Below are 121,896 nucleotides of genomic sequence, written 5' to 3'. Positions count from 1 at the left end.
TTGGGCTGTGTCACAGAAAACTACCACCAGGACCCACATCTCTTCACCACCTTCTGTTTGCCATGGGTACGAAGAGCTCTGCTGGATTAGACCAAAGGCCTGTTTGGTTCAGATTCACATAGTGACCAACCAGATGCCTCTGGTAAGCCCACAAATGGGACATGAGGGCAATGGCTCTCTCCTGCTGTATGTGTCCCAGCAACTGGTATTCAGAGGCATGCTGCTTCTGGTCCTGGAAGTAGCTTACAGCTAGCCATCATCACTAGTAGGCATTGATAGTTGTATCTGCCATGAGCTTGATTCCCTTTTAAAACCATCTAAATTGGTGGCCATCACAACTTGTAGAAGCAAATTCCGTAGTTTAACTAGAACTGTGCACAAATAGCCTCTTGAAATTCTCCACCTCAATTGTGGGCAGAGAAATTTGGGAGACAACTTCACCGAATTTCTCCAGGGGGAGGAAAAAATCTCAACAGTTTCTCACAGGCAGGGCTCCCCGTTGGCAGGGCTTGTGGCACAGCCTCTTTCTTTTTTGTAAGGGTTTTTTGGGTGTTTTCGTGCTCTGCCAAAATCTGTCCTCCAATTTCCTGAAAGCCCCCCCACCCCGAAAGAGGTTTTGCTTGTTCTGCCTCATTCAGGATGCCTTATAATGTATTTTTGTGGTGGTTTTTGAACTTATCTAACCACAGCTAGCCTCCCAGGCTGCCTGCACATCCTGATTTCAAAAAGCCCTATGGAAGGAATTACCTCATAGTGCCTTTGGCTGGGCTTTAATCGAAGTGTAGGAAGCTGAGGAGGCTACAGGCAACCAGTGAGATGATTGTACAATGAAAAACAGGACACTTGTGCTCACTCCTCAGCCCCCTCCTAAGTAAGGTAAGCCCAGGAAACCCAAACCCAACCCATGAGAATTTCTCCGAAATTTCTTCACCATTGAATTTCTTCTTGAAAGCAGTTTCTCTTCTATCAAATTGAATGAGAATGGTCGAAAAAAAATGTGGGAGAAATTTTTAGCACAGTACTAAGTTTAACTATGTGCTGTGTGAAGAAGTTGTTTTGTTTTGCCTTTCCTGAATCTTCCACCATTCAGCTTCATTGGATGACCCAGGGTTCTAGACTAGGGCTGTGCACTTACCCACCAATCCGCTTTGGATGCCGCTTTGGATCATCCAAAGCAACCTCGATTCTCCTCAGACCGATTTGGACCCCTTCCAATCCGACTTGGATCTGAATCTGAAGCGCAATTCGGAAATCCAGATCATGCATTTTGGGCATTTTCCCATTGACTTGCATGGGAAAACACAAATGGTCATAACTTTTTTTAGTTTTTATGACACAGGTATGAAATTTGGGGACCTCTCCACACCCCTGGGGAGGAGGCCACCTGCAAAAGTTCAGACAGTTTAGCCCAGTGATTTTTGTGCTAGGCAAAGTTGAAATCTGATGTTTTCCACAGAAACTCTCAAAGCAAAGAGCTGTAACTTCTCCCTATTTCCACACACACACACACGACACTTTGGCCTCTCCCAGCCCCCCTCCAGGGCATTGCACCCGCAAAAGCCCAGGCAGTTTTGCCCACTGGCTTGTGTGCTAGGCGCTAGTGAAATTAGATTTTTTTCATCAAAACTCCCAAAGCCAATAGCTGTAATTTCTCCCTGTTTCTATGGATGTGTGTGAAACCTGTGCCCCTCCCAGCCCCCCTCGAGAGCATCCTACCCACCAAAGTCCAGACACTTAGGCCCACCAGCTTGTGTGCAAGGCGCTGGTGAAGTTTGATTTTTTCCAGGACAACTCCCAAAGCAAAGAGCTGTAACTCCTCCTTGTTTCCACACATGTGCGTGACACCTGGGCACCTCCCAGCACCCCTAGAGGGCATCCCACCCACCAGTGTTCCGGCACTTTGGCCCACTGAGTTATGTGCAAGGCGCTGGTGAAATCTGAGGTTTTCCAAGGAAACTCCCAAAGCAAAGAGCTGTAACTTCTCCCCACCTCTGCCCCTGCCAGCACCCCGAAGATGCCTCATATTGCGCTGAATTGTTTTGCCACACAGTGGGCTGTTATTGGAATAAGAAGGTAATTAATATAAATACTATGTGTCTCATGCTTTTTCAACACTGCCTTGAAATTTGGATGTATAGTGTTGGTGGAACTACAACCGAGCACACACACATGGGCACTGACACACAAAAGCTAAAGAAAAGCAGAACTACCTAAGCAAATGATGGGTGTCTTTAATTTATTGTGTTATATTTCATGTTCTTTTATAGAAGGCAGGATAACTTCAATAAATACAGGGTGATTGTGCAGACGATTAGATAACAGCCAAATCAAACCCTAATTAAAAAAAACCAACCTTCTTTAATTTCTGCTTTGGGAGGATGAACACAGAGAAGACACAGACGGTTCACTTCAGCACAGGGGTCAGGGGACAAACACTCCACACATAGGGCGCTATAATATGTCTTCCTTTAAGGGTTTAGAAAGAAAGAAAAAACGGAATGCCTGAATATGACTTAAAGGGGGGGGGGGATATACCCAGAAGTCACTGTTTGTTTTAAAAATTCTAAATAAGAGTGGGTTTGTAGAGTGGGTTTGTAAAAATCTAACAGAGACGCAATTGACTGACAAAAACAACAAGAAAATAGAATGGAGAAAGCAGAAGTAAGGCTCAACGTTACACAACAAATGCAGCCTTTTTCAGACTCCAAAATTGGGATAAAGGAACAAACACAGGAATGGGGGGGGGGGAAGCATGGCAGCAATTTTCAAGGAAAAGCTATGTTAGTTTGAAAAAATATGGAAAGGAGAGATAGAATCTAATAAAATACAAATAACAAACGAGTTGGAGGTACAAAGATATAGGAGAAAGTGGCTGGAAGAGGTGCTGCAAAAGACACCGCCCCAAAGGGGATGGATGATTAAGGAGCGAGAGAAGGGAACGCTCCCAGTACAACCAAGCTGTTTCCTTTTAATTTAAATTCTGAGGAAAGCCTAATGGCAGTCACAATTGAATAAACTGAAGGAACAACTCCTAGGAATGCACGCGTGCACACACGCACAAACAACCATCTACCCACACCAGCCCTCTCTCCCAAAGACGCAGCTAGCGCAACGACTGAACATAGCCTTTCGCCGAAGTATATACCCTCTTCCTCCAACGCTCTCGCTGATTGGAGACTGCTAGCGTCGGTTCTGGCCAAGGGTTCCTATTTGCCAAAGCACACTCCCTCCTCCTCCTGCGCTTGCCTCCCAGCCTCCCTGCGTCTGCTTGCCTTCCCCCTCCCTCCTCCTCCTCATTCGCCTTCATGTGAGCGTTGAGAAGTTGATAACATTGTGGAGACAGCTTGTCTGGACTGCTGAGGCGTTCAGTAGAGGTCCGAATATACAAAGTGGAGGAGGGTCTTCATGGGGCGTGTGCTTCGCCCCGGGGCATCTCGGTACTGCTCTGAACTTTTATCATGAGGGTTTTGCTCCAAAACAGCTTGCTTCACCTCGTTATTTGGACTTCGTCACAAGGCGGTGCACAGCCCTATTCTATACTATTATTATGAGACAGATAAGTTTCTCTGTCCACTTTCTTCACACCATGCATAATTTTATACACTTCAATCATGTCTTCTCTAATTCACCTTTTTTCCTAAACCGAATAGCCCCAAATATTGTAACCATTCCTCTTAGGGGAATTGCTCTAGGCTCCTGATCTAGTTGGTTGCTCTTTGCTACACTTTTTCCAGCTCTGCAATAACCTTTTTGAGGTGCAGAAACCAGAACTGTACACAGTATTCACAGTACGTTTAGACTTTGGTCCAGTTCAGATGTTCTAAATCTCTTATGTAGTTGTTGTTGTTGTTCAGTCATTAAGTCGTGTCCGACTCTTCGTGACCCCATGGACCATAGCACGCCAGGCCTTCCTGTCCTGCGCTCTCTCCCGGAGTGTGCTCAAGTTCACTACTCTTATGTAGAGTGCCCTCGAAGATGCAGTTGGATGGAAGTAACATTTGATATCCAATATGGTCAAGTTGGCAGCCATTGCTTTCTTGCAGAAATGTGCATGAGAAAAACAACCCAAGGAAGAGTGGGATAAGCAGTGAAAAAAAACCCCTGCATAGGTTGTTGTACACTTACCGGGATTTGGGAACATGATGAAACTGTCAGATAAGCAGTTTCAGGGGCACTATGTAGGAAGAATGAGGGACTATTTTCTTAGAAGGACATATATTTCTGGCCAGTTCACAATTAAATGGGCCTGTCTAGTAGATATACATGTGAAAGTTGCGTATCTGGTTGAAAAGAAAAGGTGGACTATTTGACCTGGTCTGATATTAGAAAGTATAGAATGTAACTTTAACAGAAGGTTGAGCGGAGGAATTATTAAGAGTGGAGGCCAAAAAGAGAAAGAGGACAGAGACAGGGGGAGGTCAGGAGAGTGTGCTGAGGAATTAGGGGCCAAAATGAGTTAGTAAGTTAGGGAGTAAAATCAGAGACATGGTGTGAATGACAAGGGAGGGAGAGAAGTTACTGAAAGCAGAGATGCGGTGTTAGGTTTTTAGAATAATTTGTATTAATATTTATCATAGTTTATCATATTTTTTCATAATTTAAACTGCAATCCTATGTTCACTTGCCTGGGAGTAAACCTCATGGAACAAAGGAGGACTTACTTCTGAGTAAGCATGCATGGGATTGTGATGTTACTCAGTGGTGTACTGGAGGCAGGGCTCGCAGGGATGCAGCCCTGGCAATTTTTCATTAGCCGCGACTCTGTCATCTGCCAAACTCCTCAGAATTCCCTGTTCCCCCTGAGCTTAGCTGCGATCCTCACTGTAGCTGTGGGGGAATGAATTTTCCAAGCAACAATATATTCTTCCATGTTGGAATGCAAAGTATTTGGGATGCCTTGGTCTGGAATGGGCAGGTAAGACCTATTCGCTTTACCAGAGACATGCTCCTGTTGGAGATGAAAACTCCTAGAATTGGTTTGTTGATATGGATCGACACAGCTGCCTGAAATGTTTGGACTGCTCTTGGAGACTGTCTCAAAGAGCTCCTGCATTTCCAAATTTACCACTACACCACTGTGTGTGTGTGCGTGTGTGTGTGTAGTTCAATCCATCTGGGTGTGTGGACATTTCTGTTGGAGGGCGAGGGAGGAGATATAATCTAGGAGCTTAGGGAAGGCTAATGGGTAATGTTGGGGTGCTAAGGGAGTGTGCAAGGGGGCTGTTTAAATGAGAAAGGATTTGTCCATCAGGGCTGAGTTGAGAGAGTGAAGCTTCCATAGAGTATCATATTTTGAAAACCTAAAATGTTTGTGTTCGAGTGGGTGAAAAAGATTTTAACACCCCTGCATTTTTTCTCAGATGTCCAATTGAAATACCCCTGCTTTACTCTCAGCTGCACTGTTTTTGGATCCCAGTTGAAGGCTATATATCTTGCAAGGTTGTATAATCTTAGAAGGGGGAGCGGCTGTGACTCTCACGAAGGGAGACTGCACTTCTGGATTTGCCACTACACTATTGCTGTTATTCTTGAATATGTTCAGGACAGGAGTGGGTCTCTGAACTTCATTAATAATCTTTGGATGAAATTTCCCACTCTTATGCTGTGACCAGCTTTGCTACCTGAGGTAAGATGTCTGTCCTGCCTCATGACTAGGGATGTACGAAACTCTTACCTTGCTCTGCACTGGGCAATCCGATGTGGGGGAGAGGCGCTCCGTCCCTCCCCCTGGAATCCTCCCCGGCTGGCTCTACTCCGCAGCAACTCCGCGGAGCTGCCTACCAGGGCCGCCCGCAGCCAGACATCTGGCCGCTGGGCTGCAGAGGGATGCAAATGGCGGCCACTGTATCCGCCGCCATTTGCGTCCGTGTCTTTAGCTGTGAAAGGCTACGTAAATATATACATAGCCTATCATGGCGAAAGACACGGACGCAAATGGCAGCAGTTATGGCGGCCGCCATTTGCGTTCCTTCCTATTGCCGTGATAGGCTATGTAAATATATACGTAGCCTATCACGGCTAAAGACATGGACGCAAATGGTGGTGGCTACGGCGGCCACCACTTGCATTCCTTCCTATTGCTGTGACGTACGTAGCCTATCACGGCTAACGCAGGGACGCCATTTGTGTCCTTGCGGAGGCCGTGATAAGCTACGTAAATATATACGTAGCCTATCACAGCAATAGGAAGGAATGCAAGTGGTGGCCGCCGTAGCCACCGCCATTTGCGTAAATACTTACGTAGCCTATCACATAGCCTAATTACTTACGTAGCCTATCACGGCCTTTCGAAAGAGGCGAATGGCAGCTGCAGATGCCATTTGAGGAGCACCGGAATGGCCAACAAAGGTAGGCTCTGTTCTGGGCCCATTTCATGGGGTGATGGTGTGGGTGGCTTCGTTCCGCCATGGATTCCGGGGGGCCGAATGCACTGGCGGAATCCGTGGTGGAATTATCCGACATCCCTACTCATGACTGCCTTGGTCTGCTGCCTGTGGTCTCAGTGAAAACACTTGGTTTGCATTCTACTGATGGCACTACTCAGAGCATGTCCCTTATGCACACACGGCTCTGGTCTGTGTCATTCCCTGGTGTCTTGCCTCATGAGGAACCCGAGACTGTCAAATTCCAAAGCTTTATAAAGGCTTGACAGGATAGGTGCCAAGTTAAGGAAGTTCTGGTGCCTCTGTTGTGCACAACCACAGCCAGAATTTTAATTCAGGGTGAAAAGAGTCCTTAGTGATTGAAGTCCCCAAACATAAACAAACAAAGCACTCCCATGGTTAACATTTCAAATATAGAAATCCTTGTCCATGTCTTGCCAAAGGGTAATATAAGGGAAGCAATGTTACCGTTTGCTCCTAGAGATAAAATATCTCGAGTTGGCAGACTGGAGTCAGGAAAGAAATCAAAGGTCTGGAATTGGCCTGGGCTGTGTGACTACCAATCTGCCTTATAGCCTGAGGGGCTTACAGTCTTCACTGATGGGCAGAACAAGGATGGACCAGGAAGAGGGAGGTCTGATGTTGACACCAGTGGGGGTTGGTGGCTCCAATGTCAGTGGGGTGGTAAATCCTCTCTGGGTTTCAGTCAGAACTCTAAAGCAGCTATCCAAGCTGCGAGTTCTGACTGAAACCCGGAGTGGATTCACCGCCCCACTGACATCAGAGCCACCAGCCTCCACTGCTTATAGCTTAGTGACTTGATCCTAAGCAAGTTTACTTGATGCGAATGACATGCAAAAGGCAAAGCCCTTCAGCTGGGAAGCTAGGGTGTGATCCTGGTGGCAAAGTTCAGGTCCCTTCGGCCCAGGGGCCTCCCAAAAGACTGCCTAGAGAGCGGTGGGTGATGAGGGCAGCAAGGCAGCAGAAGCAAACTCCATTTTACTCCTTTTGGTGCTCTGACGTGATTGAGTTTAAAATGCAAAGCTGCACATGCTCAGGGTTTTGTTTTGTTTTTAAATCAGGGTTTGCAAACAGTTTTGCTGTTACTATTATTCTAATGTATAAAGAATGTAGAAGCAGTTGCCACACATGGAATGATGGTGTGAGCTGTGGGGTGGGGAGAAAAAGAAAGGTCACTTGTTTGCTTCACAACTGAAGTAACATACAGTCAGGGCCAGAAATATTGGAACAAGGATAACTGTTTTGGCAGTTGGCCTCTGTACACCACCACATTGAAGATGAAAGGAAACACACCCTGATGTGAAGTCAGGACTTTCAGCTGTAATTCAAGGGGTTTGACAAAAGTGGGGCACTAACCACTTACAGCCAGTGGCATACACACACACCCATAGCTGGTGGCTCATAAATAATGGAACAAACCAACATCATTTCAAACTTAAGGATTGCCTTTAATACCTGGATGAAAATCCTTTGCAGTCAATGACTGCCTGAAGTCTGGAATCCATGGACATGACCAAATGCTGAGTTTCCTCCCTCGACATGGTTTGCCAGGCCTTGACTGCAGCTGCCTTCAGCTGCTGCTTGTTTATGGGTCTTTCTGCCTTCAGTCTTGTCTTCAGTAAGTGAAAAGCATGCTCTATTGGGTTGAGATCAGGTGACTGACTTGGCCATTGAAGAACATCCCACTTTTTTGCCTTGAGAAGTTCTTGGATAGCTTTTGCTGTATGTTTTGGGCCATTATCCATCTGCAATATGAAGCGGTGTCCTATCAGTTTGGCAGCATTCGGCTGAATCTGAGCAGAAAGTATAGCCCTATACACTTCAGAATTCATCCTGCTGCTTTTATCAGCAGTCAGGTCATCAATAAACACCAGTGACCTGGTTCCATTGGCAGCCATACATGCCCATGCGATAACACTGCCTCCACCATGTTTGACAGATGATGTGGTATGCTTCGGATCATGAGCTGTTCCTTTCCTTCTCCATACTTTTCTCTTCCCATCATTCTGGTACAAGTTAATCTTGGTTTCATCAGTCCAAAGAATCTTATTCCAGAACTGGGCAGGCTTCTTTAGGTGTTTGCTAGCAAAGGCTAATCTGGCCTGTCTGTTCTTGAGCGTTACCAGTGGTTTGCACCTTGTTGTGAAGCCTCTGTATTTACATTCATAAAGCCGTCCCTTGACTGTAGATGTTGACAATGACATGCCTACCTCTGCAAGAGCGTTCTTGACCTGGCTAGATATTGTGAAAGGGTTCCTCTTCACCATGGGCAGAATTCTGCGGTCATCCACTTCAGTTGTCTTCCATGGTCTTCCAGGCCTTTTGCTGTTGCTGAGTTTGCCATTTAATTCCTTCTTTTTCAGGATGTTCCAGACTGTTGTGTTGGCCACTCCCAATGTTTTTGCTATCTCTCTGATGGGTTTATGTTGTTTCCTCAGCCTAATGATGGCCTCCTTCACTCGCATGGATACCTCTTTGGGCCTCATGTTGGGAGTTACAGTGAACAGCCACCAAATGCAAATGTAACACTCAGAACCACCTCCAGGCCTTTTCTCTGCTTGATTGGTCATGGGGTACCCAGGAAACCTGGCCATGCAGCTGCTTGTCAGCCATTCGTTCCATTACTTCTGAGCCACCAACGATGGGTGTGTGTGTATGCCACTGGCTGTACTTCCTGAATGGTTAGTGCCCCACTTCTGTCAAACCCCTTGAATTACAGCTGAAAGTCCTGACTTCGCTCCCATCTGGGTGTGTTTCCTTTCAACTTCAATGTGGTGGTGTACAGAGGCCAACTGCCAAAACAGTTATCCTTGTTCCAATATTTCTGGCCCTGACTGTATGTTGTTGTTGTTCAGTCCTTCAGTCGTGTCCGACTCTTCGTGACCCCATGGACCATAGCACGCCAGGCCTTCCTGTCCTGCCTGACTGTATATGGCCATCTAAAAGTGCCCCCCCCCCCCGACCATTAAGGGTACAATCCTGTGGACTGCACCTTCACTGCTCAGAAGCCTGTGAACACAGGGGCTTCCATGCATGCCAGGTGAAAGCTGCCAGAGCAGGAAGAGCAGTGGAGATGATCTCTATTTTTGCTAGACAGGCTTTTCAGCCCATCCCAAGACATGGTCTGACAGCACATGAGGCAGCCACCTTGCTGAAGCTAAGCAGGTCCGGGTCTGGTCAGTGCTTGGAGGGGAGACCACCTGGGAACCACATGTGGCTACCTTGAGTTCCACAATGGAAGAAAGGTGGGATATAAGTGTAATAAACTAGTGAGGGAGCTTTGGAGGGGGAGGGAGGGAAGGAGGCTGGAGGAGGCTCGGGATAAATCATAACCTGGCCTATTTAGTCTCCTCCTCTCCCCACCTACCAGAATGCCCACTTTCCCCTCTCTCCAAGGTAAATTTTCCGACCTCATTGAGGCAGCTGGCACAGTTCTCTCCACTCTGGCTGTGAAGGGGTGGTATCAGGAGTCAGATCTCTGAGTCATCCTTCTGAGGTTGGAGTGCTGTCTCCGACCTCAGAAGGGATTTTCCAAGCCATCCTATGGTCTCTGGGATGCTCGCCAAGGGACCATGGGATTGCTTTCTAAGTCCAGGATCTAAAATTACCTAGCAGCACCACTTATGCCATTATGTTGTTTTTCTTCCTGAAAAGCAGCTGCAGGGGCTCAAAATCAGGAGTAGAGGACTGAGGGAGGCAGACCCCTTCTCATTTTCCCACAAGAAAGATGTGTCAACACCGTATACTTTCCCTGTGTGAAGAAAAAAAAGGGGGGGATTTTGAGAAGACAAATGCCAGGAGATAAAAGGATTAGGCAGCCCTTCTCCGTCTTCCTGCTGCCTCCCCCCTCTCCCCCCCACCACCCCCCACACCCCTGCTCCTGAATTTCAGCTTTTTGTGATGGGAAGCGTCACATAAATGTGATGATGATGTAGATTAATAACCTGATGGCTGCAATATTAAGCATTGACTTGCATGATGTGTATATTTGTTGTTTATTCGGTCATTTGCTTCCGACTCTTCGTGACTTCATGGACCAGCCCACACCAGAGCCTCCTGTTGGCCGTCGCCACTCCCAGCTCCCCCAAGGTCGAGTCCGTCACCTCCAGAATATCATCCATCCATCTGGCCCTTGGTCGGCCCCTCTTCCTTTTGCCTTCCACTTTCCCTAGCATCAGCATCTTCTCCAGAGTATCCTGTCTTCTCATTATGCGGCCAAAGTACTTCAGTTTTGCCTTTAATATCATTCCCTCAAGTGAGCAGTCTGGCTTTATTTCCTGGAGTATGGACTGGTTTGATCTTCTTGCAGTCCAAGGCACTCTCAGAATTTTCCTCCAGCACCACAGTTCCAAAGCATCTATCTTCCTTCACTCAGCCTTCCTTATGGTCCAGCTCTCGCAGCCACAGGTTACTACAGGGATACCATTGCTTTAACTATGCAGATGTTTGTTGTCAGTGTGATGTCTCTGCGCTTAACTATTTTATCAAGATTTGTCATTGCTCTCCTCCCAAGAAGTAAACATCTTCTGATTTCCTGGCTGCAGTCAGCGTCTGCAGTAATCTTTGCGCCTAGAAAGACAAAGTCTGTCACTGCCTCCACGTTTTCTCCCTCTATTTGCCAGTTCTCAATCAAGCTGGGTGCCATAACCTTGGTTTTTTTGAGGTTTAACTGCAACCCAGCTTTTGCACTTTCTTCTTTCACCTTTGTCATGAGGTTCCTCAGCTCCTCCTCGCTTTCAGCCATCAAAGTGGTATCATCTGCATATCTGAGATTGTTAATGTTTCTTCCAGCGATTTTAACTCCAGCCTTGGCTTCATGAAGCCCAGCACGTCACAGCATCATGTGTTCTGCGTACAGGTTGAATAGATAGGGTGAGAGTATACAACCCTGCCGTACTCCTTTCCCAATCTTAAACCACTCCGTTGTTCTGTGGTCTGTTCTTACCGTTGCTTCTTGGTCGTTATACAGATTCCTCAGGAGGCAGACAAGATGACTTGGTATCCCCATACCACCAAGAACTTGCCACAATTTGTGATGATCCACACAGTCAAAGGCTTTAGAATAGTCAATGAAACAGAAATAGATATTTTTCTGAAACTCCCTGGCTTTCTCCATTATCCAGCGGATATTGGCAATTTGGTCTCTAGTTCCTCTGCCTTTTCTAAACCCAGCTTGTAAATCTGGCAGTTCTCGTTCCATGAATTGCTGGAGTCCACCTTGCAAGATCTTGAGCATTACCTTATTGGCATGTGAAATAAGTGCCACTGTTGGATAGTTTTAACATTCTTTGGTGCTTCCCTTTATGGGCAGTTGCATATTTTATACCCCAGTGATATAAGACCCTTTGATTTCACTTAAAATGTAATACTCTTCAGTAGAGTAAATTCACACCACTCTAGCAGCCAGCTCTCATGTGCATAAGGGCTTTTCTACATGAAGCATTTATCATGCGCTCATCAATCCCTACTCACATTTTTATGGGTTATTTAAATGATGTCATGACCCTCCAGTTTTGTTTCTGGTTCTAACCAGCACTTTCGGTGAAGTTTTTTTAGATCAGGGAAAATACAGCATTTAATTGTGAAAGTGAAAGAAAGCACAATTTCCTCTTGTGTATTTGCACTATTCTGCTATACCACAGTGCCACCTAAAGGTTATGTACTGGAAAAGCAGGAAAGGAAGTGCACCTCATGTAGTGCTCAGATGTCAATTCTGCAATGAAACCAAAAGTAGATACTGTGGATTAACAGTTGTAATAATGAAGTGTGGAGAAATAAATTGGGATATGTGCATTAACCAGGCCTAGGTTCATTATGCTTAGAGAACTACCCATCCTCTTTACTGTGCATTCTAGCCTCATCTCTGCATTTAACATGCACATTTATTGTTAGCTGGAGGACTTCGAACCAATACTTGTGATTGGTTCTGTCCTATGTGGAAATGTCCTCATACACTAGATGAATGGCCTCTTTCACTGAAGTAGTTATTTTAACTCTGTGTGTCCTGTTCACATGTTTTCTGAAACTTTGGCTGCTTCCAGATGGGGCTTCTGTTGTGCAATTGCCCTGCCATATTCACATAATTTTATGGGGGGACCAGATGGCATTGCCTGTCACTTGTAACCCTCCTACGTTTTCCCACCACTTCTTTCGTCTTTTTTCTTATAAAAAAAAAAAAAGGTGAAGGAGAGAGAGGCAGAATAGCTGCACAATACATCTTGATTGGTCCATCTGGAAGCATCCTTTGTTGTCCTGGTCACTGATGGGGTGTGTGCCTTATAGCTGGTGAAAACATGATAGCGCTGGCTTATCCATGCAAATAGTTGCTAAAGCAAGTAGATGGCTACAGTTATAACTGCCCTGGGCTGGCTCTGACTGTCTGCTTAGATGAGAGAGAGGACAATATTGTGCATTAAAATATGTACAGTTTAAAATCTTAGTCAGCTTTTCTGAGAAAGAAGTTTCAAAAGTTTTCTGGATATCTTTAAAGACAGAGAGAAAATTGCCAACTCAACAGTACTAGCGAGGCAGTTACCGTAAACCAGGGTTACTTTGAAAATAACTGCACCAACGACATGTAGTGGCTACCTTATTTCAAGTTTTTTAAAACCCTGTACTTTTAAGGAATATTTGAGCAGGCTAATACACTTATAGAGGAACACAGGGGGTTGTTATTGTTCTGTTGTTGTTTTATGTTCTTTTCTACAATTTTAAGTGCCAGCAATTTTCAAGACAAACATGTATAAAGGCCACTGTATGGCTTAGGGGCAACCTCTGAAAATTATACATAAAGAGGTATTTTGTGTCACATTACATCTGCGTACCATACTATAATTATACTAAATCTTGAGAGTATTAGGATGAGGCTTCCATTTATATATAGCCTATAAAAATCTCAGGACAAGTTGTGTCCGTAACTTCTTGAGCACTGGCACATTCATAGTACATTCTCCAAGAGAATGTTTAGGGCCAAACTAAATATAATAACAGAAGATTCATGTGCTTAAACCTGTATGACACAATCACATAGAAAGTAGGAAGCAGGTATCTGACAAACCGCATAAGATATGGTGGATTGATTGATTGATTGATTACATTTATATTCCACCTTTCTTCCATTGTGGAACTCAAGGTGGCTATATGTGGTTCCCAGGTGGTCTCCCCTCCAAACACTGAACAGACCCAGAACTGCTTAGCTTCAGCAAGGTGGCTGCCTCATGCGCCTTCGGACTATGCCCTGGAACCAGTGGAAGAGCATGCTCAACTCTTTCTCCTCCCATGCCTTACCTCCATCACCAAAATGTCTTTTCCCCTTTTGGTCTGATAGCAGGCATGAGCCAGATGGAAGAAAAATGCCTGGGATGGCTGCAGGCAGGTGAGTCAAGGGAGGATGGAAACTTCATCTATAATCTGTGTGTCCTTTTCTTCTTAAGATTCAACCTTCATAGAACTCTGTCTTCTATGTGATCAGCTCTTACTACTTTGGCCTTTACTCATAGTTCCCAGAAGACATACTAATGCAGTCTTCCCCTACTTAGTACCCTCTAGATGTGTTGGACTACAACCCCTATCATCTCCATCCAGCACAGCCCATGTTGGTTGGGGATAGTGGGAGTTGTAGTCCAACACATTTGGAGGGCACCAGGCTGAGGAAGGGCTGCACTAATGGATGACTATACACTGTGGCACACTCATTGGTAGGCTAATCAGATACTTCTGGTCTGTTTTGTCTTCAAATGAATTCTTATAAGGCAGCTTTGGCTACTGGGTGGTATAGAAATAAATAAATAAATAAATAAATAAATAAATAAAGTGCGGTGTCAGCAAGGTGAAGTAGGCTCTTGCCTATGAAAGCCTGTGCCACAATGACCTGCTTCGCACAACAGGACAACCAATGGTAGGTTGTCACCTTGTTGGTGCAATCGTCTCAACTCCCAGGGCACTCTTGAGGAAAGATTTCCTCATCAGCATTTAGAAAGGAAATTAAATTAGGTTTTGTAGTTGGCTTGTACTACTGTCAGTAAAGCAGAGATGGTCATAGTCAAAACAGCACTAGAAGAGAATACAGCATCCAGATAAACTTTCTTACCAATTTAAAGCCAAAAATATCAGAGATGGTAAATGCATATTAGGAACAGCCTTGAAGGTTTGCAAAAGCAGAATACCTAAAATGGCCATATACCCATGTTTAGCTGGTTTATAATTGACAAACAGGTAATGCTATTGAAAAAGGTTCCCTCAATGTTTTGATTAGTGTTTAGGGCAGCCAGCATGGCATCCGGGGGTCACCAGATGTTAGTGAAGCCTTCTTCTACCTGGTGCCCTCCAGATGTGTTCAACTACAAGTCCCACCATTCCTAGCCTGCATGGCAACTGGAGGACACCAGGTTTGGTAAGGGTAGTTTAATGTAAGGACTTCTTAGCTTGCAATGCAATACACTAGGGATGGGAAACCTTTTTCAGTCTACTGGCTGCATTCCAATCTGGGAAAGGTCTCAGTGGGCTGCATCCCATTTGTGGGTGGCACCAAAGGCAAAGTTTGTTGTTGTTTATTTGCTCAATCACTTCCAACTCTTCATGATTTCATGGACCAGCCCACGCCAGAGCTTCCTGTTGGCCATTGCCACCCCCAGTGCCCCCAAGGTCGAGTCCATCACCTCCAGAATATCATCCATCCATCTTGCCCTTGGTCGGCCCCTCTTCCTTTTGCCTTCCACTTTCCCTAGCATCAGCATCTTCTCCAGGATATCCTGTCTTCTCATTATGTGGCCGAAGTACTTCGGTTTTGCCGTTAATATCATTCCCTCAAGTGAGCAGTCTGGCTTTATTTCCTGGAGTATGGACTGGTTTGATCTTCGTGCAGTCCAAGGGACTCTCAGAATTTTCCTCCAACACCACAGTTCAAAAGCATCTATCTCCCTTCACTCAGCCTTCCTTATGGTCCAGCTCTCGCAGCCATAGGTTACTATAGGGAATACCATTGCTTTAACTATGTGGACCTTTGCTGTCAGTGTGATATCTCTGCTCTTAACTATTTTATCAAGATTTGTCATTGCTCTCCTCCCAAGAAGTAAACATCTTCTGATTTCCTGGCTGTAGTCAGTGTCTGCAGTAATCTTTGTGCCTAGAAATACAAAGTCTGTCACTGCCTCCACGTTTTCTCCCTCTATTTGCCAGTTAAAAGGCAGAGTAGGTAAGGCCAAAATGCTATTACTACCCATCTTAAGCCTACTCAGAAGTAAGCAGGGCAAGGCTTTTGCCTGTCTACTCAGAAGTAAGCATGACTGAATCACACAGCAGCACTTTCAAATAGCATCCCAAATTCCAAGCCTTTGTTTGTCTTCTCACAAGTAAATACATTAAGCCTCTGCATATATACTCATAAGTAATCAAGACTCCTATCTCCAACTAGAAGTTGATCAGAGAGAAGAGCTTTTTGCTGCTGGGAGAGGGGTGGGACCTGGGGAAGCCGTGCGGGCCATATCTAGTCCATGGGCCATGAAGCTTACAAATTCCCACTTCTAGGTTTAGAAGTCCTAGAACGCCAACTAATTGCAGGCCAGCAGTATTTTAATCCATCTTCCTCAGGCATCTTTGAAATCTTAAATAGACACTGGGCCCATCTACATGGGGGATTTACTTCAGTTGTACTGTACCTCACAGACGATCATAGCAGGTGATGTAACCCCCACTCCGCATCAACCGCGTGTTTTTCTGCCCCCAAAGCTGCTTTTTTGCAAAGTCACTTTGCACCAGATTTTCCCAGCGCGGTGGCCTCAGTGTGGTTTGGGAGTCTGTGTGACCTCAATTAGCTTCAGCACGGGCTGGGGGGAGCAGCACTGATAGGTGGAAGGGAAAGTTGCATCATGAAAGTGTGGACATGAGGAGAGGTGTTGGATAAACATGTCTACTCAGAAGTAACTCATTCTCTTCTATTGCACTGCACTGTGAGTTGGGAGAGGGGCGGGGAGCAAGCCTGTTGTTTTAAGTCTCCACTCTTACAGAAAAGTAAAGGTACGCAGGACTGTAACAGTTTTAAAAGCTGATTGCCCCCAAATGACCCTTATTCCTGCCGAGAAAGGGTGGACATGAGGAGAGATGTTGGCTAAACATGTCTACTTGGAAGTAACTAATTCTCTTCTATTGCACTTCACTGAGCATGGGAAGCGAGGGGTGGGAAGCAAGCCTCCACTCATTCACTGCCCCACACCTATGCAGTTGATGACCTTCAGTCCTACTCAGGGGACTCCAACCCCCAACTAATGTGGTTTCAGCTGCCATTTGCCCCATGAAAGCGGGTTTTTAAAAATGTATACACCGCTTTACTGGCTACATTTGCCACGGGAGGAGTAAATCCCATTTCATGAAAATCCGGATTTAATCGTAATTGCCTCAGAAAGTGCCTCTGTGTAGATGGGGCCACAGTTGCCCAAGCTTCTTCCATTGCAACTAAATATGCACACAATATTTTTTAGCCTCCTAAAGGAAACATTAAAAGCTTCCAATCAGCTACAAAGAGACCACCATGCTACAGCAATGAAGTGTGTTTATTGCCATTAGTGATTAAAGCTTTGTGAAAATTCAACAGTGAGTTCATTACTGTTGACACATACTGTTAAGCACAATCTAAGATGTTTTTTCAACCACTGTTAGATAGGGATAAGACAGGGACGACTGCGTTCATGTTACATAATAGTCTTATTTTCCCTTATCATCAAGCTTCTGCCAATAGGAAAGGAGAAAGTGTTGATCACTAGTGATTTAAGGGCTGACATCTTTACATCTGGACTTAAGAGGTGCTATACTAAGCTTATTATCCTTTGAACTGGAAGTTTGTCTTAAGCAGGTCATTCCCAGTGGACACCTGAGAGGTACCCTTTCTCTTGCTACTCTCATTCCTTCCTCCTTTGGTTACAGTTTTAGGATGGATAGCAAACTAGCTGTTTTGCCAAATCAGGACAAAAGTCGACAGGTTCCTGGTTGCTAGGCAACTGCAGCATGTGCTCTTCAAACATCTGCACTTCATCCATCACCTTTCAGCAGGAGCTGAATTGGGGAAGGACCAGTTCTTGGAGATGGTGTATTGCAGGATGCATAGCGAGGTACATTTCTAGACTTTGTTCATGAACTAAATCTGGAGATGTGGCAGGGCATTTGCTTATTAGCCAGTCCAGCAATGGCAGTGTTCAGGAAGGTATCAAACCATAAAAATCTATCCCAAATATATATACTGAGAAATACTTATTAGATGATTTGGTTGGCAAACACTTGTTTTCTAAACTATGGATGCTTTGGGCTTTCAGCATCTATTGCTGTAGCTTGCTTCTGCAAAGTGCATAAAATTCAGGAATGGCCTAAATATTGCATTAAAAAAATATTAAAAGTCCTCCGTTTTAATCTACAAGGCTCTCAAGTTTTTGGTGTAATAATGCAAAGAAGCAGCCAAGAGACCAGATAGTTGTTCTCTTCTATATTTATGACAGAAGCTTCTCAATTGCTTCAAGGAGGTCAGTGGAGGAGCTGAGCCTTCCTCTGTCCAACAGGTGATTCTTCCCTTGAGAGAAAAGTAAATCAGCATTTTCCTCTCGCCCATTTCCTGGCTCAGCCTGCCCTTCAGAGAGAGTGGTCTCTGAGGTAGGAATGACGACAATTTGTGGGAGGGTAGGGCTTATGAAGGAGTCTAGGCTTCCATCTATTTGGTTTTCTTGAGCTTCCACTTGAGAAGCGTCTCTACTCTCCCCGGTGCTGATAGTATTCAAGACAAGCGGTAGAGAAGATGTTCTTAAACAACTGCTCATGGGAAGCAGTTCTGGGGTGTTTTCTCCAAGGGATCTCCCAAGCAATTTATCTAGACTGATGGAGGACAATGCAAGCTATGGGAAAGAAGAAGAAAAAAAATCAACATTCCATAGTCAATAATCTTAAGAAAAAAATCACACAATTCTCCTAAAAGAAGAATTCAGTCAGCAGTAGCAGCCCCTGAATCAAGGGCTCTAGGAATTTACGGGGCCAGAGGATTTGCAACTGGCTGTGATTGCACAGTGTTCGCTTAAGGACTATCTAAACTAGATTTGTTGTGCACGCATGTGCACACCAGCCACAGTGTCATTGCCTGAAGTTCCATGTGCGGAAAGGAAGCCTCTGAACTGTGGCCAATTGACCATCAGTCCTCTTTTGCATCAGCAAGGGATGCACAGAGTACTCACCATCTTTGGTTTCACAAAGCTGGCTGCTGTCAAAGTTTCCCACCCTCAGTGAGAAACAGATTCTTTTTCATCTTCCTCCTCAGAGACAAGATAGTTTAATTTTTTTAAAAGAAAGAAGTGGGTCACACCATTTTGTATCAATTCCCAAAGTGGGATTTGAAGCAGATGGAGGTAATGTAACTACTAAGGGAGCAATCCCTTCAGGATAGGTGGCCGCCTCCGAACATGGAGGTGACTGCCTATCCAGTGCATGGCAGGAGGAGCGCAGAAGGGATCCTCTCTTCTGTGCTCCAGCTGCCCTGCATTTGCGGCCAGATGGCCAATTTTGGCTGTCTAGCAGTGGGACATTGGAGCGCGGGGTGGGGAGGCCAGACAACGCATAGGGAGTGTCATACTAGCACTTCATGCTCCCCACCCCTCCTCACCCCTGGGAACTCCCTCTTTGCCCCACTCCACACTGCTCTTACGAGCCCGGAGCCCAGGGACGATCTATGCCACCTACAAGGCGGTGGGGGTGGGGAGGCAGTTCTCCAGGAACCGGCCAATCCTATGTCTAGCGGCCATAGGATCATGCCCTAAGTCTGTGAAGCAGTGAAGAGGAATGACTCTTGGACTCACCCCTGCAATCTGGGCTGTATGGGGCAGCATCTGATTTACCTATTAGCCAAGACATTTGTTTTGTTCTTCTGGGCAGAATGAGAAAAAGTCAAGCTGAAATGGATTAGAAGAAACTAATTTCAACACAACACACTTGGATCTATAGTGGGTAAGGAGGGGTGGGGATGCTGGAGAAGTCCACAGTGGAGTCACATGAGTTCAGACTTCTGTGAATCCAACCTACGGATTCCGTGGTGGACTGTCTTTTTACAAGCTGCGGATGGTATGCAAAGAGGATTTGCCACTGAAATGTTATAAGGAGCATTAGAAGCTGTTGTTCTTTTAACCTTTTCTCCAGCTGGTGTATTGGAACTATGGGCCTTCAGGAGCAACCCACTCTTCTCTTCTTCTGTTTTTGCTGAAAGAGAGTTACTTCGATGGGTTTCATAAGAGAGTTTCTTATGGACTGGCTCCACAGGGTCAAGTTCCACATCATTCCATGTCTAAAAAGGAAATTGAGATGGATCAATTTATTAAAGTGAAAAGTCAACGGGCAGTAATTTTGCCTTTCATCCACGTGTATAAAAACTACTTTTGCACTAAACTAGAACAAGCATCCATGAACTAGTAACTACGGTGCATAGAATTGCCTTGTAGGTCATCTGTGGGGCTTGTCTCTGCGTCGCTGCTAGGTTTTATTTTTGTTTGTACTTTTATATTGTAGTTTTAAGCGTTTACATTTTATATTGTATTTTATGATGCATCTTGGGGTTTTAATTAGTGTGAACTGCCCAGAGATCGTCGTCTATTGGGCGGTATAGAAATGTAATAGATAAATAAATAAATAAGTGTGCACAGGTTTGCAGGCTAAGACTGTTCATTGCAGGAGTGGGGAACTTGTGACCCTCCTGATGTTGCTGGACTACAGCTCCCAACACCACCAACCATTGGCCATGCTGGCTGGGCCCAATGGGAGCTGGAGTTGAACAAAATCTGGAGAACCCTTGTTTATTGGAACCCTGTAAGCAAAGATTAGACAAGGCTGAAGACATTAAACATTATTCATAGTGCTGAAAGGGAATATGGTTTAAAGGGATAAACCAAATGTTATTCAACAGTGCTGTACTACATTTTAGAATCTTATCATATGCTTAGTGGTAAAGTCTTTGTGGTAAAGAATATAAGAAGCAATATAAGAAGCGAACTGAGCCGAGAGTGAAATAATAGAAAGAAAGGCAGTGAAGCAGTTAAGTACATGACTATTCAACCTGTTTTCCAGCGTTGTGTTTCAAGTTTTCCATGTTATGGCCACCATACTTTATTAATGCTTAGCACTCTAGGAATGTAAAGTACTTAGCAATCCATCTCACACCAGTTTTCAAAAGAGCCCCATGAGAGGTTCTTGCAGATAAATGCCTCTGACTAGACTTCCATGTATGCATCTTCATCTACATGCATGGAAGTCTTCCTGCCAGACAGGAGTCCCCATTAATTTAAGCAGGAGAACATGAGCTACACATGGAGAGGAATAAATGCCAAAATCACCCCTCTCCATTAAAGTGAGCAGGAAGATGCTCTTGGATGGAAAATGATTTTGTGCACTGGAGCTACTGTACTTGGAACAAACACTGGATTAGAGCAAAAGACTGATCCTGGGAGTGGGGAACCCTTTTCCTATGAAGGACTGTCACTTCTGGTAAAAGTCAATTGTGGGCTGCAGCTGGTGGTGGTGAATCCAGATCAGATAGTGGGTAGAGCCAAAAGTGAAGCACTGCAGGATTGCCTGACTCTCTCTGTGCCACCCCGTCTCTCTCATCCTATCTCTGTGTGCCGCTCCACATGAGATTAGGCTGAGGGCACATGTTTCCCACCCCAGCTATACACCCTTCCTTGGGAGTAAATCAAATTGAATTCAGTGGGCCTCAAAAGATGTAGAAGGCTGGGCTATAAAGGTGTTTATAGCACATTAAACATCAGGCCACCTGCATATACTGGATGTTGAGCTTGGATGCTGCCTCATTTTTGTGAACTGCCCAGAGAGCTTCGGCTACTGGGTGGTATAGAAATGAAATAAATAAAATAATAAATAAAATATTATATCCAGGATGGGGTCTCTTCAGTCCACATAAGGAAACATTTTAGAGCATCTCTTTCTACGGCAGGCTGGTGAACTTAGCAAGAGACCCTGATCCCTTCCATGTGATCATTCTCCCTTAGGCAGACATGGTTGATAAGCCATCACAACAGAACAATCTTGGTAGATTAGAATAAGTCCATGGTTCCATTTTATATTTCTATTATTTCAGTAAATATTGATGTAGTTTTGTATTTGAATTCCAGGTTTCAGGAGCTTTGATCGCAGCCCAATTTACATTATAATCCTGCACCCATCTATGGGTAGAGTCATTGAAATCAACCTAGTGCAGAACTGCAGTCCTAGTTCACAATATGAGAAACCTATTAAAAAAAACTCCATTTATTATTTATAAACTATCCATAATTTTAACATCTATCAAAATGTATTTTTGGATACAGTCTTCTTTGCTTGATTGAGAAAGTTTTGCTTAATTTTTTTTTCATGTACCCTACTGCTTGTTTTAAAGTGATAGCTATTTTTACAGATTGGCCTTTTCTTCCTTGATAAAATTGCACTGTGATATTTTGCCAGTTATTGGGTAAAGGTCATATACTGTTTCCAGCGGAATCCAGCTGGGTAGAGTGCTGACTGGCTCTTGTTGCAGTCACATAGCCATCCTCCATCCCCCCACCCCCGAAATGTTCCAAATAAAATCACTACTACTCTGGATTTGCTTTTTAAAAAGTGCCAAAGAAATGTTTAATCAGAAAAACATGGCGGGCAGCTGAATATTAAAAACAAAAGCCTGACCAAAATATACGTCCATGCACGCAAACACACATGACAGAGAAAATCAGCACTAGATGAAAATCAGCACTAGAAGAATCCTGATGCGTATAGGAGTCCCACAAGCAGGGCATAAGGGCAAAAGCCTTCTCCCACAGTTGTTCCCATCAACTAGTATTCACAGACACTCTGCCTCTGATCCTGGAGGCAATATACAACCATCATGTAGCCATTGATAGACTTCATACATTTGTCTTATCCCCTTTTAATGTCATCTTTAGGCAGTGAATTCCATAGTTTAACTATGTATGGTGTGAAGTACTTCCTCTTGTCCATCCTGAATCTCCGTGCATTTAGCTTCTCTGGATGACCCTGGGTTCTATTATTATGAGAGAGGGAGAACAAAACTTCTCCTTATCAACTTCCTTCACATCATGCATAATTTTATGCAAGGATTGTGCTCTTTTTATTTGCCAAGGTCCAAACAAGTGTGTGTATGTTTATTAGAAGAGTGAGGAGGAAAATTCTGAGAGTGCCTTGGACTGCAAGAAGATCAAACCAGTCCATACTCCAGGAAATAAAGCCAGACTGCTCACTTGAGGGAATGATATGAAAGGCAAAACTGAAGTACTTTGGCCACATAATGAGAAGACAGGATACCCTGGAGAAGATGCTGATGCTAGGGAAAGTGGAAGGCAAAAGGAAGAGGGGCCAACCAAGGGCAAGATGGATGGATGATATTCTGGAGGTGACGGACTCAACTTTGGGGGAGCTGGGAGTGGTGACAGCCGACAGGAAGCTCTGGCATGGGCTGGTCCATGAAGTCACAAAGAGTCGGAAGCGACTGACCAAATAAATAACAACGAAGATGCGGGGGGGAGGGAAGGAGAACAGAAACTGACCTGGTTCGCACAACGTGACAGCCCACTGTGGCTTAATTTACCCGTGGAGGCTGCCACATTGTGCTGGGTGCTTCTGGGTGCCATTTTTGCAGGGTGGCTGTGAGTGCCTGACTTGCTGTGTTAAGTGAACCCAGGCAGCAGGGGTTATTTGAGGGTTAAACAATCCTCAAATAACCTATGGCTTGTTTTAGGGTTATTTGAGATTTGCCTAACCCTCAAACAACACCTGCCACCTGGGTTCGCATGACATGACAAGCTATGGCAAGCCAGGCACCCAACACAACACAACAGCCTCCATGGGTAAATTAAGCCACAATGGGCTGTCATGTCATGTGAACTCGCTCTTTGTCTTGCAGTTGAAAACAATTCACTAGTTCCTCTAGGTACATGTATTTGTATGCACCTTCAGCGAAGCAAGACAAAGCAGCATACCACTTCCTGGACCAGTGAGCTAAAGCCATTTAGCTCTATAAGGAAAGGCAAGAGATAAAAACCTAATTTGTACTGAGATCAGTTTATCACTGTGATTTCTATATTTTGTTAAGGACTGTGCAGTACAGTTTCTGAATCCAGCTTTAAATTCTTGCATCCTGTGCTGAATAGAGCAGGTCCCTAAAGATAACTGGTGTCTAAATGGAGAAACAGCATTTAGTATAAACTGCACTTGGTTTATTTCCTCAAATGAAATTACCCTGTGCTCCCACAGTGGTCTGGTTTGCACATGTTGACACATGGTATCGGTTGTTGAATTCTGGTTTGTCATAGTTTATGAACATGGCTGCGCTAACAAACCATGGTTTATTAACTACGAACCCTTTCAGTGGAGAAAGCCTCCATTGGTAGAGGCGTTCAGAGCACCGTCTGGTCCATTTTTATTGGATGAGTTTCAGTTACTGAGGCCTGAGGATGCGGACAAGGTGCTTGGCCAAGTCCGATCGACCACTTGGGTGCTTGACCCTTGCCCTTCATGGCTTATTAAATCAAACAAGGAGGGGATGTCCGGCTGGGTCCAGGAGGTTATAAATTCCTCCTTGAGAGAGGGAGTGGTGCCTGCCTTTTTAAAAGAGGCGGTAATTAGACCACTCCTGAAAAAGCCTAACCTGGACCCAGAGGATGTTAACAATTATAGTCCAGTGGCCAACATCCCCTTCCTGGGCAAGGTGCTTGAGCGGGTGGTTGTAGGACAGCTCCAGGCACTCTTGAATGAAACGGATTATCTAGATCCATTTCAATCGGGCTTCAGGCCTGGTTTTGGAACGGAAACTGCCTTGGTCGCCCTGTGGGATGACCTCTGCCGGGAGAAGGACAGGGGGAGTGCGACCCTGTTGATTCTCCTGGACCTCTCAGCGGCTTTCGATACCATCGACCATGGTATCCTTCTGGATAGGTTGTCTGGGTTGGGAGTTGGAGGCACTGCACTACAGTGGTTCCGCTCCTACTTGGATGGCCGATTCCAGAAGGTGGTGCTGGGGGATTATTGCTCTGTGCCATGGCAATTGTGCCATGGGGTTCCACAGGGCTCTATTCTATCCCCCATGCTGTTTAACATCTACATGAAACCGCTGGGGGAGGTTATCCGGAGGTGTGGGCTGAGGTGCCATCAATATGCGGATGACACCCAGCTCTACCTCTTTTCTCATCAAAACCAGGTGAGGCAGTGGCTGTTCTGAACCAGTGCCTGGGCACAGTAATGGACTGGATGAGTGCTAATAAACTGAAACTCAATCCAGACAAGATGGAGGTACTGTTAGTGGGTGGTTCGTCTGCCCGGCTAGGTGATATTCAACCTGTTCTGGAGGGGGTTACACTCCCCCTAAAGGATCAGGTTCGTAGTTTGGGGGTGCTCTTGTATCCAGAACTGTCACTTGAGGCACAGGTGAACTCAGTGGCACGGAGCACTTTTTATCAGCTTAGGCTGGTATACCAACTACGCCCTTATCTGGACAGAGATAGCCTAGCTACAGTTATCCATGCTCTGATAACTTCTCGTCTGGATTACTGCAATGCGTTATACGTGGGGCTGCCTTTGAAAACGGTCCGGAAACTTCAGCTGGTCCAAAATAGGGCAGCAAGATTGTTAACAGGGACTGGCCTGCGAGCTCATATTACGCCAGTTCTTTTCCAGCTGCACTGGCTGCCAGTCCATTTCTGGGCCCGATTCAAAGTGCTGGTGTTAACATTCAAAGCCCTTAACGGCTTGGGGCCAGGTTACCTGAAGGATCGCCTCCTCCCATATGTGCCTGCCCAGACCTTAAGATCATCGTCAGCGGCCCTTCTCCATGAGCCCCTGCCAAAGGAAGCGAGGTGGGTGGCTACTAGGAGGAGGGCTTTTTCTGCTGTGGCACCCCGGCTCTGGAATGAGCTCCCTAGTGAGGTTCGCCTGGCACCTACATTGTATTCCTTTCGGCGCCAGGTGAAGACCTTTTTATTTTCCCAGGCATTTTAGCTGTGTAAATTTTTATCTTTGCTGTTTTAAATCTGTATTTTAAACTCTTGCACTGCTGCTAGATTTTATTGTGGTTGTATTGTTATATTGTGGTTTTAATGTTCTATATATTTTAAATTGTTTTATTGTGTGTTGTTTGGTTTTAATTTTTGTGAACTGCGCAGAGAGCTTCGTCTATTGGGCGGTATAGAAATGAAATGAAAATAAAAAAAAATAAAGAGAATCTATGGTTTGTTGATGGGTTGTGAATTCCGGGTTGTTTTACTCTTGGGTTGTCAATATTACATGCAAACCCAGACCCGTGGGTTATTCATGGGTTGTTTCTCCAGGCTACAAAGGTGGTGGTCAAACCCCCCAGCTGTTTTACATGCTAGTACTACAGCACTGCAAAAACATTTGGGATACAGGGAGGGATCAAGCAAAGGAGGAGGAAAACAACAAAGGGATTGAAAAAACAAACACTGTTTATTTGATAGTCTGCCAGACAAGCCCTGGGTAGGACAACAAATCACAGGTTAAATAAACCATGGGTCAGTGTTATGTGCTAACCAGGCCAATGTAAGCAGCTATGAATACCAAACACTGGGGACAAATAAGTCTCGTTCACACATACCGGAAGCAAATGGTGACTTAATCCATGATTTGCCGTAGTACATACTGGGCGTGTGCTGCTGTCATTCTGCATATGCAACCTCCGATCATGCTGCTTGGAGGTTGCTATATGATGTCTGAACTTGAATGCTATAGGTTAATCATGGGTTAAACAACCCACAGTTAACCTACAATTAGTTGTTAGGTTAACTGTGGTTTACATAATCCATGATTAATCTATAATGTCCAGGTTCGGATGTCATGTAGCAACCTCTGATTGGCCTGATCAGAGGTTTCATATGCAAAATGGTGGTGGAATGTGCCCAGCACACACCATGGCAAATTGCAGGTTAATTAATTGACCTGGAAGATTGTCACCATACCTCCAAGGAAATAAAACTTACTGTTTCTCCAGCAGAAATGGAAGAAACACAACTGCTCTTCTTCCTGGAAGCGAAAGAGTAACGGCTCGACACAGAAGCCCTGAATGATGACTCGTTAACAGAACTTGTTGAAAGATCACTTTTTGATATCGGTATAAGAAATCTCAAGCAAGGAACAGCACTTCGAATGGTTCTCCTGAAAGGCAGGAGAAAAATAAAAAGTGATTCAAATGTGAAATGGATGGCTTGGGGAATATGTGAGCACAGCAAGACAGCTTGGAGAATTAGCAACATCAACAACAAATGCAGCAGCATCTATGTACATGGTGGTTTACAAAGAACAGGTTCCAACACCAAGGAGCCCTACAACCTAAAATAGGGAAACAACAAAGGAAGAGGGAATTGGAGGTACAGGTAGGCGGGGGAAGAATATGCGATTACTTCAGTTACACATACTTTGGCTTATAGAAGGTTATGGGGATTAAGGTGTTTTGCCAATGGCTTCATGAAAAGGTGAGTTGCAAAGAGGAAATTAAAGGTAATAAGGGAGGTGATCACATGGAGGCATTCTGAGAGCAGTTCCAGTCATAAAGGGCTCAAGGAAAATAGGTGGAATTATTTCAGGGAGCAGGAGACCTTTGAACAGCTGACAGAAGAACAGGTTATGCAAATACATTTCAAAATAAGAATTGCCTGCAAAGGAGTCCATGTAAAATTTAGATCGGAAGTAGCAGCAGGGATGCAGGGCAGCATGGGCTCTGAGACTCACCTGCGCTGATGAGAGCAGCTGCTCATCCCTGCCAGGGTCCCTCATCCTTGCTGCTATCTCCGATTTGATATCAAAGCTGCTTTCCCCGGTGTGGGTGAGTCCCAGGCTGCCCTGCATCTCCGCTGCTACTTTCAATCTACATTTTACATGGATTCCTTTGCAGGCAATTCTTATTTTGAAATGTATTTGCATAAACTGTTCTTCCATTAGTTCTGTTTGAGAAATATGTTGCAGCAGGGATGAGGGGAACTGGGTCAGTTCCTCGGCATGGGTGAGTTCCAACGCGTGCCGGCCCTCATCCTTGCTGCTCTCTCCAATTTCAGCTCGGAGACAGGGGTGGGAAAGTGAGGTGGTGTGGGTCCCTTTCTCCATGCTGGGAGGAGGCACAATTCCATGCCTCCTTCCAGCATGAAGGGGAAAAAAAAAGGAAAAAAGAGCCAGTGTGGTGTTGTAGTGTCAGAGTGGGGCTCAGGAGATCCGGGTTCTAGGCCCCACTCAGCCATGAAGCTGACTTTGGGACAGTCAGTGACTCTCAGCCTAACCTACTTCACAGGGCTGTTATGAGGACAAAATGGAGAGGAGGAGGATCATGCAAGCTGCCTTGGCTTCCTTGCAAGAGGAAAAAAGGTGGGATATAAATGTAATAAATAAATGGGGGTGACAGCAGGGGGCAGGGCACACCCCCTGAAGCCATCCAGCACATGGTGGGTCTGGTGGGGCCCCCTCCCCTAAACAGTTCTGAACTCCTACGCGTGCGCGCGCTCTCTCTCTCTCTCTCTCTCTATATATATATATATATGAAATTTCAACAAAATAAAAAGGAAAAACATAAAAATATACATAGATTTGTATATATCCGTATCAATGAATACCTATGATATTATAACACTGGAGGGATAAGCGCTCATCTCCTATAATGCAATGGATTGAAGACTTTGCAACACTTTCATTATTTGAATAGGTGGTGTACAGATGCCACCTTTGAATGGATACTTATTTGGGTATCTGGTCCGCTTTTGTTGAAGTCAATGTATAATTGCTAGAAAGTTGTATTTTCATATATATATATATGCATTTTATGTGTATTCACTGATAACAGTTCTGCATCCCTGATGTAAATAGTATTTCTGGCCTCTCCTATTTAGAGCTTATTGCTTATGTTGCACAGTGCTAGGTTCTAGAGCAGTTATCATTGTCACATTTGTGCAGGATGGTATGCAAGCTCTTGCACAAGTAGAACATATTTGGGGCTATTTTTACTTTTATTGTGCAGCCCTCTAACACAAGTATAAAAAAGCCCTTCCATGGGTGGAAGACACCTTCTGCATGTGGAAAAGGACCTTTAGAACCAACCTAATATTTCTATTTTAGTGGGGTATTTAGTGGGCTTTGCTGTAAGTGTCCCGATTCTCCAGGAAACAGAGAAGGGCAAAAATATAAGTCTGCAATTGTACAGCTAATGCTGAGCTTAATTTCCACAGAAGTCTGTGTGACTTCAGCACTACATGCAACTTGGCTGCATCCTAAAACAATAAATACAGAAGCAGCTCAAACATTTAGGGAATTTCAAGCTGTCACAATTCATACACCAAATATCAATGAGAGGATTCCTCATGAACAATGAAATGTACGTGGCTGCTGTACTTCATGCTATAGCACCAGAAAACTTCTTACAACCCTGCAAAACACTACATGCAGTATGAGGTTTGGATAGCCTGATCCAGTAACCCTGTTATTCCAGTGAATGCTGTGCTGGTATAATTCCGGTGCTATGGCAGTGTAGATACTCAAAGCTGGTATGACTTTTGGCTCCGCTTGTGCAAGGAGACTGAAGCATGTTTAAAAATGCCTAGGCCGAATTTACTTGAGGGTAAACATCTTTGGCTCCTTCATGAATCACTGCCTTGTTGTGGCGAAGGGGCTTGCGTAACTCAGTGAAGCCATAAGCTATGCCATGCAGGGCCACCCAAGACAGGTCATGGTGGGGAGTTCTGACGAAATGAGGTCCACTGGAGAAGGAAATGGCAACCCACTCCAGTGTTCTTGCCAAGAAAACCCCATGGAACATATCACAAGGCTAAAAGATATGATGCTGGAAGATGAGCCCCTCAAGTCGGAAGGTGTCCAGTATACCACTGGGGAAGAGCAGAGGGTATTTCCAAGTAGCGCCAGAAAGAGTGAAGTGGCTGGGCCAAAGCCGAAAGGACACTCAGCTGTGGATGTGTCTGGTGGTGAAAAGAAAGTCCGATGCTGTAAAGAACAATATTGTTTAGGAACCTGGAATGTAAGATCAATGAATCAAGGTAAGCTAGAGGTGGTCAAACATGAGATGGCAAGATTGAACATCGACATCTTGGGAATCAGCGAACAAAAATGGACAAGCATGGGTGAATTTAATTCAGGTGACCATCATATCTACTACTGTGGGCAAGAATCTCTTAGAAGAAATGGAGTAGCACTCATGGTCAATACAAGGGTGGGAAAATCAGTACTGGTGTACAATCTCAAAAACGATAGAATGATCTCAGTACAAATCCAAGGCAAACCATTCAGCATCACAGTAATTCAAGTCTATGCCCCAACCACTGAGGCCGAAGAAGCTGAGGTTGATCGATTCTATGAAGACCTACAATACCTCCTAGAACTAACACCAAAAAAAGATGTCCTCTTCATCATAGGGGACTGGAATGCTAAAGTAGGAAGTCAAGAAATCACCGGGATAACAGGCAAGCATGGCCTTGGTGTACAAAATGAAGCAGGACAAAGGCTAATAGAGTTTTGCCAAGAGAACACGCTGATCATAGCAAACACTCTTTTCCAACAGCACAAGAGGCGACTCTACACATGGACATCACATGAAGAACTATACAGGAAAGATCTTAATGTCCCTGATAGCCATGATAGTGTGGTCACAGGAAGGCCTGGTGTGCTATGGTCCATGGGGTCACGAAGAATCGGACACGACTTAATGACTGAACAACAACAAAACATCTTTGGATTGCCCTATTTGTTTGTGTCCTATAGCCCTCCAGCTGGCCTAAGTTGAGCATAGTATGGAGATGTAAATATTTGTTTCCCAAATTCAAGAAATGTTAGTATACTACAAAAATCTGTATCCCTCACTGGAGATATCTTTCTTCCCAGACAAGCCTCAAGTAATTCTAAGTGAGCCATTTGCTGACAAGGCTGAAGTCACACTGGTTTACGCTGCCACCCAGTGGTCACATATCTTTAATTTAAAATTTTGTACAGCATGTCCTTTTAAGTAAAACCAAAGATGTATATATCAGCGACACAATTCAAAACAGAGTTAAGCATGCTTGAGTTCAATTGCAGCTATTGTTGGAACCTTATTATTTGTAAAACATAGTTTCTGAAAATCTTTGTCAGAAGATCCATCTCTTTCTCTCTCCATCCTTTCCTCCCTCCCTCCCCTGTATTATTAACTCATAAAAGGTTGTCCTTCCTAATAAGAATGGATAGGAGGGACAAGTGAAGTGATTGTTTTTACAGACTAGACTATTAAAATCTACAATTTAGATTGTGATTTAGATTTTGTAGAATATTGTCAGTGATTGTTTGTAAATTCCTAAAATGCCTTTTTCAATACAATCATCATCATAACCAAATAAGGAGAAAGAATAAAAGTAAATGAACAATCAGCAGAACAATCTGGTTTTTGTCACAGCACTCTATGGGAAATAGATTCTGTTCCATTCCATCAAAACAAGTTTTCATGCTTGTTTTCATAGTAGCCTCAGAGACAAACCTGATGTAGAAAGTGAATGAACTCAACACCTGTTAAGAGATTAATATATCTGAGACTAAATGGAATCAATTATGGCATCCATAATAGAGAGGCTGGCATCATGTATCCCTGCAGGGCATTTGTCAAAGTCCATGCAGAATTCTTGGAAATAAAATTAAAAACACACCAAAAAACAAGGAATTCTCCCTTTAACTATGAACTGCTGCAGCACGGTTATAACGTTCAGACACAATTATCATTTAGCAATGATCTTGGTACTCAAGAGCTGTCAGTTACTATTAGTGGATGTTCATGACCTCTCATTTCAATGTCAGTATAATTTTGTACTTTCTGCTCAATTCTTCACCACTTCAAGGACACCTCTGCAAGTGGTCCCTATGAAAAACTAAAATGTGTAAGAGCTATTGTGGAGTACTAGGTGAGGGCAGGATGATGGTGAAAAGAATATGCCCCTTTCAGTGGTAGCAAGTTTAAAGCTAGGCCTGATTGATTAGGAATAACAGACTTTAAAGAAAAACAATAAAAAATTGGCACCAAAGTAAACCAGTTCTGCAGTCTATGTAAATTATGCAGATTAAGCAAACGTGCATATATTTACATGTTTTACATAAATAATTTTGCTTTTGCTAGTCACGGCAAAGAGTAAAGTACTATGCACTGCTCACTACTCACTTCACCTACACAGGGCAGAAGAGACTAAAGGATCCAGTATTCAAAATTTCTCTGCAACTGAGAAATTAGCCAGTTCTCTGGAGAGACACCTTGCTCTGAACTCTAAAGTATTTTAAAAGAATCAGCGTAAGGCACAGGAACGGCACTTTCTGAATACAGATGCCCTTTCAGGTAAAGCAGAGAGCTTCACTTTCCTGGATCTCTACTCTACAAATGCATTCATCTTACCGGTTAATCCAACCTTGGTTACTGAACTGACAAAGGAACAGTATCAAGCAGAAGCAAAAGGTTTCAAAGAAACAGTGGTGCAAGTAGGGGAATAAATACATATTTAACCCATATATCCTGTGCATATGCAGGAGCATTCAGAGCCTTAAGAGTATCATGCTCCCATTTATAGAAACATCCAGGGCCTGAGAGCCTATTATGGCTCCATGGAGTAAACTGCTGTCTTCCCCAATACATCCAGACCATTCCACAGGGCAGCAGAGTGAGAGGGCACACAGTTGGTATAAAAGCTTCTAGGCCTGGGTATGTGCTGATGATATCACCAACATGAACTAGGCCATAGAACAGGGGTGTATAGCTTGCAGGCCTAACCTGGCTTGCCAGAAGTCCCAATCCAACCCATGCTCCTTTCTGAGGCCACCGTGCCCCCTTCCTGACATCCGTCCACTTGCAGCTTGATTTTGTATCAGGATTGGTTGTCGTTCAGTCGTGTCCGACTCTTCGTGACCCCATGGACCACAGCACGCCAGGCCTTCCTGTCCTCCACTCTCTCCCAGAGTGTGCTCAAGTCCATATTCATTCCATCGGTGATGCGATCTAGCCATCTCATCCTCTGCCATCCCCTTCTCCTTTTGCCTTCAATCTTTCCCAGCATCAGGGTCTTTTCCAGTGACTTTTCTCTTCACATTAGGTGGCCAAAATATTTGAGCTCCAGCTTCAGTATCTGTCCTTCCAATGAGCAGTCAGGGTTGATTTCCTTTAGGATGGACTGATTTGACCTCCTTGCAGTCCAGGGGACTCATAAGAGTCTTCTCCAGCACCACAGTTCGAAAGCATCGCTTCTTCGGCGCTCAGCCTTCCGTATAGTCCAGCTCTCACAGCCATACGTCGCTACTGGGAAAACCATAGCTTTGATTATACAAACCTTTGTTGGCAAGGTGATGTCTCTGCTTCTTACTATGCTGTCTAGGTTTCCATAGCTTTCCTCCCAAGGAGCAAGCGTCTTTTAATTTAATGGCTACAGTTACCATCTGCAGTGATCTTGGAGCCCAAGAAAATAAAATCTGTCACTGCTTCCATTTCTTCCCCTTCTATATGCCAGGAAGTGATGGGGCCAGATGCCATGATCTTCGTTTTTTTAATGTTGAGTTTCAAACCAGCTTTTGCACTCTCCACTTTCACCCTCAACAACAGGCACTTTAGATCCTCTTCGCTTTCTGCCATTAGGGTGGTATCATCTGCATATCTGAGGTTGTTGATAATTCTCCTGGCAATCTTAATTCCGACCTGTGATTCATCCAACCCGGCATTTCTCAGGATGTACTCTGCATATAAATTAAATAAGCAGGGCGACAATATACAGCCTTGTCATACTCCTTTCCCAATTTTGAACCAATCGGTTGTTCCATGTCCGGTTCTTACTGTTGCTTCTTGACCCTCCTATAGGTTTCTCAGGAGACTGGTAAGATGGTCTGGTACTCCCATCTCTTTAAGAATTTGCCACAGTTTGTTGTGATCCACACAATCAAAGGCTTTAGCATAGTCAATGAAGCAGAAATAGACGTTTTTCTGGAATTATCTTGCTTTCTCCATGATCCAGCGAATGTTGGCGATTTGTTCTCTAGTTCCTCTGCCTCTTTGAAACCCAGTTTGTACTTCGGTAGTTCTCAGTTCACATCCTGCTGAAGCCTAGCTTGTAGGATTTTGAGCATAACCGTGCTGGCATGTGAAATGAGCGCAATTGTGTGGTAGTTTGAACACTCTTTGGCATTGCCCTTCTTTGGAATTGGAATGTAAACTGACCTTTTCCAGTCTTGTGGACACTGTTGAGTGTTCCAAATTTGTTGGCATATTGAGTGCAGCACTTTAACAGCATCATCTTTTAGGAGCTTAAATAGCTCAGCTGGAATATTGTCATCTCCGCTAGCTTTGTTGTTACTAATGCTTCCTAAGGCCCACTTGACTTCACTCTCTGGGATGTCCGGCTCAAGTTCAGTGACGGCACTATCATGGCTATCAGGGACATTCAGATCTTTCCTGTATAGTTCTTCTATGTATTCTTTCCACCTCTTCTTAATCTCATCTGCTTCTGTTAGGTCCCTGCCTTCTTTGTCCTTTATCATGCCCGTCTTTGCACAAAACGTTCCCTTGACATCTCTGATTTTCTTGAAGAGATCTCTAGTCTTTCCCATTCTATTGTTTTCCTCGATTTCTTTGCATTGTTCATTTAAGAAGGCCTTCTTGTCTCTCCTTGCTATTCTCTGGAAATCTGCATTCAGTTGGGTATATCTTCCCCTTTCTCCCTTGCTTTTCGCTTCCCTTCTTTCCTCAGCTACTTGTAAAGCCTCATCAGGCAGCCACTTGGCTTTCTTGCATTTCTTTTTCTTTGGGATGGATTGAGTTGCTGCCTCCTGAACAATGTTATGGACCTCCATAGTTCCTCAGGCACTCTGTTGATCAGGTCTAATCCCTTAAATCTGTTCCTCACCTCCACTGTATATTCATAAGGGATATGATTTAGGTCATACCTGAATGGTTTAGTGGTTTTCCCTACGTTCTTCAATTTAAGCCGAAATTTTGCGATAAGAACGTCATGATCTGAGCCACAGTCAGCTCCAGGTCTTGTCTTTACTGACAGTATAGAGCTTCTCCATCTTTGGCTGCAAAGTACATAATCAATCTGATTTCGATATTGACCATCTGGTGATGTCCATGTGTAAAGTCGCCTCTTGTGCTGTTGGAAAAGAGTGTTTGCTATGATCTCTTGGCAAAACTCTATTAGCCTTTGTCCTGCTTCATTTTGTACACCAAGGCCATGCTTGCCTATTATCCCGGTGATTTCTTGACTTCCTACTTTAGCATTCCAATCCCCTATGATGAAAAGGACATTTTTTTTGGTGTTAGTTCTAGAAGGTGTTGTAGGTCTTCATAGAACCGATCAACCTCTGCTTCTTTGGCCTCAGTGGTTGGGGCATAGACTTGAATTACTGTGATGTTGAATGGTTTGCCTTGGATTCGTATTGAGATCATTCTATCATTTTTGAGATTGTACCCCAGTACTGCTTTTCCCACCCTTTTGTTGACTATGAGTGCTACTCCATTTCTTCTAAGGGATTGTTGCCCACAGTAGTAGATATAATGGCCACCTGAATTAAATTCGCCCATGCTTGTCCATTTTCGTTCGCTAATTCCCAAGATGTCGATGTTCAGTCTTGCCATCTCATGTTTGACCACCTCCAGCTTACCTTGATTCATTGATCTGACATTCCAGGTTCCTAAACAATATTGTTCTTTACAGCATCGGACTTTCTTTTCACCACCAGACACATCCACAGCTGAGTGTCCTTTCGGCTTTGGCCCAGCCGCTTTCCTCTTTCTGGCGCTACTTGGAAATACCCTCTGCTCTTCCCCAGTAGTATATTGGACACCTTCCGACCTGAGGGGCTCATCTTCTGGCGTCATCTCTTTTAGCCTTGTGTTACGTTCCATGGGGTTTTCTTGGCAAGGATACTGGAGTGGGTTGCCATTTCCTTCTCCAGTGGACCACATTTTGTCAGAACTCTCCACCATGACCTGTCCTTCTTGGGTGGCCCTGCACGGCATAGCTCATGGCTTCACTGAGTTACGCAAGCCCCTTCGCCACAACAAGGCAGTGATCCATGGTAGCCCTATTATTTGTTGTTGTTGTTGTTGTTATTTTCATGTCTATACCACCCAATAGCCAAAGCTCTCAAGGCGTTTCACAACAATTGATAAGATAAAATTCAATTGCTACCCATTGACCACCACTTTCTTCCCCTTTTACTGTTTTTAGATGGCTGTAAAGTGATCTGGCTTGTTTCTCATGTTCCAGCAGGTGAAGGGGTCTTTCTGGAGACCTTTGGAGCAAGCTGGAGTTTGTGTGTGTTGGGGGGGGGGTAAAGACACTATTCCTGTAATCCCATGAACTGAGCTCATTTCCTTCCCATTAGTGCTGTTCAGCTTGCTCCTGTCTTGCCCCCTCACAAGCTTAAAAAGCAAACCTCAAAAAGAGCTATTTTCTGTGAGGTTTGAACACTCCTGAATGGGGAGGGGGATGATCAGGGTGAACTTTACTTTATTGGAGATTGCTCTACTTTATTTGTGAGTAAACATGCTGCCACCAGGGGATTGCCTTGCTTGTGAATAAACATGCAACTGCTGCATGGGGAAATGGGTTGCCCTGCCTTAATTATGAGCAAACATGCAGCTGGCATGCAATGGGTGACTGGATGGCTTCTGCGTAAGTAAGCATAATACTGAGCTGCTCCCTGTTGCTTTCTTGGGCATAATTCTGAATAAAAATGCTTACAAATAAGCTGGCAAAAATGAGTAATAACACAGATGGGTAGAACGGAAATAAAAATTAATTCAAAAGGCCCTCCCCCTTTCACTGTAGCCACACCCCCTTCACTGTAGGCCCAACCCACCTCTGGAACATGGCCCCTGGGACCCTTCCAAGATTATCCTGCAGAATGAGTTTATCTATCTCTATTTATTAGTACGAATGCTGGTTAAATTCATATGAATACATGAACCCAAATGGAACATTCAAGTGAAGCGATTCAAGTGATGGTGTTCTCTTGACCATTCAAATTCACTTAAAAACATACTTATCTCCATATAAAATTACTATCTTAAGGGTACATCCACTATACCTGTATCTTGGGTGAATGATTGCATAGATTATGGGATTGTAGATTGCAGAAGCTTTGGCGATAACAGCAGGCACAGATTTAGAATATGGAGTTAAGATCCTGGCATAGCTAGAAATAAGAAAAAGGAACCAGAAAACTATTTTTTTAAATAAAGGTTTCATTAGTTAAGCACAAAACTGTTTGGATTTTTCTTGGTGTTTGTGAGGCTGCAATGTTTTAACAAACATGTTTGGGGGAGGGGAGGAATCCTATTTCTTAAGCATATTTTCCTGATATTAAACCTCAGGTTTTCTGAGGAAAGACTGATTACTTCAGTGGGAGGAATCACGTCCAGCATCAAGGGCCAGACTTGAGAACTCTCAACACCTGCTGTTTTCCAGTGAATGTATGTATTTTAAATGCCTTTAATTATCCTAAATGTCTATCATTTTCATGAATAGGGCGGGTTCCAAACAAACATTGGAAGACATTTTATGTTGTGAATATTGGGGGTTTGACCAAAATATGATAGTTATCTATAAGTGATTACCCATATGCAAACAGCAGGGTGGATGGGTGCCAAACCACACATGCATTATTCATCTGAAATGTGTAGGAGAATAGTGCATCAGGTTCCATTTTCTCTGCAGAAATATTTCAAGGGGAAAAAATGCACCTCTAACTAGGAGTCTACTTTAGCTTCTGTCTATAGATGTCACTCCTTGCAGATGACAGCATGTATTACAGTTAAGCCTCATTCACAGAGCAAACAAGAGAGATTCATGCTTTTACCATTGACGTTTCAGGCTGGATTGCTTCCCCTCCCCCACCTACATCCTCTTGATCTGCTCTTGACTGAAATGGCTTCACTGGCGGCTTGCCGCTTACCCTGCCCATGCTATCAGAGTAACACAAGCATATGGAGACCAGGACAGGACAAACACTATGATAGCCACAAAGGCAATTTTTGCCAGCTTCCATTCACTCTTTATGGATTGTGAGACAGAAGATTTCCTGCTATAGGTTGATCCTAATTTCTGGACATTCCTGTGAAAGAAAGAGCAGGAGATATTTCAGTGAGTAAGAATACGTGCATCCAGGTCTGGTGTCAGCATCCAGTACCCAGTGGTGCTAATGCCAGCCCCACCCCCAGCTGATGCCAAGCTATCTTTTAATTTTTTTTTCATTTTTAATGGTCCAGTATTGTCAAGAAAAGTGGCTGCTGCTGCCAATATCTTCCTAATCTCCATTGCCTCTGGGACCCACCCATTCAGGGGCAGAGGCCTGGGGCACTGAGGGTAAGAATGTTGAGTGCAGTGGCAGCTGTAGAAATGCCTCATTCAGCATTTCTCTCTAAAAAGCTGGGCTGAAAGAGTATTGGGCAGCTAAAGTTGCATGCTTTCACCACTGCTGCTCCCACCTCCATAGCTCCCCACTGCCTGTCCCCCTTTGCCCTCTGGTAAGCTCTGGAGGAGCACATCAGGGAGCTCCTTGTCTTCCCAGTGGAGGGCACCTCACCCAGGTCACCATCAAGCCTGTCATTGGCCCTGTATTCTGCATGTGACTGATATTGCTAACAATATGCATGATGGGACATTGTTTCTCTTAGCACAGCACTTTAGAAAAAAAGAGAAAGAGAACATACATGTGTGTCCTCTGATTTGTATTTAGTTTCTTCCCTAGCCTTTAGAATATACTGATTTCATCCTCCACTGTGAGGTAGCTTACTCTGGTAGTAGCTTTGGATGTTACATCAATGCATGTGTGTTGGGGCAGACAGGGGAGGATAGGAAGTGCAATTGATTTGTACTCCCTATTGTCTACGTTCTTTGTAATATCTAAAATGGAACTTCTGCAACCCCTTCATGATGAGATGTGCAACCTCCCAAGACGTATCTCCCTATGAGCAGAGATTCTAAAGCTCTATTTGGACATTGCAAAAGATGCATGCAGAAGAAGCAAACATAACATTATTTGTGGTTTTTCAACCCAGTTCTATGAAGCTTGAATTCTCCCATTGCCTCTGGCAATGAAAATCACCTAGTTTACCCTTCATCTGCATTCTCTTGGACCAATACAATAATTATTACCCAGCTGTCCATTGCAAAGCTTTATTTGAAAAACGTGACTGAATCAAGGGCCAAACTTTGCTAATCATCAAGGAAAGGACAAAAAGACAAGGAATGCGCCCCCCCCCCCCGAATAAAACAGACATTTCCTTTTATTTATCACCTTATCTCATCAAGGAAGTCTTGGATAAAGACATAAGTAGCATGAAATCTCAAATTTTGTTAACACATAAGAAACCTATAGAATGATCATCTGTGAGAATATATTTGACTTCCAGACAAAGAAACGTTTTTCAGTGCTCTGCTTACCTGCTGGTACTTCTTACTGCCAGAAACATGAATATATAGCAATGGAAGATTATGATAAGAGGGATGAAGAACACACAGCAACATAACATCATGGTATAACTTCTGTTTGCTGGAGAATAGGTTACATAGTCCCATGTACAAGAGATCATCAAACCCTCAGGTATATAGGAACCTAAGAACAATGAACAAGCTCATTATACAGTGCATAAATAAGGACATAGGAGCCTGTCAGTTAAGAAGGAAACAGCAACGCTACACCATAGGAAGTAGCATATTAGTCTGCTGCAGTAAACATTTATTCATTTATTGTGGCATAAGCTTTTGTTGGCCAGAGGCTACTTAGTCAAATATAGCTATCTCAGCCTTCCCCAACAATGGTGCCCTCCAGATATTTTGGACTTATTTATTTATTAAATATTTAGTACATGTCTATACCGCCCAATGGCCAGAGCTCTCTGGGCGATTCATAACAATTAAAACCACAAAATACAGCATAAAATACAATATAAAAATTTAAAAGTTTAAAACTACAGTATAAAAGTAACACCAAAACAAAACCTAGCAGCAATGTAGATATTTAAAATACATTAACAGATTTAAAACAACAGAACTAAAACCTCAGAGCTAAAACAGAACTAACGTCTTCAACCAGCATGGCTGGTGATAAGGAATGCTGGGAGTTGTAGTTCAAGACATGAGGTTGGGGAAGGCTGAATCTTGTGCTTCTAGTGTACTGTGACCTGACGTTATGCATGTTTACTCAGAAGTAAAGTTCAATAGAAGATACTCCCTAGAAAGTGTGTCTAGGGCTCATTTCTTACTGATGTGGGCACCACCATTTCCGACAGAAGGCTGGGGGCTCTTGTGTTTGAATGTTCTTCCAGATCACCCTCCCTACAAGCCTCTTTCCCCTGGCATCCAGTTTACTATGTGTTGCTTGTTGTTTTTTAAAAGAGGAGCATTTATTTATATATGAACCTATACAAATGTTAAGGTCCTGTCCTCTGGCTTGTTACTAGAGGTTAGATTGACAGGGCTTTTTCAATAGTGGCCACCACAATTACATAATGCCTTACCCAGTGAACTATGCTATACCCCCTATATATCAGCTATGAGACCTGATCTGAAAAAAGTTTTGGACTGATTTTAAATTGGTTTTGATGTTTTGTTAATTACTGTGCTTTGAATTAGTATGTGTTTCACTGTAACATTATTTTGTTCTGTCCTTTCATATGTGAGCTGGCTTGCAATAACTTGTTCTTGAAGTGAGGATGTAAATTATATAAGGGTGCAAACCTGTGGTCTCTGGAGGGCATCCCAGGGGCCACAATCCTGCAGACCTTCCCTGCCATGGGAAGGGAGGGAGTTCTGCCTGTGGCGATCCTCCCTTGCCCAGCAGTGAAAAGCTCTGCTGCTGTGGCAGCTCTACAGCGATACAGGCAAAAAAGGGGCATTCCAAGGGTGGATCAGAGGATTGGATCCAAAGTCTTCTCATTCCTAGACATACTCCTGTATGGGGCAGAAACTATGCCAGCCCTGGAGCTGGTGTAGTTATTTTGGGAGGGATTAAAAAAAAAGCCTGGAAAAATTTTCCTCTCTGGGGAGAGGAAAAAGCCACCACTCCCTGCCTTCTGCCTTTGCCAGGGTTTAGGATGTGGCGGCTCCTCTGCAATTGTCTCTTTCCCTGCTGCTGGGATTGTTTTGCCCATAAATAAATGATGTGCAGTCCTCTCAGAAGTAGACTCCATTTAATTCAACGTGGTTTACTCAGTGGTGTAGTGGTAAATGTTGAAGTTAAGGCACTCATCATGACAGTCTCCATAGCCACGCCCCCAAGGAGAGTCCAAAAATGGAGGCCGCTGTGTTGATCCATGTCAACAAACCAGTTTTATCTTCACTAGGAGCAGGTCTTAATACCCATCAATTGCCCAAGAACCAGACTCCCCAAAGTACTTTGCATTACAACAGGGAACAATATATTGTTAGGAAAATTAATTTCCCCCCGGCCATTGTGAGAATTGCAGCTAAGCTCAGAGGGAACAGGGAATTCTAAAGTGAGTGGCAGATGATGTCAGCACTCCTGGCTCCTCTAAACCACTGGATTTGCTCTCAAATGTAGGACTGCAGCATTAGTCAAGCAAGCCCTCACTTACAATCTCATAGAATCATAGAACAGTAGGGTTGGAAGGGGCCTATAAGACCATCAAATCCAACCCCTTGGACTTGCCCATCTGTAGTGGTACATCCCACATATAGGCTTACCTTGGGAGAAGTAGACCTGGGTTTGCTGACCTAACTGCTGTTCAGCTCAAGTTCCTCCTGGAACATGCCATATGAATTCTACTGTCTAAAGCTGCTAAGTAGCCCGCCACTCGGGTGGGTCTATCTTATTAAGAATAAATGTATTATGCACAAGTAATCAGAAAACTGTCAGTCTTCCATGGGCATCCCTTTTAAAATTTTCAAATGTTCATACTAAATTCTTCCTGGGAAGGCAAACAGCAGAAATATGGTCAACGCCTATTCCTCATACAGATTTGATAACCTTTATTAATAAGGCTTATCTGCATGTAGCAGCAGGTACTGCCATTTAAATTAAGAGTCTTTCAGGGCTTCTGTAACAGGGTCATTTCTTCTAAATGAAATCATAAATCACTGATTCATGTTTCTATGAATGCTGGACTTTCAGGAAGTTACACCATAGAAGCAATTTCAAATAGCCTATTTATTTATTTATTTATTTATTTATTTCCAAATTTGGAAGTATATAAATATATTCCAAAACTGTAAGTAGATTTTGTTCAGTGGATATTTGTCTAGAAACCTTGGTTCAATTCCTTATTTAGCTGTGGACTCCTTGCTTCTGTAAATGGGAAATATTATACAAATATATCTCACAGGTTATTGGAGGAGAAGTAAAACAAAATTGTGAAACATATTGCATGTTAAAAAGTGCTATGCAGTCACCTTTTCCTGATATAAATGAGCTCATCCCCACATAAATAATCCTTCAGACAGCTAGTACAGCAAAAGTCTTAGGAATTGTTCTGTTTATCTCTATGTGCACATAGATGCAACTCAAGACTCCCTGCTGTTCTACAACAACTTAAGCCTAGCTTCCTCCTTTTGCCCCCCCCCCCCCACACACATACACCTTCACAATTTGCTTGACAGATGTATTGGCCAGCACATTGAACAGACTCTGTAGTCTGTCTTCCCCCTCCACCATGCTTGGAGGTGGGCTATCCAGATTTTTGAATTTTTAAAGTGCTTTAGGTATATTCATTAAATTCAGAGTGGAAGGGGGAAATGAATTGGGTGACTCAATGGTCTACAGCAGGGGTGGGCAACTGTCCAGAGGCCAATCCCCCTGTCCTGACCTGCTGTGGGCTGTGCTCCCACCACTGCCAAAAAAGAGAGAGGGGGAAGTCAGATTCAAAGGCTCTGTAGCAGCAATGGAGGCTTAGAACAGACAAATTTAGCTTGAAAAATGTAGCCCCCAAATTTTGGTGGCAACCATGTCTCACCCCCCCTTTTTTGGGAAAAATATTAATAGGGGCAAAAACAGCTACACTAGGGGGTGGCAGGGGTCATATGCTGTCTGTGGGCTATGTATTGCCCACCACTTGTCTACAGCCCATCAGTGCTGTGCACAGTGGCTTCTGATGCAGTCAGGAAGAACAGTTTTCTTCTGAGCTCCATCTGGGAAGAGAATATTATACATCTTATTATCAAAACGCAGTGAGTTCAGTTCCATTGCAGTCCCACTGCTAAAATGATGTACACCAGGATGTTCCCTCATATTCCTAAAGTAAATCATACCAGGACTTTGAATAGCTACAAAAATCCTTGGCAGACTCAGCAATACAGAGTTCAGTCCGGCCTGTATGTGCTACCACACAGCTAAGCCAAATTGTATGCTTTCCATAAGTATATAGCAAAGAGAAGAATAAACCTTCTTTCATTGCTGTTTACAAATAGCAGAGAGATTGCAGAAAATCCCTTCTTTTAACCCAGCACCAGATGTTTTCATACTGAAAGAGAGACAGAATTAATGAGGCTCTATGTCAACTCAGCACTCTGCTGTTGGGAGGCTGCATTCAGAACTGGGCCTTAGTCATTAAATGCCTCACAAGACAACCCTGATGACATTTCTTAATCTTGCCAATGTTTAGTAATATTATTGGATACCTTGATTAAAATATCTGGTCTGTAGATACACAAGAAGCTAAGCATTGGCAAAATAAGTTCAGTTTAAGGCAGAAAAAAAGATGCCAATACTAATTAGAAAAACAACAACCTGCAGACAGGATAATAATCTAAAGACATTAAGGGCGCAGTCCTATGGCCACTACTCAGTGGCTAGACAGCCATAGGATAGGTTGGTTCCTGGAGAACCGACCCCCACCTCCTCCCGCGCCGCCTCATAGGCAGCATAGATCGGCCCCGCACTCCACTCTTGGAAAAGCAGCATGGAGTGGCAAAAATGGGGCATTCTCGGGGGTGGGCCGGGGCAGGGAGGTCGAAAATGTCAGTATGACATATCCTATGTGTCATCCAGCTGCCACTTCTTGCACTCCGAGATCCCGTGGCTAGACAGCCAAAATCGGCCGTCTAGCCATGAAAGCAGGGTGGGGGGATCAAGGAGGAGATCCGCTCCTCACACTCCTCCCGCCCTGCACTAGATAGGAGGTCACCCCCGGGGTCGGAGGTGACCGTCGATCCACATACGACTGCTCCCTAAGTGCAGCTCTAGTTAACTTCATTTTTATTGCATATAAAATGAGGTATCTGAATTCTTTAGTGTCACAAAATCTTCTTTGCTTGATGAAACCAATTGAATTAGTGTATATATACAGTAATCTCAGTATAACTTAGAATATTCAAAAGGGAATCTGTCTTTTTAAAGACAAGCCAGGAAAGTAACTTAGAATTTAATTGAAGCTTTTTTCCTTGTTCCTATGACCCAACATTACCAATTATCACCAATTATCCATCACCAATTGGGAAAGTAGAGTAAAATCAAATCAGATATAATAGTCGGTTCTTCTTCTTATAATATTACACTGGCCTGGTTTGCATACAACCTGAACCTATGGTTTATTTAACCTATGGCTTGTTGCCCTACTCAGGGTTTGTCTGGCAGATGACTGAACAAACCATGGTTTGTTTTCTCTATTTATTTATTTTTTATTTAAAACATCTGTATCCCTACAAAGCCCTATATCATTAAGATCTCAGGGCGGTGTACAGATACAATCAGTGTAAACAATATAAAACAATAAATAATGCAAACAGCTAAAAACGTATTAAACCATTAAACAAGCTAATACCAATTAAAATCTAAAACAATAAAATATTTAAAACAGTGTGTTACTTTAGGGAATGCATTTAGCCCTCAAAGGCTTTGGTAAAAAGCCATGTTTTTACTTGGCGCCGAAATGAATCCAGTGTCTGTGCCAATCGGGCCTCCAAGGGGAGGGCATTCCACAACCGGGGTGCCATAGCAGAGAAAGGCCCTATCCCACGTCCCACCATAGTGTGTGTCTCGCAGTGGTGGGATGCAGAGGTGGGCCCTTCCAACAGAACTCAGTCCTTGGGCAGGCATATATAGGGAGAGTCACTCCCTCAAATATCGAGGTCCCAAGCTGCTTAGGGCTTTAAATGTCATCACCAAAACCTTGAATTCTGACCAGAAGCGTATTGGCAGCCAGTGCAATTCCTTTAAAACTGGTGTTATATGATTTTTATGAGATGTAGTCTAGCTGCTGCATTTTGCACTAGCTGCAACTTCCGAGTTGTCTTCAAGGGCAGCTCCATGTAAAGTGCATTGCAGTAGTCTAATCAAGAAGTTACCAATGCATGTACTACTGTGGCTAGGTTATCCCTGTCCAGGAAAGGCCACAGCTGGTAGATCGGCTGAAGCTGGCCCCAAGGACTCTGGGTCACGGAGTTCACCTGGAGCTCCAGTGACAGGGATGGATCTAGGAGTACTCCCAAGCTACACACCTGTTCAATCCCTAGGTTGCTTGTTTCCATCCTCCCTCACCTGTATCGCAGTTGCCTCTATGATACAGTACTACAGTTGTTTAACCACTGCCTCTGTAGCCTAGAGAAACAACCCATGAACACCCCATGGTTCTGGCTTCATATGTAACAGCAACCCATGGTTAAACAACCGAGAGTTACAACCCAACAACAAAGTATGAGTTCTCTTTCTGAGTTGTTTGTGGTTAACAAACCATTTTTTTTTTTTTAATGTGGCCACCTTCACACATCATGACAACCCAGAATTCAACAACCCATACCATGGGTTAGCATTATGTGCAAACCAGGCCACCGAGATAGTGATCCATAGCTTTGTAGCAGAAAATCCACACACACACACACACACTTTCATGTTTACACCACATCACTCCATGGCAAGAGCAATTCAAAGTGGCTTACTAATCAAACATATAAATCAGATTTTTTAAAATCCTAACAACAAAACAAACAGGAGTAAGCAGTAATCAATTCTATTTATCCAGCAGCTGTCTTATTGAGAAACATAGGGAATATCTACAGTTGAGTGATGATGCATCCTTTGACAGGATAGGTATCGACATAGACCTGTTAGTCTACAAGCCAATTCATTCAGATTGAGTATACCTGGAAAATAAGAATAACTCCACTACAACAGAAATAGAATTACCAACAATAATGTCCTAGAAACATTAATTGAGGATGCATTTGCTAATGTCACTAGACTATTCCACACTTATATAACAAATCGAAAACAGTACACACAATCTAGCATTCACAGTGCAAGGGGTAAAAAAAAGAGAGAGAGAGAGAGAATAAGTAACATACTCCAACCAAAGAATGGGCACACACTCCATCCCAGTGAGTAGAGCCAAACAAAGACAATGATTATGCATGAGCGCTTCTTTGAAGTTCTTTTTATGGACTGCAGAGGCTTAGTAATCACACAGTAGCGATCAACTGAAATAGCTAATAAGGTCATCATCGAGGTAATTCCAAAAAGTGCCCCACAAAAAGCATACAAGTTACAACCTAAAGCAGAAAAGGGAAAGCATAATATTTTAGTTTTCAAATTAGGAAGGGTGGGGGAAGTAAAAAACAGAACAAACCATACATATCTTTCACAGCTGACATACTAAATGGTTATTTGAATACAGTAGTGAGCAGATAGGGTACCTTGTGATCCCCTTTTCACATAATATTCTTCAGTTTATGGTTAGATTCCTCCTGCCTAAAGAAGGTGATACCTGTCAGGGTGGAAACTGAGCCAATAGGACCCCAGAGCAGTTCTAATTCTGAGGAGGAACAGCAATCTGTGGGAGAGGAGCTCGCTCATCTCTCACAAGCACAGCAGCTGGCAGAGATTCCTCCTGCCAGCATTCCTGGGATAGATAGTGACCCTGGCAGCGAGACAGTGCTGGAGGGGGGCTTGCTGGATGCTTGGCGCAGATGCAGGGAGTGATGACAGATGGAGGGCGCGGAAAGGAGGCATAGTGCTCGTTTGTCGCACAAGCAACGGTCGCGTCCCGAGGACCCAAGGGAAAGAGGGAGGATCTTTCCCTAGCCCATAAGTTCAGAGTCTTCCCGTGATTCTCCTTCAAGCGGGGACCAACTGCCTTACCTGGAGCTTAGGCTACTCTGCTATCTTTCCCCAGGGCTGTTCTTTGCTTAGTTGCTGGTGATTAGTATCTGAGTCATTAAGTTGTAAAAGGAATAAAGCCTTGAAAAGAATCCTTTTCATCTGTGTCTTGAGTTGGCTATTGGAGGTGACTGTAAGAGGCAGCTAGGGCGCTCCTGACAATACCTAACCACTTCGGATGAGATCACAGCACCAGCTTAAAGATTGCCTACAATGGCCATGTTCAGAGGATAATATCTTGGCTTAGGCTGAGGTATGAAGGAGACTTTTACCTTTATGTGAGCTGTGATTAAACCAGGATGCCTCTAATTAACCATAGTTTCCCATTTTATCTGAACCAGGGAACTATGGTTACTAGCTTCAGAACAAGCCAGGATATTAAACCATTGTTTGAAGTTGGGTTAATATCCTGGCTTGTTCCACAGCTATTAACCATGGTTCCCTGGTTCAGATAAATTGGGAAACTATGGTTAATTGGAGGCTTTCTGGTTTAATTGCAGCTTGCAACAAGGGAGGAATATCGGGACTCCATGCACGTATCTTAGCTCAATCCAATCTGGGCCAGTGTATTTACAAAAATGTATAGCAGACGTCAGACTTATTGGTCTTACCTGGTTCTTTACTAAAACCCCAAGATCCACCAACTACAGCCAGGTGCAAAAGACATACACTTAGACTTAAAGGGTGCCTCTGAGAACATTCTAAGCCTGCGAATTTGTTTTCAGTACCAGAACTGAACTGAGGTTAACAGTCCTTTCACACAAGAGTCCACACTTGGTTACCCCAAGCTTCAGCAGCCTAATTATGGTGGGGAAAGTCATTTTGTTAATGCTATTATTAAATAATTGGGAGTCACAAACCCCTGCCAGTCTATTGAAAATCACCCAGAAATCTACCAGTAGATTCCAACCTACCATCTGCCCACCCTCAGACATATAGGATTAAAATATATATTTAAACAGCGAAGTGTTATCTTACTATAGACAGCAGCTGAGCTTAATTTGTTAATGGAAAAATGCTGCAAAGAAAATCCAATACAATTAAAGTTACATTTTTCCTAGAATGCTGCCTAGTGTAATGACCAATTTTAACCAATTTTAAAAACATGTGTTCATTATTCTGAAGAGAGAGAAGTAATCCCAAACCTTGCTTTGATATCTCAAGAACTTAAAAATTGTTGAGATTGTTGCATTCCTTGACAGTTTTAAAAATAATGAAGATAAAAAGCAGCCAGTACCATTTATTTTCTGGTTCAGAAGAGACACAATTTACATTTATTTGATCTAAAATGTGTAAGAGAGACAGCAAGTTGTTTCTCACAAGTCTATGCAATATCATATAAATGGCATATAGTGGAAATAACTAAGAGTTGGAATAATTTGGTATATATAGTTGTAATGTTGGTTCTAAAGAAGATGGACAGACTTTTCACACTCTGTGTGCAGCATTATTTTAAAACAGGGATAGCACTGACTGCCTAGCAGGCATACATGATAAATTAGTATGTGGTAGTGCTTAGAGCATTCTACATGGGATCACTGAGGACCCTAGAAAGATTTTTACACGTCATTCTAAAGCACTGCTTCTAGGGCCAAAACAGACATTACTTTAAATCTGTGTCTAGCAGCTGCGTTGTTTCATTTTACTCTAGGGTTGGTTCAGGGGGTGTGATTTGGATTGGGATCCTAGCGTGGGGATAAGGGGGCATTTAAGATCTCGATTGGGCCCCCTGGGCCTATGCTAGATTAAAAATGAACAAAAGAGGCAGCTACTAGTCACAGATTTAAAGTAATGCCTGTTTTGGCCCATAGTTCCATGGAAATCTGGCTCCATTTTCTGGGTGAGTAGGGATGAGATTTAGCCAGAGTATTTCTCCTCTGGGTCTCACACATCTCAGGATAATATCCACATCCTTCCTATCCCAAGGTCTCAGGGTTGACCATAGGCAAGAGCCTGAGATGAGCTGAGAACCAGGAGTTGAGACACGGGATCAGGGTGAATGGTTGAAACCAGAAATCAGGATTGGAGAGCAAGTCAGTAAAAAAGGACAGGCCATGAAGCAGAACCAAAAAACAACCATATTATACAAGAGCTCAGGACTGCCACATTGCTCAGGCAAAAGCTGAAACAGGAAGCTCTCTTACACCCCTTTCTGTCCAGGAGAATCCAGTCACCAGGCTTGAGGGTACTTCACCCCCTAGGGTAGATGCTGCAATCTGCAGTTCAGGGGCTCTCCATACGTGGCAGCCACAGATCCCAAGACTATCAAGTCTAGACAGGTTCCCATCCGGCCTATAAGCTTCTTCTGCTGTTATCTCTGATTGGAGACAAGATGGTACTTAAAGGCCCAGCATTTGCGCTGCCCTTTGCAGGTATGAATGCTGTTGTATAAAACTGAGCTGCCCTTTGCAGGCATGAAAGCTATTACATAAAACTGAGCTGCCCTTTGCAGACATGGACCCTGTTGCACTGGGGCTTACTCCTGAGTAGGTGTGCATACCTGCAAAGAATTGAGCTGCATTTTGTATGCTTGTTGGGAAAATGTCCAAACTGGTAAATATTGCAACTGGCCCTGCCCACTTTGCTTTCCCTGTTGTTGTCCCTGCCCCATGCCCTTAGCCCTGCCCACTGGTGGAATGTGGCCCCTGAGACCCTCCCCAAATTGGAATTCAGCTCTCAGATTGAAAAATGTTCATCATCCTTGGTAAATACCGAAAGCATTCTTTATAATCAAGGGAAAAACAACCCTGTACCTGGCTTAGTAAGAAGAAAAACTTCTGTCCATCATCATTCATGGTAACTGGTCTTACACAATTAAGGGTGCAATCCTATCCATGTTTAGACAGAGAAAAGGTCTACAGGTCCTAGCATGTCCCAGCCAGCATTGCTGGCTGGGGCATGCTGTGAGTTGTAGGCCTTTTCTCTGTCTAAGCATGCATAGGATTGTGCCCTTAGTAGGTGTGTGATCATTGTGTATTTCTTAATGCTAGCTGTTGATTGTTTTCATTCAAAAGAAGCAACAGAAAGGAGGAACTGAACTTACAGACAGAAGAATTCAGTAACTCTTAAACAGAACCTGTTTGTTGGACATGGCCACTAACAGATTCCAACAACCTTATCACGCAACAAACAGTTAACTTCATGCCCAAGACAAGTTTCATAGAAGGGGGAGAAGCTCAGATGCAAAACAGTACTGGGAAAGTACCTATGTCTCCAAGTACCCATTCTTTGTGCATGCTGTTGAGAAAGCAGATGGGAGCTTGAGTTGCAGACATCAGGAAATCACTTGCTGCTAAATTCATTATGAAATAGTTTGGCGGAGTCCTCAGCTTCTTGTTGCTTAATGAGCATCATCATGATGTTTAAAATGGGAAAGAGAAAGAAAAATTCTCAGTTAGTTTCCCTATTGTTATAATTCAGTTCATAAAATAAATGGACTCAAACTCTTTAAGCTGTATTTTTAGTGTTTTGTCAGAACAAAATGCAACATTTTGAAATGAAGTATACAAAGGAGAAAATAATTAAGGGACCAGTTTCTTCTCATTTTACAAGTGACTCCAAATGTTTTTGACTAATGAATGTCAGTATTTCCTTCCAACTTTCAGTGTACCAATTGAGAGATCATTCTTGATTCCCTCCTTTTTATAAACTAGGCTTATAAATAGTTGTAGGACTTTTTTTCTGTCTAAACGTGCATAGGATTGCACCCTCACAGTCAGAAACTACAATTGACTCAGCTATTACTACTTTTGGTACCCAAATTCTATAACATCCTCGAAATGGCTTTTTTTCTTAGATAAAGAAATTTTGTAAAATGTATGATATGCTGAAAGGAAATTTTGACTTGGTTAAAATAACTGCATGCATGACATTCAGAACCAGGCTGAGCTATATAGTAGTGTAACACTACAGGGTGCTAATATCATCACTGACTCAAAAGCCTCATGACAATTTGGGGTCCAGAAAGTACATTCTCCTTAATTTCTTCTGACTTTTCCACACTAGTCAATCACATTTTTTTTGAAGTAGCCTTTCATGCAGTTCCAGTATAACAGCACAGAGAAACAAGAATTACCAAGGCTTGGGGAGAGCAGTCCTATGGTCCCTAGAGACTGTCCCAGGGACCACAGGTTTATTTGTAGTCCCCTCTCTGAGTCTGTAGACACTGCTATGACCTCAGAAGGGGGACTCTGGAATCCAATCCCTCCCCACTTGCCTGTCCCTTTGCAGCCACTGTGGAAAGAACGGTGCACCTGCATTATGAGGCTGCAAAAGCAGCCTTGGAGGACCTCAGAGAGGTCTGAAAGGGGGCATTGTGGTGGATGGGGTGGGGAGGGGAGGGGAGGGGAGAGAAGAGGCCAGGATACGAGAAATCCTATGGCCTCTCCAGCCCAGTTCTGCCCCTGTCAGTGTGCCTCTGCCAGATGGGCTCAGGAAGAAAAAAACAAAGGAGGAGAGACAAAAACTGCCTCTACCGATTCTGCTGCTCAGCTAGCAGCAGCCTGGCAGGGTACTGGATATTTGGAAGCCTTTGACATCAGAGGCTTCCATCCAACAAGGATTGCATCCTAAAAGAATTATGTTTGATGTTGTGATGTGACACCAGAAATATATATAAAAGCCAACTATGCTTTCACTTTCAGTGGGGGAATTCAAGAGCCGTGTCAGATGAAAATGGACAGTTTGTTTCACCACCTGAAGAATCATCACCTGGACAAAACACATACACACAGAAGTAGATCCTGACCTATTATATATGGAATCAGAAAAAATGTTTATGAAACCTGGCTATTTAAAATTCTGTAAAATATCTTATAGAAGTGGTTAATTTGGCCAGCATAGTTCTATTGGACGTTGTACTTATTACTGAAGCAATAACACTGTAAGAGAAACTTGCAGTGTGTGTTGCATACAATATACAGAGACTAAGACCTTGTTCACAGTTATGTGCAAATACCAGCATGTGGGAGCAATCTAATACTGGAGCAGAGAATTTGCATGAGATCACAGAACCCCTTCCAATATTAAAAAAGAAAGAAAATCACATCCTGTTCACAAAGGAGTCTTTATATTGTGTAAGTTACCTTTCCTGACATTGGCTGGGTTCACAGGATCAGCAGAGGAAACTACGCAGCATGGATTGTTTCCCCTGTCCCTGCATGTGCCCCTTGTGCGCCCAGCATTTGCTCAATTACCCACACTGCATTGTGGGTTGGTGTGTCATCCAACCCTGGTGCACAGTGCAGCGGGGTGGCTTCCAACCATTCCCACAACCACTACTACAAGCTATGATTTGTGGAGTGGGTTAGAAGTAGGGATGTCTGGTGCAGGGAAATCCGGCTTTCTTGGGGCTCCACAGAATTCCCTGGAGCCCCTGGCTCAGCTTGCCTTTGCTAGCCAAACTGCAGGCTTCTCACTGGAACTCGTGGCTTTCCAGCTGTGGTGGCAGCTGTTCTCAAGTCTCTCCTCCTTGCTAGGCCCAAGCAGGGAGAAGGAGAGACCTGCACACAGCAGCCGGCAGTGGGCAATTTGTCATAGTTTTAGACACAAAATAAAATGGATTCAGCATACAAGCCTAACACCAGACATTCAGGCACATTCAACTACAGAAATGTATGGGCTGTTTCAACTATAACGTTGCTGATCTCATCTCTATGTGACAAGGAATCTCCTGCTCCTGAACGAGGGGATTCCAGATTTGAGTATGAGGTGTCCTTGATCCTGCAGGGAAGTGCAAGAGTCAGATCTCTCAATCTCCCTCCATGTGGAGGGCAGAAGAGGGAAGTATTGACAGAACAGCTCCTCAAGCTTTTTATTTTCCCTTCTTCAAAGATGTATAAAAATGTCCTTTATGTTTATCATGAACCTGTTAAAACTACCTACCTGTAAAATGCATAGAGGACAAGGAGGTTTCCTGTAATTCCAATACAGCCAATTACAAGAACACAAGAGCCTACGGTGTAAAGAACATGATCGGGAACATCTACTTTTGTTTGGTGTTGAGTTCCCAGATTCTGTGTCTGGAAGACAAACAGTAGAGGAAACAAAGTATTGCCAGAATCAATGTGGTTTCACTGAAGGAAATTATTAAAGCATGTAAAACAACATTATCTCCCACAACTATTGTGGTATTTGAGTAAAACACAATAATTACAGTGTGTAGTATACAGCCTCCTTCTTCTAACATGAAAAAGACAACTAGTATGCTTCTAGAGAAAAGCTGGCATTGACTCAAATAATGTGCATGACCATACTTTAAGAATCCCTTAAGGTATATAGTTAGATCTGGAAAAGGCCTCAGGGCTCACATGGTTCCTACTTGCCCCTCATCACTTCCCTTCATTAGGTAGTATCCAATAGGGCAGTGAGTATGCGGCCAACCCTGCTGGCCTGGTCCACGTACACCCAGCCCCACTTGCCCAGGTCCATGCATGGCCCCTACGATGTGTGGCCACAATATAGCATTTTCGGGGGCAAGCCCCAACGTATAAGAAAACACTGGTTTCTGGAAGGGGTGCAACCTGCCCTTCCAGCAATCAGCATTTTTGCGTGCGTCAGGGCATGCCTCCAGAAATGCTATATTGTGGCTGCGTGTGGACCTGGGCTGGCAGGGCTGGGCATGCATGGACTGGGGCCTAGCGGGGCTGGCCTCACACACCGGCCCTATTGAATACTACTCAGTATGCATAGGAGGGAGATCCCAGAACTCTTTACTTGAATTACTTGAACTCTGGATATCCTTATATAACATAGGTGCAACTTCCATGGTAAGAGGTATCTCAAGTTCAAATAACTATGGTGTGTCTTAGTTTGGATATTGCTTTGTATATGGGGTGAAAGGAAAGGGATTGGGTCAGGAAGAATCATGAAGCCCAGAAGATCACTGCTTCCTAGCCCACAGTGCAGAGTGAAGAACACCTAATTAACCTGCTTTTTAGCCTGAGCAGATCAGACATAAGATACAAATGAAGCTGGCCTCCCTCTCAAATAAAAAATAATATAAAATACCACAAATTGATGACATGTTTTGATCATAGAATCATAGAATAGTCGGGTTGGAAGGGGCCTACAAGGCCATCGAGTCCAACCCCCTGCACAATGCAGGAATCCAAGTCAGAGCATCCCTGACAGATGGCTCTTCAGCCTTGTCTTGAACGCCTCCAGTGTGGGAGAGCCCACCACCTCCGTAGGTAATTGGTTCCATTGTCGTATTGCTGTAACTGTCAGGACGTTTTTCCTGATGTTCAGCCGGAATCTGGCTTCCTGTAACTTGAGCCCCAAACTTAGTCTCATTTGAAGGGATAGAACAACCCCCTGCTCAATGCAGGAAGCCTGATTCCCAGGTGGTCGCCCATCCAGCTACTGACCGGGGCTGACCCTGCTTGGATCAGACATGGGGCCATTGAGAGCTGTGAGCATGGTGGGCATCATCATGGTGATGATGATAATAATGATTTTTTAAAAAAAATTGTATACCAGTCTTAAGCCTATAGATTCAATGGTGGTGAACAGCAAATATTTCATAGAACAGTAATATACAGTAAAGGAAAGGTTCCTCCTGTGCAAACACCGAGTCATTGCTGACTCCTAGAGGGTCACTGCTTTTGCTGGCGTTTTCATGGCAGACTATAGCAGGGTGGTTTGCCATTGGCTTCCCCAGTCGTGACTACCTTTCCCCCAGCAAGCTGGGTACTCATTTTACCGACCTCGGAAGGATGGAAGGCTGAGTAGACCTGAGCTGGCTACCTGAAAACCAGCTTCCGCTGGGATCGAACTCAGGTCGTGGGGAGAATTTCGGTTGCAATACTGCCGCCTATCACTCTGCGTCACACGAGGCTCGATATACAGTAAAACCTTAACATTAATGATAAAATGAAGCAACAGCGAAAACATACAGCAGCCCAAGACATTTCTCAAATAAAAATAAAAATGTAGTAGCCTGGAGCTGAAAAGAAAATAATGTAGGCATCAGGTACACCTTTAGGAAGGGCATTCTAGAACTGGGGTGCGACCACTGAAAAACCCCGTCCTTCGTTATTGCATCATGCACTTCTGATAAGGAAAGCACTTGGAGGAAAGCTTCAGCAGAACTCTTCTGATTAATTGATTTGGGAACAAGGATTAATAATCCATATATTGTTTGTTTGTTTGTTTCAGTGGTCCTAGAGGCAGCCTCAGGTACAACCTGAAACCATCACATCACCTGGTTCAGCCTAATTTGAATGTCTGCAGCCTCTTAAGACTCTGACCATGCTGACTTCATGATTTCAACATCAAATCAGCCTTCCCTCCCTCCTCCCTTGGCCCCACCCTTCCTTTTATAACATCTTGCCTGATGAAGATGTCTAGAGATCTCAAAAAATGTGCCATTTTTGTGACCCTGAGTTAGCCTAATAACGTATTACCCTACTATGGATTTGGCATTTTTCTTATGGCCAACATGGCTACTTCTGCTTTTTGTGTGACTTGGAGATTTAATAAGCCATATATGTTACATAAAAACAAAGAAAGATTAACCTTTATCACACAAATATCTTTGGAAAGATATCTTAGGATCAATAGAAAAAAACAGACATATAAACTTAATAATATTGAAATATCTTATATGTAACTACAGTTTTGTACTTTTCTTTTAAAAAAAATCACAAATGTTCTTTGCTCCTAAATACCATCTGATCATTTCTTATCTTTGTTATTTATTTAAAATGAACTAAAATGATATGTAAAATATATTATATATAGCAGAGACATAATGATTGTATAAATCATATACAGAGACACTGATATTCCTTTGAGCAACCTAGCTACAAATTAGATTTTTGGGTTACAGGAAATTGTATACTTTGAAACTAGGTTGTCAAAAATTTATTATAGAAGACTGTTGCCAGACTAGATAGTGCCTCATTCACTATAAGGTCATTACCAGGGAATAAAATCAAACTTCAACAGGTACAGCAACAAAACCAAAACCCTGCAAATCTTTTCTTGTCCTTCAACTAGGACAGAACCTAAATAATTACATAAATGTTTCTGCTGAACCCAAATTGGAAGAGAACAAAAAGAAAACATTTCAGATTATTTGTTCAGAATAAGTATTGAACTAGAATGAATGAATGAATGAATGAATGAATGAATGAATTTAGAATGAATTTATTATTGTGGTATACTCACAAGCCTCACATAGACTGAATCTGGGACACCCAAAACTAGTATCTCGATATTATAATTTTGAGGTTTATTTGGGCTTCTGTAATCAGGTATTTAGGGGCCGCGGTGGCTTAGTGGTTAAGACGCTGAACTGCAGACTGGAAGGTCGGCAGGTCAGCAGTTCGAGACCCGAGTGCTGCGTGACGGAGCGAGCTCCCGTCTTCAGTCCCAGCTTCTGCCAACCTAGCAGTTCGAAAGCAAGAAATTGCAAGTAGAGAAATAGGTACCGCCTCGGCGGGAAAGGTAACAGTGTTCTGTGCACCTCGGTGTTCAGTCATGCCGGCCACATGACAACGGAAGCGTCTTCGGACAGCGCTGGCTCTTTGGCTTAGAAACGGGGATGAGCACCGCACCCTAGAGTCGGACACGACTGGTTGGGGACACCTTTACCTTTACCTTAATCAGGTATTTAAAGTCTGCGAAGCAACAGACAGGAGGCTACTGTGTTTCAGGCTGGAAGTCAGTTCCTACTGTGAAGATGTACAACTTCTTAGACAAAGCTGATGACAGAAAACCCATTAAGGAGGGAAAGACAGAACAGTTAATCTGTAGCACTAGGAGTAGTCTGTCTGGAAGCACAGCCAGTCTCTGTAATTGCTGACGTTGTTGATGAAACACTTTCTTTCCATTCTTTGGCCTATACATCAGAACATATGTAGTTGTTTAACCAATTACAAAAATAAATAAATAAGGGAGCAATCCTATTCAGATAGGTGGCCGCCTCCAAACTTGGAGGCAACCGCCTATCCAATGCAAGGCAGAAGAAGCACAGAGGGGATCATTCCCTCTGTGCTTCAGCTGCCCTGCATTTTCTGCAAGATAGCCAATTTTGCCTGTCTAGCCGTGGGGGGGGGGCAGTGGGGGAGGAGGTTGCTGTCCGACACATTGGATGTGTTGTACAGACATTTCCACCGACCCCACGCCAGAACGCCCCCAGACACGCCCCTGTTCAGCTGCTCCGCACTCCTCTTGAGAACATGGAGGACGGGCCTGTTGTGCGCTGCCTCCGAGGAAGCATGGAAGTGGGGGGAGGTTGGTTCCCGGAAAACAACATATCCTAAGACAGTCTAGCCACTGTCTACCGGCCATAGGATTGCTCCCTAAATAGACCCATTAATTTATCTCAACTCATGTTGCTAATTCAGCTTCATTATGTGAACTATCTTTAAATGTTAAATATTGAAAATTAGCCATGTAAACTAGTTTAGGTGTGCCAAACTACTTAGTAAACCCCTCTTGGTTTGAAGCAGAACAGGATTAAAACAATTTTGGGGTTAGCCACGCAGTATATATCTAACCCCAAAGCTTATTTTAAAAAAGGAAACCCACTTTGAGAATGAACTTTCCCAACAACAACATGGCCCAATTCACATGGGTTAACTCATGATGTGCTGCAGTGTGTGCTGGGCGTGTTCCACAGCCAATTTGAATATTCAGCCCCCCATTGCCACAGGATGTCTTAACCTGGACACTATAGCTTAATCATGAGTTAACCCAGTTAACCTACAATTACAAGTTAGTTTAACTGTGGGTTGTTTAGCCCACAATTAACCTATAGTAACTGGGTTTGGATGTCATGCAGCAACCCCAATCCAGGGTTGAATATTCAAAAAGGCTGGAGAATGTGAGGGATTAAGCCAGGATTTTCTGCTGTTACATGCTAACATCCCCTATATTGCTCCCTGTTGAAATGCAAAGTATTTTGCTGTGGCTTGGTCTTGAGTGGGTAATTAAGCTTTACAGAACAGCTGCTCCTGGAGATAAACCTGCTAGAACTCATTTGTGGATATGGATCTACACAGCTGCCTTTATTTTTGGACTGTCCTTGGGAGCATAGCTTTGGGGATTGTTATGAGTGCCTACACTTCAAAATTTAACCCTACACCACTGACTATATCCAAATAGCTTTATATCCCTATTGGGTTGCAAACAGGCCCAGCATCCGCACTTAGAACTGTCAGGCACTGGGAGCCACTGGGACCCAACAATCCTAATAGGGTCCATTGACACTGATGTTTGCTTAGGCCCTCCTGCCCACCAGTTCTCCTGGCTGGCAATGACTGGGCCATGTTAGATCTCCTATAATGCTCTTAAGTGGCTGGTGCAGCACCCCTCTGGTATACTGTGGGAGGACAACATGGTGGGCAGCTTCCCAAACCCTGCTGCTGTTGCCACTAGGTAAGCCCATGGCCAGCAACCAGTGGGGACATCCTTTGACAGAGACCTTCTCAAACCTGGTGCCGGTCCTTAACGACTGAACAACAACAATCAATAAAGGTTATATTGTTGTTTAGCTGTTCTCCGAGTTCTCTCTCTCTCTCTCTCTCTCTCTCTCTCTCTTTTAATACATCAATATTTTCCACTTAAACTCAGGAAAGAGGTTTTCTGAAACTGCATTTCTTCTTAGAAAACATACAAGTTGGGACTGCCACAAAATATTGCAGTGTATCTGCCAGGGGAGTTGCAGTGGTTGAAGAGACAAAGGAGACAAAGGAGACAGAGGCTAAGAGGTAAGTGGGTTGCAGGAAGCCCAGGGCGCTGCCCTTTATCCTTCTGACTGGCTGTGAGCTCACCAGGAGCTTCTGAGAGCTCCAACTGAATTGGAGGGGTGTGGCCTGAGTACTCCCAGCAGCTGACTGGGCGGGAAGCTTCAGTCTGTTTCCCGCCTCCCAGCTGAGCAGAGCAGAGCAGAGCAAGCTGCTCCAGCTGGTCCAGGGACTACAGAAGCAGGCAAGCTCCCAGAGAGCGAGCGACCAAAGCGAGCGGACAGGGGGAGCAAACAGGAGTTGGCCAGGGGAGTTCGGCAGGGGAGGTCAAGGGGGAGGCCCCTAACATTTTTTTTTATTTTTTTTTACTAACTTTTTTTCATTTATTTGTCTTGTAACACACACTTTCACACCAGTGGGACTCTGCTTTTAACCTCTACTGAGTAGAGGAGCAGGCACAGGCTAGTCTAGAACAATCACAAAGCTAGACACAAAAAGGGAAAAGAGGCTATGGAAGGACAAGACTCTCCAGTGGTGGTGACCTGCAAGGTGTGTGCAATGTTTGTTTTCTTGCCTGAGAACAACATGGCCTACACCTGCAACAAGTGCAAGTTGATCACGCTGCTGGAGGAAAAAGTAAGTGGACTGGAGCGGCGACTGTCAACCCTCCGGGGAATAAGAGAACACGAAGAGTTCTTGGACAGAATGGGGGAACTACAGCAGCAAAGGGCAGACCAGAAGCTTGAAGAGCAACAGCAAGATGAGGCAGTGGGAAATGCTGAGGTGAAGAAAGATGGAGTAGAGGATACTCCTTGGAAAACGGTGACAGTTAGGAGAAGAAGAACTAGACGCCACTCTGCACCAGTGGAAGCGGTGGAGCTGTGGAACCGATTCCAGGTACCTGCGGATGAGACTGGAGGACAGCCTGCAGAGGAAGAATCACAGGGGAACCTGCATGAGAGTGAGCAAGAGGCTAAAGGTCAGTCAAACAGAGGCGATGAAACCCAGGCCTACAAGAAGAAGAAGAGAAGAGTGGTAGTAGTGGGAGACTCCTTGCTGCGTGGGATCGAGACCCAAGTATGTCGCGAAGACCCGTGGACTCGCCAGGTATGTTGTCTCCCGGGAGGACAGATTAGAGACGTGACTGAAAGGTTGCCTGCACTCATAAAGCCCACTGACAGGTATCCCTTTCTTCTCATCCATGTGGGAACAAATGATACCGCCAAGCGGAGCTACGAAGAGATCACGTCAGACTTTGAAGCTTTGGGAAGGAAACTCAAGAACTTTGGGGCCCAGATAGTTTTCTCATCCATCCTTCCAGTAGTTAGAAGAGGGATAGAAAGGGAACGAAAAATACTCCGGGTGAATGACTGGCTACGAAGGTGGTGCCGACGAGAGAGATTTGGATTCTGGGACCACGGGCTATACTTACTGGAAGATGGGCTGTTGGCTAGGGATGGGTTGCACCTCACAAAGGCTGGGAAGAATGTGTTTGGCCACAGCATGAAGAACTTCATCAGGAGGGCTTTAAACTGAATCCTACGGGGAAGGGAGATGTAATGTTGGGGGTAACAATGGACGTAGGCGCATGCACTGCAATGGAGAGAACAGCGCTGATAGCGCCCAATAATAGTCTTCAGACACATGTAGGAAGAAAGCCAGACTATGAAGCACATGGTCTTCGATGTCTATATACTAATGCCCAGAGTATGGGAAACAAACAGAACGAACTTGAACTCTTAATACAGGAGGGAAATTATGACTTGATAGGTATAACTGAGACTTGGTGGGATGACTCTCATGACTGGAATACAGCAGTTGAAGGATATAACTTGTTCAAAAAGAACAGGAGGAACAGAAAGGGAGGCGGGGTTGCACTGTATGTGAAAAATACATATCTCTGCACAGAAATACAGGAGGAGGAGCTTGGTAGCCCCATCGAGAGCATCTGGGTTGAAATAAATGGAGCAAAGAATAAAAGGAACCTGGTGGTTGGAGTCTACTACCGGCCACCCAATCAAGGAGAAGACAAGGATGAAACTTTTGAAAATCAAATAGCCAATGTTTTAAGGAAGCATGATGTAGTAGTAATGGGGGACTTCAATTTCCCCGATATTTGTTGGGAGACAAATTCTGCAAAACATGGCCCCTCCAGGAAATTCCTGACTTGTGTGGCGGATAACTTCCTCCTACAGAAAGTAGAGGAAGGAACTAGAGGATCGGCTATCCTTGACTTGATCCTAACCAACAGAGATGACTTAGTGGATAAAGTAGCAGTTACAGGAACTCTGGGGGAAAGCGACCATGTTGTACTTGAGTTCTTGGTTCTAAGGGAAGCAAAAGCCGAGTGTACTCAAACGCGTACCCTGGATTTTAGGAAAGCTGATTTTAATAAACTCAGAACAATGATCAGTAAGGTCCCATGGCAAGCAATGCTAGCGAGAAAAGGAGTCCAAGATGGGTGGGAACTTTTAAAAAAGGAAATTCTCAAGGCACAATCACAAACAATTCCAACAAGAAGAAAAGGTGGAAGACAACAGAAGAAGCCAATGTGGCTTCACAAAAAGCTTAGGGATGACCTGAAAACAAAAAAGGACACATATAGGAAGTGGAAAGAAGGCCAAGTAACAAAGGAAGAGTACAGGCAGGTAGCACAGAATTGCAGGGATGGCGTCAGGAAGGCTAAAGCGGAGAACGAGGTGAGGTTAGCGAGGGATGCTAAAAACAACAAAAAGGCTTTCTTCAGCTACGTGCATAGTAAAAGGCAGAGGAAAGAAATGGTTGTTCAGCTATTAAATAAGGATGGCAAAATGATAACAGAGGACAAAGAAAAGGCAGAGGTGCTCAATTCCTACTTTGGCTCAGTCTTCTCCCAAAAGAGGGTCTATGACCCCCCTGGCAAAGGCGAAGTACAGGCTGAAGGGGCAGGATTGCAGCTTGAGATCGACAGGCATATGGTCAAGGAACACCTCATTACTTTGAATGAGTTCAAATCTCCAGGGCCAGATGAACTGCATCCTAGAGTCATAAAGGAACTGGCAGAAGAGCTCTCAGAACCGCTGTCTATTCTCTTTGAGAAATCATGGAGGACCGGGGAAGTGCCAGATGACTGGAGGAGGGCTAACGTTGTCCCTATCTTCAAAAAGGGTAAAAAGGAGGAACCTGGGAACTACAGACCAGTCAGTCTGACATCAATCCCTGGGAAAATTCTGGAGCAGATCATAAAGCAATCCATCTGGAAGCACCTTGACAACAATGCAGTGATTACTCGAAGCCAACATGGATTTGTCAAAAACAAGTCCTGCCAGACAAATCTGATCTCATTTTTTGATCAAGTCACCTCCCTTGTAGACCGTGGGAATGCTGTAGACATCATATACCTCGACTTCAGCAAAGCTTTCGACAAAGTGCCCCATGATATCCTGATGAGCAAACTAGCTCGAAGTGGGCTAGATGAAACAACGATCATGTGGATCCACAGTTGGCTACAGAATCGGACCCAAAGAGTGCTTATCAATGGGACCTTCTCAAGCTGGGGAGAGGTAACGAGTGGGGTACCGCAGGGCTCAGTCCTGGGCCCAGTGCTCTTCAATATTTTTATTAATGACTTGGAGGAGGAGGTGCAGGGAATGCTGATCAAATTTGCAGATGACACAAAATTGGGAGGGATAGCTAATACTTTGGAAGGCAGAAACAAAATTCAAAGTGATCTGGATAGACTGGAGTGCTGGGCAGAAAACAACAGAATGGCATTTAATAGGGACAAATGCCAAGTTCTGCACCTAGGAAAAAGAAACCAAATGCACAGTTACAAGATGGGGGATACGTGGCTCAACCACACTACGAGCGAGAAGGATCTTGGAATTGTCGTCGATCACAAGCTGAATATGAGCCAACAATGTGATGTGGCTGCAAAAAAGGCAAATGCTATTTTGGGCTGCATTCATAGAAGCATCGCTTCCAAATCCCGGGAAGTACTAGTTCCCCTCTACTCAGCACTGGTTAGGCCTCATCTGGAGTACTGTGTCCAGTTCTGGGCACCACACTTTAAGAAGGATGCAGACAAGCTGGAGAGGGTTCAAAGGAGGGCAACAAAGATGATCAGGGGACTGGAAACAAAGCCCTATGAAGAGAGACTGAAAGAACTGGGCATGTTTAGCCTTGAGAAGAGAAGACTGAGGGGAGATATGATAGCGCTCTTCAAGTACTTGAAAGGTTGTCACAGAGAAGAAGGCCAGGATCTCTTCTCGATCATCCCAGAGTGCAGGACACGGAATAATGGGCTCAAGTTACAGGAAGCCAGATTCCGACTGAACATCAGGAAAAACTTCCTGAGTGTCAGAGCAATACGGCAATGGAACCAATTACCTGGGGAGGTGGTGGGCTCTCCCACACTGGAGGCCTTCAAGACGAGGCTGGACAGCCATTTGTCAGGGATGCTCTGACTTGGATTCCTGCATTGAGCAGGGGGTTGGACTCGATGGCCTTGTAGGCCCCTTCCAACCCTACTATTCTATGATTCTATGCTTTGAATATACTTTTTTTTCTTACAGAAGAGTGGGATAAAAGTCTTAAATAAATCCCCAGCCATGAATAGGAGTGCTCTTGTTCAGGGCTCCAAGCCAGCCTGGAAAAAAGCCCCTGTAGTACTGTTTGGACTTAAGGGAAAGACTTTGGGGGACACCCCTCTCCTGAAACTTTTCCCCACTGTGCTATAAAGGCCTAAGAGGTGCTTTATGGCTATATAGCATGGGAGGGGGAGGAAAGTAAAAAATATCATGTGGAGAAGAGAGGTTTTTAATCTGATGACATATCCTCTAGTGATTAGTCTAATCCCTTCCCCAAGGCTCAAGCAGGCGAATTCCCTCTTCTCTTATCCTGTAGAAACCTTTTTTCTTTTTGTTTTTCAGTAGACATTCTATAGGTTCTGGAAGCTGACAGGCCATTTTTTTGATGGACCCAATTCCAAACTGATCGACATGGGTCTACCCAAGTTTGGTGTTAGAGGGAATGATGTGACATTATACCTTCTTTATCTGATAGGTTGTCTGTGCCAAATTTGATTGATTTTATTCACGGATTCATCATGTTTTGCTTGTTTTAAACCCTACTATTCTTAAGAAGCCATAAGTTGCAAAATCCAGCTAACACATTTTTCTTATCCTTGTGGAATATTTTAGTTTAAACTTCAGAAACTTCCTTTTGCAGTAATCAGTCAGCTGCTCACAGCTATACAAGCTGAATTAAGGTAACCAATCAGGAGCAGTACTGCATGTGACTCACAAGTTCATTCTATGTTCTACTGCAGAGCTACCTGTCCAGTACCACTGCAGGGGGAGAATTCAGCTTCTTGCTGTTATGCCACAACAACTCATCTTTAAATCCCAGCCCTGACACAACAGTGTCAATGCACTGGCACTCCCAAGCCCTTATATAGTCTGCTCAGAAAAAAGTGCTGGTGTTGGGAGCAGGAAAAGGGCTGGGCGATGACGGGGAGGGAGGCAAAGCCAACAACATGAAGAGTTGCCTCCTCCCACACCGTCCTGCCTGCACCCTAAGGTGTGATGAGGATTCTCTTCTGTTGTCCCAAGAGTTGCTGATGTAAGACTGTTGGGACAAATTAGTGTCTTCTCTATGGAGGCAGAACTCCAGTTGAGGAACTCCTTTCCATGGGGAGGCCCATTTAGCCCCCTCGCTTTTTTACTTTCCACTACCTGGTTAAGGCCGTACTGTTTAGGCGTGCATTTCAATAGCCTGAATATTCTTCTGGCTGACTTCACCGTTTTATTCAGGCTTTCTAATATGCTGTATACACTGTGAGCTGCTGCCTCAAGTGTTGGAGTGTTTTTTCCAGTAAAAGGGTAGAAGATAGCTTTTCTAAATACATTTTCTGAACAAACATCATCTTGTTCAAGAACCTAAAGGGCCATCTGGGCAACCCTATCTTCCTTTCCCCATTTGCCTGGGAACTGTCAAATGGAGTGCAACTGTATAGCTTCTCCCCATTTACATGGTTCAAGATCTGTCCATGTGCAGCAACTGAATTGACAGCACAGGGACAGATGACTAATCAGAATAGCCCCATTACTGCTGATAAACTACATATAATCATCATGTCAAAATGATAGCATAAACTGGCCATCAGAACCCCAACTCCACTTCAAAAAGGAAGTGTTTCTAGACCTTATAAATGCATAGGTTACTGCACAATAGGACAATGACAAAGCATTAACAGTAAGGTAGTAAAACTTATCCAGGGCATTGTCTGAAGACACATGAGGCAGCCACCTTGGCAGGTCTGGGTCTGGCCAGTGCTTGGAGGGGAGACCACCTGGGAACCTTATGTAGCCACCTGGAGTTCCACAATGGAAGAAAGGTGGGGTATAAATGTAATAAATAAAAAAAAAATTTTTCCACTCACATAATTTCAGAATAGAGACATGATTTTGAAATCTGGGGCAATAATTTCAAATAAGAATAGTAATCTGCAAATTAGCTGATCCCTTCCACCCTGTATTTCATTTCTGAATTAATCCTTGATATTGATCCCACCTTAGGATCTAGGAAACTCCCCCACACACACACTAAAGGCAGTATAAACATATTTAAATAAATGAACTTTGAATGAAAGTTTTCCAAAATGACACCAGTCTAAAAGAGACACACAGCACTAAGTATCTTTTACCATCTTTGAAGAACATTAATTTTTTCTGGTATACATTAGTGAAGTTGGTTGCTCAAAATCTATTGAAGATGAATGGTGCAAACACTTATATGGGCAGTGTTCCTGTACTAGACTATGATCTTAATGGTCTTCTTAGCTGTGAATGTACTAGCTAGATCAACAATAAATTCTGTTTACGCTTCTTCATTACAGCTGACATTTGGAAAAGTCCATTGTTTAATCATTCATTTCCCCAGTTCCTGTCAGTCACAACTTCCCAATATGATCCTCAAGAACTTGTAAATTCATGAATTTTTATGAAAGTGAATAGGAAGTATTTTGTATTCAGCAAATGCATTGCAGCTAATCAGGGTCATTATTTTCCACCTGCCTGTTCTTCGGAGCATGGTCTAGGCATACCATGCTAATAAATTAAAAACACATTTTGAAAGTGCATTAAAACTGACTTGACAAAGCTCAAACATGAAAACCTTCCTGTTCACATTTGGAATACACTGAAATCTACATGTCTAAAGATGAATGCTTATGAAATAGACCACTTTTAGAAACTCCATACAGGTATTTTTACAACCCAAGCAAGAACACGATTATTCAGAAGTATGATCCACTGATCTCAATGGGTTTTAATTTTCTAGCAAGAATGCTTAGTGTGATACAACCTGAACTTGCAATTCTAACAACCTGATCCTTTAGCTTACAGTGAAAGATAAGTAGTAATACAATCAAATGCAGTGCGATTGCATTGAACCAGTGCATGACAAGTGGCGGCATTGCATGAGTACAGCAAAATATCTAGAATATTGCACAGATCCAGACATACTGATGTGGCTGAACCATGCACAACCTTGTATGAATCAGATGTAGATCAAGAAGAGGGATGCATCAGGTGAGGGGCAGAAGAATAGAGATGTAAACTGAATAAGTGCCCTTTCTTGGTTGGTCAAAGCTTGCAGACAGCAAGATGAACAAACCCTTGAAAACTGACAGAAGCCAAGCAGAGGCAGGCAGACTGTCCATAGTTAGAGATGGTGATAGTTTGCCAGGAAGTCCAGCACAGAGAGAACAGGTAGCAGTAACCAGGTAATCAGCAGGTCCATGAGAGTTCCCAGGCAGCAGCATACAGCTCATTCCAAATACCTCCAGAACAAAACAGAGTGCTGTATAGTAATGTGGGGAGGCAGCGGGAGTGCAACCCTGTTTATTCTGCTCTATCTCTCATTGGCTTTTGATACCATTGACCATGGCATCCTCCTGGATCGACTCTGTGGGATGGGTATTGGAGGCACTGTGCTACAGTGGTTCCAGTCCTACTTACAGGGCAGATTTGAGTTACACTGGGTGACTTTTAGGGATGTATGAAACCCCCTTACCTGGAGTCTATGGGGGGTCTGCGGCAGGGGACCCGTCCCTCCCTCCCCCGGAAACCTCGCTGCCTGGCTCCATTCTGGGGCAAGTCTGCAGAGCTGCTGGCTGGTTCCGGCCACTGGTGGACTTCCAGCCACTGCTGGTCTGCGGATGCAAGTGGCGTCCAGCGTAGCGGACTCCATTTGCGTCCCTGCTCTTTGCCATGATAGGCTATGTAAATCTTTATGTAGCCTATCATGGCAAAGAGCAGGGACGCAAATGGCGCAGCAGACGTAGCCTATTACTGCAAAGCCTTTATGTAGCCTATTATTGCAAAGAACAGGGATGTAATGGTGTCCGCTATGCCATTTGCGTCCCTGCTCTTTGCTGTAAAATATTTATGTAGCCTATCACAGCAAAGAGAAGGGATGTAAATGGCGTCTGCTACACCGGATGCCATTTTCTTCCGCAGACCGGCAGTGGATGAACTAGACCTGACCAGTGGCAGGTAGGATCTATTCCGGGGCAACTTTGTGGGGTGGCAGAGGTGGGTGGTCCGTTCCCGCCATGGACTCTGAGGGGCCAGATTCTTTAGAATCCGGCATTATTGGAGTCTGTGGCGGAATTCTCTAACATCCCTAGTGACTTTTCCTCAGCCCCTTGGCAATTGAGCTAAGGGGTCCTGCAGGGTACCATCTTGTCCCCAATGTTTAACATCTATATAAAGCCGCTGGGAGTGATCATTACGGGTTTGGAGCTAAATGCCATCAGTATGCTGATGACACACAGTTCTATCTCCCTGTGACATCTGAATCAGGAGAGGCTGCGCAAGTCCTGAACCAGTGGCTAGACTCAGAAATGGGCTGGATGAGGGCCAATAAACTGAAGCTGAACCCCAGCAAGACAGAAGCCCTGTGAGTGAGTGGTTCCTGGGTCTGGGAGATAGGCTCATTGCCTGTTCTGGATGGGGTTGCACTCCCTCTGAAAGGTCAGGTCTGTAGTCTGGAGGTACTCCTAGATCCATCATTGTCGCTGGAGGCCCAAGTGGCCAATGCGGATTGGAGTGCCTTTTACCAGCTTCAGCTGGCTCACCAGCTACGGCCTCTCCTGGACAGGGATAGCTTGACCACTGTGGTACAGGCATTAGTAACCTCAAGACTGGATTACTGCAATGCGCTCCATGTGGGGCTGCCCTTAAGGCTGGTCCCGAAGCAGGAGCTAGTACAGAATGCAGCAGCTTAGCTGTTGTCAGGAGCTGCCCCTTTTCAGCATGCAACTCCTTTGCTGAGGGAACTGCACTGGCTGCCTATTCGCTACTGGGCCAGGTTTAAGGTAGTAGTACTTGTGTACAAAGCCCTAAACAACTTGGGACCAGGATACCTGAGAGAGCACCTTCTCCCTTACCAACCTGCCTGGTCACTGAGGTCATCAGAGGGCATGTTCTTGTGGTTCCACATGGACCCATGGCCTGGTTGGAGTCCACCAGGAAAAGAGCCTTCAGTGTGTTGGCCCCCTTCCTATGGAATTCCCTGCCTTTGGAGGTCAGGCAGACACCAATGTTGTGTTGCTTCTGGTGCCTCCTGAAGACATTGTCATTTCAAGAGGCCTTCCTTGAGTGACCAGCCATGGTTTATTAAATTGACCTTATTGGAACTGGTCTTTTTAAAAAAATGTTTTGACTGTTTTAACCTGGTATTTTATTCTTTTCTTTGTTGTTCACTGCTCCAAAATCTTCTAATGTGGAGCAGTATATAAATACTGTAAATAAATAAATGCAGACCATGAATATTGCTTCAAGTCTCTTCCCTCACTTTAATGAAGAACGGATCTCTTAAAGGGGCCACTTTCAAGCCTGAAGCCTAGCAGAGTTCTTTGGCATGTTGTTTCTTGGTAATCTCCTGCCATCCCTAGCAAGCAAGAGCAGGTGAACCTGTGGTCTTAGACAACACGCTCATTGAAAGGTTCAGGCTGCCCACACAGGCTGTTTGGATTGCTGGATCCTGGTCTACATCTGACAGGAAGTGCTCTGCAGTGCAGGAGCCTATCTGCTTACCCCTGGACTTGGCTTTCAGGCCCCTGGAAAGACACACACTCTCTGATTCCATGTCCTTTGGGTCAAAGTTCTTGTGGACACTATCCAGGTCTGGGACATATGAGTTACTGCCTGGGTCCAGGGCTTGCTGAAAGTTTAAGGGGGACCCTGAGGAAATGTTATCAGGTGGATCTCACCACTAGCTGTGCTTCTTCCTTAGGGGAGATATGATAGCACTCTTCAAGTACTTGAAAGGTTGTCACAGAGAGGAAGGCCAGGATCTCTTCTCGATCATCCCAGAGTGCAGGACACAGAATAATGGGCTCAAGTTACAGGAAGCTGGATTCTGGCTGAACATCAGGAAAAACTTCCTGACTGTTAGAGCAATGCAACAATGGAACCAATTACCTAGGGAGGTAGTGGGCTCTCCCACGCTGAAGGCATTCAAGAGGAGGCTGGACAGGCACCTGTCGGGGATGCTCTGACTTGGATTCCTGCATTGAGCAGAGGGTTGGCTTGATGGTCTTGTAGGCCTCTTCTAACCCTACTATTCTATGATTCTATAGCAGCAGCAGCAGCAGCTCCTCCTCCATTGCATAAAGGACAGGCAGCAGTAGCTGCCATTGCTTGCCACTGGTAGGCAATCAATAGTGGCTGCAAGGAGCTGCAGCCACTGGAACTGTGGCTACAGGAAAGGGCAGAAGCTTGCCACCAGCTGCCACCGATCACTCAGTCACTTGAGTGGGTGAGCAACTGTATCAGTGGCAAGGAGCCGCAACAGCAACTGTTGCCTGCCTACTCCCTTTGGGCAGAATATGAGCAGCGTTTAAGCCCCCAGGTTGGCCAAGCTGCTGTGGGCGATGGAGTTTGCAGTCTAACACATCTGGAAGGTGCCAGGCTGGGGAAGCAACCGGACCGCGAAATGCAGTATCCAAGGTGCTGAACTTGATTCCCAAAATAGGTTCTGACTGAAACCCAGAGTGGATTCACATCCCCACTGACATCGGAGCCACCAGCCTCTACTGCCTGTGCACATGCCTCCTGGCAAGAGGATGTCAACTGGCATGCTCCAGTGCAAGAAGCACAACAGTAAAAATCAGTGGAGGCCCTAAAGGAGCTATCCAGGGTGCTGAATCTTATCCCCCAAATAGGATCAGTGTCTTGGATAGCTCCTTTAGAGTTCTGGTTGCTTCTGGCTGAAACCCGGAATGGATTTACAGCCCCACCGAAATAGGAGCCACCAGCCTCTGCTGGTAAAAATAGAATCATAGAACTCTAGAGTTGGAAGGGACCTTGGAGATCACCTAGTCCAATACGCTGCTCAATGCAGGATTCAAGTATAGCATCCCTGATAGATGGCTGTCCAGCCTGTTTAAATACCTCCAGGAAAGGAGAGCCCACCACCTCCCAACACAGTCTGTTCCACTTCTCTTACCATTAGGAAATGTCACCAAACATTTAACTTGAAATCTGCTTCCTTGCCATTTCTAGTCCTGCGCCTAGGGATGGACGAAAGGGACTTACCTTGTCCGCAGCTTGCTTTGCACTGGGGGGGGAGGTGCTTCGCTTCTCCCCCCGAAGTTCAGGCGAGGGGGGGGAGGCGCCCCGCCTCGCCCGAAATTCAGGATGGGGGGGAGGCACCCCATCCCTCGTCGCCAAAATTCAGGCCGGGGAGGAGTGCCCCGTCTACCCGGCTGCGAAAAAAAAAAGTAAAGTAAAAACAAAACAAAACACACACCTGTGATAGGCTACGTAACGATTTACGTAGCCTATCACAGCTAGATTTCCAAAGTCAGCCATGATAGGCTATGTAAATCGTCACGTAGCCTATCACGGGTGACTCTGAAAAAAAAAAAGCGCGTACGCAAATGGCGGCGCCCATGGGGCGCCGCCATTTGTGTTCCTTAGTTTGGCACATCTAGTCTACGTAAAGATTTACATAGATTACGGCGAAAATAAGGGAACGCTATTTGTGTTGCCCTTATTTTCACCGTAGTCTACGTAAATCTTTACGTAGACTAGACGTGCCAAACTAAGGAATTTGTTTTTTCAAAGTCACCTGTGATAGGCTACATGACGATTTACATAGCCTATCATGGCTGACTTTGGAAATCTAGCCGTGATAGGCTACGTAAATCGTTATGTAGCCTATCACGGGTGTGTGTGTGTGTGTGTTTTTACTTTACTTTTTTATTTTGTAATGGTGGCGGCGGCAGCTGGTCAGAAGACCGGCCGCCACCGCCAAAACGCCGCCGGGACCCGCCGCCGAGAGGGAGATTCGCATGAGGTAAGTCCCATCCCGGGGGTGGGGCGGGGGGCCGGCGGAGAATTTCACCACCAATTTCGGGGGGCCGAATGCGTTGGCATTCGGCCTCCTGGAGATTCGTGGAGAAATTCTCCGCCATCCTTACCTGCGCCCTGGTACAACAGAAAAAGTCTGCTTCTTCTTCTGCATGACCGGCTGTATTTGAAGACAGCGATCATGTCTCCCCTTAATCTTCTCTATTGAATGTCTCCCTTTCCCCAGTTGTAGCGCCAGAGTGATTTACTGCTCACATCACAAGAAAACACATTTTCTATATCGTCTATTATGTAAAGGGTGGGTACAATAAGGCTATGATCAAAGCTCTCACTCAGAGCAGATCAGCTCATCAGAACTGGGACATGTCACTAGAATAAGGACTTATCCTCTGCAATTATGCTATTTATAAACAAGCAGGCAAAACATTCAGGGCATCAGACCCACAATGGTGAAGCTCCCTTCCCCAAAACTAATAAATACATAAAAAATAAAAATAAAAGCAGCATGGATTTACAAATTTATTTATTTATTTATTATTTCATTTCTATACTGCCCAATAGCCGAAGCTCTTGGACAATGCAAAATGAAAGTCCACTTCTCAGCCCCCAGCTTTTCCATAGTGCAATTACCACAGCAAGTGAACAAAATTAATGCCGCTTTCTAAACTGGAAATGCTGGGAGAAGGAAAGGGAAGGGTGAGTGAAGACAGAATCTTGCATGGTCATTACAAAAATTAAAGGCGTCACTGAGAGAGATGCCAAGATTAACAGTGGCACCATATAGATACAGTTACTTTTTCATATAGGCTATACATTCATAACCCTAGTTTTCTTCTTTTGCTTAACCCATAAGTGCTTCTCCCATCATGGCTTTTTATTTTCAGCTAGTCATACACAGGATCAGATTGTTGGTCTGTTATGTATTTTTTAACAATCATGGTACTTTGATAATGAGCATGAGAAACTGAGCATGAGAAATCTAGTGTTGGGATGCTCAATAAAGGCTAGTGCACGCCCTGAGCAAGTTACAATTCTGTGTTTCTTATTCTAATTAAAAGAACCTTATTAGTACTCCTCTTGGTTTTCTTAACAATGCTTGTGCAGCTGTCATTAAAGCATCTTTAGTAGTCATTTCAGTTTCTTGACTCACACCTTTCATTATTGCACTTAGAGCCATTATCACCTTTTTTAACATCTCCCCTGCAGTACAGCTTCAACTGGGCTAAACAAACAGCACTAAAATGCACTGGAATGGTTCAAAGGATAGGTTATTAGCCAGGTTGCCAGTCCAAGCCCCCACTGCTGCAGGTTCTCATTACAAGTGAATCCAGCAAGGGTGGGTTGTTGAGATGGTTGACAAGCCACCCAGAACCCATGGGCTGTTTAACTACCCCAGTAACCCTCCCTTGGTGGGTTCACATTCACACAGAAGTTATGGTACACCCTTGCTGCACCCCGAATATTCAGAATGGTGGCCACTACCATGACAAGCCTGGTGGGAAAATTCACTCACAGTGGTTTGTTGATACATGTGAACTGCAGCACCATGTCCATTGCCTGTTTCTTTAACTATCCATAGACAGCACAGTATTGCACAGGCCTGTATGATGAATGTTCTGGGTAAAAGGAATAGCAAATCATGGTGTAAAGCCTTGGACTATTAGAGAAATAAGGGGGAAAGAGGTTAAAAAGTCCCCAGGGTAAAAGTTGAATACATCGGACATTGAACTATGTAAACATACAAGTGTAAAGTCAGGGGGAAACATCATGTCTTATGTGCTAGACCAACCTTGCCAAGCTTGGTAACTTCCGGAAGTTTTGAATGATAATTTCCATGATGACTGACCATTAGCTGGGGCTGATGGGAGTTGTAGTCCAAAATATCTGGAAGGCACCAGGCTGGGGAAGGCTGTACTTGACCTTTACAATAAGGGCGTACTGTGGTGCCTGCCTGAAAACGTTTGACTCACTATAAGCAGAATGAAGTCTTTTAACCATGCAAAGTGGCTTGCCAAGTGTCTGAAGCCTATCCTGTTTTTGCAAGCCCAGTTAGGTATCCCTGCAGCAGGCTTCAAACTCTTAATTTAGAGGTGCCAAGATAGTAATAAATCAGATCCAGGTTTACTTACAAGGAGTACTTTATTGAGCGAGTTACAGCACACAGGTGTACCCAATGGTTGGATCAGACAGCTTCTCTGAACCCAGAGCCATGGGGTAAAATGGATTTTATACCATACATGTCAGCAGTGAGGCAGCATGAAAACAGCAAGCATTAATTAGCATTCATTCCCAGCATAGACTAACAGTGCTTGTTCAGAAGGAAACTTTCCCAGCACAGACACCTGCAGCTTTAAGGCAAACAAGCTTCATTTCCCAGGTGCATCCTGATAAGACCCTCTAGCCTTCGTTAGCATGGAATGTGCTGAGGCCACTACTATCGACCTTTGACTCATCTTGGTAAATCAAGATGCCTGTTAGGGAAAACAGCAGCCGACTGAACCAAAGTCAGAGAGCATTACAGATCATCTAAACCCCTCTAAAACTACTAATAGCTTGGATCAGGCCTGGGACCTTACAGCAGCAAAGACAGAAGATTTAACAAGTCCCTGGTGGGCTGCCATACCTGACCAGTGGGTTGCAATTTGGCTACATGGGTCGCAAATTGTTCTGGCCTATCAGAATGCATTCTTTAAAAAAACTCTGTCTATTGTGTGCCCCAGTGCTGGAAACTGTACAAGAAAGCTCCCTGATTTCCAAATAAAGAGACAGAATAATGTCATGAGTAAAGGATTTGTATCAGAAACTCAGGAATAATGCATGCACGAAGACCTGATTTCTTTTATATTAAAGAGAGCACAACCACATGATCATAATTCCATACTGAAAGCACAGGAAGTGGATACACATGGAAATACATTGAAAAAAAGAAGAAGAGTATGACCCCAAGGAGCACTAAAATAATTTTAAATAAACAATGCAATACAGTATTTTGAGAACTGGGAACACCGCTACCTGCACAAGAGTAATGGCACAAACTACAATGTTATACTTGCATTACAAAATATGTTATTCCAGTACTGTGGGCAGCTACTGCTGGTAGACAAATATTTATAATTTGCTCGGGAAGGAGCCTGTGGGAAGGAGGACCAGCCAGGTGTACCAGGTGGATCCTAAGCCTGCTTCTGTCCCCACCAAACAGGTACTTAAGACGGTGTTGCCAGAGGCAGCGCCTCGGCATGGCGCTAAGTGCAACACTAAGTGTGCATTTAGCGTCGCACTTGGAGTTGCATGGAACAGCACCTGAAGACCCACCCACCTGTCTCTCCAGAGACACCAGCAGCCACAGATACCAGCAGCAAATAGCAGCAGCAGGGGGCAGCAGCTTTAAAGACCAGGGAGAAAGGGGCAAACGTGGATTTTATCTGCTCCTTCTTAGCTGCTGTTCTCTTTTATCTTTTATATTCTTTTACACTGTTGTATATTTTATATCCTAACATTTGAATATGTGCCTGGGAGGACTATTGGGCAACTCAGGGGGTCGGGGAGGTGCCACTATAACTGTGGTCATGGGCAGGGGGAGGTATGGCATTGGGGGATTAACAGGCCAGCTGAGGAGGAGAGGGGCTAGACACCTTACAGCTGTCCCCTCTTCTGGTTCTTCCCCCAACCTGATGGTTCCTGGCAGCCTTACCAGTCTGCCCTTGGGTCTGGTGGTGCTGCTGCTGAATGCCAGGTCGGCCCAAAATAAAATCTCCCTCATCCATGATTTGATTGTGGATGAGGGGGCTGACCTGGTATGTATTACTGAGACCTGGGTGGGGGAACTGGGAAGGGTCACTCTCTCCCAGCTGTGCCCTCCTGGGTACTCGATGCAGCACCAACACCGACTCGAGGGTCGAGGAGGGGGGGTTGCCGTGGTCTATAGGAATTCAATCTCCCTCTCTAGGCTTCCTGCCCATTTCAGTGCAGATCTTGAGTGTTTGTACCTTGTGTTGGGTACCCGGGACAGATTAGGGATTCTGTTGGTGTACCGCCCACCCTGCTGCCCATCAGAGTCCCTGCCTGAGCTGACGGAGGTAGTCTCAGACTTGGTGTTGAGGACCCCTAGGATGATGGTCCTGGGGGATCTCAACTTCCATGCCAAGGCGGCTCAGGACTTCATGGCTGCCTTGACAAGGATGGGGCTGTCCCAACATGTCATCGGCCCAACGCATATTAAAGGACACACGCTTGACCTGGTTTTCTCAACTGGGCAGGAGGATGGTGATCTGAAAGTGGAGGAATTAACATCTGTCCCTTTGTCATGGTATCATTTCCTACTGAGGTTTAGACTCCTGGCAGCCTTCCCCCTCTGCAAGGGTGGGGGACCTATTAAAATGGTCCGCCCCCAGAGGCTAATGGATTCCGATGGATTCCAGAGGGCTCTGGGGGATTTACCTGCTGGTATGGCTGGTGCTCCTGTCGAAGTCCAGGTTGCTCTGCGGAATGCAGAGATCACTCGGGTGGTTGACACGATCACACCCAAGTGCCCTCTCTCTGAGCAGAGCCCAGCCAGCTCCTTGGTATACACCTGAGCTGAGGGCAATGAAGCAAGAGGGGAGATGGCTAGAACACAGGTGGAGGAAAACTCGTGCTGAGTCTAACCGAACACAGGTAAGAGCCCACTATCAAGCCTACTCTGTGGCGGTGGGGGTGGCAAAGAGACAGTTCTTTTCCACCAGCATTGCATCTTCTCAGTGTCATGCAGCAGAGATTTTCCGAGTGGTTCACGGCCTGTTACATTCTGGGCCAGGGAGAGAGATGGTGGAACCCTCAGTGGTACGCTGTGATAAGTTTGTGTGGCACTTTGAAGATAAAGTCACTCAGATTCGTCATGAATTGGACACCATGATTAATGCAGTTCCATTGGTAGAGGCATTCAGAGCACCACCTGGTCCAGTTTTATTGGATGAGTTTCAGTTACTGAGGCCTGAGGATGTGGACAAGGTGCTTGGCCAAGTCCAATCGACCACTTGTGTGCTTGACCCTTGCTCTTCATGGCTTATTAAATCAAACAAGGAGGGGATGTCCGGCTGGGTCCAGGAGGTTGTAAATTCCTCCTTGAGAGAGGGAGTGGTGCCAGCTGCTTTAAAAGAGGCAGTAATTAGACCACTCCTGAAAAAGCCTAACCTGGACCCAGAGAATGTTAACAGTTATAGTCCAGTGGCCAACATCCCCTTCCTGGGAAAGGTGCTTGAGCGGGTGGTTGTAGGACAGCTCCAGGCACTCTTGAATGAAACGGATTATCTAGATCCATTTCAATCGGGCTTCAGGCCTGGTTTTGAAACGAAAACTGTCTTGGTCGCCCTGTGGGATGACCTCTGCCAGGAGAGGGACAGGGGGAGTGTGACCCTGTTGATTCTCCTGGACCTTTCAGTGGCTTTCGATACCATCGACCATGGTATTCTTCTGGATAGGGTGTCTGGGTTGGGAGTTGGAGGCACTGCACTGCAGTGGTTCCGCTCCTACTTGGAGGGCCGATTCCAGAAGGTGGTGCTGGGGGATTATTGCTCTGTGCCATGGCAATTGTGCCATGGGGTTCCACAGGGCTCTATTCTATCTCCCATGCTGTTTAACATCTACATGAAACCGCTGGGGGAAGTTATCTGGAGGTGTGGGCTGAGGTGCCATCAATATGCGGATGACACCCAGCTCTACCTTTTTCACATCAAAACCAGTTGAGGCAGTGGCTATTCTGAATTAGTGCCTGGGCACGGTAATGGCCTAGATGAGGGCCAATAAACTGAAACTCAGTCCAGACAAGATGGAGGTACTGTTAGTGGGTAGTTCGTCTGCCCGGCTAGGTGATATTCAACCTGTTCTGGAGGGGGTTGCACTCCCCCTAAAGGATCACATTTGTAGCTTGGGGGTGCTCTTGGATCCAGAACTGTCACTTGAGGCACAGGTGAACTCAGTGGCATGGAGCACTTTTTATCAGTTTAGGCTGGTATACCAACTACACCCTTATCTGGACAGGGATAGCCTAGCTACAGTTATCCATGCTCTGATAACTTCTCGTCACCACTCCAACCCAAGCACCACTCCAACCCAAGAAGCTGCTTTTAAGTTGTGTGTGTGTGTGTGTGTATATATATATATATATATATATGTGTGTGTGTGTGTGTGTGTGTATATATATATATACATATATATATATATATATATATATAGAGAGAGAGAGAGAGAGAGAGAGAGATTGATTGAGATTCTTAATCATTTTTGCCTCACACTATTTAAAACTAAAAAAAAAATGCTTTGCTATGCATGGAAAAAGATACAAGTACTGTACTTGTATATTTTTCCTTGCAGAGAAAACAGCATTTTAAAAAGAACACCTCTCTATAAAACTGTCTTCCACTTACTTTACAGCTTTTGTCAAGAAAAAAAAACACTGAAGACATCATCTGAGCATCAGCTTTAATTTGGCCTTTAGTCAAAAGACTTGTCTCTAGAAGTGACAGATGAAGTTCTAGAGCCAATTAACAACTTAATAAAATGAGCAAGTAACTTATTTAGGAGTGCTTAAGGAACCATGGAATTCTGACCATAAATAATTGTTATAATGATATTACCAAGAACTGAAGGGTAGCCAATTTAACACAAGATTTTTAAAAAGGGATTTGGGGAGCAATCCTATGGCCACTAGACACTGTCTAGAGGGCCATAGGTTATGCTCTTTTCCGGGAATCGAACTCGGAGCCAGTCGGTTTGGAGGCGGCCACCTATCTTGATAGGACTGCATCCTTAGAAGGATATCCATGAAATTGCAGGCCTCCTGGCCAATGTCTTTCCTAGATAAACTAGTTTTGTTGTTTATTCAGTCAGTCGCTTCCAACTCTTCGTGACTTCGTCGACCAGCCCACGCCAGAGCTTCCTGTTGGCCGTTGCCACCCCCAGCTCCCCCAACGTCGGATCCATCACCTCCAGAATATCACCCATCCATCTGGCCCTTGGTCGGCCCCTCTTCCTTTTGCCTTCCACTTTCCCTAGCATCAGCATCTTCTTCAGGGTATCCCGTCTTCTCATTATGTGGCCAAAGTACTTCAGTTTTGCCTTTCATATCATTCCCTCAAGTGAGCAGTCTGGCTTTATTTCCTGGAGTATGGACTGGTTTGATCTTCATGCAGTCCAAGGCACTCTCAGAATTTTCCTCCAGCACCACAGTTCAAAAGCATCTATCTTCTTTCGCTCAGCCTTCCTTATGGTCCAGCTCTTGCAGCCATAGGTTACTATAGGGAATACCATTGCTTTCACTATGCAGACGTTTGTTGTCAGTGTGATGTCTCTGCGCTTAACTATTTTATCAAGATTTGTCATTGCTCTCCTCCCAAGAAGTAAACATCTTCTGATTTCCTGGCTGCATTCAGCATCTGCAGTAATCTTTGTGCCTAGAAAGACAAAGTCTGTCACTGCCTCCACGTTTTCTCCCTCTATTTGCCAGTTATCAATCAAGCTGGTTGCCATAACCTTGGTTTTTTTGAGGTTTAACTGAAACCCAGCTTTTGCACTTTCTTCTTTCACCTTCATCATGAGGTTCCTCAGCTCCTCCTCGCTTTCAGCCATCAAAGTGGTATCATCTGCATATCTGAGATTGTTAATGTTTCTTCCAGCGATTTTAACTCCAGCCTTGGCTTCATCAAGCCCAGCACGTCATAGCATGATGTGTTCTGCGTACAGGTTGAATAGGTAGGGTGAGAGTATACAGCACTGCCGTACTCCTTTCCCAATCTTAAACCACTCCGTTGTTCCATTGTCTGTTTTTACCATTGCTACTTGGTCGTTATACAGATTCCTCAGGAGGCAGACAAGATGACTTGGTATCCCCATACCACCAAGAACTTGCCACAATTTGTGATGATCCACACAGTCAAAGGCCTTAGAATAGTCAATGAAACAGAAACAGATGTTTTTATGAAACTCCCTGGCTTTCTCCATTATCCAGTGGATATTGGCAATTTGGTCTCTAGTTCCTTTGCCTTTTCGAAACCCAGCTTGTACATCTGGCAATTCTCGTTTCATGAATTGCTGGAGTCTACCTTGCAAGATCTTGATCATTACCTTACTGGCATGTGAAATAAGTGCCCCCGTTGGATAGTTTTAACATTCTTTGGTGCTTCCCTTTTTTGGTATGGGGATATAAGTTGATTTTTTCCAATCTGTTGGCCATTCTTGTGTTTTCCAAATCTGCTGGCATATGGCATTCATCACCTTGACAGCATCATCTTGCAAGATTTTAAACAGTTCAGCTGGGATACCGTCATCTCCTGCTGCCTTGTTATTAGCAATGCTGCTTAAGGACCATTCAACCTCGCTCTTCAGGATGTCTCGCTCTAGCTCACTGACCACACCGTCAAATCTATCCCCGATATTATTATCCTTCCTATACAGATCTGCTGTATATTCTTGCCACCTTTTCTTGATCTCTTTTGCTTCTGTTAGGTCCTTGCCATCTTTGTTTTTGATCATACCCATTTTTGCCTGGAATTTACCTCCGATGTTCCTAATTTTCTGGAAGAGGTCTCTTGTCCTTTCTATTCTATTATCTCCTTCCGCTTCCGCACATTGCTTGTTTAAAAATAACTCCTTATCTCTTCTGGCTAACCTCTGGAATTTTGCATTTAATTGGGCATCTCTCCCCCATCACTGTTGTCTTTTGCTTTCCTTCTTTCTTGGGCTGCTTCCAGTGTCTCAGCAGACAGCCATCTTGCCTTCTTGGTTTTCTTTTTCTTTGGGACGTTTTTTGTTGCCGCCTCCTGAACAATGTTGCGAACTTCTGTCCATAGTTCTTCCGGGACCCTATCTACTAAATCTAGTCCCTTAAATCTATTCTTCACCTCCACTGCATATTCATGAGGAATATTAGTGAGCTCTTATCTAACTGATCTGTGGGTCTTCCCTATTCTCTTTAGTCTGATTCTAAATTGTGCAATAAGAAGTTTGTGATCTGAACAGCTCCAAGTCAAAGCACTATTAAGCTAGAATGTTCAGTAAAGAGTTTTTAAGGCTAGACAACTGACTGTTTTCACCTTGGAGGTGGGAATTAAGCAGTGGAATCCCTAAAGCATATATTTTTGGACCAGTGCAATTGAATCTACCCATAAATATTCTGGAGTCAGAGATCAGCAGTGAGATGGGATAGCTACATTTCTGGATGACACCAAACTATTCAGGATAAGGAAAACCCACATGGATTATGTGCTCCAAAAGGATTTCTCCAAACTGGGGGAATGGTCAACAGAATGGCAAATGAGATTCAATGTTAAGTAAGTGTGAAGTGATGCATATTGTGCAAAAATAACAGCACATCTACGCTGAAAGGATCTGAGCTGGCTACGCCTATCCAGAAAAGAGATCTTTGAATTCTGTGGGATAACTGAGCATAAAAATGCTGAGTCAGTATGCAGTAGAAGTGAAAGAGGAAATTCTAAATTCTAAGACATCTATGATGCCGCTGCTTTTGGAATACAGTGTATAATTCTGATACCGTGCTGCAAAAAGGAAATTGTATAGCTTGAACATATGAAAATCATAAAGGGTTTGTTTTCCTATAAGGAAAGGCATACAAAAACTTTGGGGCTTAGTGTAGGGGGAAAAAAAGATAATAGAATCATAGAATAGTAGGGTTAGAAGGGGCCTACAAGACCATCAAGTCCAACCCCCTTCTCAATGCAGGAAACTAAGGGAAACCTGACAGAGGTTTATAAAATAATGAATGGTATGGAGAAAGCCCATGGAGTAAAAACTCTAACTCTCTCTCTCTCTCTCTCTGATGACACTAGAATTCAGAGTCACTCAATGACATTGATTGGCAGTAAATTCAAGAAAGAGGAAAGTACATCTCCAGACAATGGATCATACCATATAACAGTGTTCCCCAATGTGGTGCCCTCCAGATGTTTTGAACTACAGCTCCCAGCATACATCATCATTGGCCATGCTGGCCAGGGCTGATGGGAGTTGTACCCCAAAACATCTGTTGAGCACTGCATTGGGGAAGGCTGCCATATAAAGCTCACTGCCACAAGATGTGGCAATGTCCATTCGATAGCTTCAAGGGGAGATTAGATGAATTCACGGAGGACAACTCTATCATCTATTAGCCATGACAACTCAGGCTAAAACCCTGTATCCATTTACCTTGGGGTAAGCTTCGTTGTACTTTAATGGGACTTGCTTTTCATTAGACAAGTATACGATTCCGCTGTAAATGGAACTTCCCATTTTGAACAGAAGGTGGGGGGACTAACAGAGCAGAATTGTTGCCTTCAAACCCTGCTTATGAGCCTCCTGGAAGCATATGGCTGGCTACTGTTGGCCTACTGGACTAGATGGACCCTCGGGGTCAACCAGCAGGGCTGCTTGGGTTTCTGTTCTTGTTGCCATGAAATTTTATTTTGATTTTTGTTAAGAGGCAACAAAAAGATGAGGAACATACATAGAACAAGATCACTAAAGAAACAAGTCTTAGTCTAACACTAATACGCTTATGGAAAAAGCTAGAGTAAACTGCCTAAGTAGAAGCTCACTATCTAATGAAAGGATTAAAATCCAAGGTATATAGCATATATAAGTGAGCAATCCTATGGCCGCTAGACAGTGGCTAGATGGCCATAGGATATTGTGTTATCCAGGAACCGACCTCGGAGCCCGGGCTCTGAGGTCAGTTCCCAGAGAACTGACCTCCCCCCACTTCCGCACTGCCTCCGAGGTTGACGGAACAGCCCCATGCTCCACACTCGCAAGAGGAGTGCGGAGCGGCTGGAAAGGGGCGTGCCCAGGGGCGTTCCGGGGTGGGGAAGGCAGAAATGCCTGTATGACACATCTAGCTGAAAATGCAGGGCAGGAGGAGCATGGAGGGAACAATCCCCCCATGCTTCTCCTGCCTTAGGTGGCCGTCTATCTGGATAGGATTGCGCCCTAAGAGTTATGAGCAAAAGTGGGTTATTGTGTGTCTGTGTGCATGAATGTATTAGAAAAAAGGATATAGGCAATTTGTTCAAAAGTGTAAAAGGCATTTTATATTCTTCATGTATAAGACCAAATTCACCTATCAGTGTTCACTCTTGCCCACAGCCCAGGAGAAAGTGGAACAAAGCCTAGAGAGGGACCAGAGCCACATCAGCCTATGACTACAAAATATAAGAGAAGAGATAAAACTGAAGGGAGGTGAAAACCTTATGGAAAACAGGGATTCCTAGCACAGATAATGCATGCACACAAAGGTAGGGCAACTCATTCTTGTACTGCATTGAATGGAAGGGATGGAGGTTGGATTGGAGCTATCTTCCAGTCGGTTCAATGTAAGAAGAGATTACCCAAGTGTCTGTGCCTCCCAAAAGAGATCTATTCGATACTCTGGGTCTTTTTATATATTGCTTTTATTTGGTAAGATGTAGCTGCAAATGGGTGTGAAAGTGGATACGAGCTGGCTCCTTGTTATGTGCCCACCTGGGTTTGTACGACACAATTCTGGGTTTATATGACCACCTCCTCTAAGTCATTCAAGAAGTAACATCTATCTCTTTCATTTTTCATGCAAAACTGAGATATATGAAAAATCATTTTGTCCTTGTGACAGGGCTGAGCATAAATCCAAGTATTTATTCCTATTTAGATGAAACCAGCTACTGTGTGTGTGTCTATATTACACACACACTTACTTTACATCAATTTGTGTGGTTTGGCAAAGCTACCCCGGTAAATTTCCCCCTAGTTTTGAAAATTCTAGAAAGCATTAACAAGTTTATTCATTATAAGCTCAATAGTTGTTTTCTAGATTTTTTATCTAACCACTTTATTATCATTATTAATTACTACTCTATAATGGATCAGTTAATGCAATTCCCAGCTTACACTCTATACACTGGGGTTCTATAAATATTCATATCCTTTCATCAACATTATTAACCATATCAAGGTCACAGGAAGGTGTAATGTTTCCAGATCCTGACATGTAAACAGGTAGTAAATAAGCAGACAGACAAGTCCCTAGGCTACAAAACTCATCCATGCACCATCCAAGTTCTAATACTTGGTGTTCCCTGCCCCATTCTTAACATAGGGCAGTCACTTAAATAGATCTGGCACTTTGAAGAAACTTTGGAATACCTCTAAAGCGCACTTTTTAAAAATCAAGCCCCTGTATGCATGTGGGGCTGAATCTACACACAGCATTTATACCGTTACCATACCATTTTCATAACTATTGGGACACATGACACCAATGGGCACCAATAGTTATGAAAACAGTATGATAATAGCATAACTGCTATGTGTAGATTCAGCCCCACGGGAGTTTATCTGTTTTGAATAATTTTCTTGCTGTTTACCTACCTGCTTTTTATTCAAGTGAATACCATGGTCAGACAGCTGTCTGGGAGATCCACTCAGTGGCATCAGCCCACACACGCAGACCTATTATATCACCCCAACGCCAACCCAGAAAGTCCTGAATATTCTTTTAAGAAGAAAATAGATTTGAAATTCATTGAGGTCCAGAGTCCTCCTATAAAAGTCAACAGAAAATGCTGAGCTCTGAAGCCAAGCTCCTATTGGGTCATTGTGCCTGTTTACTAAGAAAGTGCCCCTCTCTAAAGCAATCCAACTTCCCAGCTCAGGTGCTGAGACTTATAACAGCTCATCAGCACAAGTATGAGAGCAGCTGGAATATCTGGAAACACACACACACAGTCATACAGCACCTTAACGATTACAGGTGCTTCTACACAGAGGGCACCTACTGCTACCAACCAGAAGAGTATCATGCAGCTATTCTATCTTTTCTTTCTTAACATATTTTCCACAGTAGGAAAACAGATGGAAGAAATGGTGGAAAAACACAGTATAGTTACAAGTGGAAGATGCTGCTGCTGTTTGGACCCTATAAAATTCTGTGAATTGGAAAATTCTGATTCCATAATAAAAGCCTCACCTGAAAGTACCCTAACAGATAAAGCTGCAATTCTATACCCACTTACTGAGAGTAAGACCTACTGAACTCAGTTGGACTTACATCTGAGTAGATACATATGGGGTTGCACTGTAATCAAGGCAAACTTTTGTACAGTCTAGAGAGCTCTAGGCTGTTGGATGCTGACAGGACTGGGATTTTAGTAATTTTACACTGGTCTTATTCCTCCTGTGGCATTTTAATGATTTGTCAGCTGCTCTGAACCCCTTTTTGACTACAGGGAGGGGTAGCAGCTCCTTGTAATAAATACATACATACATACATAAAATCTCTCTCCCACTCTAGCTCCTCTTCTCTCTCTCTTGCTCCTATTTATTTTTTCTTTTTTTCCTTTCCTTCTGTCTCTCTGGCTCCTCTCTCTCCCTGGCTCCCCCCCCCCCCGCCCCACTGGCTCCTCTTCCTTTTTTCTCTTCCTTGTGTCTCTCTGGCTCCTCTCTCTCTCTCTGTGGTTTCTCTTTCTCGCCCCCCTTCCTTCCTTCCCTCTGGGTTCTCTCTCACTCTGGTTCCTTTCTCCCCCCCCTTCCTTCTCTCTCTCTCTCTCTGGTTTCTTTCTCAACCCTCCTTCCTTCCTTCCTTCCTTCCTTCCTTCCCTCTGGGTTCTCTCTCACTCTGGCTCCTTTCTCCCCCCCCCACTTCCTTCTGTCTCTCTGTCTCTCTCTCTGGTTTCTCTTTCTCGCCTTCCTTCCTTCCCTCTGGGTTCTCTCTCACTCTGGCTCCTTTCTCTCCCCCCCCCCACTTCCTTCTGTCTCTCTCTCTCTGGTTTCTCTTTCTCGCCTTCCTTCCTTCCTTCCCTCTGGGTTCTCTCTCACTCTGGCTCCTTTCTCCCCCCCCCCACTTCCTTCTGTCTCTCTCTCTCTCTCTCTCTGGTTTCTCTTTCTCGCCCCCCTCCCTCCCTTCCCTCCCTCTCTCCCTCTGGGTTCTCTCTCACTCTGGCTCCTTTCTTTTTTCGCCTCCCTTCCTTTCTTCTGTCCCTCTCTCTCTCCGGTGACAGACACATAGAGAGGTCAGTGGTGCAAAACTGCTTGGACCAAGGCAGAGCAAAGTGCATCCCTCACAAGGCATCCTCCTCGCCCGCCCTGCAGGCGTCTCGCACTGCTTCACCCAGAAGCTGAAGGAGGAAGGGCGGCGGCAGCAGAACTTTTTCGCCCTCCACGCCTCCCCCCCAGCCGGTCCTCCTCCTTCCCCAGACAGCCTGAGCGCGCGCGTGGCGCGGCTGCCTCCGTTACCTGCTCGTGCGCCTCTGCCATGGCGCTCGCCAGTTTTCCTCCAACGCTGCCGGGCTAAACGCGCGCGCGCGCGCCCTCACTGGAGCCCCTCCCGCAGCGGCTGAGGCAAAAAAGCAACGCGGCCCACAAAAGAGCCCCTCGCGCTGCCCGCGGCCCCGTTCCTCGGCGGGACTCTGCTCCGCGCAGCCCGGCAGGTCGCCGCTGCCTCTTGAGTTGTTCTACCAAGGAGAGAGCGGCGGTGGCGGGCGGCTGGGCAAGGCGCGGGCGCCTAACAGCAGCTCAGCTCCCGCCCGAGCTGGGAGGAAGGCGGCGGGTGCCGAAATCCCAGGCCGAGCCTATTTAACCTCGCCGGCGCGCTGGTCATCACAATAAATGAGACCCCGAACCGCGCGCGCGCCTGCAGGGGCGCTTTCCCCGCTCGCACGCCCCCGAGGGCGCGTCAGGCGGGAAAATTGGGGCGGGGGGAGAGAGCAAGGGAGGCAGCGACACCGGCGTCCCGTAAGCCATTTACGCATGCTGCTCCAACGAAGCTGCTCCAACGGACTCCTCAGGGGCCGGGTCGACGCGTGCAGCACGGTGAGGTGGTGGAACAGCTTTACGCAGCTTGGCTGGTGCCTTCCAGATGAGAACATAAGAACAGCTCTGCTGGCTCAGACCAAGGGGCCATCTAGACCAGCATTCTGTTCACACAGTGGCCAACCAGCTGCCTGTGGGACGCCCACACGCGGGGCGTGAGTGCAACAGCACCCTCCTGCCCATGTTCCCCAGCAACTGGTGTACACAGGCTCACCGCCTCTGATACAGGAGGAGGAGGTAGCGTGTAGCCATCAGGACTAGTAACCGTTGTTAACCTTCTCCTCCAGGGCTTTGTCCACTCCAATCCCCTTTTAAAGCCATCCAAATTGGTGTCCGTCGCTATATCTTGTGGAAGTGAATTCCATAGTTTAACTATGTGCTGTATGAAGAAGCCCTTCCTTTTATCTGTCCTCAGTCTCCCACCAGTCAGCTTCATGCGGTGACCCCTTTGGGTTCTGGTATTCTGAGAGAGGGAGAAAAATGTCTCCCTATCCATTTTCTCCAAACCATGCATAATTGTGTACACCTCTATGATGTGTTGCGCTACAACTCCCAGCATTGGCCACCCAGTTTAACACATCTGGAGGGCACCACTGAGGTTGGAGAAGGCTGTGGTAGAAGGACGAGTTAGTAGAGGGATGCCATAGTTGAATGTTCTCTTAAGGTAGGCTTTCCGAACCCGGCATACCCCCCTTCCGGTAAATGTGTTGGACTACATCTCCCACCATCCCCATTCAGCATGATGGCCGGAGATTATGAGAGTTGTAATCCAACCCATCTAGAAGGCCTGAGGTTAGGAGAGGCTGTCTGATGATAAATTCTCTCTGGAAGTAGAAAACCAGCACATCAGGCAGTGAAATTTTAACCTAGCCATTTGCTTGCTGTGTTCGTTTTCTATTTGTGTGGAGTTTTTTTAAAAAGTGGTGGGGTATTCAAATGTGATATCTCCCACCTTTACAATGGTACAATCAATTAATACCACATTACCATTCTATATCACCTCAGTAAGAGATTGAGAGTACTCTTTTATACTTGCCTAGTCAGAAGTTGAGCATTCCTGAACTTTGGGGGCATTTCACACGTGTTTTTTTTTTTTTTTTAATTCTGTAATGCAAATGGCAAACCTAACTGGCATAAATGTGCATTCATATTATCTTTTGCATTCTGTCCTCTACAGAAGAGCTGTAGCTCAATGGTAGAGTACATGGTTTGTATGCAAAAGGTTCCCAGTTCAATCCCTGACATCTCCAGAGTGGACTAGAAAGACGTCCTGTCTGAAAGCTTGGAGAGCTGTTGCCTGTTTGTGTAGACCACCCTTCTGCATCCTGATGCCTTGCAGCTGTTTTACACCATAACTCCCATCAGCGCTAGTCAGCATCCACACACAAGAAGGAAGTATCAGCAGCTTAGGGGAACCCCAACGCCTGTAGAAGTAGAAAAAAATCTTGAGGGGGGGGAACCCAATAAGGGAGTTTTCTGCTAAAAAGAGCTCAGTGGCCATGGTATGCTGACTGAATGTTGGGGGCGGTGGGAGGAAAAGAGAAAACCAGGGGAGGAAGAATAGAATGGAGTATTGACCTCCTTTTGTATGACACAACAGCCCCTCGTGGGTTGATTTACCTGTGGGAGCTGTTGTGTTCTGTTGGGCACCAGCAGGCGCCATTTTTGCATGGCACCTGCAGGCACCTGGCCTACCATGGCTGTTGTATCATGTGAACCCAGGTGGCAGGGGTTGTTTGGGAGTTATTTGAGGGCTGTCTAAAAACCCCTTCCGCCTGGGCTCACATGACATGACAACCCATGGCAAACTGGGTGGCTGTGGGTGCCATGCAGAAATGGTGCCCATGGATGCCTGGCATGACGCAACAGCCTCCATGGGTAAATTAGCCATGGTAGGTGGTCATGTCCAGTCTATTGTGAAAGAGAGCATGGCTGGCTGGAATCCTGAACAGGAACATTCTACACTGAATATCTGACCAATAATATAGCACCTTCTTTGCAGCATTCACACAGGCATATGAAGTAAACTTCTACAAATATAGAATCAGTCCACTTTCTCTCATCTTGCTAAAGCTACATTGGTAGACACTGTGTGACCTAGTTGCCAGAATAGTTTAATTTATTTCCACCTGAGGGCAAAGACTTACTTAAGAACAATCAGTAGTGTAGTGGCATATTCAGAAGTGCAGGGTCCCTTCGTGACAGCCACGTCCCTCACAGCCATGCCCCCTTCTAAGATTATACAACCTTGCAAGATATACAGCCTTCAACTGGGATCCAAAAACAGTGCAGCTGAGAGTAAGGCAGTGATATTTCAATTGGACATCTGAGAAAAAATGCAGGGGTGTTAAAATCTTTTTCACTCACTTACAAACATTTTAGGTTTTCAAAATATGATAGTCTATGGAAGCTTCACCCTCTCAGCTCAGCCCTCATGGACAGATCCCTTCTCATTTAAACAGCCCCCTTGCACACTTCCTTAGCATCCCAACATTCCCCATTAGCCTTCCCTAAGCTCCTTCATTATATCTTCCCCCTCCCCCTCCAACAGAAATGTACACACACACACACACACACACACAGTGGTGTAGTGGTAAATTTGGAAATGCAGGAGCTCTTTGAGACAGTCTCCAAGAGCAGTCCAAACATTTCAGGCAGCTGTGTCAATCCATATCAACAAACCAGTTCTAGGTTTCATCTCTACCAGGAGCATGTCTCTGGTAAAGCGAATACGTCTTACTTGCCCATTTCAGACCAAGGCATCCCAAATACTTTGCATTCCAACATGGAAGAATATATTGTTGCCTGGAAAATTAATTCCCCCACATCTACAGTGAGGATTGCAGCTAAGCTCAGAGGGAACAGGGAATTCTGAAGGGGGTGGCAGATGACATCAGAGTCGCTGCTAATGAAAAATTGCCAGGGCTGCCTCCCTGCGAGCCCTGGCTCCATGACACCACTGAGAACAATGAAGAAAATGTACACTTAGGGAGCAATCCTATGGCTGCTAGACAGCGGCTAGATGGCCATAGGATATCATGTTATCCAGGAACTGACCTCCCCTGCAATGCAGGCAGCGCGGAACAGCCCCATGCTCTGCGCTCACAGGAGGAGTGCGGAGTGGCCCAAATGGGGCATTCCCGGCGGGCGTTCCATGGCGGGGCGGGGAGGGCGGAAATGCCAGTATGACACATCCAACATGTACAGCAGCCTCCTTCCCTGCTCTGCCCTCCCGTGGCTAGGCAGCCACAATCAGCTGTCTAGCCAGAAATGCAGGGCAGGATAAGCACAGAGGGAACAGTCCCCTCCATGCTTCTGCCCTGCTTTGGATAGGCAGTTGCCTCCAAGTTCGGAGGTGGCCGCCTATCTGGATAGGATTGGACCCTTAGATTTCGAAGTGGTGGTTTCCTGTGAATCTGAAGAGCTCAAACCACAAGTTCTCTTTAGAGTTTATGGTAAGACAGCTTCAAAATGAACTGAGTCATTACATATGAAAAAGTTGAATAAGTTATCCTAACTCGAGCTCAAGGTTAATCATGAAGTTCCACTTGCATGCAAAGCCTTAGTTCAGCCTTCCCCAACCTGGTGCTCTCCAGATATGTTGGACTGCAATGCCCATTATTCCCAGCAAGCATAGTATGTCCCACAGACTCCAGTGGAACTTACTTCCAATCAATAACATTTAGCACTGCAGTATTTAACATACCTTTGGAAATGTGGATGTTTCTCTTTTGTCAGGTGATGAATGAATTGTCCCCATGGCCTTAGCTTTTAAACAATTAAGGAACTCCTGAATAGGAAGTAGGGTAGGTACCCAATCTATGCAAAGGCTTTTGCAATAAATGAAGTATATACTCTGTATCATACAAGTCCTATTCTACATTTCCTGAGGATATTCCATACAGATATTTTATTTATTTATTTAAAATATTTCTTGGCCGCCTTTCAGGGCAGAAACCCTCCGAAGGTGGCTTACAGCAATAAAATACATAAAAACCGTTAAAATATGAAAAGTGATGAAAACAATAAAAACAACGATAAAAGCCAACAATAAAACCAGCAACAATGTTAACAGCATTAACAGCAACAGTAGCAGTCATATCAAGAGAAGGTCAAGGTAAACTAATAGGTTTTCAAGGCCTTCTTAAAAGTCTGCAATGATGGAGTATGGTGGAACTCCAATGGCACCTTGTTCCAAAGGCTTGTTCCACTGCAGAGAAGGCCCTCTCACGTATGATCACCAACCTGATTTGCTCTCATAGGTGGGCAAATGAGAAAGGCCTCTCTTTCTGATCTTAAAATGCAGGCAGGCTGATATGGGTGAAGGTGGTCTTTCAAGTAACTTGGTCCCAAACCATTTAAGGTTTAAAGGTCAAAGCCAGGACTTTGGATTGGGCTTGGAAACACACCGGTAACCAGTGCAGCTGGTGCAGTATAGGTGTTATGTGATCAAATTGCCTCACCTCCACCAATACTTGGGCCACATACAAAGCCGGAACTTCAGGGTTACTCTGCTCTAGAAATGCCTTTCTAATTGCAAGGCATTTGTTCACTATCCTACACAGAGATCCAGAGATGAGCCTCAATTTATATTTTGTTTTCATTAATATCCCAAAATTATGGAGGAACTTACAAAACATAGTCTGTAAAGCAAGGCTGGGCCACTTTTGGTCCTCCAGATGTTTTGTCCTACAGCTCTCATCAGTCCTAGCCAGCATAACCTATGGTGAGGGATGACAGGAGTTGCAGGCCAAAACATCTGGAAGTCCACGAGTTGCCCACCCCTGCTACAAAGACCGTAATCCAATACTTGTATATTTGGAAGTAAGCTCCCTTGCATTCATTTGTACTTAGGGTCAAAACAGACATTACTTTAGATCGGTACCTAGCAGCTACATATTTTTCTTTTTTTTTTAAACTCTAGAGTAGATGCAGGGTCTCTGATCTGGATCTTAACCCCCCCCCCCCCAACCCACTAGGGTCCTGGTCTGGATTATGCCCACTTGTGCCCACTCTAAGTAGATTGTGTCCCTTTGCATCTACTCTACTGTAAAATTGGGGGGGGGGCAGGGGGACATGCAGCTGCTAGATATAGATTTAAAGCAGTGTCTGTTTTGGCCCTTGGCTTTATCCCAGGAAAGTGTGTATAGGATTCCACCTATGTGTGTCATATTGTCAGTTCCATTGTAATAAGTTTAACAACATACACATTTCTGTTGTAGCATGAAAAAGATCACAGGATATGTTTCTTAGCAATACAGAAATGGGTACATTATAAATTCATGAATACGGCACTGATCAGGAATGAAGGCATGCAGAATTATTTGTCATTATCTTCCTCCCCCTGTAATCCTTATTTAAATTATTGACTCAGTACCTTATGATTTTGTGGTGGGCCATATCGTTAACTGGCAGCCCGATCTTATTAATCTTAAATTAATCTTAAATTCTGGCTTGTGCCACTACTGCTATGTTTGGATGCCCCGTAGACTCAAATCCAGGTAAATTAGAAAGGGAATAAGAAAAATGGCCAGGACACCATTTCCATTTTTCTGTCTGAGAAAAATGGACATTCATTTGAAAACACTGTAGAATATAATTAGACTAAAATGCACGTGGGATTCAATAGAATTACACTCAGACATTTTCAAAATAAATGTAGCAGCTGTTAACCCTGAGGAATACCATTTTAATTTCTCTACATATTGTGTGTAGTTAATTCTCCAAGTATGAATAGTTTCATTCTTTTTGTTTTTATATTATTAAACATACAATTAAACGCATAATTGAGAGCCAGTGTGGTGTAGTGGCGAGAGTATTGGACTGGGAGCCGGGAGATCTGGGTTCTAGTCCCCATTCAGCCACTGAAGCTCACTGGGTGACTTTGGGCCAGTCACAGACTCTCAGCCTAACCTAACTCACAGGGTTGTTGTTGTGAGGATAAAAATGGAGAGGAGGATGATAATAATGTAAGCCTCCTTGGGTTCCTTGCAAGAGGAAAAAAGGCAGGATACAAATGCAACAACAATAATTTGTGAGTGCCTAAATCCAAAGAAATCTAACAATGTGACCCTATTCATGTATATCCAGAAATAAATCCCATTAAGTTCAATGGGGCTTACTCCCAGCTGAATGGGAACGAATAGGACTGCAGCCTAAGTTTCGCTGGGTTCATTCTTATTAACAGCATGAAATAGACACACAGACCTTGCGCAGCATAAATGACCAGATGTCAAGACAATGTTTAGAGAAACGTACTGTGACTCTCTTGGTAGAACTGGTATTTCAGCCTTTATTTTTCTTAAGTGAACTGCACTGCAGTAATCTAAATCAGCAGAGGAAGATTGCAGCTGTGAAATTAAAAAGTTGTGTATTAATAATACTCAACACCCACCCACTGCCTCATGTAGACTCTGATTAGGAAGCTTGACCTGATCATAAAGATATGAATGCTAATAAATAAATAAATAAAATCACAGAGCACATAGAATTGCTGAAAAAGCGATTTCCCTATTTGTTTTCCTAGTCATAGGAATTTCAAAAATAACAAAACTGAAGCAAATATAGGGTTCCTGTTACCTGTCAATCTGCAAAGTCTCCCTAGCCATTGATCGAGCTGCTCTGATACAAACATATGAACACTGGACCTTCCGGAGTTCTAGCTTCAGTCAGTTCATTCAAATGAACAGGTGGAAATTCTAAGAATGCCCACTTGATGCAAACCTGGAAAGTTCAATGGTGAGGGGAGGGCCAGAATGTTGAGTTGGAATTCCAGTGGTTCACTTTTGATTCAGTGGGAGGAAACTGGCTCCCAGTTAGGATGTAATGAAAACTCAAACTTCAGGAAGCTATGAACAGCTTTGAATTCACATTTATCCCACGACACCATTGGTAGCAAAGCATCCTGCAGTGTTTCTGTAGGAATGATATTATCTTTCTTAGGTATATGTTTAGATCTTTACAAATTTATGGTAATATCTGGGCCAGAGAGGATATTTACTTGTAAAATTTACCAGACTGGCTACAGTTTGGTAATTCTACCTACTTCTCTTTGGTGACTTGGAAAATCAGAAATGTTGAGGAAGGGGGGAATTAATTTCCAGATAAATACTGTGCTGCTACTGTGAGATTAAAAACAAAAACAAAAAAACACAGGATAAAAAACACATCAGAGTGGCTGTCAACACTACTGCATGAGCAGTTGAGGGCCAACCCCATCTCAAGGTTTGAAAATGCAAGTAGGAAGCAACCTGGAAATAGTGAAAGATGCATGTCTTTTTGATGAGAGAAAAACATAATTATAAGCCTGAAACTTAATTTGCCTGGTAGGATTCAACTGTTCAGGCTAGTAGTGTGTAGGGATGTTGGAGGAATCTGCAACAGATTCAAATGAGTTCATATATCTACGAATCTGACCTGCAGATTCCTCAGTGGACTGGCTTTTTGTGAGTTGCATGGATTCTGCGGACTTGAGGACAGGTTTTTCACTTTGGGGAAGGGGGATTTGTGCTAATTGGTATTATTGCATTAGTGCTAATTCACATTAACTAATGCGGATTAGTGCAAGTGCTCATTAGCGCTAATGCAAATTAGCGCAAATGGAACAAAATTCTGGTTAAAAAAAATCTGATTCCTTCAATGAGCAGATGATGGAATGAAAGATGCCTGATGATCTGTGAAACACAGATGGAACAAATGGAACAAAATCCATACAGTAGTGGCTCATATGCCAACGTCCTTAGAATGATGTCCCTAACAATATGTTTAGTAGCACATACATTTGTAAGCAAATGCTTTACTTGCTGTTGCTTAAAGACAGCAGAAATGGATTTTAGTTAAATTGATGCTCATCACCAAACATTAGTTTTCTAATGGAAAGATTTAGTTTTCTAGTTTTTAGTTGTCTACTGGAAAATCCAGTAGGAAACAAGATATCCAAGGAATAAGTGTGGCTATCCTTAACCTTGGCTTGAAAAGCATAGAATCATAGAATAGTAGGGTTGGAAGGGGCCTACAAGGCCATCGAGTCCAACCCCCTGCTCAATGCAGGAATCCAAGTCAGAGCATCCCTGACAAATGGCTGTCCAGCCTCATCTTGAAGGCCTCCAGTGTGGGAGAGCCCACCACCTCCCCAGGTAATTGGTTCCACTGTCATATTGCTCTTACAGTCAGGAAGTTTTTCCTGATGTTCAGCCGGAATCTGGCTTCCTGTAACTTGAGCCCATGATTCCATGTCCTGCACTCTGGGATGATCAAGAAGAGATCCTGGCCTTCTTCTCTGTGACAACCTTTCAAGTACTTGAAGAGTGCTATCATATCTCCCCTCAGTCTTCTCTTCTCAAGGCTAAACATGCCCAGTTCTTTGAGTCTCTCTTCATAGGGCTTTGTTTCCAGTCCCCTGATCATCTTTGTTGCCCTCCTCTGAACCCTCTCCAGTTTGTCTGCATCCTTCTTCAAGTGTGGTGCCCAGAACTGGACACAGTACTCCAGATTAGGCCTAACCAGTGCTGAGTAGAGGGGAACTAGTACTTCCCGGGATTTGGAAGCGATGCTTCTATGAATGCAGCCCAAAATAGCATTGGCCTTTTTTGCAGCCACATCACATTGTTGGTTCATATTCAGCTTGTGATCGACAACAATTCCAAGATCCTTCTCACTTGTAGTGTGGTTGAGCCACGTATCCCCTATCTTGTAACTGTGCATTTGGTTTCTTTTTCCTAGGTGCAGAACTTGGCATTTGTCCCTATTAAATGTCATTCTGTTGTTTTCTGCCCAGTGCTCCAGTCTATCCAGATCACTTTGAATTTTCTTTCTGTCTTCCAAAGTATTAGCTATCCCTCCCAATTTTGTGTCATCTGCAAATTTGATCAGCATTCCCTGCACCCCCTCCTCCAAGTCATTAATAAAAATGTTGAAGAGCACTGGGCCCAGGACTGAGCCCTGCGGTACCCCACTCGTTACCTCTCCCCAGTTTGAGAAGGTCCCATTGATAAGCACTCTTTGAGTCCGATTCTGTAGCCAACTGTGGATCCACCGGATCGTTGTTTCATAGTTTGCTCATCAGGATATCATGGGGCACTTTGTCGAAAGCTTTGCTGAAGTCGAGGTATATGATGTCTACAGCATTCCCACGGTCTACAAGGGAGGTTACTTGATCAAAAAATGAGATCAGATTTGTCTGGCAGGACTTGTTTTTGACAACTCCATGTTGGCTTCGAGTAATCACGGCACTGTTGTCAAGGTGCTTCCAGATGGATTGCTTTATCATCTGCTCCAGAATTTTCCCAGGGATTGATGTCAGACTGACTGGTCTGTAGTTCCCAGGTTCCTCCTTTTTACCCTTTTTGAAGATAGGGACAACGTTAGCCCTCCTCCAGTCATCTGGCACTTCCCCCGTCCTCCATGATTTCTCAAAGAGAATAGACAGCAGTTCTGAGAGTTCTTCTGCCAGTTCCTTATGACTCTAGGATGCAGTTCATCTGGCCCTGGAGATTTGAACTCATTCAAAGTAATGAGGTGTTCCTTGACCATATGCCTGTCGATCTCAAGCTGCAATCCTGCCCCTTCAGCCTGTACTTCGCCTTTGCCAGGGGGGTCATAGACCCTCTTTTGGGAGAAGACTGAGCCAAAGTAGGAATTGAGCACCTCTGCCTTTTCTTTGTCATCAGTTATCGTTTTGCCATCCTTATTTAATAGCTGAACCACCATTTCTTTCCTCTGCCTTTTACTATGCAAGTAGCTGAAGAAAGCCTTTTTGTTGTTTTTAACATCCCTTGCTAACCTCAGCTCATTCTCAGCTTTAGCCTTCCTGACGCCATCCCTGCAATTCTGTGCTATCTGCCTGTACTCTTCCTTTGTTACTTGGCCTTCTTTCCACTTCCTATATGTGTCCTTTTTTGTTTTCAGGTCATCCCTAAGCTTTTTGTGAAGCCACATTGGCGTCTTCTGTTGTCTTCCACCATTTCTTCTTGTTGGAATTGCTTGTGATTGTGCCTTGAGAATTTCCTTTTTTAAAAGTTCCCACCCATCTTGGACTCCTTTTCTCGCTAGCATCGCTTGCCATGGGACCTTACTGATCATTGTTCTGAGTTTATGAAAATCAGCTTTCCTAAAATCCAGGGTACGCGTTTGACTACACTCGGCTTTTGCTTCCCTTAGAACCAAGAACTCAAGTACAACATGGTCGCTTTCCCCCAGAGTTCCTGCAACTGCTACTTTATCCACTAAGTCATCTCTGTTGGGTAGGATCAAGTCAAGGATAGCCGATCCTCTAGTTCCTTCCTCTACTTTCTGTAGGAGGAAGTTATCCGCCACACAAGTCAGGAATTTCCTGGAGGGGCCATGTTTTGCAGAATTTGTCTCCCAACAAATATCGGGGAAATTGAAGTCCCCCATTACTACCACATCATGCTTCCTTAAAACATTGGCTATTTGCTTTTCAAAAGTTTCATCCTTGTCTTCTTGATTGGGTGGCCGGTAGTAGACTCTGACCACCCGGTTCCTTTTATTCTTTGCTCCATTTATTTCAACCCAGATGCCCTCGATGGGGCTACCAAGCTCCTCCTCCTGTATTTCTGTGCAGAGATATGTATTTTTCACATACAGTGCAACCCCACCTCCCTTTCTGTTCCTCCTGTTCTTTTTGAACAAGTTATATCCTTCAATTGCTGTATTCCAGTCATGAGAGTCATCCCACCAAGTCTCAGTTATACCTATCAGGTCATAATTTCCCTCTTGTATTAAGAGTTCAAGTTCGTTCTGTTTGTTTCCCATACTCTGGGCATTAGTATATAGACATTGAAGACCATGTGCTTCATAGTCTGGCTTTCTTCCTACATGTGTCTGAAGACTATTATTGGGTGCTATCAGAGCTGTTCTCTCCATTGCAGTGCATGCGCCTATGTCCATCGTTACCCCCAACATTACATCTCCCTTCCCCGTAGGATTCAGTTTAAAGCCCTCCTGATGAAGTTCTTCATGCTGTGGCCAAACACATTCTTCCCATCCTTTGTGAGGTGCAACCCATCCCTAGCCAACAGCCCATCTTCCAGGAAGTATAGCCCGTGGTCCCAGAATCCAAATCTCTCTCGTCGGCACCACCTTCGTAGCCAGTCATTCACCCGGAGTATTTTTCGTTCCCTTTCTATCCCTCTTCTAACTACTGGAAGGATGGATGAGAAAACTATCTGGGCCCCAAAGTTCTTGAGTTTCCTTCCCAAAGCTTCAAAGTCTGACGTGATCTCTTCGTAGCTCCGCTTGGCGGTATCATTTGTTCCCACATGGATGAGAAGAAAGGGATACCTGTCAGTGGGCTTTATGAGTGCAGGCAACCTTTCAGTCACGTCTCTAATCTGTCCTCCCGGGAGACAACATACCTGGCGAGTCCATGGGTCTTTGCGACATACTTGGGTCTCGATCCCACGCAGCAAGGAGTCTCCCACTACTACCACTCTTCTCTTCTTCTTCTTGTAGGCCTGGGTTTCATCGCCTCTGTTTGACTGACCTTTAGCCTCTTGCTCACTCTCATGCAGGTTCCCCTGTGATTCTTCCTCTGCAGGCTGTCCTCCAGTCTCATCCGCAGGTACCTGGAATCGGTTCCACAGCTCCACTGCTTCCACTGGTGCAGAGTGGCGTCTAGTTCTTCTTCTCCTAACTGTCACCCTTTTCCAAGGAGTATCCTTTATTCCATTTTTCTTCACCTCAGCATTTCCCACTGCCTCATCTTGCTGTTGCTCTTCAAGCTTCTGGTCTGCCCTTTGCTGCTGTAGTTCCCCCATTCCGTCCAAGAACTCTTCGTGTTCTCTTATTCCCCGGAGGGTCGACAGTCGCCGCTCCAGTCCACTTACTTTTTCCTCCAGCAGCGTGATCAACTTGCACTTGTTGCAGGTGTAGGCCATGTTGTTCTCAGGCAAGAAAACAAACATTGCACACACCTTGCAGGTCACCACCACTGGAGAGTCTTGTCCTTCCATAGCCTCTTTTCCCTTTTTGTGTCTAGCTTTGTGATTGTTCTAGACTAGCCTGTGCCTGCTCCTCTACTCAGTAGAGGTTAAAAGCAGAGTCCCACTGGTGTGAAAGTGTGTGTTACAAGACAAATAAATGGAAAAAAGTTAGTTAAAATAAAAAATAAAAATAATTTAAAAAAATGTTAGGGGCCTCCCCCTTGACCTTCCCTGCCGAACTCCCCTGGCCAACTCCTGTTTGCTCCCCCTGTTTGCTCCCTCTGTTCGCTCGCTCTCTGGGAGCTTGCCTGCTTCTGTAGTCCCTGGACCAGCTGGAGCAGCTTGCTCTGCTCTGCTCTGCTCTGCTCAGCTGGGAGGCGGGAAACAAGTGTGTTTACTTGGGCATGTGTGTATGTGGAGAGTATACCTCAGATTCTAGTTCAAGATTATGCATTTTCACAGCAGACAAAGCTGTGTTGTATGTGTTCCATTATTCTTTTTACACATGGTTTTTTCTTTACAAAATGCAACCAACTGGTACTATGATTTGAAGGGAAGACTAGTGTGCATGGCTTCTTAATCTGTTTTCCTCTCACTGTTTTACTGATTTAAAAAGATCCTTCCTCACCAAGTGGCTTTTACCTCCCAAATTTGCCTGGGGGGATCCAACTCAGGGGAAGGCAACTTGGTGCCTGTGGGCACCAATGCAAACTGGACACCTTTCTTGGCACCCATCAAGGTGCCCTACACTTCCCACTTTTTAAAAATTAACACATTTTCTTACTGGCAGCTAGGAATGCTGTGAAATATGTTTCTGTTGGCACTGAAAACTGTGGGTTCAAAGGAGATACTTAGTGTGTTGGGGCTCAGACCTCACTTTTGCCTTGTATTTAGTCTTTGGGGCAGGTTACTTGTCCTTTGTCACACCTCCGATGGCAGCCATTTTTCAGTGGTGCCCAGGACAGTTTCTCAAATTGCCAAGTGTGCCCATGGCCCAAAATGGTTGTCTTCTCCTGATCCAGCTAGTAAGACTGGTAGTTCCCTGGAATGTTCCCTGGAATGGTGTCCCTAACCATCATTGCTCTGATACTCAGTGGAGTTCACTGCAGCTTGGGGGAAGAGTTTTTTTGGCAGTAAACTGAGGGAAAAGAACTAAGAAGTTCCTCTTACTCCCACACTGGTCTTCTTCGAACTGCAGTGTCATGGTCTGTATTTTGTAAAGCAAAGAAGTCTGTATAAGAATCACAGAAGAACCTGTGATGTGGAGACCTTCCCTTTGTTGTCTAGCCTTGCTCAATTTTGCTATTGACCTTCTAGTCCAAATACTTACATCATAAGGTAAAAGAGGTTTGACTGGTGGAGGCTGGTGGCTCATATTTTGGTGGAGCTGTGATTCCATTCTGGGTTTCAGTCAGAACTATCCAGAACTACAGATGTCTGGATTTTCTGAAATCTGTCCCATGTAATGTTTTATGGATTGTGCAGTGTCATTCATTCCAGCTTCTGTTCACAGAGGGATTTGAATTTTTTCGTTATGCAGAAAAATATGAAATAATTCCATAAGAGGATTCGCAACAATTTACATAATTTACATTAGTACATAACATTTAGTGTATTGTAACCCATTCCATTCAACTTTTCCCCATGTATATTTTCCAGTCACAGCAGAAATTTGCGTATTTTCCCAGGAATAAATTTGTGAAAATTTTGGGAAAGTGAAAATAAATAAATCTGAAAGTCCACGGAGTCTGTGTGGCCTGAGGAGGCTGGTCTGCAGGTCAGATTCTTAGAAATCTGAACTTATTTTTCTTTTTCTTTCTTGCTTTCTTCTTCTTCTTTTTTTCCTTTTCCTTTTTCATTATTGCTGTGTCCTCCTAAGAATACTGTATTGTTGAAAACTATAGATAATGACTAGGTTGTTGGTACTATTTATTTCATTTATAAAGATAAAAAATAGAATAAAAAGTATTTAAAAATAAAATAAATCTGAACTCATTTTAGTCTGTCTCAGACTTCTCCAGCGTCCCTAGCCAGAACTCTAAAGGACCATTTTGGGGATAGGATTCAGCACCTTGGATAGTTCCTTTAGTGTTCTGGCTGGTCTTGACTAAAACCCAGAATGGAATGACAGCCCCACCAAAATCAGAGCCACCAGTCTCCACTGGGGTTGATTATCTGGACATCTTACAAAAGTTGTGGCATTTCCAAAACTGCCATTTTATGAGCAACTGCTGGGGCTTTAGGGGGTGGCAGCTCTCCAAATCCCTTTTACAGGGCCAATAATGATGTCATAAGGTACATGGATGAAACAAAAAGCATCTGTTGGGGAATACTGTATATAATTCCAGGCTGTCCATTCTGACTGACTTTCTTGGGGCACACCCTCTTTCTGATCCCTCCAAAAGGGGGACTTTTTGGAGGGATCAGTTAATTACATCATAAGGTATATGGCTGGAACTGGTACCATTTGGTAGACTTCACCTTCCTGTATCTCCAATCTGATTCCTTTACATGGGGCCAACCACAAATGGGACCATTTAATGAGCAAGCAATTTCCACTATACTTAATAGGAACTCTGTACATCACTTTTGAACTTATGAACTATTTTACAAACAAAGTCAAAGTAAAGTATTATTTTTGCTACAAGAGTACTTTTGTATTTATTTATTTCCATCTTCAGTTATGAAAACATTGAAGACAATTAATCCATGACCCCATGGACCATAGCACGCCAGGCCTTCCTGTCCTATGCTCTCTCCCGGAGCGTGCTCAATTCCATATTCATGGCATCGGTGATGCTGTCTAGCCATCTCATCCTCTGCCGTCCCCTTCTCCTTTTGCCTTCAATCTTTCCCAGCATCAGGGTCTTTTCCAGTGACTTTTCTCTTTGCATTAGGTAGGGATATCAGAGAATTCTGTCATGGATCTTGGTGAGGCCGAATGCCAGTGCATCACACTGGTTCAGGGGGCCAGTGCATTCAGCCCCCCCAACTCCATGGTGGAACGGCCTGCCCCCCCCCCGCGGATCCCCCCGGGACGAGACTTACCTGGGGCGGATCTTCCGAGCGGCGGCGGCGGTGGCGGCTGCGGCAGCTGGTCTTCCGACCAGCTGCCGCTGCCGCCATTTTCAGTCTTGTAAACAACAACAACAACAACAACAACATGATAGGCTACATAAAGATTTACGGAGCCTATCATTGCTGGGTTTAAAAAAAAAAACTGACGTGATAGGCTACGTAAAGATTTATGTAGCCTATCATGGCTGGGTTTAAAAAAACAACAACCGCGTACGCAAATGGCGGCGGCTACGGGCGCCACCATTTGCGTTCCTTATATTTGGCCATCTTAGTCTACGTAAATATTTACGTAGACTATGATGGTGAAAATAAAGGGGAACGCAAATAGAGTAGCGGGCGCTTTTTGCGTCCCTTTTTGATTCGCCGTTTTAGCCTACGTAAATATTTACGTAGGCTAAAATGGTGAATCAAAAAGAGACACAAATAGCGCCCACTACGCTATTTGCGTTCCCCTTTATTTTCACCGTCATAGCCTATATAAATATTTACGTAGATTAAGACGGCCAAAAATAAGGAACGCAAATGGCGGCGGCCGTAGCCGCCACCATTTGCATACGTGGTTTTTTGTTTTTGTTTTCCCAGAGACCTCCGCGGCCGGAAATCCGGCTGCGGATGGCTCTGGCCTGGCTGGGCCTGGCTGGCTGCTCCGCCAGCCGTGGAGGATTCCGGGGGGAGGGAGGAACGGATCACCTCCCCCCCGTTGAGGATTCCAGGGGGAGGGACGGAACGCCTCCCCCTCTACCATCAACATAATCCGCGGAAAGGTAAGTGACTTTTGTACATCCCTAGCATTAGGTGGTCAAAATATTTGAGTTTCAGCTTCAGTATCTGTCCTTGCAATGAGCAGTCAGGGTTGATTTCCTTTAGGATTGACTTATTTGACCTCCTTGCAGTCCAGGGGACTTGTAAGAGTCTTCTCCAGCACCACAGTTCGAAAGCATTGATTGCTCAGCACTCAGCCTTCCTTATAGTCCAGCTCTCACAGCCATACGTTGCTACTGGGAAAACCATAGCTTTGATTAGATGGACCTTTGTCGGCAAGGTGATGTCTCTGCTTTTTATTATGCTGTCTAGGCTTGCCATAGCTTTCCTCCCAAGGAGCAAGCGTCTTTTAATTTCATGGCTACAGTCACTGTCTGCGGTGATCTTGGAGCCCAAGAAAATAAAATCTGTCACTCCTTCCATTTCCTCTCCTTCTATATGCCAGGAAGTGATGGGGCCAGATGCCATGATCTGAGTTTTTTTAATGTTGAGTTTCAAACCAGCTTTTGCACTCTCCACTTTCACCCTCAACAACAGGCTCTTTAGATCCTCTTCGCTTTCTGCCATTAGGGTGGTATCATCTGCGTATCTGAGGTTGTTGATAATTCTCCCAGCAATCTTAATTCCGACCTGTGATTCATCCAACCAGTCGTTTCTCATTATGTGCTCTGCATATACATTAAATAAACAGGGTGACAATATACAGCCTTGTCGTACTCCTTTCCCAATTTTGAACCACTCGGTTGTTCCATGTCTGTTTCTTACTGTTGCTTCTTGACCGTTGTACAGGTTTCTCAGGAGACATGTAAGGTGGTCTGATACTCCCATCTCTTTAAGAATTTGCCAGAGTTTGTTGTGATCCACACAATCAAAGGCTTTAGCATAGTCAATGAAGCAGAAATAGACGTTTTTCTGGAATTATCTTGCTTTCTCCATGATCCAGCGAATGTTGGCAATTTGATCTCTAGTTCCTCTGCCTCTTCGAAACCCCGCTTGTACTTCCGGTAGTTCTCGGTTCACATCCTGCTGAAGCCTAGCTTGTAGGATTCTGAGCATCACCTTGCTGGCATGTGAAATGAGCGCAATTGTGTGGTAGTTTGAACACTCTTTGGCATTGCCCTTCTTTGGAATTGGAATGTAAACTGACTTTTTCCAGTCTTGTGGCCACTGTTGAGTGTTCCAAATTTGTTGGCATATTGAGTGCAGCACTTTAACAGCATCATCTCTTAGGATCTTAAATAGCTCAGCTGGAATACTGTCATCCCCACTAGCTTTGTTGTTACTAATGCTTCCTAAGGCCCACTTGACTTCACTCTCTAGGATGTCCGGCTCAAGTTCAGTGACGGCACTATCATGGCTATCAGGGACATTCAGATCTTTCCTGTGTAGTTCTTCTGTGTATTCTTTCCACCTCTTCTTAATCTCATCTGCTTCTGTTAGGTCCCTGCCTTTTTTGTCCTTTATCATGCCCGTCTTTGCACAAAATGTTCCCTTGAGATCTCCGGTTTTCTTGAAGAGATCTCTAGTCTTTCCCATTCTGTTCTTTTCCTCGATTTCTTTGCATTGTTCATTTAAGAAGGCCTTCTTGTCTCTCCTTGCTATTCTCTGGAACTCTGCATTCAGTTGGATATATCTTCCCCTTTCTCCCTTGCTTTTTGCTTCCCCACTTTCCTCAGCTACTTGTAAAGCCTCCTCAGACAGCCACTTTGCTTTCTTGCATTTCTTTTTCTTTGGGATGGATTGAGTTGCTGCCTCCGGAACAATGTTACGGACCTCCGTCCATAGTTCCTCAGGCACTCTGTCTATCAGGTCTAATCCCTGAAATCTATTCCTCACCTCCACTATATATTCATCAGGGATATAATTTAGGTCATACCTGAACGGTTTAGTGGTTTTCCCGACATTCTTCAATTTCAGCCAAAATTTTGCGATAAGAAGCCCATGATCTGAGCCACAGTCAGCTCCAGGTCTTGTTTTTACTGACTGTATAGAGCTTCTCCATCTTTGGCTGCAAAGTACATAATCAATCTGATTTCCATATTGACCATCTGGTGATGTCTATGTGTAGAGTCGCCTCTTGTGCTGTTGGAAAAGAGTGTTTGCTATGATCAGCATGTTCTCTTGGCTAAACTCTATTAGCCTTTGTCCTGCTTCATTTTGTACACCAAGGCCATGCTTGCCTGTTATCCTGGTGATTTCCTGACTTCCTACTTTAGCATTCCATTCCCCTATGATGAAGAGGACATCTTTTTTTGGTGTTAGTTCTAGAAGGTGTTGTAGGTCTTCATAGAACCAATCAACCTCAGCTTCTTCGGCCTCAGTGGTTGGGGCATAGACTTGAATTACTGTGATGCTGAATGGTTTGCCTTGGATTCGTACTGAGATCATTCTATCGTTTTTGAGATTGTACCCCAGTACTGCTTTTCCCACCCTTTTATTGACTATGAGTGCTACTCCATTTCTTCTAAGGGATTCTTGCCCACAGTAGTAGATATAATGGTCACCTGAATTAAATTCGCCCATGCTTGTCCATTTTAGTTCGCTGATTCCCAAGATGTCGATGTTCAGTCTTGCCACCTCCAGCTTACCTTGATTCATTGATCTTACATTCCAGGTTCCTAAACAATATTGTTCTTTACAGCACTGGATTTTCTTTTCACCACCAGACACATCCACAGCTGAGTGTCCTTTCGGCTTTGGCCCAGCCACTTCACTCTTTCTGGCGCTACTTGGAAATTCCCTCTGCTCTTCCCCAGTAGTATATTGGACACCTTCCAACCTGAGGGTCTCATCTTCTGGCGTCATATCTTTTAGCCTTGTGATACGTTCCATGGGGTTTTCTTGGCAAGAATACTGGAGTGGGTTGCCATTTCCTTCTCCAGTGGACCACATTTTGTCAGAACTCTCCACCATGACCTGTCCATCTTGGGTGGCCCTGCACGGCATAGCTTATGGCTTCACTGAGTTACGCAAGCCCCTTCGCCACAACAAGGCAGTGATCCATGATGGGGAAACTCTCTATTACACCCCTGGTACTCCAGCCCCAAAGCCCTAACAGAAAAAAAAGCGGCTTGCACATTCTCATTTCTTTCCAGAATCTTCATCAGACTTTCACGTTTTCTCTAGAAGCACCACAGCATTTTTGAAGTTATCATTTCTTAGTGCTCCAATGAAATCAGAGGGTCATCTAATTTCTACTCCAGAAATTGCATACTGCTCGTTATAGCAGATAATGTTGGCTTTTCTGTCTCATTCGGGGATTTGTATTGGTGGAGTAACTGTCCTATCCGGTTTTGATATATGCCAGGCAGATGTGAAATCCACCAAGCATTAGGAACAACGTGTTAAACTTAGGACTTTTATCTGCTTTTATTATAAGTGCAAGTTGCACAATAGCCAAATCATATGTCATAACAAGCATTTTCTATACATCCTTTTCAAAATTCAGATGTGACAGTGGACACAGAGAATGTATTGATGGTTTATTTGGGAAAATAATGGGAAGCTTTCAGAAGGATTTTTTAGGGAAACCATATCAAAGTAAGGGTTGAAGACATTTTTGCAAGTAATGGAAACTGTGTACAGGTTTGGTTATTTCTTCCCAGAATTTATTCTATTTTCAACATCCTATTTCTGGCAACAAAAGTCAGACGATCAGATCAGAAGTCCTGAGAAAATAAACAAGCCCCAAGCAATTTTGAAGTCCACAAATATTGGCTGGACCTATCAAAAATTTGAGCAGAGAGATTTCAGGAGAGAACAGATGAATCATTTTGGTGTCAGCACCAGACTCACTTTTTGCCCAAATGTCCTATAAAGTTTGATGTTGACTTATTTTTAGTTAGACAGTTAATACTACCTATAGATGGATCTATATTTATTATAGTCACTGTACATATACAACAGAGGTGGGCTACCTGCGTCCCTCAGCCTAATTTCAAAAGTCCTCTGGAGTTCAGGCTTCTAGATCAGTCCCTCTCCTGGGAACTGCAGAACAGTGAGAGAAAAGGCAGAGAAGAAGAGAGAAAAGGGGGCAGCAGCAGGACAGGCATAAGACATTTTGCTACCTGAGGCAAATGATAAAATGGCACCTCTTCCCCATTCCATGTACATGGCTGGACTGGCAGCTAAATATTACTGGTGATGGGATAGTGTCTTCCAGCATACCTGAGGCAGCAGGCTAGTTTAGCAGGGGCAGGACAGGTTGTGTGGAACACATAGTTCTGTCTTCCAGCAGAGGGGAGCAGCTGGGAGCCCAGAAGCAACAGGTGGGAGGCTGCCACTGCTGTCCTCCAACATCTGCCACCTGTGGTGATTGCCTCAGTCTGCCTAATCATGCAACTCCTGACAGCTTGTCCCAAGGAAACAACAGAACCATTGTTTCTTGCACCTGATGTAGAGTAATGGATTGACAATGACATGTATCCCAGTGGTAGTATTATTATGGGCTTAGGAGTTGGTCTGAATGACCTTTCAGGGGTTATTTAAAGCCCAGTGCCTCTGACTGCAAAGAGAGCCAGGATGTAGTGGGTGGGGTCTCCCCTCTTTCCATTACAGAATGTGATTTGGCCAAGTCTTGCCCAAACATGTCCTAAGAGTTACCTGAATGGAAGAGGACACATCCTTTTGTCTTACTAGGCCAAGGACAGCGGGCTAGCCCGGACCGTCATTTTAAGCAGTTGGTGCTAGAATTTATTTTTACAAGGAGGCAGAGAGCTGACTTGTTACCTGGAGAAAATCCTACGGCATGACGAGTTCCCCTAGAAATCTGTTGGAGAACAGGAATCTGTTGGAATGTTAACCTCTATCTTATGCACAGCTGGTATACGTTTGTAAAAAAAACCCCTTTAATCACCAAAAACCTGTAAGTCTGCTGAGACCTCCTTCTAAGGAAACTGAACCCTGGGTGAATGTTGGGACCCCTGAAGGCTCTCACCAGTCAGAGGTGGGATGCACATATGAAACAGTATTAGCTTCATAACAGTTATTTGTGCATATTCCAAGGGCAAAAAAAAGCCAATATGGTGTTATTGTGCAGGACTGGGGAGACCTGGGTTCAAACGCCTGCTCAGCCATTAAGCTCAGTGGATTACCTTGGGCCACTCCCTACTTTTCAGTCAAGCAACTTCAAGGATCATTGTGAGGATAAAATCAGGGTGGGGAACCATGCATGTTGCTCTGAGCTCTTTGGAGGAACAGTGGGGTAAAATATAATAAATAAATGAATTAAAGCTTTTATATTATAGGTCTAATCATAGGCCTAATGATTATAGGCCTATAATTATAGGCCTAATTATTAACTGCACAACAATTATTTGTGCCCATAACCAAGAATAAACCATCCCTTGGTCTAAAACTCTAAGACCACCCCTTGCACCCAAGTGGACTTAAGTCTTCATGGACATCCTTGCTTTTCTTTGCCATTCCATTTATAAAGGTTTAAAGTTATTCCACTACATCTTTTTTTATTGGCACAGGACCAACAGGGTACTGAACCTTTACACTAAGTTCAGTCTCAGCCACAGGAACAATTTGTAAAGAAGGACTAAATAGGAAGTCAGGAGAAATGGCTATAGCATAAACGTAAATGAACAATTCTTTATATTGATAGCATTTACCTTTACAGTCAATTTACTGCTACAACCTGTTATGGTCTAAATATATAAAGCACCACATAGCACACCTCCTTAAGCTTACTGTGGAGAAAAATGAAAATACAGTATCACTAACAAGATTTTTCTAAGCACGTTTATAAGGGCGAGTTTTCAATATTTTCCAGTTAAGATGAATCTGAGAACAGCAGAGATATTGCTTCTTCACTAATGTGTAATTACACGAGTAATTCTGACATTAACAGCATACTCCCCAGAAGTCTACTCAGAAGTAAATCCTATTGAGTTCAATGGGACTTATTCCCTAAGAAGGGCAATCGATCCACGGGAAAAGTCAATTGGGGGCTGCAACCAATGGTGGAGGAGCCAGAGCCAATGGTGGATAGAGATTAGGATTGGGTAGCCCTTTCTTTATCTGTGCCAGCCCATCCCTTTTCTACCTCCCTTATGCACACACCTATGCACACACACAAAACAGAAGAGGAAATGACTCCCAGAGATGTGCTCCAAAGAGTACTCATGGGCCTACAGCATCCAGAGAGCTGCGTGATCCTGAGGGCCATATGAAATTAGGGTGAGGTGCACATATGGCCTTTGGGCTCCAGGTTCCTTACCCCCTGGAGTATAGGACTTCAGCCCTAAACTCTCTCCCAGAAATGAGCTCCAATGAATTCAGTGAGTTTTACTTCTGAGAAAAGATATATAAGATTGTACTGTAAGAGACAATGAAATATATTATTATTGTCTAGTATGTCACCATTCATGAGCTATTGAACTCTATTCCCAATCAATTGTTTGGCTTGGCAGTTTCTTCTTTCCACTTTTCAGCTTACTCTACAAAACAAGGTCTGATTATTAGCATTCCCACCATCTCCTCGCAGCCAACTCTGCCTTGGCATCTCTCAAGGCTCAGACACCATTTTGTTCCATCTGTCTTCTTGATCCTCATGATCCGTATCTTTACTTTTCAGAGCTATTCATAATTCGTTTTCATTGTTTGCTTCCTCAAAGCTCCTGCCTGTTGAAAAAAATGCATGTTTTGAATGTACCCACCATTGCTTTGAATTTGCCATTGAGATTTTCCTCATCTTCATCATTCCAGGAAGATCTTTCAGAAGCTTGCTACTTCTGCTTATAAACAGTGCCCTGATGCGCTAAATAAAATACCACTGAAGCTTTATGGCAAGGAGAGCGTTTGAAGGAAAAGTGCTGGTAAAATGTGGGCTTTTTTTTTTTTTTTTGAGCTATGTGAGAAATAGACTACATTTTATTCTTGCTGGTAGTTTTTATTATGAGGGTATTTCTTATTTTAGTTTTAACTTGTATTCTGCTTTGGATAATGCAGAATGGAAATTTAATCAATCAAGTGTCAAGAACCAGAATGAGGTAGCAAAGTATAATGTTAAACTACCAACATGAGGGCAGATTTTTAAGACAGTATTGAAGAAATGACATCTTTTCATCTGCCTGCAGAGAAGTACAAGCAAAAGTGATGGTCTGAAGTGAAGAACTTAAAAAAAATCATGTCCAAGGAAGAAGAAAGGTGTAGTGCATCTAGTATTTTTAACATTCTTCCACGTCACTGTTTGGAGTCTGACGTCTGCTGGTTAGCCAGCTTTTCTTGGCTATTTGTCATTTCTTGTTGAGGCAAAAGGCCCACTATTGTGGCTTGGAATTTTCCTTTGCCATCACACTCAGGGCTGTACCAGATTCTCCTCCCCCTTGAAACTACCTCTTTCTTCCTCTTACATTGCCATGATTTCTTACCATCACCTACATCTTGTGGTAATAAGTTTAACAATGCACTCTGTGAATATAAGGATAAAAATGTTGTGACAAAGGAGAGATGGAGGGTACTTCCAGACCAGGCTTTTATTGCACCATTACCCTACCTCATTCACTGGGTCCAGACAATGTTGTCCTCTACTCATAGTTCTTACATATTTTTCTACTGCTTTTCCAGACTTTTTTCCCCCAATTCATAAGCACTTGTGCATGTACACATAAAACAGGAGAAGAAAATCTCTGGAATAGTATATTTTCCTTGAGTGAGAATATGGAACTCAGAATATGAAAGCTCAGTGAATAAGGAAGAATTCTCCATTTCTATAGCACCTATAACCCCTAAAGACATCCAAAGTACTTAGCAAATTTAGCAAGTTGAAAGCTATCCTCACTGGGATACAGTTTTGCAGCTGGAAGATTACTCCATCCAATGGAAACAAAGGGCGAACTCTCTGTAGGCTTAATAAAGTTGCCAGTGGTGGCATTTCATCAGAACTTTGGGTTATCACTCATCTTCCTGCAAAAAGCATTGCTGGATTTCTAAATAACCAGCTGTTTGTGGTCCTTGCAGCTAAATCTACCTGCACAGCTCCCATCTCTATAATATTGTGTGGTATTACTTCTTTACTTTTATGCATTGGATAGAGATGGTGGCAAATCCAGATGTCCACAGTTCTGGTGCTGCACTCAGTATCTGTAATAACATTATATATGCTTACTTGGGGGTAAGTCCCACTGAACTCAATGGGACTTACATCTGAATAGGATTACACAGTAAATCCGTTATTATCCTACCTGTTTCTGTGTAAATGGTAAATCTACAGAAAACCCACATGTTTTGGTGCCATATATGTGCACTGGTGAGTCAAAGGAAAATTGACCCCACCACCATAAAATAAAAGGTAATTGTGAAATGGCAGCTGATACTGTTTTGATCTGAGACAATGAAGAAAGCTAAAGCCTACCACCAGCAGTAATATTATTAAAAACAGTTATGCAGATATGGCTGAGAATGCTAACTCAATGGCATCACATGCTAGATTGCATCCTGTAGGATGGTGAAATTCAAAGGGGGTTTGGGGGGCAGAAGAGAGAGGTAATGCTGTGGCGAAAATTTCTCCCACATTTTTTCAACCATCCTCATTCAATTTGATAGAAAATAAATTTCTTTCCAAAAGAAATTCTAAGGAGGGGAAATTCTGGAGGAATTCTCCTGGGTTGGGTTTGGGGTTCTTGGGCTTACTTGTGATGTGGTTGAAGTGTGTGCGTGAGTGTCCTTCTGTCATTGTACAGTAATCACTGTGGCAGCCTCCTCGGCGTCCCACACTTCAGTTAAAGCCATCATGAGGAAGACAGCATGAGTCAATTACTCCCATGGGTCTTTTTCAGTTCAGGAAGTGCAGGTGGCCTGGGAGACTGCAGAGCAATGGAAAGATGTGCAAAAGAGAGAAAAACACACACACAGCACCCTCGGCCACCTTGCAGTGATTAGGTAAGCTCAAAAATACCACCAAAATAAATTCAAAATTCTGCCTCAGAAAAGTGGAAGCCTCAACACAGTTGATGGTATTGCCACCTACAAAACCAGTACAATAAACCAAAAACCCATAGGAAAAAAGAAGGAAGCTGTGCTACAACCCCTTCCAATAGTGAACCCCATCTGTGAGAAACTATTGGAGAATTTCTCCTCTCCTAGCAGAAATTCGGTGAAATAGTTCCCCCAATTTCTCTGCCCACAAATAGGCTGGAGAATTTTGAGAGGCCATTTGTGCACAGCTCTGAAATATACACATGCACCTTTTATGCCTGAATGTATATTCAGTTATGCTTCCCTAGCCTTATGCTACAGAGCCCCTGCAACATAAGAAGAATACACATATGCAGCACACATGCTTCAGTTCAACCTGTGTCCTACACGGGGCAAAGGACACATTATGCTTTCCAAGTTGATGCCAAGGCCTGCTGATGTAACTGTAGGCAACAAGTAGGAAGTAAATGAAATAAATCAATTACTTGATTGGGAATACTAAGAACACACAGCTGAGTGGGCCTAGCTATGCAGACCTGTGACATCACCACCCCGATTTCTGCTGACATGTTGATGTATAGCTTTCTGTCTGAAGTGGCCTGCAAATAGACTTAACAATGGACCAAGTTCTAGCTGGTTGATTTTGTGTAGCAGACTCTCCTGATCAACTTTCAAGGTGAGGCTGGACAGCCATCTGTCTGGGATGCTCTGACTTGGATTCCTGCATTGAGCAGGGGGTTGGACTCGATGGTCTTGTAGGCCCCTTCCAACCCTACTGTTCTATGATTCTACAAACTCTTTGTCAAGGTGATTAGAAATGTCTTACTGGTGATGCAGAACTGATTGGAATGATCCTTAAAAATTATCTCCTTGTCCAAAACCCATCTACGAAAGAGATACACATTGATTTTGTTTTAGCCCTAAAGGCTAATCAAATGAATGTTAAGTGCATAGTGCTACTCCACTGAGCTTACAGTAGTGCTCTAGATATCGGACATATTTAAAAATGCACTTACAAAAATGCAGTCGGGTAAAAAAAAATACACCAATGTATTAAGCTTTCCAAAATGCAAATGGATAGTATAGCATAGATACAAACAAGAACGTAATGAACAGCTTCTGATACTTCCACAGTTTCTGATGCTTGCACTGAGTGCATGACAGATTTTTAGCCCACCCTTCTGTAAAATAATAATATTTTTTAAACAAGCCTCCAAGGGAAGGCTTTAAAATCCATTCCACAGATGGATGGCCACTGCCGAGCAGGCTGTTTCCCTGGTAGCCACCCGTCCTACCATTGTGGGCAGTGGAACCCACAGAGGAGCCCCCAGAGTTGGGCAGGAACGTATGGGAGGGGGCTTCTTCAAATAAATTGGTCCTAAGCCTGTATATCAACCGAAGCTGATAAAAGGCACTTTGTGCTGCAGAGGCCGCTTGGGCCTCAAGTTACAGAGCTGGATCTATAAGCACCCCCAGGCTATGAATCTGCTCCTTCTGGGGGAGTGCAACCCCATTTAGAACAGATTGAATGCTAGAGAGATGAACCACTTACTAACAGAACCTCTGTTTTGTCTGAATTGAGTTGCAATGTATTGGCCCTCATCCAGCCCATTACCAAGTCCAAGCACTGCTTCAGGATAGTCACTGCCTCACCTACTGTTGCAGAACTTAAGCCTCCTGCTTCTTCCCTCTCAGTCACTGACCAGAGATGGTAGTTCGAAAGGATGTTTTATTCAAAGCAAAAACCAAGGTGTGGCACAGTCAAGAATGGCTCAAGCCTGGACCCAGAACCATTAGCTTACACAGAGTTTTATATATGCATGAAAAAAATAAATGGACAGGACATTTCTTTTTAATATGATTGGTCTTCAAGATTGAAACATGTCAAGCATGCGCAGAAGCATCAGCTAGCCTTTCCCGCTGGGGGTGCTAATGGTCAACTTACGTTTGCCTTGCAATATAATGAAAAAGGGAATTTATAGAAATTGTTTTTCAGCCAGAAGAGACATGCTTAGCCAGAGATTTATTTTAGACAACTTGTGTTTGCGGTTGTCTGCTTTCAGTTACCTTTAGTCAGTTCAACAGTTAAAGAAAGTGTAAAAGGTTAAGCAGCTTTAAGTTAATTATTAAGACACAACCAGCTGAAATGACAGAACAAAATGGAGGCACAGAGGCTAAGAGATTTCTGTCACGATTTCCCTCCCTTTTGGCCTAGGCCTAACTCGAACAATAGGCCTCTGGCCAATCTTTTACATTTTTACCTGAAGTAACTGTTGGATCTCTCTCTGTTTGCCCCACTTATTCTCTAGTTCTGTCAAGACCATTAGTTTTTATTTCAGGAGTTGAAAGACTCTGAACTGAATCAGATGTCTTTTTAATTCAGCACTTCAAAGCACAGGTTATTAACTGCACAAACACTTATAGACACACACAAAAAAACAGCCCCATGACTATATACTTCAGCAGGGCTCTTATCCACCCAGTAAGACTGGGAAACCATCCACCTAGCCAATCAATGGAAGTATCTTTAGGGACATATGCTGTTTCTTTACTTTTATTGGCATGAACTATGGCATCATTTAAATGGGCTTCATCCACTTGGAAGGAGCTATTAACATACACACAAGATTCTTGATTTTTAACTGCACAGGCTCCTCCTTCAGTGGCTAAAACAAAATCCAGAGCCATCCGGTTTTGGATTACCATTTGCCTTACCTGTTCTTGGGTTTTTGCTAGAACAGAGACAGCGCTCCCTAATCCTTCAATGGACTGTTTGAATTCATCAGCCATTACTTCAATAACAGCTTGGAGCCTGATTACATACCGTCCTAAGCATGGAAGGATCCAGCTATGGAGCATCCAATCAACTTGCCTGTTGTTAGGGGATTTTTGTACTTACCCTCTAACATGGCCTTTGAATCCTCGACTATACGTTAATTTCGATGTCTCTCAGTTGGGAGAGTGCCTAATATACCTCATTTCAGGCACTAGCCAACTAAGGTAACACATCCCATACCAATTTTTAGGCAAGGCTCTGTAAGCCTTAGAGCCACACACAAGATAGTTGCCCTCTAGGGCATAGTTATTGCCAGTACCTAGAATGAATCACATGTAATATCCTTGAAAGGGTATGACACCGCTAGCTTCAATTTTAGTGGTGCCATTCACTTTACTACCATTTAGGTGGCATTCTCCTTTTGAGGTCCAAACACACTCCCAGAGTTCTCTATCATGGAGACTTCTGCATTTTAAACCTCCAAGTGCCGTGGTCATGTTAGTTATGGCGTAAATTTTTTAAAAAGACCGACAAGAGGAGTTCCCCACCAGTGTGTCGCTTTCCTCTAATGTATTGACCTGGGTCCTCCCTTGAATTGTGGAGAATATGTAGTTGTATCCCTCCAATTGGTGATTGTTTTCTAATTATACACCAAATACCAGGTTGTTTTACCACATATAAGAAACCATTGATGTCTGCATGGTCTGTTTGACTTTAGGTCAATGCTTGGACCCTCGGACCCTTCGCACGTGTCATGTTTTGTAACTTCATTGGGACTGGAACTAATGGCTCCCCATGTTGTGCATTTCGGGGCATCTGTGTACGTATCCAACAATCAATCTTGTTAGTTATGCTGGAAACTTTTTGTACCAGTTGGACTGTCAAATTGTCATCATATCCTTTGGATGCTACCCACAGGCAGCAATGTGCCAGAAAGAATCTTGTCATGTTAATATTTTAGGGCTTAGGTGTCTTAGGGTTTTGCAGCACTCTTGACTACAAGCAACACGTAAATAATCAGGAAAAGACATGCAATGAAAAGTAAGGCTATAAAAGGGTTAAACAGGTTGAGATTGACCTTTTTGTTAACTTTTTACTTAGTGTCTGGGAACACATATGAATGGAGTGCAATGGTGACCCTAAAAGGCTCAGTCTTTTGCTCTGTGTTCTGGAGCGGTAGAATACTAAATAAAGAACAAAATCTTTGTTATGCCCACTGCCCAGGCATATATGAAAAGCAGAATGATTAACCACTCAGTATTCATACTCATTAACCCTTTCTATGCAAGGATTTTGTCCTCCTCCTCACTTATGGCTTGCTCAATCCAAGCTAACTCTCTTTGAGTGACCAGTCCATGCTCAGTGGTGAGAGGAACCTCCCTAATGTCTTGGGGAAAATAGTCTATTCCTTGGATTGGTCCAGATGTCTTGAGATTAGCTGTCTGCTTCTGGCTGTCATCTACTTCTGGACCTGGGGTTCCAGTGCCAGGCTGGCAGATCCTCACCTTGATATCTCCAATGGGCTCGATTGACCAGGAACTCATCTGTTTCTGGGTCAGATTTTCCAGTCCCTGACCTGCGGTGCTCCTGTTAGGGTGCACAGCTGGGGTGACAGTGTCATGCACAGTTGGCCTTGGTGCAGGTGCGCATTTACACTGAGGTGTGTGTATCCAAGCGGGAATCCCTTCAAGCTTAACAGCAGTGTGGGTGATCAGGAGAACTTGATAAGGACCTTTTCACCAGGGCTCCAGGCAATTCTTCCTCTGGTGTTGCCTTACATAGACCCAATCTCTGGCCTCAAGATCATGGCCCTGCTTGTGGTGGGGGTGCAGTGCAATGGATGGGCTTGTTGAACCTGGGAATGAAAATTTCTCACACACCTCATTAGCTTCATACAATAATCTGCTACTGTAGATTGAATTAGTACTGAATCAGTATGTTCTGGGGGTGAGGACAAAATTCTCATTGGTCTTCCTATGATGATTTTAAAAGTGACAGTTTATGTTTTCTATTGGGTGTGGCCCTCATGGACAACAAGGCTAGAGGCAGCAGAGTCACCCAATCTGAATTCAGTTCAATACACAATTTTGACAGTTTGTTTTTCAAAACTCCGTTCAATCTTTCCACATTCCCTGAACTTTGTGGATGGTATGGACAATGAAGGTGTTGTGTGACATTTGTGATTTTGCAAACTTGTTTCATGACCTGACCTGTGAAGTGTGTGTCTCTGTTCCTGGACAATTTAGTAGGTATTCCCCAGGTAAAACCATGGAATTCAACAGTTGCTTTGCAACTGTGGTTGCATCTGCCTTTCTGCATGGGAAAGCCTCAACCCAACCACAAAATAAGCATGCTACAATGAAAACGTATTCAAACCCTTGGCACTTTGGCATTTGAATGAAATCAATTTGTAGGTGTAAGAATGGACCCTTGGGCAGGCCCCTGTAACCCTGGGCCACCTTTACGGGATATCCCACATTGTGAGAGTGACAGGTAGCACAATGGAGACAGGTGGCCTACCACAAACCAATGTTTCAGAATGGTCAAATTGGAAACATTGCTTTGAGGCTGTGGAGAGACCGTGGCACTACCGAGCAGCCGTCTGGGGAGCACCAAAGGGAGTCATGGTGCAGCTTGCAGCCTAAATGGATCCCTCTATCTTTCTCATGATTTTGAGCCGAATCTTGAGCTAAACAGAGGTCTGTTAAAGAAGGTATAAAAGCTCGGATTTGAATACAAACAGGGGTTGGGAGTGGTCTCATCAGAGCAACTTGTTAGGTGGCAGCCTTGGCAGCCCTATCGGCTGTGGCATTGGCCTGGGAGACAGGGTTCTTTTTATTAGTGTGGGCTTCACATTTAATGACCGCTACTGCCGTAGGTAGCAGGACGGCTTCAAGAAGGTCAGCAACGTACTGTTCATTCTTAATAAGGGACCCTGAGGGGTCATATAAATTGAAATAATACTAATACTAATGCTAATAATCTGAAGGATGAAGCCTAAGCATGTGGTACAGATGGAACAGTGGCTCCTATAACTTCCAAAGGAGCCAGAAGGGAGAAGTTTTGATTCACCACCTTCCCCTCATAAGCTTTGCCTGCTTGTGTTATGCATCTGCATGCATGCATGCATGCATGTATGTATGTATATCACACACACACACACACACACACACACACAGAAGAAAAAGAAGGGGGAGTCTGGATGTTGACTATTCTTAAGAGACATTGCATGGTTAATTCACCTGAATACAACACTACTTGGAAAAGTAGCTGAATGTCCCTTGGGCCTGATCGTTGCTTAGTGAGGTCTACACTCCCACTGATTCAGTACTCCCTGCTTTCCAGCTCAATGGATCAGAGGCTCGTTGTTTCACAGCTGGCCAAAGTCATGAACAACCCCAAAGGCATAGTGAGAATCAGTATAGATATTTACAGTTAAACCTTGGGATAGTTCACACACCCATTTCAAAGCAATGAGTTCAGCTACTTAAGCGGGGAGGCTAGCTGATTCAAAGTACTCATAAGGGGTTGCAACAGTATAGTCAGAAATATATCTGCACATGCTCAGAGATTAAAAATTATATAGCAACAGCATAAACAAAAGAAACAATTCAGTATACACTTCTTGTAAACAAGCTTATCATTAAAACAAAAGCACGTAATTGTAAGCAACTCACTAAATCGAAACCTTCTAGTTTAGGGTACATTCTGACCCATAAACTATTTGTGGTTAGCAGCTCTACACACAAACAACTCTTTCACTCTCCATTTGTTCTTGCTCTTTATCACTATATACTTTCTGGTACTTTTTTTACTGTCTTCCACAAACCTCTATTTCAGCTTTCTCCAACTTGGTGCCTTCTACACCTTCCCCTTTTGAGTCTTTCTGTTTGCAGCTCCACATAAATCTGTCTACTTGTTCTAACCGGTGACTTCCAGCAAAAGTTGACACTTGCTTTGACCATATAAAAATCCCATTTTTATGATAACCATTTCCGCACATATACTATCTCTCCACAAACGTTCAGTTTTACTTGCATTCTCATGTTCAGAAACACCTTTTTACAATAGCACATATTTCAGCACACGATCTTGGCAAAGCCTGTGTTTGGGCTTGTCTCTTCTTTTAAGCCTGACAAAACTGAAACAACAAGAAGTTTTCTTCATCTCTAAAAATTCAAAGGACCTTATTTTTATCTATTAAGTTAATTTATTTTTACATGAGATAGGGGTGGCTTTCTCTTAAGGAGATCAGCCAGAACAAGGGAACATGGACTCTGGTCATCGGAAGTGCACTGAGTGGTATCAAAGCTTATATTCCTTTGCATTTTTCCCTTTCCCCCCCAAGAATCTTCCCAGGACACTAGCTGGGAGTCAATCTTTCTTTTGGAGGCCTCCTTTAACCAATTAAACACACAGACCACTAGGTGCTCTGCTGCTGCGGCTTCCTAAGGCTCCTCTGAGATGTACAATTTTGTCCTTATCAAAGGTTCCTTCAGTTGGAAACTGTTTATTGGGATTGTCTCAGGTATAAAAAATTCAGTTTTCCAGAAACTTGCAAGTTTGCTTCCCATATTGGGTGCACATAAAACATACTGAGGTACCTTTGGGAGGGACAGAAACAGGGTGTGCTCTTGAACCAACAGAGCCCTTGGGAATTTGAACAGAGAGACTCCACATACAGCCCTCGGCTTTTTCCTTCTAGCCTTGGGGCTTTCAAAGGGTGGCAGGCAGGATGCCCATTGGAGACTGCAGGCTCACCAGACATACCCAGTTTTGCCACCATACACAACTATACCACAGTGGACAATATAGGTAACACAAGACTGGTCTCTTTAACAATAAGAGATCCTCCTAATTAACCAGACCAGAACAGTTCCTCAGTTACAGACCTGAGACAATAACAGACAGAAATAGAACTCAGTAGCCTCGGAAGGCTGACCATTGGGTCTGAGGCGTCTTCGTGCCTCTTGACTCAAGGGAGGTGAACAATTTTATCCATATCAAAGCTCCCTTCTAAAGGGAACTGCTTTTTGGGACTGTCCCTTGTAGGAAAATGCCATTTATTTAGAAACCTATATGTACTCAGGACTGTAATGGGTATACATGTAATAAGCCGGCATGCCCTTAGGAGGCAATGGTACCACTTTTGAATCTGAATACCCCATGTCTTCACCACAAAGCCAGTTAATATAATGGGAGGGGAAAGCAGACCACTTCAGCTAATTCTGCATGTCAGAGACACAACCAGGGAATGTTCAAACCACATCTTTTTTTCCCCTCATGGTCTGGGGATCCTTTGGAGGGTGGCAGGCAAAATTGCCTGGGCAAAGCCACTGAAGAACAAACTAGACTCAGTCATCTCTATGAGCACATTCACACAACAACGGATGACAGATTTCAGACAAGACACTGGCTTCAAACAGACACAGTCATAACCTTCCACCAGACCAAACATCCGTGAACCAAAAGGGTTCAATGGCGGACCCACACAGAGTATACTCACTGTACGCAGTCAGCTCTCAGGGAAGACTGGCAGGGAACAATGGTCCCATGAGGTGCACACTCACCAGGTCCCTGTGGGTCCGGCAGTGAGTGGCAAGCTTCTCCGCTGGTGTTGGGATCTCGGTGGAACCTCCAGAAATTGTTGCAGAATTTAAGCCTCCTGCTTCTTCCCTCTCAGTCACTGACCAGAGATGGTAGTTCGAAAGGATGTTTTATTCAAAGCAAACACCAAGGTGTGGTACAGTCAAGAATGGCTCAAGCTTGGACCCTGAACAATTAACTTACACAAAGTTTTATACATGCATGAAAAAAAAATACATGGATAGGACATTCCTCTTAAATATGATTGATCTTCAAGATTGAAATATGTCAAGCATGCGCAGAAGCATCAGCTAGCCTTTCCCCCTGGGGGTGCTAACGGTCAAATTATGTCTGCCTTGCAATGAAAAAGGGAACTTATAGAAACTGTTTTTCAGCCAGAAGAGACATGCTAGCCACAGATTTATTTTTCAGTTACCTTTAGTAATTTCAACAGTTAAAGAAAGTGTAAAAGGTTAAGCAGCTTTAAGTTCATTATTAAGACACAACCAGCTGAAATGACAGAACAAAATGGAGGCAGAGAGACTAAGAGATTTCTGTCACACTATGTTTGATGAAAAAGAGAGATAGAGCTCAGTATTATCTGCATATTAATGGCATTTCACTCCATTCCTCCAGACATCCTCTCCCAGCAGTTTCATATAGATGATAAAAAGCATGGGGGACAAAACAGAGCCCTGAGGGACACCATCACAAAGTCTCCACAAAGCCGCCAGTACCACCAGCCATCTAAATTGGAGCAAAACCTTTGTAAAATAGCACCTCCAAGTCCAAGTTGAGACAGCGTCTACAGAAGGATACTATGGAGGATGGATTCGAAAGCCACTGAGAGGTCTAGGAGAACCAATAGGAATGCACTCCCCCTTTCTCCTGGCAAAGGTTGTCCCACAGGGCATCAAAGGCAGTCTCTACTCTGATCTCTGACAATAGTCTTACTTCATGGGTAGGTATATGTGGGGAAAAACAATCCTTCAGTAGTAGTGCTGAAATGGAGCAGGGCCCAAAACGTGAGGCAAGTTGAATATGGCAGAGCTCCAGATGCTTTTTCAGATTATATACATTGCAGCACTACAATGGATTGTGGATAGAGAGAGTATTTTCCTTTTTTCACCTCTCAAGGCCCATTATTATGATATTGGTGCTAAAGGGAGGGAAAGTTGTATTGCCCAATTAAAATAATTAAAGCTAATGCATAAGGACTGGAGAGGACTTATATGGGGGCTTGTAATATCTCACGAGAATAACATAATGTTAACTGTGGAATCTTGAGGCTATATCTCTAGCAGCCCTTGCTGTGACTTTCATGGCATTATGAGAAGCCATGCTTTAAATAAGCCCAGGAAAAGGAAGGCATGGAATATTCCTGAAGCTGTGCAGGCTCACTGTTGGACTGGCAAATGCAGAAGCCTGCACCATTACATTTTGCCTTTGGGACTGCCTTTGAAGATGGTTCAGAAGCTGCAGCTCATGCAAAATGTGGTGGCCAGATTGATAACGGGGCCTAGAAGGTCTGAACATATAACACCGACTCTGGCCCGCTTGCACTGGCTGCCTGTATGTTTCTGAGCCGGATTCAAGGTGCTGGTTTTAACCTATAAAGCTTGGGACCACAATACCTGATGGAGCGCCTCTCCCAACACGAACCTACCCATACACTACACCCATTCCATGGGGTTTTCTTGGCAAGAATACTGGAGTGGGTTGCCATTTCCTTCTCCAGTGGACCACATTTTGTCAGAACTCTCCACCATGACCTGTCCGTTTTGGGTGGCCCTGCACGGCATAGTTTATGGCTTCACTGAGTTATGCAAGCCCCTTCGCCCCAACAAGGCAGTGATCCATGAAGGGTCCCGAGTAATATAACGTTATATTATTCTGATTCATTCATATCATTTTTATCCTGTCCTTCCTCCAAGGAACTCACAGTGGTGGATATGGTTCCCAGACCTCCCCATTTTGGCTTGTGAGGTAGGCTAATGTCTGACCCAGTGAGCTTTGTGGCTGAATGGAGATTCGAATCTGGGTCTGAGTCCAGCCTTCCAGCTGCCACACCATGCTGGCTTCACTCTGCATTTCAGGAATTTTAGCACCAAAACTTTTGTCTGCATAGAAGAAGCAGTAAAAGCAATAATCCTGCAGGTTACATACCACCTTTTCACTATAGACACTGCACCAATTTAACACTAGGAAGCATTTTATTTCCTTTTACTCTAAACAAATCCATCTGAAAATCCTATGGTGAGACTTTTCTTTGGCACTTTTTAAAGGATCAGTTTATGCAACAGCTTTCCATTCTATCTATTTAGCTCTCCAGCAGTAAAGTGGCAGCTCAGAAAACACAATGGACAAGTCCTTTGAGGCAAAACAATACAATTTGCTTGTTTCAAAACCTGAAAGCCAATCATGCCAGCTGATACAAATATTTGGCTGAACCCCTGTAATGGTGTGGACATCCAGGAGCATAAGACGGAGAAGCACAGTATGAGTTAAGCATCTCTGCTCATGTGTACTGCAGGATTCAGAAGCATATCAAAAACCATTTTGAAACCAATATGTCGAGCTGCACTGACAAAATGCAACTAGTGAGCCTGAGCAGGCCTCATAATTTGATGATAGGCAACAGCGGCTGTGTTCTCACACTGTGTGCAAATGTGGCCAGGGTGAGTTGTTGGGGTAGTTAACAAGCCACCCAGAACCCATGGTCTGTATCCCAACAGCCCACCCTGGCCAGGGTGACACATAATGACAAGCTGTGGTGTGCCCCAGCACAGCTTCAATTTTCAAAATGGTAGCCAGCACTGCAATGAGAAGCCCCACAGGGAAATTCATTCATGGTGGCTTCTCATTATGTGTGAATCAGGTCTTCGTTTCAAGGCAGACAGCAGCAGAAACAAGCCAGGGATAGCCACGGTGCTGGCATCATGAAGGTTTACAGCATTATGACAACCCATGATTTAAATAAGCCAGACTTTGTAAACCAACAACAAACTGTGGGTTACATTTGTAGTTCATTGTTGCTTAACAAACCATAGTTTGTTTGTGGGGATGACCCAGTGACCCAGTTCACATGTAACAGTGGCAAATTGTGGGTTAATTAACCCACGATTTGCTGGGTTGCATGCCGTGCATGAGCTGCTTCCATTTTGAATATGCAACCTTCAATCACCCAATTGTAGGTTGCTTTGTGACATATGAACCCAGACACTTTGGGTTGTTCATGAGTTAAACAACCCAACGTTAACCTACAATTAGTTCTTCGGTTAACTTTGGGTGCCCGGGTTTGCATCCATGAAGGAACCTAGGATCGAGCCAATCAAAGGTTGCATATTCAAATTGAAAGAGGCTAGTTTGCATCATATCACCTGGCAAATCATGGGTTAATTCATTAACCCATGATTTGCCACCATTACATGCCAA

At 44.2% G+C, this 121,896-nt stretch overlaps 1 protein-coding gene across 2 annotated transcripts; it reads right to left on the bottom strand.

Annotated features, from left to right (window-relative positions):
- Positions 1–16,934: 16,934 nt before the first annotated feature.
- Positions 16,935–85,309, bottom strand: LOC146343725 (melanopsin-like). Of its 2 annotated transcripts, XM_084855640.1 has the most exons (10): positions 84,817–85,254; positions 52,410–52,546; positions 49,732–49,865; positions 45,716–45,919; positions 38,864–39,035; positions 37,374–37,532; positions 36,507–36,614; positions 26,414–26,588; positions 19,555–19,710; positions 16,935–18,277 (listed from the first exon to the last, which is right to left on the bottom strand). In XM_084855640.1, the coding sequence occupies exons 1-10, from the start codon at positions 84,835–84,837 to the stop codon at positions 17,879–17,881; spliced, it is 1,665 nt and encodes a 554-aa protein (XP_084711766.1). In that variant the 5' UTR covers positions 84,838–85,254; the 3' UTR covers positions 16,935–17,878. The 2 variants fall into 2 exon arrangements, with proteins under 2 accessions (XP_084711766.1, XP_084711768.1); XM_084855642.1 differs by lacking the exon at positions 45,716–45,919 and having other exon boundaries at positions 84,817–85,309.
- Between the last annotated feature and the right edge of the window lie 36,587 nt (positions 85,310–121,896).

Source organism: Heloderma suspectum, chromosome 5 (assembly GCF_057233095.1).
Source record: "Heloderma suspectum isolate Gila_16-S chromosome 5, 16-S_ref, whole genome shotgun sequence".
NCBI classification, from domain to species: Eukaryota; Metazoa; Chordata; class Lepidosauria; order Squamata; family Helodermatidae; genus Heloderma; species Heloderma suspectum.
Note: the sequence above shows the minus strand (reverse complement) of the source record. Positions and strands in the feature narration are given on the sequence as shown.

What these genes read in the sequence shown, in the direction of transcription:
- LOC146343725 (XM_084855640.1), bottom strand. Translation starts at nt 84,837, where the DNA reads ATGGCAGAGGCGCACGAGCAG. An exon ending in ACTCTGATAGCATGGGCAGG is followed by an intron (nt 36,615 to 37,373) that starts GTAAGCGGCAAG and finishes TCTTATTTCTAG; the next exon opens with CTATGCCAGGATCTTAACTC. An exon ending in CCATTTCTGCTGGAGAAACA is followed by an intron (nt 19,711 to 26,413) that starts GTAAGTTTTATT and finishes TTTCCTTTTTAG; the next exon opens with ACATGGAATGATGTGGAACT.